The 122,946-nt window shown below is 41.1% G+C and overlaps 8 protein-coding genes and 2 long non-coding RNA genes across 29 annotated transcripts; 6 read left to right on the top strand and 4 right to left on the bottom strand.

Moving 5' to 3' along the window:
- Positions 1–3,645: 3,645 nt before the first annotated feature.
- Positions 3,646–15,909, bottom strand: LOC103721094 (peroxisomal membrane protein 13-like). 6 transcript variants are annotated; one of them, XM_089925297.1, is made up of 6 exons: positions 15,765–15,909; positions 5,199–5,426; positions 4,835–5,121; positions 4,561–4,696; positions 4,128–4,220; positions 3,646–4,058 (listed from the first exon to the last, which is right to left on the bottom strand). In XM_089925297.1, the coding sequence occupies exons 1-6, from the start codon at positions 15,787–15,789 to the stop codon at positions 4,051–4,053; spliced, it is 777 nt and encodes a 258-aa protein (XP_089781423.1). In that variant the 5' UTR covers positions 15,790–15,909; the 3' UTR covers positions 3,646–4,050. The 6 variants fall into 6 exon arrangements, with proteins under 6 accessions (XP_089781423.1, XP_088560288.2, XP_038987898.3 ...); XM_088704162.2 differs by lacking the exon at positions 4,561–4,696 and adding an exon at positions 15,582–15,660 and having other exon boundaries at positions 15,765–15,884; XM_039131970.3 differs by lacking the exon at positions 4,561–4,696.
- On the top strand, positions 5,774–15,520 carry LOC149752813 (uncharacterized). The gene is made up of 2 exons (XR_016396392.1): positions 5,774–10,740; positions 11,482–15,520. It is a non-coding gene; the product is annotated as an uncharacterized LOC149752813 (long non-coding RNA).
- A 14,200-nt stretch (positions 15,910–30,109) lies between the features above and the next one.
- On the top strand, positions 30,110–31,309 carry LOC103721093 (uncharacterized). The gene has a single exon (XM_039132184.3). It carries the CDS (start codon positions 30,152–30,154, stop codon positions 30,956–30,958), a length of 807 nt encoding a protein of 268 aa, XP_038988112.3. The 5' UTR covers positions 30,110–30,151; the 3' UTR covers positions 30,959–31,309.
- A 13,959-nt stretch (positions 31,310–45,268) lies between these two features.
- On the top strand, positions 45,269–47,100 carry LOC149752812 (uncharacterized). The gene is made up of 2 exons (XM_089925439.1): positions 45,269–46,111; positions 47,053–47,100. The coding sequence occupies exons 1-2, from the start codon at positions 45,269–45,271 to the stop codon at positions 47,098–47,100; spliced, it is 891 nt and encodes a 296-aa protein (XP_089781565.1).
- A 6,033-nt stretch (positions 47,101–53,133) lies between these two features.
- DEG5 (DEGP protease 5) lies at positions 53,134–64,958 on the top strand. 15 transcript variants are annotated; one of them, XR_015968708.2, is made up of 9 exons: positions 53,136–53,527; positions 53,597–53,764; positions 53,845–53,907; positions 54,048–54,137; positions 54,251–54,373; positions 54,626–54,713; positions 59,172–59,246; positions 60,277–60,387; positions 63,803–64,671. XR_015968708.2 is itself a non-coding variant. In XM_088704157.2 (9 exons), the coding sequence occupies exons 1-9, from the start codon at positions 53,270–53,272 to the stop codon at positions 64,666–64,668; spliced, it is 987 nt and encodes a 328-aa protein (XP_088560283.2). In that variant the 5' UTR covers positions 53,136–53,269; the 3' UTR covers positions 64,669–64,958. The 15 variants fall into 15 exon arrangements, 12 of the variants coding, with proteins under 12 accessions (XP_026665824.4, XP_088560283.2, XP_088560286.2 ...); XM_088704157.2 differs by lacking the exon at positions 60,277–60,387 and having other exon boundaries at positions 63,803–63,902; positions 64,647–64,958; XM_088704161.2 differs by lacking the exon at positions 60,277–60,387 and having other exon boundaries at positions 53,223–53,527; positions 53,590–53,764; positions 63,803–63,902; positions 64,647–64,958.
- A 29,237-nt stretch (positions 64,959–94,195) lies between these two features.
- On the bottom strand, positions 94,196–95,859 carry LOC149752811 (uncharacterized). Its single transcript, XR_016396390.1, has 2 exons — positions 95,721–95,859; positions 94,196–95,617 (listed from the first exon to the last, which is right to left on the bottom strand). It is a non-coding gene; the product is annotated as an uncharacterized LOC149752811 (long non-coding RNA).
- On the top strand, positions 95,635–101,841 carry LOC103698501 (putative glutathione S-transferase parA). The gene is made up of 2 exons (XM_039131969.3): positions 95,635–96,344; positions 101,226–101,841. Exons 1-2 carry the CDS (start codon positions 96,024–96,026, stop codon positions 101,568–101,570), a joined length of 666 nt encoding a protein of 221 aa, XP_038987897.3. The 5' UTR covers positions 95,635–96,023; the 3' UTR covers positions 101,571–101,841.
- Positions 101,842–103,522: 1,681 nt separating this feature from the next.
- LOC149752810 (uncharacterized) lies at positions 103,523–104,341 on the top strand. The gene has a single exon (XM_089925436.1). The coding sequence runs from the start codon at positions 103,523–103,525 to the stop codon at positions 104,339–104,341; it is 819 nt and encodes a 272-aa protein (XP_089781562.1).
- Positions 104,342–116,718: 12,377 nt separating this feature from the next.
- LOC149752809 (uncharacterized) lies at positions 116,719–117,578 on the bottom strand. The gene is made up of 3 exons (XM_089925295.1): positions 117,335–117,578; positions 117,118–117,225; positions 116,719–117,011 (listed from the first exon to the last, which is right to left on the bottom strand). Exons 1-3 carry the CDS (start codon positions 117,401–117,403, stop codon positions 116,757–116,759), a joined length of 432 nt encoding a protein of 143 aa, XP_089781421.1. The 5' UTR covers positions 117,404–117,578; the 3' UTR covers positions 116,719–116,756.
- Positions 117,579–118,505: 927 nt separating this feature from the next.
- On the bottom strand, positions 118,506–121,842 carry LOC149752808 (uncharacterized). The gene is made up of 3 exons (XM_089925435.1): positions 119,894–121,842; positions 119,518–119,812; positions 118,506–119,234 (listed from the first exon to the last, which is right to left on the bottom strand). Exons 1-3 carry the CDS (start codon positions 121,840–121,842, stop codon positions 118,506–118,508), a joined length of 2,973 nt encoding a protein of 990 aa, XP_089781561.1.
- Between the last annotated feature and the right edge of the window lie 1,104 nt (positions 121,843–122,946).

Here is a 122,946-nt window from a genome sequence, read left to right as displayed (position 1 = left end):
CTATCTGAGAAATGGTTGTAGTGGTATAGGGGGTTATAAGACTTATGCGGTTACTTCCATGTTTTAGAGTTTCTTCTCTACATGCAAATCCTGTTATCTGCTAGAAAAATTGGCTTCATAAGATAAAAAAAAACAGGAGCATGGAATGACTTGTCATTAGTGTTTTTATTTATGGTTTTCCTTTGTGATCAGGATTCTCATGTTAAACTGAGTTTTGGCTTAAATTTGTTCTGGAAAAAGTAACCTATTACACTGGTTTGACCAGGATCAAAGTTTTCTTATTTTTTTCTTTTTTCTGAACTTCGAGTTTATTCTTTCAAAGCTTGCATGGTATTTCAGCCGTGTACACAAACCATGAGCATGCGTGCATTTTTGCGTGCACAACCATCACCACCACCACTACTACTAGCAGCAGTCGCCGCCACCAGCAGCAGCTTACCAGACACTGTCTAGGAGATTGTGATGAGACTTTGATGTTGACGAATTAGGCCTGACAACAGGGAAAGTATGCGGAAGATGATGATGTTACTCATCCAGTTTGATCACCTAAAATCTTAATCTAAGTGTTTTATTGGTAGATTTAAACATCTTTTAGGATGTGCCCCAAATTAATGCGCTCGGGGAATGCAGAATCTTGTTTCAACACACTGGCAATTTGGTAAAGATTTTCTCCAGGTCCTGCGGAAAAGACCTGAAAACAATCGTTAATTATTATAAGTAGTGGGACGTAAATTGGATTTAGTTTGCATGCAATTTGGGTGACAACAGGAAGGGGATTCTGGACAGGTAAAACCCCACAGCTCTACCTCAAAAAATTGGCTGTGACCGGACGGGATACCAATTTTATTACCTTGCACAAAATGAGGTCAGCATACCTGAAAAGGTTGGGAATCGTAATCCTTTAACTGATGCCGGACGGCAGGGAAAAGAGGGAGAGAGAGAGAGAGAGAGAGAGGAGAAGAGGAAGGAGAGAGGAGGGAAAAGAGAGGAAGGAAATTTGGCTTTACACCTAGCTTTTGTTCTGGGTTCACACTAGGGTAGAAAGAAAGAGAATTATTTTTTTATTTATCATATCATAATTCTAAACAATGTTTGGTCCATCATATTTATAGATCCAGAAAATACAAAAAAAATAAAAAAAGAAGTTAGTCTTACAAAAGATCTTCAAAATAATGAAATACCAAAATTAAGTTCTTAAGGCTGTCAAATAAAGAAATACCAAAATAAGTTCTAAAGACTGTTAAATAGTAAAATATTATAATAAACCTAAATAACATAAAATTATTCTCAAAATAAAATTAAATTGGTGGGATCATCCTCCTGCGGCAACTGTAGATCCGAGTGATGGGTGACTTAGCATAGATGTCCGCACCAGCTCTTCTGGATGGGAAGAACTCGACTTTAACGAATGTGACTCGGTATAGCTCTCTAATAGGTTTGGATCAATCTGCTGAAGCTTATCATGCATGAGCCAAGTGGAATCGGATGTTGGTCATTCTTACCAATGAACTAAGAAGCGCTGGATACCTCCATCACTATGTTGGGGTCGCAACTAGAAGCGCGATCGTGGCAAGCAGGCTCTTCAATTAATGCAAATAGGATTTGATCACAACAGCTCGGTAGGCTTGAACTCGGCAATTTTGAAAAAGATTTGGCGGGCTTGACAACAGTGGCTCGTTTCCATAGAAGAGAGGGGCCCTGTTGGGAAGTGGAGGCCTGATGAGGAGGGGTTGGCAGATTGGGCCGCCTGGGCCGAAAGTTGTTTGCAGAGGCCTGATGAAGGGGGTGGGGCTTGACGGGCCTGTATAAAAGTGAAAGGGGCGGGGCTACTAAGAAAAAAAAAAGGGGGCAGGTTGGTGGAGGCCAGTTGGGCCGTTGGATTAGAAGTGGAGGGGGGGGGGGGGGGGGGGTGCGTTGCAGCAGTGGCTTGATGAAGAGCCCGTTGGGCTCTGATGGCAAGGTTTCAATGCCGAAACCCTTGAGGAGATGAAGAGAAGGAAAAGGGGGCAGAAGGGCAGTGGAGCTCGGGCAAAGGGATACGGCGAGGGCGGAGGCAGAGCTCGGGCGGTGAAGGCTTGGGCGGTGGAGCTCAGGCGGCGGAGCTCAAATCACGGCATCACAGTGGGGACAGATGCGGTGGAGTTAGGGTTGGATGGAGGTTTGAATGAGAGAAGAATAGAGAAGGAGAGAGGTGGGGGCTTAGGAAAAGAGGGGAAAGGGTGAAGGGGTGGCGGTTCTCGGGTGGCGGTAAGGAAGAGGAGTTGGAGAGCGGCAAAGGGAAGAGGGTAGCGGTGGTGCTTGGCGGCGATGGCAGAAATGAAGGCGGAGATGGCGAAGCGGCGCGGAGGTGGTGAAGCAGATGAAGAAGACGACAGGCTTTTTTTTTCTTTCTTTTTTTTTTGTCCTTTTTTTAAAACTTGGATCCGTTTGGATTCGGGTTATCGGGCGTGACTTGCTCGGATAACCTGTTACGGGTCCGACATATGCGGGTCATGCGCTCTCTCTCTCTCTCTCTCTCTCTTTTCCAACCCAACTGGATTCGGGTTCCTTCGTGGGCTTTGAGGGGAAGGGATTTGTAGTGGTTACTTGCTTTCGAGGAAGATGGAACGCAGTAACAACCGAGCGCGGATCTCGGTTGGCAACAGAGAGGGCGGCAATGCTCCTCTTCTAGATCCGGCCACGAACGGTGGCAACAGGAATGCAGGCGAGGGGTTTCCTCCATCACATTGTGTGCTGCATAGTTGAAACAAGGAGGGCGGACCTTGCAACGACGTTAGGAACGTCGGACGAGGAGACAGTTGAGGGAGAATAGGGAACAAGGATTTCTTTCTCTCTTTTTTTTTTATATTGCTGCTTTCCTGTGATCCGTGATCCCCACGGGACGGCCACGAAGAAGGCTTTGAGGGAGAGATTGAGAAGGAAGAGGCTTCTCTCCGTACCTGCTCTAATACCAATGTTGATGCCGGATAGCAAAGAAAAAGAGGCAGAGAGAAAAGGAGAGAAAAGGAAAGAGAGAAGAGGAAAAAGAGAGGAAGAAAACTAGGTTTCACACCTAGCTCTTACTCTTGGCTTCACATCAGGACAGAAAGAAAGAGAATCATTTTTTTTATTCATCATAGCATAATCCTAAACGATGGACACATTATACTTATAGATCTAGAAAATGCAAAAAACTCTTAAAAAAAACTAGTCTCACAAAACATCCTTAAAATAACGAAATACCAAAAATAAATCCTAAAAGCTGTTAAATATAAAAATACCAAAATAAGCTCTAAAAGCTATCAAATAATAAAATATTTTAATAAATTTAAATAATATAATTTTTTTTAAAATAAAATTAAATTGATGGGACCGTCTTTCTACTGCGATCATAGCGACACCTATTATTAACTGCCCAAATGACTGCAAGGCACGGTTTCATTTAGCAAAATGCAGAATCCCAAATAACTCTGTAACCGTGCGTACTTTATTCAGCACAGAAGTTTACCGCATCTTGTAAGCAGGACAGCCGACCCAACCGTTGTATGGTTGCTTCCGATGCAAATTAACCATCACCCTGCTGACCGACCGTAACGCCTGCACGTAGTGGCAGCTGACAAGATACGGAGGACTCCAAATTGGCCAATCAAAAATTTAACCCAGCGCTGATCCAAAAATTATTTAAAAAATGTTCTAATACAAACAGCAAATTTAGTCCTGAGCTAACAAACTGCAAAAAGGTTGCGAATATAAAGCATACGATAGACGTCCTGCACTGCTCCTCTTGCCCTGGTAGACCATTTCTTGGAAATTGACATCACTAATTGCTTTTGATTAACATTGCACAGCCATTAGCTTACTGCGTCTCAACTGGCTTTCTTAACATCACCTCCCCACGCATTGTCCCAAGACCCAGTAGCAGCTTTTGGCCCCTCGATGTACTGCTGCCCATTCCCATCAGGTCCGGCAGATGCACCAGGTACCAGTTGGGGGTGTTTCCCAGGCCTTGTTTTGATCCCTAGTAACCTTAGAACGAACCTTGCAAGTTCTCCATATAGTAAACCGGAACGATCAAAGAGCTGCAAGAAAAGATAACATTAACAGTGAATGAAATACAACTAAAGCAGGATAGAGGAATCAAAGAGTACCTGTAGGAGAGCCGACATGAACATGTGAAAGGCCTGCGTGTTCTGAACAATAAGGATTGTGATTCGGCCAAAGAAATTGATTACACCTTGCATCTGCTATCAGTGACAAGATATAGGTCAATGTTTGGGGGTGGAACAAGACAATAAAAGGAACCCTGCAATCATCCTTTAGAAATACCGACTTAAGTCTGGGTACAGATACTAGATACCAAGAGAGAATCTAGGAGTCTTAACCAATGAAAACCAAAATGTGTAGAAACATGACAGAATATCTACATATCTAGATCGATCAATGAATAGATAGATAGATAGATTATTGCATCAGCAGAATAATGCAATGCTAGTAAAGGCCATCTACAAATGTTTAATTCGTATAATATGATTGCAACAGCATAGTTAAGCGAACAATGACAAGCAGCAAGACAGAAAGTACCAAGCAAAGTTCCATATTTTTGGGATTTATGCCCAGGATGGAATGCCACTATGCTATTCCATCCTGGGCACTCCCCCACAACTGCCCAGCCCAATGAGGCGGAGGCAGTGCTGGAAGCCCTGGTAACTTGATTGACCTGTTGATGTGCGTCAGTAATCAAAAGAAAATTTCCTTTGATTGGATGGGAAAGAATTGAACTTGGAAAAAAAATAGCACAACTTTTGGAAACATGGATTTCAAGTTACCATGCCTGCTCCAAGTAGAAACATCTTACCGATCGAACAAAGGATATCCAAAAGGCTGGGGGCGATGACGGAGGGCCGTATGGATTACTTGTATCTGGTGTGCCATACGGACTGCCCATGCCCATCCCGTAACCGCCAATGGACCCCCCAAACCCACTGTTATACATGCTTCCTGGATACATTCCGGAATTTCCATATAACCCTCCGCCCGAGTACATATTATTACTGTAAGTCCCGCCGTACCCACCAAGTCCCCCATATGAACTGTAAATGCCAGAGCCATAGCCTGAATTATAGTTTATATCTGAGCCATATCCTGTAATCAAGATGGAAGTTCACAGCTACCTGCATTGAAAGAAAAATCAGGTTGAGCACGTCCAAATTAACAATTACCTCCATAACTGGTTCCATGGTTCTGCTGCCAAGGTCTTGGAGGTAGAGGTCTCCCAACAATGTTGTTGTTCAACGCATTCCTCTCATTATTTGGAACAATCTCTCCAGGTTTTGCAGTTCCAGAGGCTTCAACAACATCACTTGTTCCACCGGAAGATTGGGGTTTGAAAGGTGAAGGTCCAGGTGAAGTCCCAGCTCGATCCCAGGGTTTCGGCGGCGGAGTATTACCTGCAGCAGCAGAATCCTTTTTTTAAAAAAAGAAACTATAACTTATTTACGTCATAAATTTCAAAGTTAGGATTCTAGTAATCACCATGCATAGAGTGGATTTTTAATCAGAAAACCCCACTGACAGGGAAAAGATGAGGGGCAAGCAGAGTCAGTTATTGCAGGGCAAGGATTTGCAACCCAAGGGGTAGACGTGCAGGGTTACCCACATCATATAGAGAAAAGTTTGTTTTTGCTAATTAAACCAACACAAATCTTCCAACAAACAGTTAGGGCCCAGGACCCTACATGGGCCTTTTGAGTTAGCTTGTCCGGGGCCTCTCCTCTGGTCTCAGCCTCCACAGAGGCCCCTATATAAATAGCTTAAAGAGACCAATAAGGATACCTGAATTCTGAATAAAGCAATAACAAGCATGTTTGTCATAAAAAATAGATATAATTTTTTAAATCTTTATGGTTTTAGTTAAATGACCACATACTTCAAGGATGTTTGCAAGTTCTACTCAAAATTATGAAGAAAAAGATTCCAAATTGCAATGCATTGAAAGCTTCATGATTGCAGAATGAGGATCCACAAAGCTATCGTTGGGACAAGGCTGGATGGTAATGGTTTATATTTTATAATTATGCAGTAAAAACTTCACAACTGCTTAGTATAGCCAAGTCAGAAATTTAGCAAATAATAGTAATTTCAGCTAAATCTACTGAAACTTTAGTAATGAAGATTCTATGTAACAAAAAGTACTCCAAAAATAGTGCATAATTACTTAGTTGGCTTCATTAAACCTTGGCCCCCATTTTTGAATCTTTCACTAATTATTTTGATCAAAATCCAAAATTCGGAGCAAAATAGATGAAAATGTTTACTCCATAAGCTCAATAGAAACCAAGTTTTAAAACCTTTGCTCTCCCCATCTTGTCAGAAAAAAGTCGAATACATCTTAGCACCATGAAAACCACATTCATTATTAGTTTTTCATTTCATTTCCAAGTTGTGTATGGAAGTTATAGCACATTTTGTCATAAATCAGCTTGACCAACCAACAGGGACAGAGTCATACCTGTGTACAGATGACAGAGCAGAATGCAAAGTAATGGAGATGAAAGAACAACTAGCACATAGAATGGGGTAGTACCCCAAGGAGATCAAATCAAACCTGAAAACATCCCCAAATATAATCAGATACCAGATGGCTGGATGCATCTAGAGAGGTCCTTTTAAAAGGAATGGCAAAAGAAACTTGGATGGGGAATGCAGAGGTCCAAAAGGCAGTCAATCAGAAAAAAAAAACTTTGAAGGACTTTGAAACATTTACAATTATAAGTGAGAATAAGAATTTAGTAAGGCAAATTGTATAGGATTTGAACTTGGTGAGTTTTCAAACAAGCTTAGAAGAATAATGAGAACAATACCTATTAACTAAGAAAAACCAACGGAGAAAAGTAAAGATATGGACAGCATTAAATGCATTACAAAAATGGAAAATAGTGCAGTACTCCTGAAGGGTGAGATAACAGAAAGATGGAAATGTCAGATGTTGGAAGTGCACATTGTGTGATTTATAGTACGACAAGATACCCATAAATATTGGTGTACTAGAAAGATATGAAAAGAATCTACAATCAAGTAGGGCTACATGCATGGAAGGCAACAGGAAAAACTATATTGGTTTGGTTAAGTAACTACTGTATCAGTGTGAAGGCTAGGAAAATCAGATATAAAAAAGAGGTACCAATGTAGGAGGGGAGATACAGAGTTGCATGACCAACCATGGATTACATTTGGGCCGAGCATATCTAAATTTTTTAAATAGGGTATGCCTAAGTACCAATGGAAATGAGTAGTTACTAAGAAAAATGAGAACTTTTTGTGCAGTCCATCAATGATTCAGAAGTATGATCATATCATCATCAAAACACAACTATATGGCTACATTATCTTTTACTTTATATTTTTTACTTTCTATAACATGTATTAGTCAAAGTAAGAGCTTCAGGGGTTTTTTATTCTTTCTACTTTCCGGTGCCTTTTTCTCCCATTATCAGGTTAGATAACAGCAGGTTCAGTATCGGTTTAATTTTGGTATTGCATTTTGTTCCAATTCAAAGAGGCTAATGTTAGAAACTCGTATCTTGACTAGAACGAGGTTTGACATAGTCTGGCAGACATTATTGCTGTGTTTTGGAATGTTTAAGTGTTTCCAATATACAATGGTCCACAGAGATCCAAATTTTCTAACCTGAAAAATAACCAGAGCGGCATGATATCCTTTTTGGATTTGAGATTGGTTTATTTTTTTTTTAATGCTTTTGTTATATTTCTTTCTTCAATGCATTGCATTGAAATTGTATGCAGATATGAACATTGCAGTAACAAGATCAGAAGCTCAAACAAGCCATACTCACTTATTAAACCAATAGAAATACAGGCAATTAAGCAACTAGTAATGAATTTGATTCTTTTGCAATCTTGTTAAGGCCAAGAAACTGAGTACAGCAAATCTTCATGAGAAGATTAGGATCTGTATCGGTATGCAACAGCGCATTCAATGCCTAGAAAGCATTCCCAAGGAAAATACATAACTGTGAGCAATGATATGCTAGGACTTTCTTCTTTTGCATCAAGGTTCTATTTTATTGTTTTCTAGTATGATGTAGACATGTTTCAAAAGATGTTTCATACCCAGGGCAATCATTGTCCTAAACTTTACTGAAAATGCAAGCTGATTGCTAATATATAGCTTCTGTGTATATTAAATTCTCCAAAGACATCCAACATAAGAAGATGCATGAATTAGCTTTATAAATAACAAATAATAAGAAGCTCAAAGAGATTGAGGAAATATGAGAAAGAAAAACAGAAAGCAAATTCAATTTGATATCAGGAAGATGAACAATTCAACTATGTACAGAACCATATGGCCATGCCTCATAGCATATTGATGCATTACGCTACAATATTGGATGAAACAGGTGGATCCAAAGTTATAATCTAACATAGACCAATACCTCCATGGTCCATATAGTGCCGGTGACTATGCAACAGGATACACTTTACACAGCATGGTATGATCCAAATCAAGGTCTAAATTTTGGTTATAAGGCAAATGGCGGGAATTGAAAAGTTTCAGGTCTTCTTGATGTGATGTGAAGTTGGCAAAAAACAAAATCAAGTTCCATATATCCACATCAAGTTATTCTTGCCAAGATGAATCAAACAAAAAGGGCCCAGAAAGGAGTGAATGCAAAGAATTGTCAGAAATTCATATTCAGCTAACTTGTATCCTCGGATATCCCTAAGAATGACATGCAAAAGGCCAAAGATTTCAAGAGTAAGATCAAAATTTGAGAGTTAATATCACATACATTAATAAACACCTTAAAATAAAAAAAAATGATCAAAATAGTCTCCTGGGTTTCAATAAGTTTTTCCAATACATGGACATCCCCAAGGCCTGAAAGTCAAGTTAGTAATGTGAAGCTTACGGTACAATATTTTCTTTTGATGACAAGAAGTAAACACAGCAAATATGCAGAGGCAAGCAAGAAATTAGCTCATGAATGGAAATTCTCAAGTATTATAAAGGCAAATTTTTCCTAATGATGACTACTAGTTCTCCATCAAAGGTGAATCAATTAGCATAGGAGTATTTGGAAGATCAGGTCACCATTTAATTGAACTACAATCTTATCAGTCATCAGTTTCTTTTCTCAATATAATGGAAAGAAATAAGTGTAAAATAAGAATTCAATAGTTATTTTTCGTGCACATTGGGTAAGGAATTTTTTGGTTTTTATCATTCAAGATTATGATAAATGATTGCTAAAACCGACCAACAGCTATCAAGGTCTTACATGGATAAGAAGTAAACCAAAAGCAGGGTTTATGGGGCTGAGCTTTGTAAAGGTTCAATAGGAGCTATTTGTGTAAGATGCTGAAGTCCATGTTGATTAAGGCTAGAAAATCATATTTTACACAAATTTAATTAGGAATGTGTAAAATACTGAATGGCTTTTAAAATGAGATTAATTCTTAGACTGCAGCATTAGTAGTCACAGTCAAAATTGGTAGCCAAGAGATACCACAATATTATCTTGTGTCTACTTTACCTAAGAATCAAGGGTTAGTTGAAATCTGTACCTAATAGAATAAGAGCTATATGGATGAAGTTGAAAGATGCCTAGGGGATGTTGAGGGAATTGAACATGCCTTTATGACTGAGGATAAACTTTATCAAATAAGAATAAAGCCCACAACACAGGCTGCCATAAAATGTTGAGCAATGAGAGGGAACAAGATGAATGTGGGAAAGATTGAAAATGATACCAAGAGAAATAAGAGGCATTAAAAGTTTCACCAACTATGGGCAAAGGGTTAAAGAACTGAAAAATATGGTATGTGAAAATGTCAACCTCCTCTCCCCCTCCCCCTGCCCCCCCACCCCCACAAAAAAAAAAAACACCAACTTCAAACAGGAAAAGGAAAAAAGTAGAAAAATATTAGGGATAAAGTTAGCTCTACTGTGAATGAGAAAACATAGCTACAAAGAAGTTAAGGGCAAAAAATCTAAGAGGAGAAAAAAAAAAAAATCATAAATGGCAATTAAGAATGACCAAAGGTTGCATGACTTCAAAAGACCAAGTGATTAAAAGACATTTATGGGTAGGAGAATTTGTGTTATTTTATTCATAGATGAGAGAGTTGAACAAGTGCACCTTTACTCGCTTCCATAGACATAGTCAAATGTCTAGTCTAAGTCAAGTGGCCGTTCCAATGGCTGTTGAGCAGTAACAGTTCACACTCACACATAGATATATAATGTCACTAGAAGGGTCAACATTTTGTGATTCTGCTTTCAGAGTACATATTGATGTTGTACCAAAAAAAACATATTGATGTTTCATCAAGCATTCAGCTCACTCTAACATATTAGATTACACGTGTCCTTATTCCTAAGGGCATTTGGCCAAACCGGAATGCGATGATTGCATATAATATGGAACATGTCAAGTGACTATGATGAAGTCAAACATTAGAATTGTTAAATAAACAAGGAAACCGACAATTTATGAAAAGCCTCAATCCTAGGTGTTTTGTTGATTCTTATTGATGATTCAGAAATGACATTACCAATATTAATAGCTTGTAGAATTACTTTTGCATCCATGTGTTTGATCATGTCATGGTCCTAATAGGTGAGGGTGGTTTGATGCAGATAGATACAGATTTGGCTAGGTTCAGGGAAACTTTAGCAGAGCATGGCTGCCCCATGTTGTAAACCTGAACATCAGACATCCCTCTTGATGTAGTTTGGTAAGTGTTTGTCATTTTCTTTTATTTTCATCTGGTAAGCCCACTTGTAGTTTTAGGTGGTTGTTAGTTATTTATTTAGATTAGCTTCTCTAATGCGACTTTAGTTGTGTTAACCAAACATGTTTTAGGCTATTGTTAGTTATTTATTTAGATTCCAGGTTACTTTAGCTTCTCCAATGCAACTTTTAGTGCATCAACCAACCATGTTTTGGATTTGTGTTGCTTTGTTTTATCTACTGGTGTCCGAGGTGACTACACCCATTTAAATAGTCACATGCTAGTCACAATGTCACGTGACAGCATACATGACTTGATGATGCAGCATGATAACATAATGGGACAAAGAGTGCATCAGATATAGGATTAGGTTGGTTTATTTTATAAAATAGAAAGATAGAACTAGGGGCTTATATTAAGTGAAGGAGAATCCACTTAAAAACTGACTGGCAGGCCCTGTTCCTAAATCATCTCAAACTGGCTGGCCCCATCTCTATCCAGTCTCTTCTCCTATCGACCCATGGACAGCCCACTGCCACCTCTCTTTTATCCATATGAATGTGACTGCCCTTTCCTATTTATTCTCAGTCAACAATCCTCCTTTTTTTTTATTGGTTTGTACACTACATATCATATTTCTTTCCATATTAGTATCCTAATAGATTTGGAACCCTAAAAGGCTATTTACGAGGATCTAGGGCAAAACAAAGCAGAGTTTGATCAAGATTTGTTTATCCATGGCAGCTGCTGGCCTTTGAGCTTCTCTCCAGCGAGCTATCATGCATTGTGGTGTGTGGATAGAAAGGCGAAGATGTATTGTCTGACTCTTTCTCTGTGAGGTGTGGAAGTCCACAAAAGCATCCTCGTCAACAACAGATTCGACCCATTAGTGACCTCCTCCTTTTCCTTCCTCCCTTACAGCTCTTACTTTCTATCTATTCTTTCAAGTCAAATGTTCCAATTCTCTTGATTGATTTGTGGTCAGATTTTTAATCAATCATTCCTCTTGAATGGTGCCAGAACACAAATATTTTCTCTTGGATTTAGCTAACTTTCCCTTGGATATTGATGTTACGCTTTAGATATTTACAGACTTCCTTGTGCATGGTTTCAAATTATTACACGTGCCGATATTCCATGTTCAATTTTAATTATGTGGCATTGATGAGATTGATGCTTACGTGATTATAAAAAACTAAACTGACTTAGTTGTGTCTAATGTCAGTTTAACTTAACTTGGAGTGCTTTCATTGTTGTTCTGAAAATAAATAAATAAAAATAATTCTGCATAGGTGATATAAGGATTGAACCCTTAGGTGCATCATCCCTCCCCTCCCTGTCCCTCCACCCCAAAAAAAAGGAAAAAGAAAAGGAGAAAAAGAAGAAGAAATCTCAGTTCCTCACCGTCCATGTTCATGTACCTAAGGTTTTGATACTTTAAGTTTACAAACTTCCTAAACTTATATGCATTCATGAAGGAATGGAGGGACTGGGGTTGTAACAGTCTCATGTGCACGAAGGCCTTTCAATTGGCTTCAATGGGGAGCAAAGGACCTTTTTACCAGAGATAGTAGCCCTAGTTGCCCAAATCCTATCATCTGACTGTCCCCTAGATATTGGAGCCCATCCTAAAGGGCTTGCTTAGGAGAGGCTGGACACCGTCAGTGCCTCTAGAATTTTTCCCTCTCATTTGAGATGGTATGGTCCAAGAAAGAGAGGCTCAAAAAGACAAAGGTTGCGAAAGTGCCTAAGTAGTCTTATGTGTTGACCCCCTTAAGGCCCAGGCGAAATGCCTTGGTGGCTAGCCAAGACTCTAGACTAAAAATCCCTAAAAAAACAATAAATTTGTACTCATTCATACATTTTGAATTATAGATAGCCTTATATAATCTAATGGTCATATATGTACTTATATACATGTAAATATATATAGTATATAATAATATACATAATATTATATATATATTAAAAAATAGATCAAACAAAACATATGGATAACCAGTGAGGTCATCAACTACTTCAGTAATGCAATAACAAAATCTTTGATTCAACTACTTTAGTTTTATTTACATAATAAATTTGCTATCAAGTGATTCAAAACATGTAACTCTCCCAAGCAACATAACATGATCTAGCATCAGTTAATATCCATTGGAACATATTTAAATGCTTTCTTTCTCTCTTCAAGTAAATACTCAAAGTCTCAAACACTTAGAAAGAAGATTGATGCAATGAAGACTGGTGCAGCCACAAGGGATTTAATTGCCTTTCACTATGCGTCAAATGATCCAAATACCAGCCCCTTTAGTTAGTTTATTTTCCTTCTTTTTATGATCAGATTGTTAGGAATAACTTAAGGGGTCAAAAGGACTTGCCTTTTAAGTTAGTTAAAAATGGTAAGTAAAGGATGCATGTATATGTTGTTATGGGACAGCCCCATTAGATCTGATACTAGTTGCTCTGATTGCGAGTTCTTATCAACCTCAAATTGGGGATTACTTATGCGGCCAGCCAGTGGGATTTGTTGCTTCCGATTTCCTAATATGAGAGTCATAACGTGAGTCTAGAGATGCTATCATTTCAGCTCTGGTCTGAATCCATATCCTACCTGTCCAAGAATCAGGTAGGAAAAGGTTTAGGTAGAACCAGGTTGGGTAGAGTTTAGGTTCAATCTGGACTGGATATGGATCGGGACTAGGTCCCAGTCTAAAGTGGGTGCAATTGTGGAAAGTGCAATTCCCTTTATGCCCTCAAATTTATTCACTGATGAACTGTCTTCTTTGTGGATATCAATGTGTCATCCCTAATCTCAATTGGGAGTTACATCAGAATCAGGAAACAATGTTGATGCATTTAATAGGCCAAGGAACAAGGCAACTACTCGAGATAAAGGTGCCCATAGGTGACCAAGCACTCAACTAGGTGCCAATCTAGGCACTTGAGCTGCCAACCAAACTTAAAAGCTTGGAAAGCACCATCCATCATGGTGGTTGGGTTGTCTAGGGCAAGAGGTTCCCTTAGGGCATATTTGGTTGCAAGGAAAACCATGGAAAAGGAGAATGAAAACTAAGATTTTTCTATGAAAAAAAAACCATCTAAAACTAATTATAAAATTTCCAAATTTATTGGTTTTCTAATGTAACGAACAATGAAAAAGCCAGATGTAAAGATATGGATCTTTCAAGCAAATTTCCTTGCAACCAAACCGATCCTTAGTGGCCAACTATAGAGCCCTTTTATAACCTTTTTCATGACTTGTTTCCGAGTAAAGTAAACTAGGACCCTCGAAAACCATGCAACAACCTCCCCATTGACATCCAAAATGTTTCATAAAATGCAAAAACATCAAAAATTCAGAATCACATAGAACCCTATCTAGAGAAACATCAAAACAGCAGAAAAAAACTTATTACTTATCCATCCCAACAAATACCTAAAGTAGGACTATCCTAGTTAGAACAAGACTCTAAAACCTACTCTAAAATTATCTAAACAAAAGTTCAAAAAATATAATAAAATCTATCTAAACTAATTATCTTATTCATCATCAATTACTCAAGGCTACACATGTCTTTTCATAAATTTCCGAGTTCCGACAATAGTAGCTTGGAGATCACAATAGAAGATAAGAAGATATTGAATTGGATTTTGCAGTTCTTTTCCATAAATTGTACTCAATTTTAAGAATATAGAGAAATCTTATAAGTATCAATTTTCAAATGCGCACTTTAGAGCATGGAAATCGAAAAGTGATAATGATATGATACACTTGGATAGCATCACAAAAAGTTGAGAAAATAGAACATCATAAAGCTAGATACAACAATAGATATACTGATATGCATGTATATATAACATATATAATAAATATATACATATGTATTACACATATAGAAAATAATCCATAAAGCAAATAACTTATCACAATAACATAGTCCCACTTCGTGCAATAACATCAACATCAATAAGCTCCAGAATTAGTTATTATTCAAATCCATAGACCAAAGTTCATACTCAATAAATAACAATGTTACAAAGTCTAAGTTAAACATCCATCATTAGGAGGTTATGCTCATCCAAGAAAAGGAAAAAGGAAAAATCCCTCCCTCTCATACTAGAAGGTATCCATGATGTATCCAAACCACACTTGAGAAGTATCCAAAGCCCTTTTTGATGTTAAGAAATAGGCTACTAAAACTACAACCCAACGTGTATCCTAGTCGCACATGACAAGTTTCAATATGTAAGAAGTGGAAGGCATGCTCAAACCAGAAAAAACTAAATCAAAAATTTATCATCCAAGAAAAATTTGCTATTGTCATTTTAAAGTTATCAAAGAAGAACAAGGACAGCATGCTCAATCATAAGAAAAGCATCAGCAAAAAGAAATTGAAGAGCTGATTGTAAAGGTCAAAAAAGGGCAAAATGAGTTATCAAATCATATCCATCCTCATAATGAGTATTTTAAGTGCATCGAGATCACACATATTCTAAACCCAGTTCAATCTGATTGCCTAAATTTAGCACAACAAAAATCAGATCACAGACAATTCGAGATCATCCGAAAAGGTATCAAAATACTAACCAAATCATGTACACCTATCACTCAACATATACGAACCAATCCAATTATCCATCTCTACGAAAGGTTTCAAATCAGACTTCATCAACTCGAGCAATTCTTGCAGAATAAACAAGCTCTTAACCCAATAAGCACAAATAGGAGACCTCCCAACGACGGAAATAAATAAAAAAAAAAACATAAAGAGGGAAACGAATCAAATACTCTGATCTATACATACGAATTGGAAGAACAGGTAAAAGGAGAAAGACCATTCATCTACCAAATTCCTGAAGCATTTGAGGAAGAAATAGTTCTAATCAAGATGTCTACACTTGCGAAAGACCAAAATTGCCTGATACCTAAGGAAAAATTAGGCTTCTTTAAGGGTTTCGATCAGAGAAAGACCCAAGTCCAGCTCAAATTTACCGAGAGAGAAAGAGATAGAATTGCTTGGGATTCGAACCTGGCAATGGGGAATTTGATCCCATGGCAATCTCGCAAAAGGTAAAGCTACCGCCGCCTTCGTCTGCTGACACCCATCTTTTTCTTATATAGCCTCTCTTTCGCTCTGGAAGCCACCGAGAGAACGACCCCTTCTCCCGCCTCCAGCTAAAAACCGACAAATACTATTATGCATGTTAGTACCTAACATATGTTTTATTTGCATCGTGATCCACACAAGATGCTAATAATATGCTATGGAGCTTTCCTAGGAATATTTTTGCATCGTGGTACAGAACCGATACAGCATTCTATATCATCTTCTATTTTGATAATAAAAGTAGATTATATAACATTTTTGTTAACAACTTTTAGCATATATTGATGATAAATTGATGTTGAGAGATCAGAAAATTTTGTTTCAAGAGAATCTGAATCCTTGGTTCGGAAAAAGCTGCCTCATGCTTTTATCTCAGTTGCTTCCCAAGCTTGCTTGTCAACTTATTTTATCTAGTTTGATATGATAAAGCGCATAAATCCAATGGTCATAAGATTTATATAATAATTTGTAGACTTACACATGACATGTTAAACATATTGGTCATTTTGTCGTTGAGGCATTCATTCATCTTAAGAACGATCCGTATGTCTTTGTCTATCTGAAATTTATTAAATAATTTTTAAATAAAATTAATATAAAATTTAAGTATGCACAGCAAAATGAATAATAAATAAATATAGAAGATAAGAACAATCACAAACAACTCAAATACAAAGATTTAAAGTAGTTCGGAGCCAAACTTGGCTCCTATATCCACTTTCTAAGACTTCCTTTTTCGAAATTTTACTATAATATATGAACAAGATTACAACATAGTTGTTTTTTGAGCTCACAACTAAATATTAATTTTTCTAACAATCAACCAAAACCAAGCTATTTTGCCAGTACAGCTAGACCAACCCCGAGTTCCAAAATTTAAGAACTTCTTTCTGATTTCAAAGCTTAGCAAAACTTAGTCGATTTTCTAGGGCTATCGTCTACAACCTAGCTATTTCATGGGTAGAGCCAAATCTTACAAAGTTGTTGATTTTTTACGGTGTCAACTATACCAAAAATTCAGATTTTCTAATCTCGTGCACAAAAGAAAGATAGAAAATAAATATAATATAACCTCTATAAAGGTTGGATATACGTCATTGCAACTCGAGTTTGATGGCTCTGAAAGTTAGGATGCTAGTAAATACAATTCAGCCCTTTCTCTTTCCCTTTCTTGCTTTCTCTTGATGTTGTAGTAGAACTTAATGATTGGAAGTTAAAGCTTACTCGCAATATTTGGAAGCTCTCTTTGATGTGGGAGAAGGCCTTAAATAGTCACTTCTCAATTTGATCCTCAAGTTGAAGCTCAAAAAGTGGTGAGACTTGTATTCCTTTCTTTTACCTCATCTACTCACTCTCCTTAATCCATTCTTTCTCCAATTCAATTTGGAAGCGTTTATAGCTTGAAAAGTTGTTGAAGAGCCATTTCTAGCCATTGGAAGTTATTTTGTGTATTCTTTGCTTGCAGAAAAACTAGACATTAAAACTGTCATGCAGAAAGAGGTCGACTCCTAAAGTATTGTGGTCGACTTTTGAATCATGGGGCCGACTCTTAAATTCTTGGGGTCATCTCCTGAAATTTTGAAGTCAACTCTTGAAGTCCTTGGGTTGACTCTTAAGATTCTGGGTCAACTCCTAAAGTGTCTGAAAATAATTATCTTTTATTTTTTGACTTGTAGATTTTTGGGGCAACTCCTGCAAGTCTGGGATCAACTCCTGAAATGGGTTGTCTTCTATTTTTGATTTGTGGTTTTCTAGGATCAACTCCTACAAGCCTACGGTCGACTTCTAGGTTTTTGGGATCAACTTTTTTTCAACTAAGGTCAATTCATCCACTACAAAAGCTCCCAAAATATTTCAAAAACTCCTCCAACTTTAAGATTTGTTTTCTTAGGCTTTTTCATGCTTCTATAATCCTTCAAACTTATTGAGCTCCCAATGAAATAAATTGACTACTCCAAGAACATATAATCATTATACTCAAATATTACGTACTTCTCAAAATCAATTCATTGGATTAACAACTATATTTATATATAATTTTTTTTACAAGCTCTCTGAAAAATAGATAGTTCATGATTATTTTTTATGTTGTAATTAAATAATATGATAACATTTGATACAAAAATTATTAATAGTTTTATATTATAATTTTTTTTTTTATTTTAGATAATTTTAAATTTTAATATTTTAATATAAACCCAATCGAACTAGTAACTTGGACTCTTGATTAGGTAGGTTTCCATGCACGTTTAATAACAGTGCCTTAGATTTCTAGTAGTTGTGTATTGCATGCAATTTTGCGTAGTGAATTATGTTAACATCCTTTATGTATAATCAATTTTTTTTTATCATTGCGTTCTGCTAAAAATTTAATTTATATTGGAGTAATATCTGACTTATATCCGTGTTTGGATGGAAAAAATATGGCTATAACTAATATCTGTTCTGTATCTGTATCCTCTCAGGACAAATGTGGATATGCTTAATACTCGTTTTGTATATGATTTCATTTAGACTAAATATAGATACTAATTTTTATATTCATTTAATATCTGAGGATGATAGTGTTATTTTGATGATTAACAAGCAATTATCTAGAGTATGTTATAAGTTAAATCGATACTTCATTTATAAGTCCATTACTCTCAGTATATTTGTATGAATTGACATAGATATATTTCATTGTTCATTTGAATGAATCTAACATTGAGATGCAGCAAAGAGTGGATTAAGTCGACCCAAAGATTGATTGGGTCGACCCCGGCACATCAAGAAGTCATTTGGCACACTTCTGCAAAATTGGCACAGATGAACAGTGAGTTGGGTCGACCCAAGGAAAGCATGAGTCGACCCAAACACCAAGATTCTTGAAACAAAACAGAAAAATGGCTCTCTGGATTTACTGAGAGGGTCGACCCAAACAGTGGTTGAGTCGACCCAAGCTTGAGTCGACCCAAACCTTGAGAGGGTCGACCCAAAGGCAAAACAGAAAAAGAAGTCAGGAAATGGTTCTCTGGAATTACTGAGAGAGTCGACCCAAGAAGAAGTTGAGTCGACCCAAGTGAACTTTGAGTCGACCCAAAGAATGGTTGGGTCGACCCAAGGGAAGGAAGGCTGAATTTCAAGTTTCTGTGTTTTCTGAGAGGGTCGACCCAAGGAATGTTTGAGTCGACCCAAGTGAAAGTTGGGTCGACCCAAGGACAGGTTGAGCCGACCCAAACACGGGCTGAAGCATAACGGCTAGTTCTGCAGATGTACTTTTTGTCCTTCCCAAGGTCAGTAACGGCTAGTTTTTCAAATCTAACCATTGGGGCTTGTCCAAAGGATGTGGGAAGCTATTTAAAGGGGCACTATTCATCAGATAGAAGAACTTTTGAAAGAGATATCAAAGAGTACACAAGAAAACAAAAGTGCCCTAATCTTCTTCATTCAAGTGCTTCATTCAAGAATCAAAGAAAGGGGTTGAGCAGATTCAAAGAGTCATCAAGAGCTCCATCCTCCCTTGAAGAGTGAAGCATCCTTGACAAAGAAGAGCAAAGCCACTTCAAAGCGATAAATACTTTCTAACTCTTCTTTGTGGAGTGGACGTAGGTGCTAAGGAGAGCACCGAACCACTATACTTTGTGTTGTTTGTGTTGTGAATTGCCATAGCTTACTAACCATCTATTTGACTTGAGTAAGATAGTTTAAATTTAAAAGAAACCAATTCACCCCCCCCCCCCCTCTTGGCTTGTCACCTTGGGCAACAATATTTTTGTCCATAATCGTATTTATTAAAAAATATGAATAGAAATATGGATATGCAAGTATCTAATCTATATTTAATCCATTTGCAAACTTATTGTATAATCAATTACTTATAAAGCTTCAAATTCTAAGAGGGTGAAGAGGGCTTTAATCAAGAGATAATAGGATTATCCGTCCCATCATAGTTAAATTGAGAACATACATACAAAAAGTTATATGTTTAACGTATTGATGTACAAGTTTTGAAGAATTGAGGAATTAATATGTAAATCAAGATTTTATGAATTAATAAGCAAAAGATCATTATATAACTTAAGGTTGTTAATATAATATGAGTACGATTAAGAAGGTTAACAGCTATTTGCTTAGCTGATTGGCATAGGAGAGGTCTAAATTCAAGCTTGAATGGTGGCAAATAGCCATAATATAGCTCAAAAAGGGAAAAGAAAAGTACCTGCAAGAACCCATATAGAAATCAATATTGGAAATTACGGGCGAAGAGAGTAATGTATATGTTCAGAAGATTTAAGGGACTAATATATAAATTACTTAAACAAAGAGACTTCTCTGATAATATAGCGTGATTATCGCTAGGCTTCCATCCATCTTGGTTCTAAAAAAAAAACACCAATTCAATTTATTTTCCTACATCATGATAGATTGATTAAGTCATTAGGGGCTTATCTTTTTATCAGACATCACATAAAATATATTTGATGCTAAGATTTATGAATGTAGCACACCTCAAGAACATACTTCATTGAAAGATCTGATATACCTGCAGTGTAGCACAAGTCACTACATATTATATGCAAGTGGTATGTCTCAAGTTACCAATATCAAGTGGTTTTTAAGATGATATGACAAGCTTAAGTTCATGCCATCAATTAGGTCTGATGGGCCAAGCTCGTTTGGGCCAGGCCTATGTATCATATCAAGGCAAAGAAAAACCAGGCTCAAGCTCAACTTGATGGTAAACCTTCAGGCGACTTAAGGACGGCAATGGGTTTAGTATGGATCGGATAGGCATTGCTTATACCTATCTCGTACTGACCTTGGGATGGGGGGAGACGGAGTTGAAAAAATTAGATTAAATAAAGCTACAAAAATGATCTTTTATACAAATAAAATAAATAAAAAATAATATTAAAAAGAAACATTAGTATTACACCGTAACATTAAACAAAATAAAAGTAGAAGATATAAAACGTGACAAATCAAATTTTTAATAATAAAAAAATATTAAAAAACTAAAATTTAATTTTTAAAAAAATAAATATTTTTTAAACTAAGAAAGGTGGTCAATTAAAAAAAAAAGAACAACTAAGCATCGTAGCATATAACCCTTCACATATTTAATCTTACTCATGAGTGGAGTAATTAAAGAAGAGTAAAAAAGAAATTTCCAATAGATTATATATATCAGGTTTGTAGCAGGTTTTACAATTACCTACACTCAGACCAATAAAACCTATCTATTAGAGTTGGGTTGGGTCAAATAGCTGATAAGGTGGATTAATTAAATTGTATAAAAAGAGATTGAAGAAGATGTTGTTTCTATGTCTATAAGAAGGCCAATAGAAGTGCAGATTGGGTAACTTCGTGGGAGAGCTCTCTTGATTGGGGAGAGAGAGCTATTTAGAGTGCTATTACTTTTAACTTTTTTGGATGTATTTACACTAGTGTATGGGTTATCCGTTGTAGCAAAAAGAAAAAAAAATGTTGTTCTTTCCAGCTTTCCCATAAGCCACCTGAAGTCTGCTACCCCATCAGTATTGACTCGAGAGCAAGAGGAGGGAACAAGTCGCTACTCATCGCTAGTTGGGAGCAGGGAGGGGGTTGAGATTGTGAGAGAGAGAGAGAGAGAGGGTAGGGTGAAAGGGAGAAAGAAAGGCCGAAAGAGGAGGAACAGATGCCTCTACGAGAAGGGGAGGGACCATAGAGAAGGAAAGAGAGTGGGGGCGAGGAGAGGGGAGAGACCGAGGGGGTTAGGTCTCTCCCATCCCCTTGGTCTCTCCCATCCCTTTTCCTCTGTCTCTCTCTCTCTTTAAAGGTCTTTTTTTTTTTTATGACTACCTCTTAATATCAAATTTTATATGCATACTATCTCAAAATTAATAATTACATGTATACCTCCTAAAATACTTATTTTGTTATTTTATTTTTTTATCTTTATTTTTACATATGTATCCGTACCGTCTAATATTGTTAAAAAATTAAAGGTTTCAAATTAAAATAACTAAAATATCTTTAATGGGTAGATATGCAAAAAAAATATTTATAAGGCGACCGCAATGGAAGACAAAAAGTAATTTCAAAATTCTATTTTATTTTTAATTAAAATAAATAGGATTTGTATTAATGGTGTTAGAAAAACTATTATATTTAGGGCATTTGTGCAAAAACAATATTTTATGAAGGTATAAAAATAAATATAAATTTTGAAGAGAGTATTTATTTAAATTTGATTTTTTAGAAGAATATTCAAGCAAAAAATCAAATTATAAACATTATCTTATATTATATATAAATCTATATGTTTTAAGAATAGGTCTCGTGCCGGGTTGGGCTAACAAATAAGCGGAAAAAGTTGATGTCCGATCTGGCCTATTGGGGGAAAAACTCAACTCGAGCATGTCAAAAATTGAGTCCGAACAGGCTGACTTGACATAGGTCTACCCCATGAGTAATGCATAAAATCATTTCACCGCTGGCTCTAGAGATTGTTCATTATCTTGGATTATAATTATAGAATCCCCATGCAAACTAAGCAACAATCCATTCAATTGGAACGTGTTGATTCTGGGAAAACTTTATGAAGATCGTATCAATCTTGAGGTTTTCTTTTCTATAAAGCAAGGCTAAAAAGGAAAAGAATAGAAGGGAATTGGAAGAACGGAGGCCAACTATTGTTGGTGAATTAGGAAGAAAAAGTCACCAAATAGCTTGATAGTTTATTATGGACTTCATGCTCAATTAGTTACCTTCTTGTTTGAGGTCAAAGTTATATAATCATTACAAAAAATCAGGCATTGCCGATGTTTTTTATTATCTATAGCGATGCTCATAAGCATTGTTAGTTTTATTACCGGCGCTTTATAAAGTGTTGCAAAAGCGTCCGCAAAGTTTGCATTGAAAAAAAAATTTGCCGACACGGTAAGAAAGCATTGCTAACTGTTGACACTTATGGGCGTCGGCTAAAGCGTCGCTAATTGACGGCGCTTTTAAGTGTCGGCTAGAACTCTAATATTTTTTATAACAATGCTTTAAAGCACCATTACAATTATTATTTTTTTAAAAAGATTATTTAAAAAAAGTTTAAAACTCTGTATACTGCTAGTAGGTGCAATTAATCATACTATTTTAGTCGGATCCTTTCTTCTGGTTTTCATCACGGTGATGAGCAGGGGTGGCTTAATACATTTGGAGGCCTAAGGCAAACTCACTAAGAGAGAACTTTTTTTTTATTTAAATGATGAAAAAATTTTGATAAGTGTAAAAAACTTTAAAATTTTATTTAAAAATAATTCGTCTATTTTTTTGAGAAGAGAAATTACTAATTAAACTTTTATACTCAAGATTCATTAAAATACTATTTTCAATCGATAATAAGAATTTAGAGTGTCGAACTTTTTTTTTTCTCAAAAAATTGGGAGTAAACTAGATTTACGGAAAGTTGCTTGCTTTCATTGGGGCACATACTAGATTTAACTTTGAATCTTAAAAATCCTCGGAACAATTTCTTAATTGATTGCAGGCACTTCCTGTTCACGTGTTATTCCGAAGGCCACGCAGATTCCCAGTTTGTCAAGTTCTAAGTATCATATCTTCGGTGGAGCTTAGCCAATGACATGTTACAACTTACAAAATCAGTCACGTGAATATCTTATCCAGGAACAAAACAGAGGATAGATTTTTTTTTTTTTTGGGTAAGTGACGGAAAATCCACCCCGCATTTGACTAAAATAATGAAATGAGAACAAAAGAGTAGTAGAGATAAACACTACACCTCCTATACAAACAAAACAAAGCCCCCAAAATAAATAATTAGATTCTCACCACTGCCTAGGATGCTAACGGAGGACGGTGGACTTTAAAGCGGACTCTGTAAGAACCCATATTTTTTTTTTATTTGGGCTTGGGCTAACCCTAGGCCACTGCGCTCGGGCCGGCCTAAGGGCCCCGGCTGTTTAGCCGTGAGGCAGAGGAGGAGTCTTCCTCTCCTCCTTCACCGAACTCCCCCGAATCCATCGGAAGAGGAAACAAAAAAAAAAAAAAGGGAGAGGGAGACGGGATCAAATCCTACCTAATTTGCATCAAACTCCATCTATAAAAGAATCTATTCATCTCCTCCTAGGGCATCAACCGAGAGCTTTTCTAAGAAAAAAAAAAGAAAAAGAAAAAGGGAGATCCGTAAGAAGCTTGGGTTGTTCGCCGTCGGGCTTGTCGGAGGAGCTCACCGGAGGCGAGGTGAGGTCCCTCTCCTTCCTCTCTTTTGGCCGTGAGCCACTATTTCCTTGGGAATCCGGCCGGCAAGCCGCCGGATCGATGTGAACCAAACTCCCCTGTTTTTGGTTTGCTTTTCCTCTTTCATTCCAGCTGGCCGTCGCCGGCCATGGCGCACTGCCGGCACCACCACAGGCCGACGACCATGGGGCGTCGCCGGCCGTGGGTCGCCTGTCGAGCACCCTCCCCCTTTCTATCAGGAAAGAAGATAGGGAGAGAGAGAGAGTTTCTTCTTTGCTATTTTATTGACGGGAAGGAGGAAGGAAGAGAGGGAGAGAGAGAGAGTGTTGGTTATTTTATCTTCTCTCTTTAGTTGCTGTCTTTTATTAGTCTATTTTCTCTCTAGTTTAATTCAGGGAGATCATGGATTGTTGGTTAGTCTTGGGGTACTAGATACTTGTAGACCCTTGAGAGGATCCATAGAGAGTTTTGGGTTGTCAGATATCTTGGGTAATTTTTAATATTGTCTTGGTTCTGTAGGAGAACAATCTATTGGACGAAAGGACGTTGAGCGAAGTTCTGCGCATCCCAGTTCCTAGATCGCCGTGAGGGCGGGTGATTAGTCTATCTAAGTTTTACAACAAAGTGTAAGAATCCTTGTACGCCAATCCTACATGATATACATATTTTTGCACTATATATGTTTGATATGCTATGATCCAGACAAAGCAAAATAGTTTTATATTTAATTATATTTTGATCGTGTTGGCTTGTGGTCGGTAGTGTGATGGATGTATGTATGTGTATAACTTATACCTGCATAATTGAATTTATGGATGTGGTGGTATGGACTAACCATGTTATAGTGATTGCCCTGTCATGGGCCGGAAACGTGACCATGGTTAGTCTAGGCTGGATATAAGATGGAAAAAAGGAATTGATGTGTGTGTGAATTGATTAAATGAACAGGAACTTTGGGCTTATCTCGTTATTATTGATTGCCCCATCACAGGCTGGAAATGTGATATTATCGATTGCCCCGTCACAGGCTGGAAATGTGATACTATCGATTGCCCCATCACAGGCCGGAAATGTGATACTATCGATTGCCCCGTCACGGGCCGGAAACGTGACCGGGATGTAGCCCAAAGTCGGAAAGATAATTGATCCGGATCAAGTTAACATGGAATAGGAAGAAAAAGCATTGAAAATAGTCATAGTGATTTATAAGCTATATATATACTATATCATTCTTGCGTGGTTGGACTTTCATTGATATTTGACGCACATACTTATATTGATTATTTGAGTCTTATGGAAACTGTTTATGATTTCATGAAATGTGCATCGATTTGTCGTGGTTTTCGAATTCATATTATTATTGTATTGGTATGGATGTGTAGGGATTCTTACTGGGCTGTAAAGCTCACCCCCCTCTTCTTCTTTTTCTTTACCAGAGTTGCAGGATGCATAGATTTGGATGGGATGGGCGCAGAGTGCGAGTACCAGAGTTATTAGTTAGTTAGTTTGTTATCCTTCTTTGATGTCGATGAACATTTGAAGACTTTGTAATTGAACCAATTTGTTTATTTGGACATGTCGGATTTGTCTATTTGAATTATTAAATTAGTTGTGGATTTATTGGAATTTTTGTTAATCATAGGCCTTGCATGATCTTTAGGGCACTGCTCTAGGGATCATGCGGCCGGTCGCGTGCCGGACCCGGGTGATGGGTTCGGGGCGTGACAGACTCAGCAGAGCCGAGGAGGCCGAAGCGGCGGAGCCTGGAGCCCGGAGGTCGGAAGAGCCGAGGACGGCAAGGAGAGCGGGAGAGGAGATCCGGATTCCGGAGCAGGGGCGACCCAAGAGATGGAGAGGAGATCCGGCTGGCGGCTTACCACTCGCCAGGTTCTTGCCTTCTTGGAGCCGGAGGAGGAGGATGGTGGACTTTAGAGGGAAGCCAAGGAGACCGGAGCCCGGAGGTCGAAGGAGTCGAGGACCGTGAGGAGAGCTGGAGAGGAGATCCAGACTCCGGAGCAGGGGCGGTCCAAGAGCTGGAGAGGAGAGCTGGTCGGCGGCTCGCCACTCGCCAGGTTCTTGCCTTCTTGGAGTCGGAGAAGGAGAACGATGGACTTTAGAGCAGAGCCGAGGAGGCCGGAGCCCGGAGGTCGGAGGAGCCGAGGACGGCGAGGAGAGCTGGAGAAGACTCCGGAGCAGGGGCGGTCCAAGAACTGAAGATTTGAGAAGCCTCAAGCCGTCGACGATCGAGCTTGCCGGCAGAGAAGGAAACTAGGGAAGGACCGAAGAACTGAAGAAGCACTGGGGGAAGAGGAGAACTGAAGAAGCCGAGTCTGCTGAGAAAGTTCAGCAAAAAAAAAAAGCACCGGCAGAGAAGGGGGAGAGAAAGGAGGAGGAAATGCCCGTTGCTTGTCATTTGTCAATTGTCGTAGCTGTCGCCCAGGGTCGTAGCCTATCTGTTGTCAGAGAGACGGGGACACACTGTAGCAGCGTAGCCGTCGCCCTGCTAGCTTTCGGATGTGAAAGCTGTGTAAAAATAAAAAAAATAAAAAAAATAAAATCTGTGCAGCGGAGCGGGGCCTTCCTTGGGCTGGGGGCCTTAGGCGACCGCCTCAGTCGCCTAAGGCTCGAGCCGGCCCCGGTGATGAGTCGGTCGCCTAAGGCTCGAGCCCGCCCCGGTGATGAGTCGCAAATCAATCTAATTTACTTACCCTCATGGAGTGTAGTGCTTCGCCTCTCATGCCAAACCTTGAGGTCATGCTTAATATCGTCAACAAGGCTATTAGACTGGAAATGGTTGAGCCATCTAAAGGTGACGCCTCTTCTCAACTCAACTTGGAAGGGGATGTGCCGCAAATTATAAATACAATTTAATAATTCTTTGGCAGCATTTTAAGTAGAATGAGGAATAAAAGTCTCTTGGCCCACTTATTCTACCTCTTTTTCGGCCAAATATTTATTTGAACACATGGAATAAACTACTTTTCAAAACGCAGAATGGGTCTCTCAAAAAAAAAGTTATTCCATGAATGCTTTATTATTTATTCTTTTAACCCATTCTTATTGCAATTAACCCACGAATAATGTACTTTAATAAAAAAGGAATAATTTAGCCCCCCCTTTTCTTCTCCACCGTACTCTATTTAATCCAACTATTCTACTTTTTATTCCGCTTCCGAACACAGTCTTGGGTTGTTTAGATTCCTCATTCTTTCAAGAGATTAATTTCTATCCAAAGCAATTTTTTCACCTGGAAACTCCTGCCTCCTGGAATATCTAAGATCACTTTTGATAGCTCAATCAAACACTTGCATGGAGCAACTAAAATTTCTCTAATGTATAAATTAAACTTTCACTTAATTAAATATGGCCTCTATTTAAAAAGCAGCATGATATATAATAGTTTTCAGATTAAATCCTTGCAACTCAAATTTCTATTGATGCATATATCCAAGAATTCCAGTCAAAGTATGATTTGAGGCCATGCACTAGTATCATAATTGATCAGTGATACCTAATTAAATACCCATAAACAACAACCTGTACTAATATATATGTGAGTCCTTTAAAGAGTGCACAACAATCACGCACAGCACCTTGCAAAAATTCCATCTCGAGCTTACTCAGAGCAAAGAGTTCTCAAAATTCTATTGCAAATCAAGCATAAAAGAGGAGGTCTACTCTGTTTTCTTCTTTGTAACATCCTATGTAGAATTCTAATGAGAGACGAATCGAAAGTTAAGGGAACATCATCCACTTCCATCTACCTATTTTTTTGCGAGGGAAAGGGAGGGAAACTCACGCACACTATAATTATCTAAATTCAAATATTTGGATATGCACCATTCAAGACTCGAATCTAGAATGTGTAATATTAAGCAGCAAGGTACGGCTATTGGGCAAGCCCCAATTTATCACTTCCATCTATGTTTATATGCATTCTACACGCAAGATGCTAGTTATATTTTATAAACATTACAGACCCCTATATTTAAATCTTATTTTTAATATGAGCTATTTATATAATGTCTTGGAATTAGAGTTTTTATGCTTCTTTGTATTACTATGGTGAACTTCATCCTCTTTCATTTCTTTTCAAGTTTAAGTTTCAGCTTGTTCATTTGAAAAGAAGGTAGTTTTCTAGACGAACCTTCTATTGAAAAGAAATTTGCTTCTTAATGCATTAAGGCTGAGTATATCTCGAGTGCAAGGATCACCTAATCCCTTGTAACTCGCTGACATAGAGAGAAAAAAATGCTATATAATCCAACTTCCTTGCCTACATTTGGTATAGATTTTTCTTGGAAGCTGTTGTATTTCTCCAAAAGTCTTCTCGGAGAGGGTCTAAGCCTGGTCTTTTAATGTTAATTTGGGGTCAATATGCCAGGTCAAAATGCCAATTTTACCTTTGATGGTTCAGAAAAACCCATGAGTTGAATACATTTCATGGAGGTTTCAAAGAAAATCAAGTATTTTCCATTACTCTTTTCTCTTTGGGTAAAGCAAGTAAATGTAACAAGACCCAACCCTGTTATGATAAAAAAAAAAGGAAGACGACTTCGTGTAGGCAAGCCAAGTGACAGGGTATCTTAGCTTTATATTGCAAACTCATCATAACACCAATCATATGAACTGCACCAATCCCCTCATGCCACATGGTAATAAAGCTGAGCCCCACACCTTCACTTGCAAAACTATTTTTTATTTTTTAATTTTTGAAAAGTAAGATCTATCTGAATTCATAGAGCTAGTGGAGTCAAAATACAAAAGAAAGAAAAGATAAACAAGTAACAGAAAGAAAGCAAGGGGAAAAAATAAAGAGGAAGCTACAAAGAGAAGAGAAGAAGCAGGGCGTTGGAAATGAAAAAAACAAGCCATATCCAGTCCTGTGACAATATCCAGCTTAAAGATGATTGAAAAGACATCAGTAGTCTGTTGGCCATTCCAAAGGTTGGAAGCTCCATTATTTAAGAAAATTGGACAGAGTTTTAATCCTTATGCCATGTGAGCTATGAGTGTCTATTGCCATCATCTAATATTTTAGGAAAAACCAAAAAGATTTTCTATAAATCACGACAGCCCCACATTTGCCAAAATAATTACATCACTTGACCTGGATTTTTTTTTCCAAAAAAAAAAGTTGAGAAATTCAAAAGAACCCAACAACTTTAGTATAATCCGCATCCCTTGACATGTAAAGTAACTTTTACATGTAAGCTAGGTTCCCTTGCAAGCCAAAATAACACCAATAAGACAGCATATAGATAAGCTTAAATGCTCTTCTTCCACGTAAGAAGTCCACGATCCTCAAACTCATATTATAGAAGTATTTAAAGAGTTCCCTAAAGCCAACACTATAGAGTGGCAGTTGATCAGCTCAGGAAAGCTTAACTCCAAAGGCAGGACGCGACCATTGATATCGGGGCCAACCAAATTGCCAACTTTGTGTAGCCCTTTGCAGGTTACACTAACTCTCCAAAGTTGCATGCATGGTTAGGAATTGGATCATGTCCAAGCTGATCATTGAGTCTAGGATTTATACATTTTTTTTTAAAAAAAAAATGATAACCAGGACTGAGAGAGTGAGGGAACTGGATTAAAACCATGTCTCTTTGTATCAAGAGAGAAGACTTTACCAACTCAAAAAAATTGGCACTTTGAGTCATAATTGGGAGTTCAAATCTCCGGAACATTTACTTGATAATTTTGGGCTGCATCGACTCTTATGGGTTGGACATGTGCTTTATCTAATTGAAAATCTGCCGGATATCAACCCCATAGTAAGAAATTTTTAGTTTGCCAAAGCTAAAGACATCAATGAGACCAAAATTTTTGTTCTGATCAATTCAAACTTTTTGTCTACTTGTGGACCATCCAAATAACCGGGCTAACTTTATTCACCGTCCGAAGAGTGGGCGTTTGATTAGAGAGCAGCAGGGGCTAATTTAGGTGCTCGACCAAGATTCGACAGTTCCCCAACTCTCTAGATTTCCATTATTTTTGGCCACAGATTTTGCCTTAGAACTGCCTCCCTTTCCCTATAAAAGCCCCTCCCCAGCCTCCACAAGCCCAAATTATAAGGAGAGAAGTCTCCAAGGATGGAACAATCACCAAACGTCATCATGACCAAGCCCAACCACAGTTCCAACGACAGCAAGCCCCCCATGGCAAGGAAGATAACCATCTCCATCTTAGTCATCTCCCTCCCTGTCCTCTATGTCTCTCTCCTCCACATCCCCCCATCCACTCTCTTCAAAGACACCACCTTCTGGTTCCTCATGTCCAACTCCATCATCATCATCGTCGCCGCCGACTCTGGCATGTTTTCCTCATCAAACGAGACCAGCGATCTCTACGATGAGTTCATCGAACATAGCAGGGCAAGAAGTGCATGCCTTGCTGCAGATCCACCACCTGAGACTAGCACTAAAGAGAGGCCAAAAGAACCAGTACTTGCTCCGAGCCAGTCGGATGTAGTTGTCGACAAGAGTATAGTTGTAATAGAGAACTCAGTCCCCAAGTCACAAAAACCTGTGTATAAAACTGTAGTTGTGAAGGAGAAGTCACTCCTCCTGCCGGGAGTAGAAGTTGACGAAAGTAAGGCTGTGCATGAGAAGCCACTGCGCCGGTCGGTGACGGAGAAGAAAGACCATCACAGGATGGAGGAGGTAGAGCATTCAAAGTTGCCACTCCAACGGTCGGTCACAGAGAAGAGAAATCATCACACATTGGTGGGAAGTGCGCATTCAAACTTGCCACTCCGCCGGTCAGCGACAGAGAAGAGAAATTATCCAAATTTGGAGGAAAATGAGTACTCGATGTTGTCGGACGAGGAGCTTAATAAGAGGGTGGAGGAATTTATTAGGAGATTCAACAGGGAGATTAGGCTTCAGCTGAGAAACTAATAGAATGTGTGCTCTTGGTAGAGCTGAGTTCACTGTGTAGTGGGGGAAGCTGTCTTTGGGAAATGTCAGTCTATGTAACATGTCAAGAACAAAATAATTTTAAGCTTAGTAGCAAAAAAAAAAAAAATCTCTCTTTCCAGCTGATGAAGTGCTGCAAATATTTTTGAGCCTAATTAAGTAGAAGCACACTTTTTAGAGATTAAAGATGTCGATCTTCCAGGTTACAGTAGATTGAATGAAAAAAAAAGGATGAACATTATGCATTAGGCTGCGATGCAAATGCTTATACTGCCTCGAAGTTAATTATTCTCAGGGGAAAAAAAATCAAGTTCATAAAAATTATACGGCTAAATTGGCCAACTAATTAAGAGTTTCTGCATGTATATTCCATGCTATATTATAGTTCATATGGGTGCTGAATCCTCCTTTGTCCAAGCTGTGTGCCCTTCAGAGGAAATGAGACAGTTTGAAATGTCTCAGAAATATTAAAGTACCTATCTGATGTCTTTACTCAAAGCTGTGGGAGCACGTCTATACTGTTCTTTAACAGTTAGGTCTCATCTCTTGTGCTCTGCTTACATCTCTTTACACATGCCTTGGATTTATTGCTGCTAAAGGACTGGTGGGGCTTTTCTTATTTAACTTGGTCACACTTATCATGTTATTCTGCACCTTCCCTGATTGAGCATCAATGTGAAGATCCTTAGTTGGTTGGACTTAAATCGCAAAAATGTTACATTACTTGTTCGAATAGTGACTATGGGGATAAGAAAAGACTAAGCTATCTTGTTTGATTGGTATTTGTATCTCACCTGAGCTGCATGGAGGCCTCTAAAGTACTTGAATGTCCCACCCTTTCAGAGGAAGCCTCTTCATGTTCAAATTGTCGGGCAGATCTCAGCTCTAACTATGACAAGCCTCCATTGCATGATTTAGGGTCTTGGATACAATGCATACTTCGAACTTGTACAGGAAATAAGTCAAAAATCCTTGTAGATGTTCATATCTCAAATGCATTTTCTACTATGTCCACCATGTGCAAATTTTAGTCGGATTCCTACATAACATATTGAACTTGAGAGAGAATGAAAGTTTTGCCATTCAATTTCGAACATGAGTTAGCTATATCATTTTTATTTATTTATTTATTTATTTTGGTAAAGAGCTATGTGATTTTATTGAAAGAAGACCTCTCTTAATGAAAAAAAAAAGAAAAGAAAATCCATCCATGAGGTGGTTAGGATAATATGGAGATTTTGAACCTTTTGATCTAGACAAGACAGTAGCCATGCCCAAATAATAAGTGTTGAGTATATGTTTTGTAACAACTCAGGACCTCATCCAAATGGCTAATCAGAAAGTATTATTTGAGTTTTTTGATTTTGTACAAGTATCTAAAATCTATTCAGCGAATAACTGATGTGGAACTGAACAAATGTCCGTATGAGCCCTCACATATTCTTGTTCTAAAGAATTTTATCATTGTTGCATCATCTATTTTCCCAAATAATAGATAAGTGTTGGCCACAATCTAGCATATATTTTGCATGGCAAATCAACCAACAAATCTTTTAAAAGAGAGAAGAAGAAAAGCTAAGGAAACTATAAATATAATCTTTATTATTGAATAGACCTAATATCCTCCATCATTTAGTATTGGAATACTAGATCTATGCTAACTCATTCATTTGTGAATAGACTCTCCACGGAAGAACTTTATATATTAGTTAGAGACAAATTGAATGAGAGGTCCTGAGTTCAGCTCATGATGGGTTCACACACCCAGCATATTGCCCAAAATGTGAATGGCAACAATAATTAAAAGCCATATAAACTTCAGAATAATCCACCAAATTGTCTTTAAGCCAACCATAGTTTTTACATAATTTTCCTACCAAGGCATCTCTTGGTTCCTCCAAGTTCCCCCTGGGATGCATGTAGCTCCCATAGCTAAACATCTATCTCCTAATTAATCAAGCCTATAGACAGCTAGATCTAAATGGAAGCTGCTTTGTTACTCCCAAAGAAACCAGAAGAGACGATGCCCAAACCTTTCTTCCACCGTCCAACGTCACTTTCCTAGTTGCAGTCTTCCCCATGAATGTGGGCAATCGCAGCTCGTATTTGCTCACAGCAAAACCCATGCAAGCCCAGTCAAAAGCCGGCACCCCCAAACCGCCCACATGACCATGCCAAAACTTTTGAGCTGCCTGAAGATTTACATGACAAATTGGATTCCTGCCACGTTTCTTTAGTCCTCTTCCTTTTACTCTCACTTGAGGGCTGGGTGGTCAAGTTGGTGGCCTCACTGACCCCTCTAATTGGTTGCTTTGATTGAGACACCGAGAGATGTTTGTCCCTCTGCCTCTCCTTTCTTCTTCCCTCAACCTTTGTCTTTGGAGAAGGGGAAAGGTTTTAAAGAGACTTCTTTATGTGAGAGACTGTTCATGATCGTAAAATAGCCATTGCTTTTCTCACCGTCCAAGCGATATGAGGACAAGTAGTGGGGCCCAGGGAGGGAGACAAGTTGTCTCGCCATGGCCGCCCCTATGAAAGTATATGACGAACTCCAAGCAAGGCCTCACAGCTGAGGACGCAGAGGCAAAGGATTCATTTGCTGTGAGGTCTACTCGCAAGTTCACGATCACCAAACATCTTGAGTTTGGCAGGGTTTAGACGTGGATGTTATGGCTGTCTCAAATGGTTGGAGGGCTCCTTTGTTTGAAGCAAATATCTTTACCTGGTACCCTACATGATGTGGGTTGCCCAATAATGCATTGATAATGGATTTCTTTAAAAAAAATTCAAGTTGCCACCTGGCATGCCTATGGGAGCATCCATGCCGCTTCATTTAGAATGTATAAAGCTTTCCTAACAAACACATTATTTGAGCAAATCTTGCTTCCGATAACGCAGGAGAGATTTACAAGCAAGATACATGACTTATTGGCTTATCAACCAATATATACCCATCAAACTACTCGATGATGGGTTCTGGCCATCGCCTATAATATATATTGCAGTCTTGATAGCCCTTCGATTTCCTATCGGATATATTTTGGTGGATGGATTTTTTTATTTTTGCTATTTTATGTTACAGGCAGCATCAGAGCATCGTCTAAAACCGTTTCTTCATCTTTCAACTCCATCAAAGTATCGTCGTGGAGACATGCAACAATCCCATCCAATCGCTCCGCTCCGGATGACAAACAAGCTGGAAACTCTAGCGACCGCTACCAACTCTGGCGCCTGGGTCGCAGACCAATTTCCAGCAGCAACAAATGTAAAGCTAGATGGCATTTACATTTATCTAATATGTTATTGCTAAATCATCAATTTGTACTGAAGCCAAAACTTCCAAGTACCTTTAGGAATCAAAGAGTATACGGAAGTAAGAAATTGTCACTTAAGCAAACATATTAGCAAGCTAATTAGCAACATCATTATCTTTCAAGTGTGAGGACAAGATCATAGTATGGTCCTGTCATAGCATGCATCTATCTACTGAGTGTAGACTAATACGGTGGTCGGCCCAAAGATTTCTTGAAGTGTCGTGTAGTATGTTCGTGTGGTAGTTAAAGGGGAGCAATGGCCATCAAATCCACAGAAGGCCGGTGGTGCATCCTGATGCACGTTTGCTTGATCACAAGATTGATGGGTCGTTGACTTATTGATTTGAAGGTTGTCATGGGATTGTCTGTTCCAGTGCCAGCTACTTTATCAGAATTTTAATCCTATATGTGCATGGCGATAAGCGGATAACTTAGGCGTCTAGCAAATAATTTGGTTAAGGCTAATCATTCAAAACTCAATTACTAATAGTTTGACCAAAGTTAAGAACTTAAATCTTAAAAACATAAGAATAGAAAATAGAACATACTTGATACATCTATCGTTATATATTTATTCATGCTAAATAAGTTTGCAAGAGATAACAACTGCAATAGCCATACTAGCTACGACAAATAACTTTCGTTAAGTTTGTAAAAGATTGGGAATAAAATAGTCCTTGATTAGTTCAAATATATATAAGAGAATAGTTTAAAGAATCATATGGCTGTTCACCAAAAAAATAAATAGAACAATAGAAAAGCCTTAATTTGGCTAAAGAAAAGCCGGTGATATGAATATTTTGATAATTCAAAGGATATTATTCCTGGCCATTCAAAACAGCAAACATGAAGACCTAACTAGAGGTGGTGGTTCCAGGATTAAATTCTTTTAGTGTCAATAGTCTAGAATTTTTCTGGCAACTGTAAGTGTTAAAAAAAGGGACCATATATACAAAACGTGTTCAAATCATGTCGAGATCACTCATGACTTTTAGACTGAATCAACCTACTCCATGATTGAGTCCATACTCGTGCTTCGCAGCTATTTCCCCTCCATCAATATCGAAGTATAACTACGCCCTCTTGGCACGAAATGAGCTGCAGCCGAAATGGTGATGTTTGATAGTGACAGGAATGTCCGTTGGACGGGTTAGGTTGCTTGCATTGTCTTTGTGTGACATGTTTCAACGAGAGAATCTGGGTACGATCGGCTTTCTGGATTTTAAAAATCCATGAAAGGTAATAAAATGGCAGCTAGCTTGGGCATATCATTTAGCACCCACAGAAGTAGGCCATAATGGTTAAGCTTTTTTCTAAGATTTAGTTTGGACCAATGGCACTGAGCACATAGCTACCATGGATTATGATTTGGGGTATGTCAAGATAAAGGATGGGCATTGGATCTTTCGCATGAAGGAAGGATTCACATACCATCTCCACTCTTTAGTTTCTCGAATGGTTGTTATTCCATAAGAAATCACATGTAATTTTGTTTTCAAAGAAAAGAAAAAGAAAAGAGAAGAAAAAAATAGAAAAGAAAAAAAAGGAAAGAAATCGCACATGCAAATATTCTTTCCCCGGCATAATTATTAGAGCTGATAGTGAAATATATTATGGCCAATGGATTGTGAAAGATTACCTGCCTCAGACTAGTGTTAACAAATTGACTACAAGCTTAAACATAAATGTAATTAATAGTGATGGTTTGAGATAGGCCAACTTCAACTAGTGTGTTCACAATGGGCCTAGGTGGAGTCTTGTTCCCTTTAGAGGCTAGGCAAAAAACATTATTATAAAAAAATTGTACTTTACTATTCACCTTTCGACAATTATATATGCACGCATGTATACTGTATGTGTGGATAGACCTATGAAAAAAAATATATATGCTAATTAAACTGTACAAAACCTTGTGACTGCTATTGAAGACCGAAACCTGGTACTGAGTGAACAAATAAAGTGGCCTGAAGAGGTGAAAAACTTCTTCTTCTTTCAAGGTTGAATTTTGAAAAGTCTCTTATAAAAATAAATCTAATTAGGCTCTGAATCAAAAGGCAAGAGATATGCCTTTTGAATTAGCTTATTATGCATATGTTCTTGCTAAACATAGCTAATTAATTTTATACGAAATTAATAAAATATACAAAGGACCTTTGTTCCTTATAGGCTAAGCTTATGCATGTGATATTTAGACATATTGTTGCCTTTTTATTGGCACCTTCTTGGTTCCTCTTCCGGTGGCTTCTCCCGTGCATCTTGTCTTCCCTTCTATCAAATTTTGTTAAGGGTAAAATATTATTTAAAAATAAATGCTTTTTAAAGGATATTGTAAGAAATTCCAATCTATAGAGGTGCACTTACCAGCTCAAGTTATAAAATTAAAATATATATATATATAGAAAAATAAGGGCATGTTATGCATGTAAAATAAACTTAAATGGTCTACATATAAAACTTCTTTTGCTATATCATACATATAATGTTAAATACAATATAAAATATGTTACTTTCATAGGTATCCAGATTTTTCTCCTTCCCTTTCCGCCCATCCCTTTCCCTAGCGCCCTACTCAACTAGCTTTAAGTAATGGCACAGTGGCTTGTCTCATTTGGAGATCAGCATCCCTACCCCACTCTATTTCTTGCCACCAACATTATCACCAAAGTAGTTGTCAACTTCTATAGAGCTGCTTACCATCTTGCCCCACAGCTTGGCCTGGTCACCCAACATCCTCCAAACCTATGAGCCTAGTAAGGCTGCAAATTAGACCCGGCCTATAAACATATAAACCTGCAAACCTAGTAAACCTGTAAACTTGGCCTGCTTACAACCCACAATCCAACTTAGACCCGACCCGACCTATTTTGGAGGACCCATGGGGCCAGGTCGGGTTATAAAATTGAACTCATTCTATTTTTCGGATCGAATATGGGTTCACTAAATTCAGACCCGGCTCGACCCATTTGAAATTTGAATAATTTGAGGTTTTTAATCTTACGACCCGACCCGACCCGACCTGAATCTATAAAATTATTTGGGCATATGGGTTGCAGCTCTCGGGGTGCAAGTATAAGTTTTGAAGCCATGGATGGGTTGACCCAAACCGGACCGACCCGGATCCGAACTGAACCTAACCGGGATCCGAACTAAATTCGAATTTTTCAGTTGGATCAGGGTTATATATGGATCCGACCCGACCGAATGATCCGTTGGGTCAAAAATTGTAGCGGTAGACCCGACTCAATCCGACCTGTCCCAACCTTCTATCGGGTTGGAAAAGATCGGATCGAGTCTGGGTCCAAAATTAGGATCCGAACAAGAAACTGGATTAGAGCAAGGTCACTCATGACCCGACTTGACCTGATCTGATATATTTGCACCCCTAAAACCTAGAAAAGCCACTAGTCTTCTTGAGACACCTAGAGCAAGACAAAACAAGCATGACCTTAAGATCTATAGTGTTGAGACTCGCATGGTAATTATTTGAACTAAACTAGTTATAATACTATTATAAATAACAATTAGGAATATAATTCTAGCTAAACTAGGACTCGTAGTAAACTGCTAACACTCCCCCTCGTTATGAACTCCATGCTGACAACTCTATGCAAGCAACTCCTCACCAAGCAACTCTTTACCGGCCCATCACTCCTGCATTCGTGCCAAAGTTGATGATGACTCATAAACTGCTAACACTCCCCCTCAATATTGATCTCATCATCACCATGCAAGATTATATCGAGCATCCAACCATCACCAACAAATATCCGTCAGTCATACTTTCTAATCCTTGCTTAAAGCTTTACTTGCATCTGCAAATTTCAATAGCCACCCTTGCATGTACTAGCAAACCAAAACCTGCATCTGATTGTATCTCGTGCACAACCACGATCCCAAACCAATTTGGTCCGTGCACACCCATGCAATCTATGTATATCCACACGGTCTCATCATCATGCGACGTGTATAATATATCTTTTGCAAGTATATCTTCATGCATCAGTATACAGTACTGGGCTCTTCAAAGTCAACTGTTTCTTTAATCATGATCTCTTTTGTATTTAATATAATATCCACATGATTATCTTCTCTGGCTATAGATTTTCTTCCAGATACCATTGATTCTTGAGATTCTTGAGTTAATCAACTTGTCATGCTCTAGAATTTCTTCTAAACTCAATCTAGCCTCTAATTGATCAAGCACTCCCTACACTTCATTTGGATATTTCAGGAAGTCTGGAACCAAAACCTAAGGTTGAAGCAAATTTTATTCGAGAACAATTTAATATCTCACCCTGCTAAATCTCAAGTGAATAGCTACAAAAATATTTCATACTTTCCTAGGTTCTTCTGCATCTTGGATATAGAGATAATTCTCTCTATCCATTGTAGAATGGAAAATCCACATCATCTTCTTAGATTTCACAATCCATCTTTACTTACAATCTTATTACCAGGAGTAGCTATTGACATCATTTTTGACTTCCAAGATGTCCAAAAAATCTTTTCTTAACAAATATGATTTGATCATAGACTTCCAAATTAGATAATTGCTATTATTCAGTTTTCAAATTAGATAATGACCATCTTAATGTTGGTGAAATTGCCTATCACAATCTGAATATTAAATCATAATAGAGTCCATATATTCGCACATATGTACAATGAATTATCAAAAGCTCTAGGATCGTGTCGAAAAATAGCCTTCAAAACTATCAAAAAAACAAGTTGTTGCTTCAAAACTATGCTTTAAACAAATCTAATAGAAGTTGTGCTTTGTTTAGCCACATGCCAAACAATATGAACGCTTATGGAATAAGATTGGCCAGTCGAGGATCACCAGCAGCAAGCCCCATTTTTTTTATTGGTATGTAAGAAAAAAAATTGGGAAGAATAGCTGGAGAAAAAATCATAAGCAAGCTTTTATTAAAAGCACAAAACTCAAAATAAAGAAGCTATCACACCAGGTCTCGACTATTTTATCATGCACCTCCCAAGTCTCTTCTCTCTCCCTCAAGATTCAAGGCCACAGGCCTAACTAAAGGACACCTAACAATAAGGTGCCTCAAAATACCCTCACAACTAGCAAGAGGCTTTTTTTTTTTTTGCTACAATGAATGACTCATACACTTCTAATGTGAATACATCTAAAAAAGTCAAAAAGTAACAAGTCTCGGAGCGCTCTAGGCAGCTCCCTCCCACCAATCCAAAGAGCCCCCCTAGAGTGATCTACTACATACGAGGCCATCCAATCCACAGCTCCAATGGCCTCCTTGTAGACATGCTTGGCTTGGAAGGCGTCTCCAACTATCATATCCCAAATATTTTGGAGCAATGGATGGCAGCCACCCATGCCACAAGTGCACCCGTAGATTCAGCCGATCACTATAGTCGAGTCACCCTCAAGCAGGATTGTATTGCCCACAGAACACGCCGAGCTCAATACAGACCAGCCCAAGCTGCCCTTAGCTTTGCCCCAGAAACAATAATATCAAAGATTTGGCACCTACTAGCTACAACCACTCTAGAGTCCGGGCCTCTAATCACGAAGCCTGCACTACCCCCTCGGCCACCATCTAACATGCATCCGTCGAAGTTGACCTTGAGAAAACTCGAGGGTGGGGGCTCCTAGATGATAAACACCGTCTGTGGCATTACAAGAGCAGATGTAGAACCCTATATGCCTCGAGCTGTCAAAGGCCTATCTGATAAACCTGCATGGGTGATCTCTGTTGCTTGCACATAGGGCCGCTACATAACAAACCTACGTGTAGGACTGCTCTCTCCAAAGGTCTAGGTGTTCCTAGCCAGCCAAATGTGGTAAGCAATGTAAGTCGCCCCAATGGCTAGATACCGAGTATGAGGATTGGTGGCCCACCATCTGAGCGCCTGGGTGAAGAGACCTAACTAGCACCGAGCATCCGGTAGGATATCGACGAGCCTCCAAACTCTCATAACTCATTCACACTGAAACAAAATGTAGTCCATAGTATCCTCCACTGGCACCTAGGGCAGTGTGGCTAGATGCGCAATCCACGCCTACTCAACATAGATCTCGTCGGTAGCTGGCCCCAAACCACCTTCCAGAGGAATAGGGAACCCTCGGATGAATACCAAACCTCCAAATTCAGGTGCAATCCTATCTCGGGCGCTGCTCATACTGAAGAAGGTCGTAGATGTCTCATTCCGATCTTGAGGCTGCAAGACATACACCAAACCCTCACATACGGACCAGTACTTTCTAGAATCGCTAGCAACTAGACTCTCTCCGCGAGGTGCTCGCCAAACAGATGGCCGATTCAGCTGATATCTCACCCTGCCATGTTAGGGGGAAGAGATTGCAAATCCGTAGACCGTCCACAGCCTCAACGTTGACCATGGTCGGCCAGAGCCTCCTTGGAAAGGCATCCACCTAAGAGTCCTCCACAATATCCATAGTACACCCATCACCAATTAGCCACCTGGTGTTAGCCAAGGTAGTGGACATGTACCTATAGATCTCTCGCCACATGAAGGAGCACCTTTGGCCACTTTGAGCTACCCCTCCCACCGTAATCGGTCCATAAGAAACAGTCATTACCTGACTCCAGAAGCACTATGGCTCAAGAACCGGTCTTGCCGCATGTTGAGCAATCAGTGTCTCTCTCCTCGTGAGAAAAGATTGGACACCCAGCTCTCTCTCGCGAGTCGACTGGCAGACTGTCTCCCACGCCAGCAAGTGCACCCCGTGTCCGCTGCTATATGAGCCCCACAGGAAGCTCTGAAGAAGACGCTCAATCCTCATCAGTACAGTCTTCGGAATGACTGGGTTGGACATGAGATGGACTGGTATGGAGCTGAGGACCGACTCACCTGCATCAACCTCTCCATCATAGATAATGAGGCTGCTCTCCAACCCTCAAGCTACTCGTAGATGCGCTCACCATGCTGAGGCACTTTGACACACGTATTCTCCTTTCCATGATGAGGACACTCAGGTAACTCCACAATCCCTTCTGCTCCCTCATGCCCAGGAGCCCCCTAATAGCCTACTTCACCCACAACTGCGTCTTTGGACTGAAGCAGATGGTAGACTTGTGAAGGTTCACTCTCTGATCTGATGCCTTGCAGTAGTCCTCCAAGACACCTCGAGGGCCGGCGCGTCCCTCATCCTCGCCCTGACTAATAGAAGACAGTCGTTTGCAAATAAGAGATGGGAGATTGATTGGGCATCGGGGCCTGACACGAAGGTGTCCATCTCTCACTCCCGACACACAGCTCAGATAGCGCGAGGTAACACATTAGCACAGATAATGAATAATTAAGGGGACAAAGGGCAACCTTGATGAAGCCCGTTGGTGAAGTGGAAGAATGACGACGACGTCTCGTTGATCAGGTTGGAGAAGGGACCCGAGGTCGTATGGGCCAGGCGGAGACGGACCAGGCCGTTGCAATTGGACTGCCGTTGGGCCGGGGTCCAAGTCCGATGAAACGGGCTAGAAGCCCGACGAAGAAACGATCCGGAGCGGGATGGGGTGCGACTGGGTCGACCCTCCCCAGATCGGTCTCCTCCATCTCGTTCGACGATCTGGCGTCTCGCCGGAGGGAAGCAGGGAGGAGACACTTCCAGAGCGCCTCCCTGCCTCCGGCGAGGGACCCTAACCGCCCTCTACCGGCGGGTGACACTAACCGCCCTCTACCGGCGGGTGATGCTGCCGGTGGAGCACGGATGGAGAAGACGTCGACGGTGGAAGGTGTTCCCGTGCCGACCGGAAGGCGAGCGGCGGAGGAAGTACCACCGCTACAGACGGCCGCGAGGAGAGGTGATGGGAAGGCCACCGCCGACGGACAGGGGTTGGAAGGGGGTGAGACGGCTTCACGGACGGGTGCGGTTATGGTTGATGTGTTTCCGGCTGGGTGAATCCAGGAACAGGTCGACCGTTCTCGTACGCCATCAGGGAAGGGGAAGCCTGTGATGGGGCACACAATGGAGATGAAGAGTTCCATCCCATCGCCTTCAGGGGTTGTGGTGAGGAGAGGTTTGTCAGGAGGCTCCGGGCAGGGATCATCTTCACCGATTTTGGAGCACGGGAAGGTGGTAGATTTGCTGAGAGCTGTGATCCAGGGAGACACTTTGGCATCGATGGAGGGAGAAGCGACTGCTGCATCAGGTGTGTTCGGCCCGGGGCAAGAGGGCAGTAACTCTTCTTCTGTGTGTTAATGAAGGTACTAGCTTGGAACTGTAGAGGGGCGGCCAAGCCGTCTTTCTTGTCATCTTTTAAAAGATTAATTCAGATTCATTGCCCGGATATTTGCTTTCTTTGTGAAACCCGGGTGTCCGGAGATGGGTTACGCCGTGTGCAGCGGCGATTGGCAGTAGATTGGGGATCTTTTGCAGTTGAGTCTCGGGGCTTGTCTGGGGGCATCCTAGTGTTATGGAAGCGTGGGATAGCCTCAGTAGATATCATCTGCAACTGCTCTCAGCAGGTAGTGATGGTACTTTCGGAACCAAATGACCATCCGTGGGTTCTATGTGGGGTTTATGCCAGTACTGACTACCGGACTCGGAGAGCCCTTTGGAATGAATTGACGACTCTGTTGGCCCAGGGAGTACCGACTATGGTGATAGGTGACTTCAACTGCATTTTAAGCCCCAGTGAGAAAAGAGGAGGTAGGGCCTACTCAGATTCTGTGGACAGAAGGGAGTTTCGGGAGGTCTTGGAGAGGAATGGGTTGGTAGACCTCGGCTTCTCAGGACCTCGTTTCACATGGTGCAACAATCAGCTTGGGCATGCTAGAGTGTGGGAGCGGATTGACAGGGCACTTGCATCCCCAGATTGGATTCAGCGGTTTCCATCCTATCAGGTTAGTCATCTACCTCGGATTGCATCTGACCATTGCCCTCTCCTGATTTCCACAGCTTCGGGGTCCACTCATCACAGTCCTTTCCGGTTCGAGAAGTTATGGTTGTCATACCCCCAGTCCTGGGATGTGGTCAGGGAGGCTTGGGGTATGCCAGTACGGGGGGATGCCATGCAGAGGGTGTCGCGCAGACTGGAGCTTACCAAGCGACGCCTTCGTCGATGGAACCGTGAGGTCGTCGGTAATATTTTTCGGAGATTGGAGGGGGTGGAGGCTCAGATAGTGGATTTCCAGGGGCGGGAGGATCGGGGAGAGGAGCTCACGGAGGCGGAGATGGTGGACTTACGACGATCACTAGCTACTCATCATTCCTTGCTCCGCCAGCAGGAGATCTTTTGGAGGCAGAAGTCCAGAGTTCAGTGGGTTAGGGATGGTGACCGGAATACTAGTTTTTTCCACCGATCGGCAGTCATCAGGAGGCAGAGGAACATGATTCGTTCCTTGAGGGTTGGAGTTGGTCCACGGGTGGAGGAGGATGCTGCAGTGAGACGGGTGCTGTTGGAGTTTTTCAGATCCAGGTGGACGGAGGATGGTGGGACACATGTCACAGGTCAGCTCCCTAGGCCGCTGGTGAGAGTTGAGGAGACAGAAAATGCAACTTTGATCCGGCCAGTGTCAGAAATGGAGGTGCAGGAGGCGGTATGGAGTCTGGCCGAGGATAAGGCCCCAGGACCGGATGGATTCCCACCTTTCTTCTTTCGGAGATATTGGTGCATTATTCGGAGGGGAGTGGTGGAGGCAGTACAGTTTTATTTTGGTCGGGCAGTGATGGCAGATGATTGGAAGGCCACCTTTATAACATTGATACCGAAGCGTCAGGATGCTTCGGAACCGAGTCACTATAGACCTATTAGCTTATGCACTACTATGTACAAGGTGGTTGCGAAGATCATGGTGAGGAGGATGAAAGATATATTGCCGAGGATCATTAGCCAGGAGCAGGGAGCTTTTGTGGGGGGGAGGAATATTTCTGACAATATTCTGCTAGCACAAGAGATGATGGGGGACCTACTGCGCGCCTCGAGGAGGCGGTGTTTGATGGCAGTAAAGCTGGACATGGAGCGCGCCTATGACCGGATACGGTAGAATTTCCTTCGGCGAGCGCTAGAGAGCTTCGGATTCCACCAGATTTGGATTGACTGGATATTGGGATGTGTGCACGGGCCTAATTTTTCCATCCTGATCAATGGCACACCATCGCCTTTCTTTCGAGCCACCATGGGTCTTCGTCAGGGATGTCCTCTCTCCCCGTATCTATTTATCATTTGCTCTGATGTACTATCACGTGCTTTGCATGTTGCTTGTGGGAACCGGGAGTTGGTAGCCTATAGCCCAGCCCCGGGTGCCCGCCCCATCTCTCACTTACTTTTTGCATACGACTGCCTCTTGCTCGCCAGGGCGAGAGAGACTGATGCGAGAGCTCTTCAGGGAGTTTTGGAGGGATACTGTGAGATGTCTGGGCAGAGAGTCAACCTCCAAAAATCTGCCATATACTTCAGTCCGAGCACGGAGCGGAGGACACGACGGGAGGTACGGGCGATTTTGGGGATGCAGGAGGACGAGGGGACCCTGGTTTACCTAGGAGTCCCCCTCACAGGGAGGAGACTGCGGGTGGCGGAGTGCTCTATCTTGTTGGAGAGGGTGCGGAGCAGGCTAGAGGGTTGGAGAGCATCATCACTCTCTATGATGGGCAGGTTGACGCTGATCAGGTCAGTACTATTTTCCATGCCCATTTATCTGATGGCACATACTGTCTTGCCAAAGAGGGTCCTGGAGGAGATCGAGAGGCTCATGAGGAGCTTCCTATGGGGCTCTTGTGGGGGGGGTCATGGAGTACATCTGGTGGCTTGGGAGAGAGTATGCTTGCCCCCTGCGTGAGGGTGGCCTCGGGGTGCAGTCACTCCTGGCGCGGCGCGAGGCCCTTCTGGCACGGTGAGCGGTGCAGTTTGTTCTCGAGCCACATAGTTTTTGGAGCCAGATCATGACTGCTAGATATGGTCGAGGCGGAGCCACTGTGCAGGCGGTCGGCAGCCGGAGGTTTTCCTTTATGTGGCGAGAGATCGGGAGGTATGTGCCGATGGCCCTGGCACAGTCCAGATGGCTGGTCGGCGACGGACGGAGCATTGATGTGATTGAGGATCCGTGGGTGGATTCACTCCCATTGAGATTATGGCCGACGATGTTTAGTGGCGAGGGAGTAGAGGGGCTTCGAGTTTCTGACCTTCTCAGGCCAGGGACGGCGGAGTGGGATGGTGACAGACTTGGCCAGTTGTTTGGAGAGCATTTGGCGGAGCGGGTTCGGACGCTCCCCATTCCGGGATCCGCAGGCCCAGATGTTAGGGTTTGGAGCACTACTTGTAGAGCGAGAGTTGGGGTCGGTGATGTCTCTCGAGCTATTCAGCGGATGTCAGTGCCAGGCTTGGACTGTGGCTGGGTGTGGAGGTTTGGGCTACATCCGAGGGTCGCTCTTTTCCTCTGGAAGGTGGCCTGGGAGCGTCTGCCGACGTGCTCAGTGTTGAGTGGACGAGGAGTGAGTCTTTCCCCCCTATGCCCAGATTGTGGGATGGACGAGTCGGTGGATCATGTGCTTTTCCAGTGTGACCGGGCGCGAGGTGTGTGGAGCCTGACTGAGATTCCGGAGGAGGTTTGGAGCCGGAGGGATTGGTTTTTGGAGGCGGTTCAGCGATGGGCTGGTATTCCACAGATGCGCAGCTTGGCTATTCAGGCGTCCTGCTCAGCTTACCAGGTATGGTTAGCCAGGAAAGCCCGGATCTTTGGCGAGGGCAGGCTATCTCCGCGGTTCGTGATGGAGCGGGCTCGAGCACAGGCAGCAGAGATCACACATGTAGACCTAGCCTACAGACCTTTGACAGCTCGGGACATCTGGGGCCCCCACACTGCTTCGGCTGCTCCACATAGGGTATTCTTTACCTGGGAGCCCCCACCCCCGAGCTTCCTCAAGGTCAACTTTGACGGCTCAGTTTTGGATGGAGGTAGGAGAGGAGGGGCGGGATTCGTCATCAGGGGGCCGAGTGCTGGCGCAGTGGCAGCGGGGGGCTGCCATCTTTTTGACACTTCGGTACCTGGGGCAGAGCTGCGGGCGGCTTGGACGGGCTTGTGCTATGCGCGGCGAGTGCTTCAGGCGCGGTCTATCCTTTTAGAGGGAGATTCGGCTACTGTGATCAGCTGGGTCCGAAAGGGCCCAAGCAGCCATGGGGGGGTCCATCCCTTACTGTTCGACATTTTTGAGATGGCAAGGGAGTGTGTTACATTCCGAGCCATGCATGTATACCGTGAGGCCAATGGGGCGGCCGACTGGGTGGCGGCATATGTTGCGAGCCACTCAGGAGACACCCTATGGTATGGAGAGAGAGAGATGCCCGGAGCACTTCGGGACCTTTTGTTTTCTGACTCTATTGGGTGTATTCGTACCCGTGTTGTATGAATTACCCGCTTTAGCAAAAAAAAAAAAAAAAAAAAAAAGGGCGGCCTCTGCACATAGCCAAGAACCCAGCCTATCTAGGTCTCGTGATAGCCAAAGCTCCCCAGCGCAAATCTGAGGAAGTCCTCGCGGACTCTATCATAGGCTCTCTCCATATTCAGCCTCACTACAATGTAGCTCCACTGCCTCGGAGCATGCTACACATCCCACATTATTTTCTGAGCAACTAGGACATTATCGGTAATGCTCCAACTCCCCATAAATGCCCCCTGCTCCTGACTGATGAGTTCGAGCAGCAACAACTTCTCCTGCCCACCATAATCTTCGCCACTACCTTGTAAAGAGTAGTGCAAAGACTGATCGACCTAAAATGGCTAGGCTTTGTCGCATCCTAGCATTTTAGAATGAAGGTGATGCAGGTTGCCTTCCAAGCATCTGCCATCGACGCCATGCTGAAGAACAGCTAGACTGCCTTTATTATCACCCTCCGGATGGTGCACTAATATCTCCTGAAAAAGAAAGAAGGAAAGCAGTTTGATCCCAGAGTTTTGTCCTCCGCCAAGGCCCAAAGAGCCCCCCGTACCCACTCTTAGAAACCGGCCGAATTAGGCCCATATTTTCCATCATCTCAACTACGACATCCAGCGGCAGAAAGCTGGCAGCCACCCTCAGGCTGCTATCCTCCGTCCACCTGGACTTGATAGCCAAGAGACTTTGGAACACCATTTTCATATCTTACTACAATGCTAGAATAAAAGTATTAACATCCTAGCATTAACTACAATGCTAGACTTAATAGCCACCTGGACTTGATACAAGCATTAACATTAGAATAAAAAATATTTCAAAATCGAGTAGGAGGTAATGCACAAGTTCTCCAATGCACCGAACAGCATGAGCAACATGTGAAGCTGCTCAATCCATTGTACTATTCGCTTCTCTATAGACGTGAATAACTTTGAACTTTCTAATATTTGCTAGAATAGGGTGAGAAATATCATTTATATCAATTGGTTTAGAATTAGATAGCTACTATTTTGGAATCTCCTTCAAGTATAATATCCAAGGTTTAAGGGACCAAAATTGCAAATGCAAAAGGACTCCGGTGTTATGAATGCAATACCTCCCTGTAGCCACCAAAGTGAGCCGGGTTTGCAAATTGCAAACCCCATCCCACCAACAGTACCACCATCCAATACACTGCTATTGAAGCTGATTTTGAGGATGCCAGAAGGTCGGTGATGAAGGCCATCCCAATACGTGCGGAGACTGCTAAGCGCTCTAACTCAAGAGACCACTTCTTCCTACTATGTTCATGTGGGACTTAAATATCAAAGGTCTCTTTGTCCTTCTGTGACTAGGACTCAAGCATGGATTTGGACCAAAGAATACCGAATCGTCTCGATTCGGATGGTTTCGCCAATTCTGAATCATACCGGTGGCCTACTGGTACGATTCCGGCTTTAAAACCGGTTCACTATAGGAGCCAAAGAAGATGAAGAGAAAGAGAGATCGAGCATGGGAGGGAGGGAGAATAAGCGGCCGCAAACGCCTGTGGAGGGCCGGCGGAGGCCAAGGCCGCGACTGTATTTCCTATTTTGAAAGCCTCCACCGGCCCTCTGTGGTCCTCTGCAGGTGTTTGCAACCTCTCCTCCCTCCCTCCCCTATTTGCTCTCTCTTGCTCTTTTCCTTCTCCGGCTCCGGTTGGTTTCTCTCAATATGTACTCAGTACCGAATTGGTACCGAGCCAGACTGGTAGCCGATCGGTACGGCACCCATTACTGATTCGGTAATTCTTGGCTTGGACCCAAGCTAAGTTAATAGTATAGAAGATATTTCAACAGACTTAAATACACCGGAAGCCACTAATTAATCTTGTTGAGACACCTACACCAAGACTAAAAAAGTATGACCCTAAGATTTGTCCTATAGTGCCTAGACTCATACGGTGGCTAACTGAACTAAACTAGGGATTAATAATGGAATGAATAAGGACTAGGAGTGTAATCCTAGTTAAAATAGGGCTAACAATGAACTGACAACAGTAGTTTCCTTAGCTATTGCCCTCTTGTTACCTTGCCCTTAATTAATGTTTTCTCTTTCTAATTTCCTTCTGAAACACATTTAGAGTTCGTATTTGGGACCTCCCCCACTACAATCATAGATGCCTCATTTTGAATTAAATGGGTGGTCTTGTGTTGAAAGTAAGCATATACATGGAAAAAGCCTAGCATGGACCACATAGTCCTATCCTTGATTGTTTGTTTCGTTTGGCGGATTGACTTGGGTGCGGTTCTAGTATATGAGGCTTAGTGATGCAAGTAGCTAGAAAGATGCCATTGCAAGTGAAGTCGAAAAGCAAAATAAAAAATAATTAAATTAGAAATTAGTTAAATGAAGAACTAGAAGACAATTAAAAACTAAAACTAAAGCAGAAAGGAACTAGAATGCTTGAAAGTGATAACTAGTAGCTACACCTTGTTACCAAAGGTATATGTCCATAATTTGAATCTACTAGGGATCTTTGAAGAAAACTACCACTCGCTGGAATCCACAAATTCAACATCAATATTCCTTGGAATCCACTAGAGCTTGCTTCAGAATTCGCTAAAGTATGTGCAAAATTCATCATGCAAGAGAGACACCAAAAGTGCACTTATCAGTAGACTTCTAGAACTAAGTGTTGCAAAAATAATAGATGGAAAGGACTAATGGCTACTTATTTTCTTTACTTCACCAAGTTAAAAGGTTAAATACTACATAAAGATTTTTTGAGTTTTATCCCTTTCCAATGTGGGACTAAAGAAAATACACTAGACAAAGGACAAAAGACAAAGAAAAGCAGACTTGGAATTTTAAAATAATACAACAATAAGTGCTTTCGGACTGTGCTGAACATGAAAACTATCCGATAGCAGTTATTATGCTGCATGTCCGAAATGAACTGACCGCATCCTGGATACTGTTAGATGATTAAACCACACTAGACCAGATGCCATGGTTTCTGCTGTTCAAATTGATCTAACAGTAGATTTTTTGGCTGTTAAAAAATTACAGAGTAGACTGCACAGATACTGCTTTAATAACTCGGCCATAACTTTTCCATCCAAACTCTAATTAACGTGGTTCAAAATGTATTTGAAAAGCTAACTCGATGTTGGAAATAACGAACGCATTTTTTAGCTTAAAATTTTATAGGTATTAATCGCGGTGAATTTATCTTTTCGGATTGATGTGCACTGCACTGCTTCTAATACGGCAGCCTAACCTATATAGACCGAGTTATAAAAATTAAAGCCTTTGGACACTCGTTCGCCTCATGTCCTTTCTAATTTATAGGTCCGAATCTTGTCCACTTTTATGACATCAAAGGATGTGGTACCGCCATGCATTATTGAGTATGTTCACGTAGCTTGCCCATATTATGTCTCTCTCTCTCTCTCTCTCTCTCTCTCTCTCTCTCACACACACACACACACACACACACACACACACACACACACACACACACACAGAGAGAGAGAGAGAGAGAGAGAGAGAGAAACTCTTCATGTACTACATAGCCCTAAAACCTTGTCTTTGCTTATTCATCCTCTTCCATTCCTTCCCCTCTCTTTGGATGGGATGCTAGATGGCCATTCTGTGCTTAAGGTTGTATGGGTTGGGTTAGCTCGAGTAACCATGTAGCTCGGGCATTGACAAGATGGAGAGAGGGGGAGGGGGGAGGGACGGTGGCGGAGGAGAGAGAGAGTGGGGGTGGAGGGTGAATGGGTTAATGGGTTAGGTTCAGCTAGCGGGCTGGGTCGGGTAGGGCTCGGAGTCAAGCTCTAGGCTGGGCCTCATTCTTTTTTTTTGCACTCTATAGTCCGAGCTCAGGGTCTCTTGGGTTAGGCCGAAAGCTTGTCCCAACGCTGGTCCGGCTCAATGAGCCTTAGGCTCCAAGTTTGACCTTAGATTGTTGGGCCTTGGCCACCACTACGTGCCACCCCACCCCTACTCGTGCTCTCACTCCACCTCTACTCAACACCAACCTCACAATCCACCAAGAGTAGGGGTGCAAATAGATCAAGTCGGACCGAGTCATGAGTGACTCCAACCCAATCTGGTTCTTTATTTGGATCCTAATTTTAGAACTAAACCCAACTCAATAAAAGATCGGATCGGGTCCACGACTACATTTTTTAACCTAATAGATCATTCGGGTTGGGTCGGGTCCATATATAATCCGGACCTAACTCAAAAAATTCGGATCCAGTTCGGGTCGATTCGAGTCATTGAGTAACAGTGCCTCAGGTCCTGTTTGGGAGAGCTGTTGGGAGTAAAGTTTTTGGAAATAAGTTTTTCTGAATTAGAGCTTTTATAAAAAGTTGTTTGTTGTTTGGTAACTATATTTCTAAAATGTTGTAGCACTTTAACATGTGTTTGGTAAACAAACTGAGCAAGTACTTTTGATATGACAAAATGACCATAAAGGATATTGTATAGTATTATACAACAGAGCATAATAAAATATAATATATATTAATACATAAATATATAATATAGTATTATATTACTGTAATGTAATATAATATTATTATAATATAGTAATATAATATTGTATACTATAGCATAATAATTTAATATAATATTAAATTTTTGACTTTACATATCTATGTATTATGATATAATGTAATATAATATTATATTTATAGTATAATACAATAATAAAGGTATAAAATATTATAATTATTAGCGTAAATTAATTTTTGATAATATAACATAATATTAAATTTTTAACATAACATATTAATATAATATAATATAATACAATATAATATTTATAGTATAATACAATAATAAAAGTATAAAATATTATAATTATGAGTGTAAATTAATTTTTCACCTTTCTGATGACCATTTATCTCTGTAACAAATTTTCTAGCATATTTTTAGAATTATAAAGGGACATTTTGTGCAATTGTTATATTTTATTACGGGTATTTTGGTCCAAAAAACAGCTTTCCAATCAGGCGTAAATATGCTTTTCCGGAAAGCTCCAAAATGGAGCTTCTCCTAAAAAGTTGGTTTTAGCTTTCTAGATAGAACAACTTTTCAAAATTTTTACCAAACATCTCTATTTCATCTAAAAGTAATTTTAGAGAGCCAGATAGTGCTTTTTGGCCCTCCATAAACTTTCCGAAATGGGCCCTCAATCAAGTTCATGAAACCCAACCACTCCTATAAGGAATCACAGAAATATAATAATCAACTCAAAAACTTTCAATCCTTGTTTCCAGCATGTACAGGCTAATTTGGTGCTATTTATCTGTCACCCAAAATCAGACACCTTGCCAAAAACTGAATAATGCTGCCATTGACGAATAGAACGTAGTAACCATCACATTCTCAAATGATTCAAGCAACAAAACCCCAAATCAACCATCCTAACAATCAGCCTCGACATCTTCATAGAACTTGGCCAAACAATATTGTGCTGGGATGAATGTCTTAAACCCTGTTATTTCTTTTTCCAATACAAGTCAAACTGAAAAATTGGCAACTTTCTGCTTGGGTTTCCTCCTGTTCGCAAAGTCAATAGGGCTAGAGACAAAATGTTGAACATGCAACTTGTTTGAAAAGATACATGCAACCTCAAAGAAGACAAACACAATAAGAGGCAGTTAAAATGATGAAATTTCTCTTCCAAAACTGGGAGGCAGATATGTGTATCATCGAAGGAAATATCACTGCACCTCCTGCAACCTGGACCAGAGAGTCTCAAAATGAATAATCCTTTGCAGCTGCGGCCCGTGGGCTTGCAGGCCCAAAATGGATAATTTAGATTGTGAATTAGGATGTTGGATAAATGATCCAAAATTAATTCAAAAAATAACAGATTGGGCCGGACGGGTCGGGCCGAGATTCAGTAAATCCAGACCCAAATCGGAAAATAAAACGGGTTCAATTTGAGATCCCAACCCGACCCATTGGTCCTTAAAAATGGGTCGGATCGGATATAAGCGGATCGGATCGGATTTAAATGGGTCGGATCGGGTCATGGATCAACTCGACCCATTTGTAGCCTTATCAACATCCACTCCCAGCGTGTGAATGTGTTAGGCAATTTTTAAAATATAAATTTTAAAATATAATTTTAATTTGTATTGAATGATATAATTGCTAAATAATGATGGCCATTCTTGTTACATAATAGTCATTTTTATATACAACATAAAATATAGAACCTTTCTTCAAAACCAGTTTTATGATTGTTTTATTATTTACTAAGAAAAAGGGTAGGAAGCCTCTATCCAATTTATATTTATCCAGGCTCAGGTAACGGGATGCAACATTGATTAGATATTCATTTTAGCAATATTCTTTTTTAAATATATTTTTAAAGCAAAAATCAAACGCATCCTTAGCCGATAATGTAAAAAGAAAAGAAACCTATCTCAACGGGAACCCACTTCCGCACGCCATCATTCACATAAGCCCTACTACCATACATCCTTGGGTTCGATTTCGGGTCACATTGCCATTTTGTTTTCGCTTGGTTCTTCCGGAATCAAGGAGAACGATAGCAGAACTGAGCGCCAATGTCTGGCTTCAGGAATCAGGATAGAAGAGCCAAGCTGGTAACGAAAGCAGGACATGGTGCTAGCTTCTCTCCCTTTCTCCTCCCCTTCTCCTCCCCCCACTTCACTTGTCCCAAGAATACCACCACTACCTACAATCCCCACCTCCTCCCCTCCCTCCTCCTCCTCCTCCTCGCTCTCCAGGCGAACAACGATAACCCTTCTCGCCTCCTCCCTTGCCTTTCCTTCCCTCTACTCTTCACCGCTCTTCGCGGGGGCTGATGAGAAGGACGAACCCCAGCGAGACGAGGAGCGGGTCGTCCAACTCTTCCAGGTCCTCTTCTCCCTCTCCTCTCTTTCTCTCTCACAAGACCCAAATGACACCCGCTTCATTAGGAATCAGGAGGCGTCGCCTTCGGTGGTCTTTATCAAAGATTTGGAGCTACGAGGCGCTGCGACCTCAGCGAAACCCCCGGCGGTAGAGGAATTGGGGGAAGATGATGAAGAATTGAGGGATGCCAAGGTCGAAGGTACGGGCTCCGGGTTCGTGTGGGACAAGACTGGCCACATCGTAAGAGCGCTCAGATTCTCATACGTTAAAGTTTAATTGCCTTCATCGAAATTATTTTAGATCTTTTTGGGTGAACTTAGGTGACAAATTATCATGTGGTGGCGAAACTGGCTACCGATAAATCCGGCTTACACCGCTGCAAGGTTTGGCTAGTTTGTGTTTTCTTTGTCATTTGAAAGCTATTGTGTGGTTAGACTTGATTAGAATCCTGTTTTGTTTTACTATTATTGCTATTATGATTTTGTTGATTGAAATTACAAACCTGTTTTAATGTTGGTTTCAGGTTTATTTTGAAGACTTTAAAGGCAATACCTTTTCCAAGGAAGGAAAGATTGTTGGATTCGATCCTGCTTATGATCTTGCTGTTCTGAAGGTTCGCATTATCGCATTTTTGCTGTTGATGTTTCTTCACCAGTTCCTGCCAGAGAATTAGTCTCGGAATATATATTAATTCAATAGAAACATATATTTGTGTAATGGTTGCAGGTTGATGTTGAGGGAGACAAATTAAGACCGGTGCCTATTGGTACATCACATGATCTACGAGTGGGACAGAGCTGTTTTGCCATTGGGAATCCGTATGGGTATGAGCACACTCTAACTACTGGGGTAAGCCTTTCCTTGATACATATAACTTCTATGTCATTCCAAGTATCCTGGCCAGCCACCTCTCTTGAAAGATTTTTAAAGAATTTTGCTTTTGACTTTCTTGGAACTTTGGTTAATATTAACGTATAAGACTAACAGATGATTCAAGCATGTGGTCTTTTAGGATATTGGTGGCTATGGTATTGGTTAAAGCTTTAAAGTCTTGGGAGAAAACAACATATGTCAGTTAGTGACTATTGTAAGTGATTGCAGGTTGTGAGTGGTTTGGGTAGGGAAATACCATCACCAAATGGAAGGCCAATTCGAGGAGCCATACAGACAGATGCTGCTATCAATGCTGGTAACATTCTCAATTTTATATCTCGATTCTAGAGTTTTCTAATTGTTTTGTTTGTAGATATGTAGAAAAATTTAAATACAACATAGCTTACACCTGAATATGACAGTGATTTACATAGCGGTGGCATGTCAAGTGTGGCATAATAGCAAATGGTTCTCATGTTATAGTTCATCACTAATGTTGAAAACATTGGGATCATCTCTTGTAATTGAACTGTTTCCTTTATTTTAATGTGATCTTTTGGAGTGGAAACACCTATCCGTTGATGAATAACGTGAACAGGTTGCATTCCATTGGCAGATATATAACTTCCTGGTTTCTTTTTGGATGGTGCTCTTATCTTCTTCAGCACATTTTCTTCTAAATCCAGGTGTTTATTTAGTGTTGGGATCTGTTTGCATATGCTCAATCAAATGTCACTTTTCATTTTACGCCTATCTGGTATTTGGAACTTTGCACAAGGAGAGTGTACTTACCTCCTGTCCACTTGCACCTCGCATGCTGGACCACCCAGAAATAGGTCTGACTATATATCTAAGCACACTGACTTGTGCAGTGTCTTGAGGCTATTGATGATGGCTTTAGTATCATGGCATGAAGTATGAGGTGAGCCCATGGTTAAGATAAAACTTATATCCCTATTGTACTCAAGATCAAAGCAAGCCAAGAACTTCACTGTCTGTTCCCTTGCTTAGCTGAATCGAAAAATATATTTGGAACTTTTTCCACAATTTGATAGAGAATTGCTCCCGAGCAACTTATAGATAACCTTTTGTTGATGCTTTTGAGCTTACTTCACGGTATGTACCTCATAATAATGCCCATGAAGCTCATCAAATTTTTATTTTTTAGCATCAGCGATTGCTTTCCAATACTCGAAGGCCTCATATCCCTAAGTAGAATTCTGTGAAATTTTACTATAGCCCAGATATGTATCAGAAATGCTAAAGGATTATTTTACATTTAAAATCTGGGGGATTTTTAAAATCATTCATCCATTTGATGTCAGTGGACTTAGATTCTGTAGAGTGATTGAGCAACATTGTTGTGCTATCTTCAATCTCCTGGTCATTTCGATGAATGTGCCCTCTATCATGAGAAAGATTCTTTCTTTCCAGCTGCAACACTTTGTTAACAATACACCATAGGTCAAAGACCAACTTTCACAACCCTCAGTGTGAAATTTCACTTGCCGCTCAAAATGTTACTTCTAATGCATACAACAACAATGAAAACGGCTTCAAACTTAAAAATGTTCTTGATTCTTGTGAAAGTGGGTTTTGCTGTCTCTCTGTTGTTGCTTTTCCTTATAGGTTCAGTATCACATATGTGCAACCAAAAAATGATTGCAACCTGTGAAAGAAACTCCAACCAAATTGACCCTACTGCAAGAACAACATTTGCAATCTCTTCTTTAAAGCCACAAAGAGTTTTTTCCCCTCATGATAGAGTTTTTTTCTTATAATAAAGTAGATAAAGAATGACAAGAGAACAAGGGTGTGAGCGAGAACTAGTGCAAGCTGGCTAGGTGTGGAGAAGCTGGTGGCTGGCATGGGAACTTTACTGTCAAGGATCTAAGGTAGACTTAGTTAAGCAGTAGTCCACCTTCTCAGCTTTATAGATGAGGTCATAGTGCAGATCGCCTGATGAAGTATAATGGCTCATGATTATTGTTGGAGAATGGTTTCCTACAAGAAGAGAAATTCTGCTAGTGGCCAAAGTAGATTTGCTTGATGTCTCCCGTCTATCTACCGTGGTAACCTGTTCCTTTCTCTGCTGAATTCTTTGAAAATTTGGCATGCTACCTTAAGATCTCTGTAGGATGTGGGAAGGACACAACAAATTGGTGTATAAAAATGGTTTGAACTTTGAAGTGCATATGTTATGGAGGAATCGGTCAATCCAACTCCCACTCCAAGATTTACCAAAGGAAAAAGTCATATATCTCCAAGGCATGGCCAACTTATTGAAGAAAATTTGCTGCTCTCTCTCAGTCTTTGACAAGATGAGGACCTGTTTGTTACCTCGTCCTCAGCTGAATGTTGATTGAGGAGATCCTAGGCAAGAAGGTTTCCAAGGTGGCAGTTGCCATGGGTCTTGCTTGCTTTACTTGGGAGCATAAAGCTTGGACCACCCATGAGTTATCTGAAAGATCCTTCCTCATCTCATACCTATTCATAACCAAACTATTTTTGGTCCTTTTGATGAGGATGAGTATGTTTAAGTTGTTACCCCTTGGTCTCCTTAAATGTGAGCCTGCCCTATTGGTCTTAGATACCATATTGGGCTTGTTTTGAAGATTTGCATGTGTTGTGCTAGCACTATGAGGTGGCCGCAAATTGGTTGCTAGTTTTAGATCACTTCGTAGAGCTAGTCATAAATGTGCTATGGGGTTTGATCTCTTGAGAGGACCCTGAATTTGGTTGGTACTCAATGAAGCTGGTCACTAATCATTGGATATTGGAGACTCCACCAAGCACTCTAGTCCTTCCCTGGCTGATCTATATGAGGATGGGATCCTCAGCAAGAATTAGGGGTGGCATTGGGTTGGTTTAGGTGAAAGTGACAACCTTTGTCAAGTCTCCAAGGGCTTGAACTGAAAATGACTTGATCGACTAGCTTGACTTGAACTAGGTGTACGGTCAACCTGGCTGACCTAGATTCGCCTTGCTAACTTGTTCAAAGCCTAATATCATTTAATCTGAAGTTTTATAACATAGGTAGAAAGATTGGGCTGTTCATTTAAGACCTTTTTGCATCTCTAAAAAGTAAAAGCCTATTTTGTTTCCTATAATCATACAGAAGGATAACTAAACTAAGACTAAATATTAGAAAAGAATGGAAGAGCTAAAAGCTAGAAATAGGAACTAGCTACTAGGCAAGGTTTGAAGTATTGACGTATGGGACTATATTGGTGATGTACAAGCATGGTATGTACTGCAATACACCCTCCTATCTACTCGTGGCTTGCCTATAGAGGATGGTATGACGTGCAGTACGTGTTTGAAATATTATTAATACCTGAATTTTAAAGAAATGTAGGCAAAGAAAACTAGGTAAATTATATTTAATTATTTTTGTAGAAATAATGAAACAACTATTAACACATGCAAATCAATAATAAGAAAAACAAAGAAAGAAAGTAGTCATTAATTGGAAAAACAAAGAAAGAAAGTAGAATGCCTAACCTGGGTAGAAGGCATTGCTTGCTACCTTAAGAACTCTATCACCCGCTCATGATCCAAGAGGATCTTCAGACTCGATGTGGACCATTTTGACCACTTCGAGTGGGGTTGGACAGGTCAAGAGTGAGATCTGCCACATTGGAAAGCCGAGTCGTAGGCCAAACTTCCGGAAGCTATAACTTGGTCGTACGATGCTTGATTGAGATGATCTTTTTTTTCTGAAATTTGGTATCTTTTCAAGATCTACAACTTTGGGCCAACGTCCTAGAAGGTTGAATCGGGCCGAAATTCCGTCGTTTAGCCTCCAAAACAGGCTATCAAACTGAAAGTTTCTTCTTCGGATGATACTTGGACTGAGTGTAGCTATCTATTCGAGAAGAATCAAGAAGAACGACAGAAGACAGAGTTGATGTAAAAGTCGAGATCTACTTCCTCAAAATTTTTAGATTTTTTTTTCTAGAGATGTTTATTATAGAAAAAAGAGTCCTACTGGGATTAAGAAGAGGAATCCAATACAAATTATGTTAGGGTAGACCTCACATTATAAATAGAGGCTATGTACCTCATGTTTTTGAAGAATTAATGAAAAAAAAGATGTAAAGCCTCACTTTCGAGATTTCTTCTTTTTTTGGTTATCTTCCGAGAGATTCGAGTTGAGCGGGTTGAAGAAAATCTTTCTTCTTTCCGATCGGATCAAGTTGGTATCAGAGCTCCGGTCTTTTATATCTGTAGGGCCCTCTGTTCATGGTCCATATGCATAAGCAATACAAGCAATTAGGAGAACGGCTATCCGTACTTCAAGTATATCGAAGGACAAAGGTGAGTGACTGCTAGTTTTTTCTTGATAGATGATGATGAGATAAAGGAACATCTTATACAACTAGTGGAGAAGATTGCCCAACTCATCGAGATCGTCTCGAGATTGGCAATTCCTTAAAATGAGATAGAATTTTGTTGTAAAAGTAAATATTTCAATTTTTGTTTTCTGTATATTAGATCCATAATGGATTGAGATGGAGATCCATATTGGATGGCCCAACTATGTGCTGTTCAATAGCTGCCTTTCATACTGCAAGCTAGCTCCTTGATATATATGTTGCATCTATTCTTTTGCAATGTTAGCTCGATGTCCCTAAATTGCCTTAAAAGTGAAGCACAAGATGAATTTTCTTCAAGGGTTTCTTATGCTTACTTTTGTGAATGCATATCCATTATATATTAAAACATATGCTACAATATCCTTTGCTAACATCTCTTAATGATACATATGCAGGAAACTCTGGTGGGCCTTTGATCGATTCTTATGGCCATGTTATTGGAGTTAACACTGCTACATTCACTCGTAAAGGTACTTTTCTTTTTTAACATATCATGCTAATTTAAGCTAAACATGCAGCGCTATAGAGATGTACCAAATTGGACATGATATGATTCATGCCTAACAAAATCTCATGTCTGCTGAGACAAACTTTGTCTGCACATGTAATTCTTCACTTAAATACAGTACCAGCTATTCTTATCCTTCCATATGCGTCATTTTGCACTTGAAATATGGGAAATTTATATTCCTGAATAAGCAAAACAAAGTTGAACAGAATGCAAGAAAAGTAATAATCATCAGCAAATAGCATTCTGCTCCAAGAATGATGAACAAATGCTCCATCAATTAAAGAATCCTTTGTTGCTCTGAGGCTAGAGAGCATGTTAACACATTACTTTGAGTATATGCAACATTGAGAAGAGGGGGATTTAAAGGGTCAAAATAAATAGTTCTGCATAATCTGCTAACTTTCATGGCTGCATCTTTCGATTGGCAACGCATGATATGACATTGAAGGTTCTCATTTCATGACTGTTGAGCTTAAACCTTTCCAAGACGAGTTATTACTCTTCTGGCTAAAGCTCTTCCAAATGGTAGATTTTCATGTCAGAATGGTAGAAGGCTTTTATTACCTCAAGATGATGCTGAGAATCTTTCAGGTTCTATTTTGTCATCTAGGAAAATGACACTCTTTGTAGTGACAAAGAAGTAGAAACAATTGTAACCAGTTGCTTTTTTGACTCTAATTCTCCTTCAAAAAGTTGGCAGGTTATTTTACACGAAACTCTTTTGTTGTCGATTGCTTCAAGTAACATTCCTTCCTATTTATTTACACCAAAAATAAAGCTGGAATTCAACCCAGTATAATAAATGACCAACAATGTTGTATCAACCAACAATATTATATCTACCAACGATTTAATTAATCATTTGTGTCTTGACACTTGGAAGGCTCATGATTAGTCACTTATCACTCATACAAGAGGCCACATTTGGGTGATTGATTGTTGAATTAACTATCTAACAGAAGGTATTAAGAAGGGAGTTATTCATGCAGGAAACTACCCGCAACCATCAAGGAGAGAGTTACCAAGGCATGAAACCACCTAAAAGATGGTAGTTATTGTTGGAAATAACTACCAATCTGCAATACAAGAATTGGAAGAAGGTTTTGTTTGCTTACTCTCACACACTCCATACATATGAACATTTGACTACCTTGACATGTACAAGGCTTTTACACCTTATGTACTGCGATGAGTGTTGAGAGGATCCCACATCCCTAACCTGGTCCAAAGCTCTCCAATGTGATGTTTCATTCCATCTTGGAGGAGATCAACTGAGTGTCCAGAGAATTTTGCATCCTTAACCCTTATTGGCTTATCCAGTTCTCCCATATGAAGTCTCATTCCACCTTGGGGAACATCGACCATGGTGTGCTCAATTAATTCATTATTTGTATTCCAAATAGTGTATCTTCCTTTGCATATCTCATCATTTGCGAATTATTACATTTTATCCTATTTTCTTCTATCTCATTTTACTGAAAATTTCAAGTCCTTACTCCAATGGCATCAAACTTGCTCTCCTCGATTGATCATATCTATCTGATCAACCTGATTGATATGGCATGCATACGATTCTCCATAGGTTTGTCTTTTTTGGATTTTTTTTTTTTTTGGCACACTTGGGGTGATATAGTCAAATAGTTGTGTTAAAGAACACTGGGAGCTAAAGTGTAAGATGGACGGGACTTTTCAAGGGAATAACCATGTTAAAAACACAGTGAGCATGAAAATCATCCTAACCGAGTTGAATTTTTGTCATTGAGAAAATTATAAGAAAATTTTGATGCTCGTAAAACAAGCCTTGACCAGCTGTTAAGGCCAAGAAGTGGTTGAAACTTCTCAGTAGAGTCACGAATTGACCAAAGGGACAGCACATAACACTGGAATTGGAGACCATGGGATGTTAATGTATCACGTTGCAGATTTCATTTCACAAGATTAGCCAACTAGTGGCTCATGCAATGTAAACATACTTATTGGCTATCTTTGATGGTCAAGGACGTCGTATGATTATCCAATGCTATCACAAAAGGATCAAATGAGACCAAAAAGATCAATTGGTCCTGGCAAAAACACTTGGGGGGGGCAATATGCGACTTGGCTCGAAAAGGCCAATAAATCTATGGCAAAATTACTTGGAGGATATCATTCGAATTGACTTGAAAAAGCCAAACAACCAAAGGTAAAAGTTTTTGGGGGGCATTGGTCATGTTGGTTTGGAAAAGCTAATCGATCAAAGAAAAAGATGTATAAGAAGCATGGTTCAAATTAATCGGAAAAGGGTTAGTCACCCAAAATGGCCAATCAATTTAAAAAAATTGATCGATCCGAGAAAGCCAATAGGCTGAAATTCATGTTGACCAAGAATAATGGTCATAAATAACCACCTGCCTCAAGTTATGGACATCCCAATTTCTGTTTCGATAGGATATTATGGGCAGGTGTGCTAATGGAGAAAGAGTAGGTGGTTAATAATGACTAATAATATCTTTACATGTTTTTGACCATTAAATATGAAAACTTCTTGTCGACCGATACCATGATTAACTTATATAAACAATGATCTATAACTGTGATTGACAAGTATCATAAATGAACTATGAGTAGAGACTCATTATCATGGTTAATAGGTATGATCTATCTACTCAAAATAATGCCCATTATCATGGTCAATAAGCATGGTCAATAAGTATGATTGATCAATTTAAAGTTATGGCCTATATTTGCTTGGTCGATTTTAAAAATTATGATCTATATCATAGTTAATAGCCATGGTTCATGGGCTATATATAATGACAAACACTATAGTCAAAATATATGATTGATCACTCATGTATGATAGCCAATTATTGTGGTTGATCCAAGATTTCTTATTCTTGAATATTCATTGAGCCAAGAGCGGCAAATGTTTATATCGAAAATAATACGGAATTCAACCAACTATACTACCAACAGTATTGTATTGGCCAATGATTTAATTAATCACTTGCATCTTGACACTTGGAAGGCTCATGATTGACCACTTCACTCATACAATAGGTCACTTTTGGGTGGTTGATTGCTAGAATGAACTTTCGATGAGGAGTTATTTGGATAATAGTAAATTATTCATGCAGGATTCCGTTGACAATCACCAAGGAGGGAGTTACAAAGACAAGAAACCACCTTAAAAATGGTAGTTACAGCTGAAAATAATTATCAATCTGTTGCATAAGAAAAGGAAGAAGGCTTCAGTTGCTTATTCTCACACTCACTTTGTACACGTGGACATTTGACATTCGGCATGGCAAAGCTTCCATACAAGTTTTCGTCATACCGGCCCGAACCGGGCAGTATGAGGCGTACCATACCGTACCAGTTCAGTACCAGTACGTGGTACGGAAGGCATACCAACACTCGGTATGCCGAAGTGATCTTACTGTACTATACCGATATAGTGCTAGTGTGGCACTGGTGCAGGGTCTGGTACCAAGATGGCGGACCTTGCTTGTCGAAGTGATCTTACTATACTATACCGATATAGTGCTAGTGTGGCACTGGTGCAGGGCGGTACCAAGATGGCGGACCTTGCTTCCACATCTCTCCTATGTACCACCATGAACATTGAGAGGATCTTGCATCCCTAAACTTGGTCTAATGTTCTTTAACAAAGAGTTTCATTCCACTTTGGAGGAGATCGATTGAGCATCGAGAGGGTTCGACATCCTTGACCCTTATCGACTTAGCCAGTTCCCCAATGTGAAGTCCCATTCCACCTTAGAGGATATTAGTCGTTGTGTACTCAAATAATTCATTGTTTTGTATTCTAAACCAAGATTCGCCCTACTGGGCCGAACCGATATGGTATGGTATAGATATTAGTCATAGTGTACTCAAATAATTCATTGTTTTGTATTTTAAACCAAGGTTCTTCATACCGGGCCGAACCGGTCGGTACGGGGTGTGTCGTATCAGTTCAGTACTGGTACATAGTACGGAAGGTGTACCAACACTCGATATCGTTTTATACTGACGTAGTGATAGTGTAGCATTGGTACTGGGTCTGGTACCGAAACGGCGAACTTTATTCTAAACTGTGCATCTTCAATTTCTTTGCACATATCATCATTTGTGAGTTATTAAATTTTATCCTATTCTTTTCTTTATATCTTATTTTATTGGAAATTTTAAGTCCTTTTTCCAAGGGCACTAAACCGGCTTTTCTTGATCAGCCATATCTATTTGATCGACCTGATTGATCTGGCATGCCCATGACCCTTGATCTATCGATTTCGTACTTTCAGGAAACAATATCAATATGTTATTCAGGTTCAAAGTTTAAGCAGTATTCTCAATTTATTAATTTGGAACACATGAAATATCACAAACTATTGCTCTGTTTGTAAGAAACATGAAGGATCTGTTGGTTCGTTTGACAACATTGTTTCATGTCATCCTTTCAATTGCTTTGAGAAACTTTGCACATGATTAGTTCATGAAGTTATTATTCTTCCTATCAAATGGTCTGGATTGCAGGGACTGGAATATCATCTGGTGTCAACTTTGCAATTCCAATCGATGCTGTTGTACGGACAGTTCCTTACTTGATAGTATATGGAACTTCTGTTAGCAATAGGTTTTGACTTCTTTGTGTTCTATGTCATCAGATTCAATTTTCTCATGCTTTTCCACAGCTTATATTCAGTGTCAATATATAGTGTCATTAACAGTGTTGCGTGATTGTAGTATTGTTGAATTAATCATATAGTTGGTTTATGCATTAAATTTCATACAGATTAAAACAAATAAGTATACAATGCTCATGTTTAAGTAGGCCAGCCACTTTCAAAGCCATTAATGCTTCTGGTCATGTTCCAAGTGTGATGGAAACTTTCTGAAAGTGAAGAAAACATAACTCAGCTATGAGGGCCATGTAATGATTTTGATAAAAATAAGGACGAACTTGTAACTCGCCATAACTTCTTCTCTATTGCTTTCTTATAAAGAACCTTGGAGGGAAATCACAGTTGAAACTAATGTTTTTTCGAGAAGATCAGTGGACTGCAGTGTTGCATGTTGCTATATATTTTATATTTATTCAAGCTGTAGACAGGTTCCAATGCTTGCAAAGAGCAACTCAAACTGCTGCAAACATTTAAATATTCATATGCATAGGCATCAAATTGGTGATCCTTCAAATAACAAAGGGGCTTGACAGAGTTGGTCTTGAGGCCTCCTAATCTAAAGCTTGCTTTTGTTTTTTGATTTTTGCTTCTTTTTTTCCTTGCTTCCCTTGTTCATGATGTAAATCTACTCATTTTTGCTTCGCCTGTGCTCCTGATTAGGTGCTTTTGTTTCTCTCTTTATTCTCTTTATGGAGTAGGTGTAGCTTGACTCCTTAAAAATAGAAAGAGGAAGCAAATTTTACCATGGCCATTTCACTGCTCGAGCAATGGTAAACAAGTTCAGAAGGGAACCAAATACAAAACTGAAAAAGATGCTTTTCTTTGGGCACCAACTAGATGACTTGATGGATGAAAGTAGGGAATAGATGCTTTTCATAATTATGTTGTAAACACAAGGCTTTATGGAAGAAGAATTGTAGAGGAATTTTTTTAATAGCTTTGAACGGCTTTACTGGACTACTTGTAGCATTCTTTATTATGCTTATAGTGACCATTTAACATTAAAACTATAGAACATGCAAGTAACATGCTGGATAGACTTATGGGAAGCTTTACTACTTGTTATTGTTCATCCCAATTAAGTGTTATCAGTTGTCAATAGCTTTCCCGAACTTTCCATCTGCCTTCTGGCTCTTCAACTAAACATTTTATATATACATATATATACATATATGTATATATGTATATATATGTATATATGTATATATATGTATATCTATATATATGTATGTATATATATGTATATATGTATACATACATATATCTATGTATACATGTATGTATGTATACACAGATACATACATAGATACATGCACACACACACACACACACACACACACACACACACACACACACCCATATATATATATATATATGGTGAGAGAAAAAAAGGGTTGCCTTGTCAAATTCGTTTCTTGAGGTAGGAAATGAATAAAAACACCAATCAAGAGTAGTCAGCACAGGCAGAGAACAAAAAGATAAATTACAGGCATTTTTGAATATGAGAAGCTGAGGATGTTGCTTGGAAATGATATAGAAAACCATTCATTCCAAATAGAAAATGATTTCAGAGATGAAATCTTGAGAACTTATGCTTTTGGCTTGAAAGATTCTTCTGTTCTTCTCAGTCCAAGGCCTCCACTATCAAGCAATTCCCAGCCTCTTCCAAGAACATTTGGAGTGTGCAATGTCATTCAGTCGAGTCCCGCAAGAAGTAATAGAATTTGACATCCTACGAATATTCAGTTTTGATTTGAAGAATTCCCATATTTGGCAAGAGAAGAATGCTGCTCTGTTTCAGGACTGACGTTGCAAAAGACTCAAGCTTGAGGATAATTCCAGTTTCTCTTAACAAGATCTGCTGATAAAGTTTGAGGCTTACAAAATTGCGGGTCTAATTGTAGTTGGGTTTCAACTTAATGATATACATGCTGTGCCGCATTGTGCTTGCAATTGGCACCAGTTGCACAGAAAAAATATGCATCTCAACAATGTAACCTGAAAACATCAAGATAGGTTAGGAAAACTTAATTTCTGTTTTTCCCTCATGTAGTTTATTTAGTATATTATTATTAGGCATACCTTCCTCGAACTATTTAATATTATCATAGGCATTAAACATTATTAAACCTCGAAAATATGTATGGACATCATTGGTAAACATTTTCCACTATATTATTAATTCCAAACTCCATTCATTATTAAAATATAATATGGAAAGCACATATACATTGACTGTTGAGAGGTCAATTACTTACTGTAGAGTCATTTCACTTTCAAATGACACGAGCTTTCCTCAATGCCTACATCACTTTCAGAATATCTTGATGAAGTATTATGTGGGCAGTATACTTATCCAAAAGTATAGATAATTATTAACAGTGTTATTTCCTGTTTATTTATTTATTTATTTCTTCGCAGCTTATCCAAATGTCATTGTTGGTTTCCAGACCATTTCTGGGGAATTTTGTTAGGTTCTTTTGGTTCTTAAGAAAATCCGAATCATGGATCGAGAGATGGTGTTGAAATTATTTCTATTCTCAAATGATCTTACTTCTCTGATTATTGGATCTAAATAGTTTATTTCATAAGAAACCCTATAAAGAGCGAAAAAAAAGTTGATCTACTAATTATATTGCTGTACCCTCTCAAAAATATTTTGACAATACACTATCTGTTGATTTGTCTATATAGTATCATGCTAATTACAAGAGGAATTATGGAGATTTATATTTATTAATCCCTTGATCTCTGACACTTGGTTACTCTGAATGAGCAATAATTTATGGTTAGATGATGGTGATAGAATATTTTGAAAATCAAAACCAGTAAAGCTTTTTCTCGTTAAAATGGGTATTATTTAAGAAAAAAAGGGGTAGCGACGGGCAGTGGGTCGACAGGGATGAGGAGATCAAGTAGGAGATCCTTTAGTTCTTCAAAGCAAGATGGACAGCTAGCTTGGGGGGGAGGGCACCTTCTTTTGCCCGCCACTTGATGAGTTAATTTTATCCACTGAGAATGCCTCTCGGATTAGTGTGGTATCGCCGAAGAAGGGCGTTGTGGTCTATGGAGGATAAAGTGCTAGGATCTAGTAGTTCCCAATTTGTTTTTTAGGAGATACTAGGTCATCATTTACCATAGGGTGGCAGCAGCCATCTAGCAGTTCTTCAGCACTAAGAGGATGCTAGAGGCTTAGAGGAGGACCTTTAGCACTCTGAACCTAAACAGACGGGATGCCTCTGAGCTGGGCTACTATAGACCGATTAATCTGTGTTTAACCTTATATAAGGCAATTGCGAAGATTGTGGTTTGCAAAATGAAGCTGGTTCTTTCCTACATGGTCAACCCTAAGCAGGGGCATTTGTGGAGGGTTACAGCATTTTAGACAATGTTTGTATTGCCCATGAATTTATATATGACTTGATGAGAGCGCTGGCCCTATGACTGCATGTGCTGGGACTTCCTTCGGTGCTCCTCGGATAGTTTTGGATTCCACAGTGTGTGGATCAGCTAGATTCTTAGCTGTATGTGTGCGCCCTCCTTTGCCATTCTGGTCAATGGCACACCGATGGATTTCTTTTGCTCTACTGTTTGGTTTTGCCAAGGTTGCCCTCTCTCTCCCCCTATCTCTTTACCATTTATGCTAATGCCCTATCTTGAGTGCTTTAGGCAGCGACCTTGCACCAGGCCTTAAATCCCTATATGCCTGCTCCAGGGGCTTAGCCGATCTTGCACTTACCTTTTGTAGATGATTGCCTCATGCTTGGTTGAGCCTCCATTTAGAACGCAATGCTATTCAGGAGTATTCTCGAGGGTTACTTCTCTACATTAGGACAAGATGAATCTCTTCAAGTTAGCAATTGTCTTCATCCCCAAAATTAGGCCCCCACTGAAGCTTGCGTTCAAGGAGTGATTGAGGGTAATGGAGCAGAGGGAACCTTGGAGCTATCTTGGGGTGTCGATCCAGGGCCGGCTCGAGCCTTAGGCGACCGAGGCGGTCGCCTAAGGCTTTGGGCCAATGAAAGGCCTCCGGGAGGCGAAGGGAGCCAAGAGATTGAGAGTGAGAGAGAGAGAGGGAAGTTCCTTGCATCAGACCGTGACCAAAAGGAAGCAAATGCCCCATATAAGACGGGAACAGGAGCTGGCTACGAGTCTTCCCCCTTGATGGAAGGGAGGTGGAGAGTTTTTTGGCCTGCAGAGGGGCAGTTTGGGAAGTTGGGAACAGTAGTTTTGTTTTGGGTGGAGAGAGAGAGAGAGGAGGAGGGATTTGGTTGGCTTGATACACGCCTGAAGCCATTCTTATCTTTCATCCCTTCTCTTTTTTGGTTATGGTCTTGGTTTTCCTTCCCTCACATTACTCCTGATCCAGCTAGGCCATCAGTAAGAAAGGGGGATTGGAAATGGACTTCTTGGAGGGTGGAGATTCTTTTAATTTTCTCCTCTCGGTTTCTTCTCCCCTCTTGGGTGGTAGAGAGAGAAAAGGAGGGGGTTGAATGCCTGCTGTGCTGTGATGTTGCAGTTGCTGCTTGGGTACTCACCTGAAGGGGAGATGGTGGGATGGGACTTTTATTAATTAGATGGACTGAATTTCCCATAATGCCCCTACTTTCTCTTTTAGAGAGGTTCCTTTCTGGACAAATTTTTTTCTTTACCTTGACCATGAAGTGCCATAGGATGACCTTTTCCTATTCTGCTCTTGCTTGACATGGTAAACAGATTGCCAAGCATTATCTCAGTTATTTAATCAGTTTCATAGCCTTCTTTTAGGGTAATTACTTTTCTATGCTTCCATTCAAAAAATATATTAAATTAAAAAGGCTTCTTGTCGATCTTTGTTAGATTTATATATCTTTGTTGAAATAGTGTACTTGATAGCTATCTATTTCCATATCATTTTTTAAAAATATTTTATATTTATTAAAAATTTTATTATTAAAAAAAAAGAGGCCTCATTCATTGGATTCGCCTTAAGCCCCCAAATGTATGGGGCCGTCCCTGTGTCGATCATTGGGCATAGTTTTCGAACAGCCAAATACGCGGCGGTGGAGCAGAGCACGCGGGAGCGATAGGAGGAGTGGTAGTCCAGATTCTTGCCTATGATGGGCAGGGTGACCGTGGTCAAATCCGTTCTTAGCTCCAAGCTTGTCTACCTTCTGGCCAACACCATCTTACTGAAGACTTTATCCATGAAGCTTGAGCAGATGTTTAGAAGCTTTCTGTGAGGATTACATAGTGGACGGAGTACAATGCAGTTAGTGGGCTAGGAAATGTTTTGCCAGCCCCTCCATGATGGGGGCCTGGGTATTTAGTCCTTGCTTGTTAGGAAAGAGACCATGATAGCCAAGCATGCTGTGAGGTTCCTGCTCGAGCTAGAGAGCCTCTGGAGCTCACTAATGAGGGCCAAGTATGGTCCATAGACCTTAAATGCTGACAGACAGGCTAAGCAGAGATGCTCCTTCATTTAGAGAGAGGTTTGTGCCCTCGCCTCAGAGGTTTCCTCTAGCATCAGGCAGTTAATTGGGGCAACAAATTGGTGGATGTGATGGAGGTTGTCTAGCTCTTCGACCTCCCTTTATGGCAGTGGTCGACCATGGTCAGCATGAAGGCTGCGACAAGTCTAAGAGTCTGTAACTTGCTTCAGCCTAGGGAGAGGACGTGGAACATTGAGCTAGTTGCCAATCTCTTCGAGGATCAGCTGGTAGAAAGGGTGCTATCCATCGCAATTCCCTCACACAACAACCTGATATGAGAGTTTGGAGATACTCCTACAGCCCAAAGATGAAGGCGAGAGACCTCTATGACCTATATAGGGGTGAGACGCCCTGATGACTGGATGGTGCGCGGATATGGAGGTTTGGAATTCACCCCAGAGTTAGCCTTTTCATTTGGAAGGTGGCTTGGGGTCACCTTTCCACCAATTAAGAGGCTAGGGGATGGACATCCCCCTACCTGCCCTTTCTATGATAGGGAGGTTGAGACTTTTGATCATATATTATTCCGATGCTAGAGAGCACTGCATGTGTGGAGGCTCACCAGCTTGCCCCAACTTTTCTTCAATCAGCAATGCTAGTCCTGACTTTCCTTGAGTCTCTGCAGGGCAGTATTAGTAGTGATTTGTCTAGACATTGTGGCATTAGAGCCACTTATATTGCCTACCACATCTAGTTGGCCAGAAACATCTACATCTTTAAGGGCTGCAGACAGTCGGTGACATTCATTTTGAAGGGGGTTGTGAATTAGGCTGCTGAGGTTACTCACCCTGCCTTTCTTGGAGGGATCGCAATAGCTCGAGACACCTGGACTCTTCTCTTGCAGTGATTCAGTTGGTTGTATTCACTTGGGAGAACCCACCCATGAGTTTTCTCAAGGTCAACTTTGATGGTAGTTTGATCGATGGTGGCAACAGAGGAGGAGATAGCTTCGTGATCTGAGGCCCGCACTCGAGGGTGGTGGCATCTAGCGGAACTGCGGTCTTTGATATCTTGATTGCCGAGGTGAAGTTGAGAGTGATCTAGGCAGGTATCACCTATGCGAGGCGGATTTTGAGGGCTGACTTCATTGCAGTTGAGGGTGATTCAGCTATGGTGGTCAGATGGATCTAGGGCCAGGCAGGGACAACGATCCCTCACCTCCTTCTGCATGATATCCGAAGAGTTCGAGAGTGTCTTTCGTAGCCAGACACATCTATCGAGAGGCGAATGAGGCGGTAAACTGGATCGCCTCTTATATAGCGGAGTATTTTAGAGAGTTTTTGTGGACCACAATATCAGGTACTGCACTCCGTAATATTTTATTTTCTGATTTTATTGAATGCATTCATACTAGAAATATATGATCCATGTATCAATAAATAAATATGGTATTTGCTAGTTCTTTTGTTGTAGAAATTTCACAGAAAAGTTCATATTCTTTTCAATTTTTCAAAAACAGGTCCATGCTTTTTCTTCATTTTTATTGGTTTTTCGGACTTAAATTTGGAGAATTTGTCACGCCCCGGATCCGGTTCCGTGACACGGCCGTGCTATTGCCGACTACTACCCGCAATAGCACGCAGCCTCATACCTGGGTAATAGGGTAGTCAAACCAACCGAATCTTTTCATATGAAAGCATTCTTAGTACTACATGCTGGTCAGTACCCAAATACAGAGCTTCTACATAGTTTATGTAGAAAAAGTATACTTGCTTTACCCCAGAAGCCCTGATACCAAATTAACGTGTCTCTGGCAGCTATCAGTGGTGAGGATCTGAAAGAAAAAGTAAATGAACGGATATGAGCTATACGGCTCAGTAAGTAATCATACATAATCTTACCGGATCGAACATAACGGTAACCATGTTTATGCAGGGTTTGAGAAGCTGACATACATATTTATCTAATCATCTTCATGGCATAATATGTATGCAATTTAAAGGAGATATCGGTTATAGCAAAATACAACATTTCATAACGATAATTTCAAAAATCCGTTGTAAAACAATGTATGCTTTGGTCAGGCACGTTCATAAATGTCACGGCCCGCCTGCGCAGGGCACGTGACTATCGGGCCCACATAAGGGGGAAACACGGGGCTCCCCTGCCAGATGTTGGCCGGTTCCGGGGCTTTACGCAAGCGTCCTTCACCCCTCACCGATTTTGCTTCTCCCCAAAAACACATCTGCAGGATTTGGAAGCACCCGCCTCATATACCCAATCTCTGAAACGAGCCTCATGATCATGCTTCAAATATCATTTTCATAAAGTATGCAATTTAAACAAAGCAGTATTGTAAATCACAAAATTTTCATAAAACATGCACATGAAACCGTGCCCCCGGCATACCGTGGTCATGCTCTTAAATGCTACTGCGAAGTCATTCTTGGCCACTGGCGGGACCGGCTCAGTTATTAGGCGGCCACTGGCGGGGCTGGCTCAGTCATTCTCGGCCACTGGCAAGGCCGGCTCAGTTACATTGGGTCAGTAGCTCTTAAGAGTTCATAAATAATGCTCAATATAGGTAGTACCTCATAGATGCTACGGCGAATTCATTAATGGTCACTGGCGGGGCCTGCTCAGTTATTAGTCGGCCACTGGCGGGGCTGGCTCAGTCATTATCGGCCACTGGCAAGGCCGGCTCAGTTGCATTCGGCCCGTAGCATTAGTAGTTCTTAGGTACCCCCTTACAAGCAATATGCAGCTAGGGCAAATCATTATCATTCTTTACACTCATGCTAAGAAAAATCATAACATGGAACTCCATTCATTTTGCATGTATCACAAGAGCTATGAAAACATAATATGTGCACAACTATGAATTATGTGACTGACATGTACCACTCATGTTCATATTTCATAACTCATATCTTAGCATGTAACGTAATCCCAGTATTTTGTAGGCATAACGGAATATAAAGCATATATCATCATATCTTGTGTAACTAGAGCATGTCAGATACACATATCGTTCTTAGCCTACAGTACATGCATAACATGTTAAATTTCATGTATGATCCATAAAGATTAGGGCAGATTACTTACTTTTCTCACCAATCATGTATACAATTCAAGTTGTATGAAAAGCACTGGTTCATCTTATAAAACATAATACAGGATCTACGATAAGATTAAGATAGATTACTTACCTCAATTCGCTTTCCAAATTGCTCAAGTCCAGGTGATAGATCCTTAATCACCTAAAATCATGTCATAATAACAATATGTTATTTCCTTTTCTACCTGAAATTTAGCCCAAGCCTAATTCCTCTGTATTGGGGTCTTGGCTGGGCTCATAAGTCTTAATTGGCCTTCCAATTGGCCACTAAGCTTAATTCCCAGCTTAATTGGGTTTAATTTCGGGTTTAGGGTCACTGTGACCCGTTTGGGCCTGAGTCAGGGTCAATCCGGGATCAATTTGGCCCCCAAATTAATTACATTGGCTTGAATTGGGCTTTAATTGGTTAAATTTATAGTCTGGCTTGTCCAGACTTAGCCCAATTTGATTGGGCTCGGGTTTAGACTTGCCCAGTCTAATTGGGCTTAGGTTAGTCAAATTTGGCTAAACCCCCTCTTTTTATATTTTTTCTTTCTTTCTTTCTTTTTCTTTTTCTTTTTCTTTTCCTTTTTCTTTCCTTTTCTTCTCTTCTCCTTTTTCTTTTCTTCTCCTTCCCGAAGCTTCCTCTCCTCCCTTCTTCTTTCATCCCGATCTCCCCTTCCTCTTCTCCTCTACTCTCCGGCGAAGAGAGGGCGACGGTCTCCTCTTCTCTTCTCCGACGAAGGGAGGACGTCGAGTGGAAGGGGGGCGGCGAGCGGAAGGGGGCCGGGCCACGACCGGCGGCGTCCCCGGCCGAGCCTGCATCGCGCGCCTGCGGCGACGGTGCTCGCGGCCGAAGCCGGCGGCCGCCGCACACGACGACGAGGATGAGTCCCCTCTTCCTCTCTTCTTTTCCCTCTTCCTTTCTTTCTTTCATTCTTCGTCTTTTCTTCAACCTCCCTTCACCAACCCCCCATATTCTCTCTCTCACTCCCAAACCCTCTCTCTTCCTCTCTTCATTCTTCCCCTGTGAAGGAAGAAGGGGGGTTTGGGAGGGCCGAGCCACAGTCGGCGGTGCCACGGCCGAGCTCGCGGCGTCCACAACCGCGCCTGCGGTTGAGCCCACGGCCGCGCCTGCGGCGGCCTTCTCTTCTCCCACGGGGAAGAGATGCCGGGAGAAGCCGGCGGCACTGCGGGATGCCCGCGGCCGCTCCCTTGGTCTGCCAGCAGTCCCCTTCCTCCCTTCTTTCTTTGTTTCTTTGTTGTCTTGCACAAAACAGGGGGAGAGAAGGTAGAGGGCTTACCTAGCTTTTGGAAGAAGCCACGAGCATCTTCTCCGACGACGGAAGTAGGTTTGGCAAACCCTCTCTCTCTCGTTCAGTGCTCTAGGGGGTCTCTCACTTGGGGTTGCCGGCAGAGGCTTAAATGATTATTTAGAGGATGAAACCCCCCTCTGAGAGGTCCCATCCTCTCCTTTCCTCCATACCTCGGGACTGGCCGCCGCCCCCCCTTGTCTCCGGCGCGCCGGCATCGGCTGCCAGCAGGGGGTGCGGGTCACCCTTCCCTGTCGGTCTTATCCCCTCGTTTTTTTTTTTTTTCCTAATCACGTAATTATACTGCCACAGTAAAATTTGGGCCCAAACCTTAACTGGGCCTATTCCTTATTGGGCCTAGTAGGTTGTGGGCCCGGACATTACATCCTACCCCCCTTAAAATAATTTCGTCCTCAAAATTAGTCATACCTTAAGGTTCAGGCTTTAAAAGTATTCAACCATCGAGTCACCCTCTAGTTCTCGGTTAGTCTCCCTCTTAAAATGCTTGCTGATAAGATTTTGGCAAAATCATGGCACCTCAAAACTTGATCCCTTCTATTTATGATATAGAAGTTCTTTTGATCTCTTCCAAAAGAAGACTAATCTTCCCACCTTAGATGCTATAATCCTTGGCCCGAGAAATTAATTGCTTTTGATTAAGTCCACACAAAGATCGTAATCGGCTTAACAAAAATAGGTGAGAGCATTAGCATCAAATACTTTTCATAATCTATAATCTTCTTTCTTCTCTTAACCTTGCCTACAATTTTATGATCAACTTTTATCCTAGCAAAACTTCAAACCCCTTTTAGATAGGTAGATCGAAGATGTCATAGCTAGGAGTAGGGAACATTTCAGGTCTAAGCCCAACCAAGGCACCATCAATCCGTTAATACTAAATTTAAGATGCCAAGATTCTCCCGGGAGTTACCAATAATAGAAAAACTCACGGGTGAAGATTATACAGCTCTCTCTCCAGATTATTCATAAAATCAACATCTTAATTCTGAATAAGAAGATCAAGTTTCTTTGTCAAAGTATCAACTGCTCTCGATTACCCGATCTATCACAAGATTAGATCATAAACAACTTCAATCCACCCTTGATAGTTATTCATCAAAGTCAATTGACAACCTTAATTTCTTTCAATCGAATAAAGGATGGATATTAATTAAAAAAATTCAAGCTTCAAATTTAGGAGGGAGAAGGTTCATACCAACATATTCTAGATCCAAGATCAAAATCGATGATCTATTAATTCATGTCAAAAGATGCTAAGAAGTTTCTTAGCATGACATAAAACTGGAGAATCTAGGATAGCACAGTGCTATCCAGAAATCAGAACATTCTCCTTTTATTTATCCAAAAAAAAAATCTTACTATACAAGAAAACAGATCAAAACTTTCCGAATCAAAAGAATAATACTTCTGGCCAACTTAGATAAATAATTCCGATCACTATGTTTTCGCTGCGCATTCTGATCAAATTCCTTTGAATTCACAAATAACTTTTGATCAACATACTATTTGCCTACAAACAGAACTATTTAATTCCTCATCTGTATTTGCATTTCAAATCTTTCCTCCATCTTGATCGAATGTTACTTAGCCAAAACTTCTTTTTTTACTTTTCCATGAGCGAGCAAAGAAAGGGTATCCCAACATAAGATCCTCTTAAATAAGCGACAACGCTTTAAAATGAATTTTACATTTTCAACAACTTCATTCATTGAAAATAAGCCTTCTTTCCTAATACGAGATAAGCTCTCAAATCATCTTAGGACATTTTAAGCTCGAAATTGTGTAAACTTCTGAAAATTATTTCTCAATATCCCAATCTTATATTAGGTATCTTTAAATTGCATGAACAATAATCTGCCCTACTTTAGCATTGCTAGAAGGTGATTCTGGATCTCACATCCCCGTTAAAAGAAAAGGATGTATACTTTTTGTTGTAAGATCTCTATTTAAAAATCTTCTTCTATTGTACTCTTTCCACTAGACGATGATATGTGGAATTATCATCCATAATTTTTTCACCTTCCTCATAAAACAATTTAGACTTGCTTCTTAGTGATAAATGAAAGCATTTAATAATTGCCCCTCTATTAGAGATAAAATAATTTATTTCAAATCTTACAAATATGATCACTAAATACAAACTCCTGCAACATCATGTGCTATTGGGCATGTTTCCGTATCAATTCTATTGCTGATTCCACTCGCATTTCCTAATGACCCCATGTCATCATCATTCTCTCTCTTTTTTTTTTTTATCAAAACATCAACTAATATTTGTTTAATTGATTTATCACAGGATCACAAACTACTACACTTTATCCAATGTAGAACATTTGAGCCTAAAATATTCTTCAACATTGAAAATTATTCTCAGAATTTACTAAATGACTTCCAATCGAAATATTAATCTTACATTATAATTTGCAAAGATCTAATATTTCACATTCCAAGTAAACAAAGGGGAAACTCTTAGATTTCATTTCTCAAATATACTTTCTTTCTATATAATAGTTGCCTGCATAATTTGTCATACAGATTTTATCCTCGAAGAATATTAAAAATATCTTTCCTTGTCCAAGCCTGAAACAACTTATGAATAAACCCTATCCTGCCATCAAAATAATTAACTTCAAACTAGAAGTATCATCCACAGTACCCAGTACCAAGTTAAACTTCCAATATCACCTATATACTGATACATAAATAATCACAATGTACTTTAATATTCCATGGCTAGTATTCCACTTAACATCAGTCAAAATCTAATTTAATCATAATCCAAAATACAATTTACTCCGTCGAGAAATCTCCAAAATAGCTTTTTCTTATTTTGGCATGGCTCGTTAGCATTCTGATTCAAAACACCAAAATCCTTAGTAGTCTTAAATCTTAAGCTCTAATACCATACCTGTCACAATCATGCCCCTAGAATGGCTTTGTATTAGCCCTAGCTTCTTTCTTTTTGTTGCTCATTATCACCTATCAAAATATTTGTGTCAAGCAATTTTCGTGACTGACCGATGATGCAACCAATAAAATCTTTTCTTTCTTTCCAATTATACGGAATTTCACTAAATGAGATTTAACTACCCCTGCCCTTATTAAAATTTGAAAATTTTTTTTTTACTCATGATTAACCTATTGCTCTGATACCACTAAAATGTCACGCCCCGGATCCGGTTCCGTGACACGGCCGTGCTATTGCCGACTACTACCCGCAATAGCACGCAGCCTCATACCTGGGTAATAGGGTAGTCAAACCAACCGAATCTTTTCATATGAAAGCATTCTTAGTACTACATGCTGGTCAGTACCCAAATACAGAGCTTCTACATAGTTTATGTAGAAAAAGTATACTTGCTTTACCCCAGAAGCCCTGATACCAAATTAACGTGTCTTTGGCAGCTATCAGTGGTGAGGATCTGAAAGAAAAAGTAAATGAACGGATATGAGCTACACGGCTCAGTAAGTAATCATACATAATCTTACCGGATCGAACATAACGGTAACCATGTTTATGCAGGGTTTGAGAAGCTGACATGCATATTTATCTAATCATCTTCATGGCATAATATGTATGCAATTTAAAGGAGATATCGGTTATAGCAAAATACAACATTTCATAACGATATATTCAAAAACCCGTTGTAAAACAATGTATGCTTTGGTCAGGCACGTTCATAAATGTCACGGCCCGCCTGCGCAGGGCACGTGACTATCGGGCCCACATGAGGGGGAAACACGGGGCTCCCCTGCCAGATGTTGGCCGGTTCCGGGGCTTCACGCAAGCGTCCTTCACCCCTCACCGATTTTGCTTCTCCCCAAAAACACATCTGCAGGATTTGGAAGCACCCGCCTCATATACTCAATCTCTGAAACGAGCCTCATGATCATGCTTCAAATATCATTTTCATAAAGTATGCAATTTAAACAAAGCAGTATTGTAAATCACAAAATTTTCATAAAACATGCACATGAAACCGTGCCCCCGGCATACCGTGGTCATGCTCTTAAATGCTACTGCGAAGTCATTTTTGGCCACTGGCGGGACCGGCTCAGTTATTAGGCGGCCACTGGCGGGGCTGGCTCAGTCATTCTCGGCCACTGGCAAGGCCGGCTCAGTTACATTGGGTCAGTAGCTCTTAAGAGTTCATAAATAATGCTCAATATAGGTAGTACCTCATAGATGCTACGGCGAATTCATTAATGGTCACTGGCGGGGCCTGCTCAGTTATTAGTCGGCCACTGGCGGGGCTGGCTCAGTCATTATCGGCCACTGGCAAGGCCGGCTCAGTTGCATTCGGCCCGTAGCATTAGTAGTTCTTAGGTACCCCCTTACAAGCAATATGCAGCTAGGGCAAATCATTATCATTCTTTACACTCATGCTAAGAAAAATCATAACATGGAACTCCATTCATTTTGCATGTATCACAAGAGCTATGAAAACATAATATGTGCACAACTATGAATTATGTGACTGACATGTACCACTCATGTTCATATTTCATAACTCATATCTTAGCATGTAACATAATCCCAGTATTTTGTAGGCATAACGGAATATAAAGCATATATCATCATATCTTGTGTAACTAGAGCATGTCAGATACACATATCGTTCTTAGCCTACAGTACATGCATAACATGTTAAATTTCATGTATGATCCATAAAGATTAGGGCAGATTACTTACTTTTCTCACCAATCATGTATACAATTCAAGTTGTATGAAAAGCACTGGTTCATCTTATAAAACATAATACAGGATCTACGATAAGATTAAGATAGATTACTTACCTCAATTCGCTTTCCAAATTGCTCAAGTCCAGGTGATAGATCCTTAATCACCTAAAATCATGTCATAATAACAATATGTTATTTCCTTTTCTACCTGAAATTTAGCCCAAGCCTAATTCCTCTGTATTGGGGTCTTGGCTGGGCTCATAAGTCTTAATTGGCCTTCCAATTGGCCACTAAGCTTAATTCCCAGCTTAATTGGGTTTAATTTCGGGTTTAGGGTCACTGTGACCCGTTTGGGCCTGAGTCAGGGTCAATCCGGGATCAATTTGGCCCCCAAATTAATTACATTGGCTTGAATTGGGCTTTAATTGGTTAAATTTATAGTCTGGCTTGTCCAGACTTAGCCCAATTTGATTGGGCTCGGGTTTAGACTTGCCCAGTCTAATTGGGCTTAGGTTAGTCAAATTTGGCTAAACCCCCTCTTTTTATATTTTTTCTTTCTTTCTTTCTTTTTCTTTTTCTTTTTCTTTTCCTTTTTCTTTCCTTTTCTTCTCTTCTCCTTTTTCTTTTCTTCTCCTTCCCGAAGCTTCCTCTCCTCCCTTCTTCTTTCATCCCGATCTCCCCTTCCTCTTCTCCTCTACTCTCCGGCGAAGAGAGGGCGACGGTCTCCTCTTCTCTTCTCCGACGAAGGGAGGACGTCGAGTGGAAGGGGGGCGGCGAGCGGAAGGGGGCCGGGCCACGACCGGCGGCGTCCCCGGCCGAGCCTGCATCGCGCGCCTGCGGCGACGGTGCTCGCGGCCGAAGCCGGCGGCCGCCGCACACGACGACGAGGATGAGTCCCCTCTTCCTCTCTTCTTTTCCCTCTTCCTTTCTTTCTTTCATTCTTCGTCTTTTCTTCAACCTCCCTTCACCAACCCCCCATATTCTCTCTCTCACTCCCAAACCCTCTCTCTTCCTCTCTTCATTCTTCCCCTGTGAAGGAAGAAGGGGGGTTTGGGAGGGCCGAGCCACAGTCGGCGGTGCCACGGCCGAGCTCGCGGCGTCCACAGCCGCGCCTGCGGCTGAGCCCACGGCCGCGCCTGCGGCGGCCTTCTCTTCTCCCACGGGGAAGAGATGCCGGGAGAAGCCGGCGGCACTGCGGGATGCCCGCGGCCGCTCCCTTGGTCTGCCAGCAGTCCCCTTCCTCCCTTCTTTCTTTGTTTCTTTGTTGTCTTGCACAAAACAGGGGGAGAGAAGGTAGAGGGCTTACCTAGCTTTTGGAAGAAGCCACGAGCATCTTCTCCGGCGACGGAAGTAGGTTTGGCAAACCCTCTCTCTCTCGTTCAGTGCTCTAGGGGGTCTCTCACTTGGGGTTGCCGGCAGAGGCTTAAATGATTATTTAGAGGATGAAACCCCCCTCTGAGAGGTCCCATCCTCTCCTTTCCTCCATACCTCGGGACTGGCCGCCGCCCCCCCTTGTCTCCGGCGCGCCGGCATCGGCTGGCAGCAGGGGGTGCGGGTCACCCTTCCCTGTCGGTCTTATCCCCTCGTTTTTTTTTTTTTTTTCCTAATCACGTAATTATACTGCCACAGTAAAATTTGGGCCCAAACCTTAACTGGGCCTATTCCTTATTGGGCCTAGTAGGTTGTGGGCCCGGACATTACAGAATTTACCCTTGACCTCAAACGAATGCATCGGTACCTACATAGTTTAAGTCAAAACACATTTTTAAGTGTTATTATAGGTAGCCATAAGGAGAGTGCCATGATGATCCAGTAATGCTCAAAATGGACTGTTTTTGAAAAAAAAAAATATAATGACTTTTCTGCAATTATGAAAATAGACTTGATTATTCTGGAAAAAATCCCTTTTATCTTAATTTTATTTATAAGTTTACCTTTAAGATTTTTAAATGTAACAATACATATTTAATACTGTGGATAGATCTCATCTTTAAAAATGTGGTATGGAGTTTTCTCAAAAAAAAATATTGGTATGGTCTGTAGAGGGCCATTTGTGTCTACCAGAGATGTGAACTGATGACCTAACTACCAGAAACTTGAAGCTCGATTGGCTTCGGTTGCTTTCTCCTGGGCAATACCAACAGTTGGCAATTGTGTTCACTACTTATTCATCTTCATCATATCCGGGAAAATGAGGACACAGATGCCCTCAATAGTGGGACTCTCTTGGTCTGTTCAGTAGAACAGACATCAAGAAAGCATCTTTTATTTTTTTAATAAAAGAAGCTATTCCCCTTTCTTTTCTGAAAGGGAGATTCCTACCGAGCCCGTGTCGCTTGCTTTGAGGACATCAGAGACTTGTTATTTTTTGATTTTTTTTAATATACTTACACTAGAATAGTGTGAAATGCCAGTCTTAACCCCAGAGAGAGAGAGAGAGAGAGAGAGAGAGAGAGAGAGATTTTCATTATTCAACTCTTTCTTCCCTATTTCAAGGGCAATTTAGAAAGCTAGGATGTCCATTGTCCATCTAATTTGTTGTGTGCGTAACATGTTATTTAATCGGGGGCCTCTTCCACATTGGGGTGTTATATGAAAGTGATTAAGAGCAAAGATTGTATCTATTATCTATCATCTGTCTATTATCTATAACTTGTGTTGATTTAACTAGATTATCATGATACAATCATTATGTTATGACTATCTCTCACATATTATCGTAATTTTTGAGAATATCTGTCACGCCCCAAACCCAGCACCCGGGTCCGGTACGCGACCGGCCGCATGAGCCCTAGAGCAGTGCCCTAAAGATCATGCAAGGCCTATGATTAACAAAAATTTCAATAAATCCACAATTAATCTAGTAATTCAAATAGAGCAGTCCAACATGTCCAAATAAACAAATTCGTTCAATTACAAGATCTTCAAATGTTCATCGACATCAAAGAAGGACAAACAAACTAACTAGCTAATGACTCTGATACTTGCATTCTGCGCCCATCCCATCCAAATCTAAGCATCCTGCAACTCTGATAAAAAGAAAGAAGAAAAGAGGATGAGCTTTACAGCCCAGTAAGAATCCCTACACATCCACACCAACACAATAATAATATAGATTTGAAAACCACAAGAAATTGATGCACATGTCATAAAATCATACACCGGCTATCAACAAGCTCAAATAATCAATATAAGTATATATGTAAAACATCAATGAAAGTCCAGCCACACAAGAATGATATAGCATATGATAGCTCATAAATCTTCATTACTATTTTCAATGCCTTTTCTTTTCATTCTATATTAACTTGATCCGGATCAATTATCTTTCCGACTTTGGGTCAAATCTCGGTCACATTTCTCAGCCTGTGGTGGGGCAACCTTATCACATTTTTCATCCTGTGGCAGGGCCTGCACATTATAGTTCCACATTTCTAGCCTGTGATGGAGCCTGCCAAAGTATCACATTTTCAGCCTGTGGTGGGGCCTACACATTATAGTTCCACATTTCTAGCCTGTGAGGGGGCCTGCCAAAGTATCACATTTTCAGCCTGTGGCGAGGCCTGCACATTATAGTTCCACATTTCTAGCCTGTGAGGGGCCTACCAAAGTACCACATTTTTAGCCTGTGACGGGGCCTGCCATAATAACAAGATAAACCCAAAGTCCCTTTTCATACAATCCAATTTACATCCACACATCAAATTTCTTTTTATTTATTTTCGGCTTTAAACTAACCACGGTCACGTTTCCAGCTCGTGATGGAGCAACCAATATCACATGGTTAGTTTAGAGCACCACATCCATAGTCAAATTATGTAGGTGTAGGTTATGCGCATGCATACATCCATCATGATACCAACCACAAGCGAATACGATCATAATAACAACCACAAGCCAACACGATCAAAATATAATTTAATATAAAACTATTTTTGATTTGTCTGGATCATAGCATATCATATATATCTAAGTATAAAAATATTATATCATGCAGGATTGGTGTACAAGGATCCTTACCTTTTTATTGAAAACTCAGACAACTAATCACCCGCCCTCACGGTGATCTATGAACCGGAATGCGCAGAACTCTGCTCAGCGTCCTCTCGTCCAATAGATTGTCCCCCTACAGAACCAAATCATCATTAAAATTTATCAAAGATATATAATAATCTAGGACCCCTGTTTGATCCTCTAAAGGGTCTTCTAAAATCTAACATCCCAGGACTTTCTAGAGTCCACAAGGCAGTGCTCTCCCCAGATCCATGTGCAGAGAGAGAGAACCCAACTAGAGAGAGAGGGAAATATAATAAGAGAAAGGGAATTGGAAAAATCCCTTTCTCTTTCCCTCTTTTTCTTCCTTCTTCCCGACAGAAAGGGGAGAAGGGGGCTCGGCCGTAGGTGGCCCACGGCCGGCGACGCTCCATGGTCGTCGGTCTGTGGCGTGCCGGTGGTGACACGTCCGGCGACAGCTGGCCGTGCCACGCCCTACGACGGCCGGCCGGAACGGAAGAGGAGAAGGCCGAACCGGCTTGGCTTCTCCATCATTCCGGAGGCTTTCCGGTCTCATTCTCAAAGAAGCAAAGGCCAAAAATGAAGAAGGAGGAGAAGAAGGTGCTCACCTTGCCTCCGGCGAGGTCCTCCCGACCGGATCGACGGCGACCGCGTCGATTCCTCCCGCGGCAAGGTAAAACCCAATCTCTTTCTCTCTTTTTTTTTGTGTGTATGGACGGCTCTCGACGGATGCCCTAGGAAGAGGGGAGGTCTTGGCCCGGTTGCTAGGGTTTTTATCACCCTAAGATCCCCCTTTCCGGTGGATTCGGGAGGAGGGGGGGAGGAGGATTTCCGAAAAACAGGGAGGGAGGGCGTTTCAATCGGGAGACTCCCTCCCCCTTGCACGCGTTAGGCCGCCCTTGCTCAAGGGCCGCCCAACTCAAATGTGGGCCTTCACATTCTCTCCCTCTAAAAAAATATTTCGTCCTCAAAATTGACATACTTGAGGTTTGAAAAAGCTGCGGATACTTGATTTTCATCTCTTCTTCGAGCTCCCAAGTAGCCTCTCTTTCCGTATGATTATTCCATTGTACCTTCACAAAAGGAATGGTTCGATGTCGTAGTACTTGATCCTTCCGGTCCACAATTTGTACCGGGAATTCCTCATAGGTTAAATCCTCCTGAAGATGTAATGGTTCATATGCTACCACATGACTCGGATCTGGGACATATTTCTTCAACATTGACACATGAAAAATATTATGCACACTGGACAAAGTCGGTGGTAAAGCCAGTCGATATGCCACCTCCCCAACTTTGTCCAAAATCTCAAACGGACCAACATATCTAGGGCTTAATTTGCCACGAACCCCAAATCTCATCCCACCTTTTGTAGGTGACACTCTCAAGAAAACATGATCTCCAATTTGAAATTTCAATTCTCTCCTTCTATTATCAGCATAACTCTTCTGGCTACTCTAAGCTGTACGAAGTCGTTCTCTGATCATTGGCACCTTATCAACAGTCTGTTGTACTATCTCTGGACCTAACAATTTCCTCTCGCCCACGTCATCCCAACAAATAGGAGATCGACACTTCCGGCCATACAACGCCTCAAAAGGAGCCATTTGTATACTTGCTTGATAGCTATTATTGTAAGCAAACTCTATTAATGATAAGTGGCCATCCCATGCTCCTCCTAGATCCATGACACAGGCTCTCAACATGTCTTCCAAAATCTGAATGGTTTTTTCTGACTGTCCATCGATTTTGCGAGTGAAAAGCTGTGCTAAAGCTCAATTTGGTTCCAAGCGCCTTATGAAGACTCTTCCAAAACTGTGATACAAATCTACTGTCTATATCTGATACAATAGTAACTGGGACCCCATGCAACTTCACAATATGCTCTATATATAAACCTGCCAATCTCTTTAAGGAGAAACCAACTCTGAAAGGCAAAAAGTGTGCTGATTTGGTTAGCCGGTCAACAATTACCCACACAACATCATTACCTCGTAGGGTTTTTGGCAAGCTAGTCACAAACTCCATGGTGATATGCTCCCACTTCCATTGAGGAATAAGTAGAGATTGTAATGGTCCCGCAGATCTCTGATGTTCTACTTTTACCTGCTGACATACTAGACACTGGGCTACAAATTGAGCAATATCCTTTTTCATACCACTCCACCAAAAATGTTTCTTTAAATTCTGATACATCTTGGTGCCTCCTGGATGCATTGTATAAGCCGAGCTATGAGCCTCCTCTAAAATTTCATTCCTTAATTCTGGAACTTTAGGGACGCACAATCTGCTACCGAATCTTAAGGAACCATCCTCATGCACATGGAATTCGCTTTGAACACCAAACTCTACTGTTTCCCTTATCCTCTGTAATTCTGAATCCTCTTTTTGAGATGACTTAATCCTTTCAATCAAGGTAGGTTGCACCATAAGATTAGCAAGTCGTACTTGAGGATCATGCAGTCGTACTTCAATTTCATATCTCTCCAAGTCCAACAAAATGTTTCTTTGTGTAGTGATCAGAGCCACTAATTTACTTGAAGATTTCCTGCTTAGAGCATCGGCCACAACATTTGCTTTTCCCGGATGGTAATTGATAGTTAGATCATAATCTTTTAATAGCTCTAACCATCTCATTTGCCTCAAATTCAGCTCCTTTTGAGTATAAATATACTTCAAACTTTTGTGGTCCGTAAAAATTTCACAATGTTCACCATATAAATAGTGCCTCCATATTTTTAAAGCAAAGATCACAGCTGCTAACTCCAAATCATGAGTAGGGTAATTCAGCTCATATGGTTTCAACTGTCTAGAAGTATAGGCTATCACCTTCTCATTCTGCATAAGAACACAGCCGAGGCCCTTGCGTGATGCATCACTATAGATGCTGAAGCCTCCTATTCCAGATGGAAGGGCCAATATCAGAGCTGTCACCAATCGTCTTTTCAACTCCTGAAAACTCTGCTCACAATCCTCCTTCCATTCAAATTTTACTTGCTTTTGGGTTAGGCGAGATAGAGGCATGGCAATACGAGAGAATCCCTCAACGAATCTCCGATAGTATCCCGCCATTCCTAAAAAGCTGCGTACCTCGGACACGTTAGTAGGTCTACTCCAATCAACTACTGCCTCCACTTTCCTTGGGTCAATAGAGATGCCATCCTTAGAGATCACATGCCCGAGAAAGGTGATACTGTTTAACCAGAACTCACATTTCTGTAACTTGCCATAAAGCTCGTTTTCTCTGAGAGTTTACAATACTGTCCTCAAATGTTCCTCATACTCTTGTGAGCTTTTTGAATAGACTAGAATGTCATCAATAAATACTACCACAAATTGATCCAGGTAGGGTTTGAACACTCGATTCATAAGATCCATAAAGGTTGCCGGTGCATTTGTTAACCCGAAAGGCATAACCAAAAACTCATAGTGTCCGTATCTAGTTCTGAATGCTGTCTTCGGTATGTCTTCAGCCTGTATTTTCAACTGATGATATCCGGAGCGTAGATCAAGTTTTGAGAAGATTTGTGCCCCTTGCAACTGATCGAACAAATCATCAATTCTCGGTAAAGGATATTTGTTCCGCACTGTTACTCCATTTATCTCTCGATAATCTATGCAAAGCCGGAAATTGCCATCTTTCTTTTTCACAAATAGCACATGAGCACCCCAAGGAGAAACACTAGGCCTGATGAAACCCTTGTCCAATAGCTTCTGTAGTTGTTCCTTTAGCACTTTTAATTCAGCTGGAGCCATCCGGTATGGGGCCTTAGAAATCGGTCCAGTTCCAGGAACCAAATCAATGGAAAATTCAACCTCTCTATCAGGAGGTAATCCTGGCAAATCCTCTGGGAAGACATCAGGAAATTCCCTCACAATAGGAATGTCTTCTAGTTTGAGTTCTTTCAGCTGAATGCCCATAACCATGGCTAAAAATCCTTCATCACCTTTCCTAAGGAGTCGCTTGGCCTGTATGGCTGAGATTACTTTTGGCGGAGGTAACATTCTGTTGCCACTAAAAGTAAACTCTGGCTGACCAGAGATTTGAAACTTAACTATTTTCTCGAAGCAGTCAACAGTGGCATGATACGCTGTCAACCAGTCCATCCCAAGGATCATGTCGAAGTCCTTCATCTCTAGGACTAGTAAATCTACTTTAATTTCTCTGCCTTCAATATTCAAGATACAATCTTTGCAGGCAGAGTTAACTAAGATTACATCTCCACTAGGGGTGGAAACACAAAGTTCAGTCTCTAATGGCATAGAAATCATTGTATTAGTTCTTCTAATAAAATCGACAGATACGAAAGAATGAGTAGCTCCAGGATCAATCAAAACATAGGCATTGGTGGATGAGACTTTAATCGTACCTGTCACCATAGTGTTAGAGGCATTGGCATCCTGTTGTGTAAGAGCATAGACTCGCCCCTGAGTTCTAGGCCTCTGTTGTCCTCCTCGTTGTTGTTCATTCTGAGATACTTGATTTGCTGGAGCTCCCGAAATAGGCTGAGACGTTTGTCGAGCCTATTGCTCACTACGATTAGGATAGGTATTTGCCTTGTGGCCCTGCTGGCCACACGAAAAGCAATTCCCATTGAACCAGTTGCACTCGCTCTGATAGTGGGGTTCGCCACATATATAGCATTTCACAGTATCCTTCCGCTGAGCCTTATCATTCACAGTAGTTTGTTTCTTGGGCCTGAATTCAGTATTTTTTCCCTGCTTATTTTGTAGCTCAGCTTGTCTGTTCCTTTTTTTCAAAATTCTTTCCCTCTCTTCTTGAGTGTCATTTAAGCCCCTTTCAACTACCAAAGCTTTGTTAACCACATCCTTGTAGGAAGAAAGCTCGAAGGTAAACACCTATTGTCTGATTCGGGCTCTAAGTCCACTTTCAAACTTCTCAGCTCGTTCTCTTTCATTCTCCACCTATCCTGGAGCATACCTGGCTAGTTCCTCAAACTTTGCAGCATACTCTACGACCGTCACATTCCCCTGCTCTAACCGGATAAACTCTCGAAATTTCTGCCGTCTCACGCTTTGGGAATATACTTGTCACGGAAAAGCTCCTTAAGTTCTTCCCAAGTCAAAGATGGTGCATTCTGTCCCATCTTTCCTCTTTCCACATTCCACCAAATATCTGCTTCTCCCAGCAGCATAAATGTAGCAAAAGTGACCCTATCCTTATCAGGGCATCTCAGAGCATTGAAAACCTTTTCCATTTCATTCAGCCAAGTCTCGGCCTCTAAAGGGTCAGAAGTGCCTTTAAAAGCTGAAGGTGCAAACTTTTTAAACTCTGCCAAACTGACATGATGCTCTTGCCGACTTGTAGCCCCCTGTAAATACTGAGGAGTCATCTGCTGCTGCTGATGTTGTAACTGTTGCTGCATAAACTATTGCTGCTATTCCATGAAGCGTTGTTGCATCTCCATCATTCTCATCATGTCTGAACGGGAATTAGCTTGTTGTTGCATCATTGTTTGCATCATCTGAGAGGCACTCAATGGTTCATTAGGCTGAATTCCAGGCTCACCCGAGGTTCCTGTCCTTGGAGTTTCCGGGATTCCCATTTCCAGTGCACTACCAACAGGGTTGACGTGGTGTTCCTGTGGGTGCATACTCCTGGCCGGCAAGGGTGGAGCACCTTCTTGTTGTTCGGAGGGCGCCCAAGCAGCGGAGCCATCGGCAAAGTGAGTCGGCCTTCTATTACGCCCACGTCCACTCCCTCGTGCCATATCAACCTACACAAGTTACTTTTAACATTTAAAGATTGCAAAGAAAATGTATCTAGAGGGTACTTTAATAATCATTAGATATTTTTCCCCCACTCACACTCGTCTGAACCTAAATCTTAAGATACCTAAACCTGGCTCTGATACCACTATATCACGCCCCGAACCCAGCACCCGGGTCCGGTACGCGACCGGCCGCATGAGCCCTAGAGCAGTGCCCTAAAGATCATGCAAGGCCTATGATTAACAAAAGTTCCAATAAATTCACAATTAATTTAGTAATTCAAATAGAGCAGTCCGACATGTCCAAATAAACAAATTAGTTCAATTACAAGATCTTCAAATGTTTATCGACATCAAAGAAGGACAAACAAACTAACTAGCTAATGACTCTGATACTTGCACTCTGCGCCCATCCCATCCAAATCTAAGCATTCTGCAACTCTGATAAAAAGAAAGAAGAAAAGAGGATGAGCTTTACAGCCCAGTAAGAATCCCTACACATCCACACCAACACAATAATAATATAGATTTGAAAACCACAAGAAATTGATGCACATGTCATAAAATCATACACCGGCTATCAACAAGCTCAAATAATCAATATAAGTATATATGTAAAACATCAATGAAAGTCCAGCCACACAAGAATGATATAGCATATGATAGCTCATAAATCTTCATTACTATTTTCAATGCCTTTTCTTTTCATTCTATATTAACTTGATCCGGATCAATTATCTTTCCGACTTTGGGTCAAATCTCGGTCACATTTCTCAGCCTGTGGTGGGACAACCTTATCACATTTTTCATCCTGTGGCAGGGCCTGCACATTATAGTTCCACATTTCTAGCCTGTGATGGGGCCTGCCAAAGTATCACATTTTCAGCCTGTGGTGGGGCCTACACATTATAGTTCCACATTTCTAGCCTGTGAGGGGGCCTGCCAAAGTATCACATTTTCAGCCTGTGGCGAGGCCTGCATATTATAGTTCCACATTTCTAGCCTGTGAGGGGCCTACCAAAGTACCACATTTTTAGCTTATGACGGGGCCTGCCATAATAACAAGATAAACCCAAAGTCCCTTTTCATACAATCCAATTTACATCCACACATCAAATTTCTTTTTATTTATTTTCGGCTTTAAACTAACCACGGTCACGTTTCCAGCTCGTGATGGAGCAACCAATATCACATGGTTAGTTTAGAGCACCACATCCATAGTCAAATTATGTAGGTGTAGGTTATGCGCATGCATACATCCATCAACACAATAATAATATAGATTTGAAAACCATAAGAAATTGATGCACATGTCATAAAATCATACACCGGCTATCAACAAGCTCAAATAATCAATATAAGTATATACGTAAAACATCAATGAAAGTCCAGCCACACAAGAATGATATAGCATATGATAGTTCATAAATCTTCATTACTGTTTTCAATGCTTTTTCTTTTCATTCTATATTAACTTGATCCGGATCAATTATCTTTCCGACTTTGGGTCAAATCTCGGTCACATTTCTCAGCCTGTGGTGGGGCAACCTTATCACATTTTCATCCTGTGGCAGAGCCTGCACATTATAGTTCCACATTTCTAGCCTGTGATGGGGCCTGCCAAAGTATCACATTTTCAGCCTGTGGCGGGGCCTGTACATTATAGTTCCACATTTCTAGCCTGTGAGGGGGCCTGCCAAAGTATCACATTTTCAGCCTGTGGCGGGGCCTGCACATTATAGTTCCACATTTCTAGCCTGTGAGGGGCCTACCAAAGTACCACATTTTTAGCCTGTGACGGGGCCTGCCATAATAACAAGATAAACCCAAAGTCCCTTTTCATACAATCCAGTTTACATCCACACATCAAATTTCTTTTTATTTATTTCCGGCTTTAAACTAACCACGATCACATTTCCAGCTCGTGATGGAGCAACCAATATCACATGGTTAGTTTAGAGCACCACATCCATAGTCAAATTATGTAGGTGTAGGTTATGCGCATGCATACATCCATCATGATACCAACCACAAGCGAATACGATCATAATAACAACCACAAGCCAACACGATCAAAATATAATTTAATATAAAACTATTTTTGATTTGTCTGGATCATAGCATATCATATATATCTAAGTATAAAAATATTATATCATGCAGGATTGGTGTACAAGGATCCTTACCTTTTTATTGAAAACTCAGACAACTAATCACCCGCCCTCACAGTGATCTATGAACCGGAATGCGCAGGACTCTGCTCAGCGTCCTCTCGTCCAATAGATTGTCCCCCTACAGAACTAAATCATCATTAAAATTTATCAAAGATATATGATAATCTAGGACCCCTGTTTGATCTTTTAAAGGGTCTTCTAAAATCTAACATTCCAGGACTTTCTAGAGTCCACAAGGCAGTGCTCTCCCCAGATCCATGTGCAGAGAGAGAGAGAGAGAACCCAACTAGAGAGAGAGGGAAATATAATAAGAGAAAGGGAATTGGAAAAATCCCTTTCTCTTTCCCTCTTTTTCTTCCTTCTTCCCGACGGAAAGGGGAGAAGGGGGCTCGGCCGTAGGTGGCCCACGGCCGGCGACGCTCCATGGTCGTTGGTCTGTGGCGTGCCGGTGGTGACACGCCCAGCGACGGCTGGCCGTGCCACGCCCTGCGCCGGCCGGCCGGCCGGAACGGAAGAGGAGAAGGCCGAACCGGCTCGGCTTCTCCATCATTCCGGAGGCTTTCCGGTCTCATTCTCAAAGAAGCAAAGGCCAAAAACGAAGGAGGAGAAGAAGGTGCTCACCTTGCCTCCGGCGAGGTCCTCCCGACGGGATCGACGGCGACCGCGTCGATTCCTCCCGCGGCAAGGTAAAACCCAATCTCTTTCTCTCTTTTTTTTTTGTGTGTGTGTGTGGACGGCTCTCGATGGATGCCCTAGGAAGAGGGGAGGTCTTGGCCCGGTTGCTAGGGTTTTTATCACCCTAAGATCCCCCTTTCCGGTGGATTCGGGAGGAGGGGGGAGGAGGATTTCCGAAAAACAGGGGAGGGAGGGCGTTTCAATCGGGAGACTCCCTCCCCCTTGCACGCGTTGGGCCGCCCTTGCTCAAGGGCCGGCCCAACTCAAATGTGGGCCTTCACAGTATCAACCGAAATGCCATCAGCCAATGCATAGGAAGGATGGAAAAAATTATCTATTTAGAATACAAAGACCTTCCAAACTTTAAATGTAAAATTAACTTTCATTTAATAGAGAGGTGGGATAAACCACCGAGCATTAGCTTGGACTATATCTCCTCTCATCTCCGAGGCAAGAGGAGAAGGGTTCGATTTTGAGTAGCATCAGTCTTCATGTCGGCCCTCGCTTAAAGTTCCAACTTTTGTGGATACAGTGCTTGGGTTGCAAGAGGTCTAGATTCCAGCATAGGGGGGATAAGAATCTGCATGTCTGTTAGTACACATGATTAGTTTCTCGGACCCATCCATTGTTGTCTTAGTAACTTAGCATACAATAACTTTCTTCTGCTGCATCAACCCTCAACTATTGGACCAAAACTTGTCATATAATGAACCCTGTTCCCTAACATTAATCAGAAAGGTATGCAGCCACTAGACTATGGACTTTTTTACCTCTTAATATTTTTATACAATAAAGAGTATAATATTACCAATCACAAATTTTGTATATTTGAGCTTTTATTTCAGAATTTTGCGGCAGAACTCGTTCATTGAGCTTCTGAAACTTTTTTTTTTCGCTAGAGCGGATGGCCCATACAATTTAGCTTTTGAAACTTAAAGGGTGCTCCTTTTGTAATATTATTGAAGCCGCCAGGCGCCAGGACTACCAGCTAATTTGCAGGGAGTGATGACTTTTGATGCTTTTGTGCTTCTACTTGAACTGTAGTCTTTCATTGTCGCATTATAGTAGTTTTATAGATAATAAAATTTTTCTCAATGGTCACAGTGTCACACTACTTAGCAACCCGAAATTTTGCAATTGATTCTTGGATAGTTGTCCAATAAACTAAATCTAGACAATTATAGTGCAGTTAAGTCTCTCTTAAAAAAACAAAAAAATATACTGGGAGATACTCAAACCATTTTTTTCTATTATAATGAACTTATTTTATTTTTGAAGGGTTTCGTCCTTTACCCTGGGGATACGCTCAAGATCTTAGATACGACAAACATATAATTTCAATAATAAAAACATGAATTTATATAACGAATTTGTATTTATTATCAAAATATGCGCATTTACTCTACCTAAATATATTGCATGAGTGTTTTTTCTTTTTTTTTCTTTTTTTGGCTTAAGCAGACGCCTCACAGTACACAAGTACGGATATACCAAATAAAATTTGAAAACAAAATATTATAGAGGAATGACTAGCCACGTAAGAAACCACCCAATCCACGACCGCGTTGGCCTTCCTATAAATATACTTGGTCAGGAAGTCCTCTCCGTCTCTGCCCATATTCAATGAGATAAAACTAGTAAGACTTTGGAAAGTTTTTTTTTTTTTTTTGAAAAAACTCTGGTTCGAATTCGTAAAAATGAGAATAAATTAAGTGGATTGATTTTTGAAGAACCGATAAAACGATTCTATGTGGTCCACCCATCAGTTGGCTTTCTCAGCTTTAGGATGCTCTCTCTCTCGGTGGTCCTGAGCTTGCATTGATAGGCTATGTCCGCATCATCATGAAGGAAGAGGCAAGCAGGGTTTGGATTGGTTTAACTTTTACCACAGGGTTTGAATTTGTGTGGAGCCCGCCAAATTCTTGAATAGAAAAATAAAAGTTCCGCTGATATACGGACTTGTATCGCCGAGCTTCTGCGCCGGGTTGGCAGATTTTATGAGGCATCCACGAGGTCCGCACGGGTATTGGATGTGCCTGCATGAAAGGGTTTTTTCATGCCCGCTTGCACACCGGCCAATTACTACGGCCAGCCAAGCATGGAGTTATAGTGGGTGGTTGCACATCTAAATTAATGAACACATCATATCAAACGAGCATTCAAAACGTAGAAAAAAAGAATGGATGGCTGTGATCCTTGTTTCTTTAAAGATCTTTCGCATTAAAAATAGGATTGAAATTGAACCAAATACGAATTGAATACCAATATATCCATATCCATATTTATTTTTTTTGGCAAATACAAATATAAATGCATATATTAGTCGGTGTAAAAATTTCTATCCATATTCGATTCATTTTTATATTTATTTTGTTTGACGAATATAGATACAGATATGAATATTAGTTATATACAAAAATTTATATCAATACTTGTTTTAAATAGATACAAATATAAGTCGGATAATTAAATTTTATGGCAATAAAATCAAAAATATAACTAAGTGGATGGTTAATTAAGCTAATAGTATATTAATATGGCCATATATATTTTTTTTTAAAAGTTCATAAATGCTATATAAATTTTAAAAATGTTACAAAGAGAATCAGATATTCGGATATAGATCGGATAGTTATTTATCTATATCTATATTCATTTTAATTTGATATATGTATATTAGTCGGATGTTCAAATTTTTATCTATATTCAAATATATTCGGATATGAAAATAGATCTAACTTAATATTATCCGGTTCATTTTCACCCTTAATAAGAAGCACCAAGATTCCAAGAACTGAAAAGCATGAGGACTCTGTCAATGATTGCTCCTCTCATTAAAGGTGGGGATCCCTTGATTCAAAAGAATTTTAATAAGTTCTAATTTGATATGAATCCATAAAGGCCTCAACATTCTTAAGAGCATGGCTTCCTTTTCTGTTGAAGATGATCTTTCTATAAGAATTATGATGTACCATGTCGTGATGTTTAAAAATTTGATACATGTTGAATAAGTCTAATGATGGATCACTGCAAAAAGAGCTGCAAATAGATTTGATTGACTAGACGCTTGACTCGATCACGCCCCATCCATATTTGAAAACCCATGGGTTGGGCTGAATTCAAAAATTGCACTTGATCTACATTTTGGGTCAGGTTTGGATCTTGTATTTTCAACTAAAATTTGACATGATTCGGCTTGTATATCATTTGGATCTAATTTGGATCAACAAAAAATGAGCATGATCCGACTGTTTCTAAAATCTCTAATCATATAAACCTTCTTCTCTTTAATTCTAAATATTTTTTTCAATTTATTGAATGAAAAAATTTTCTTTTCATATGACCAACTACATCTCCTCTCATCTATTTGCACTTAATTATATGTAAACATTCATATTTCATTGTTATTTTAGTGGATTATTATTTATAATGCTATACATATTTTAAAAAATCATAGATTGTAAATTTAAGAATGATTAGTTACTCTGATGAAATTAAAACTTTTGAAGAAAATTAATTTAAATTAGTTTATTTTCATTTTCTTTAAATTGTTTACCATTTTATATTTAATTATTATATTTCAACTATAAAAGAATAGCCAGAAATTTGACTCAATTTGCAAATCCGACCTTAAAGTAGGGTTGAGTCGGGGTCATACTTAACCCCGATTTGACTTGAATAACTTTCTGAGTCTAAAATCTTTTAATGGACTGATTGAGTTTGGATCTAAAATTGTAATCTGAATACAAAAATCGGGTTGGGTCAGGATTAACTATACTCAAATCCAGTTCCACCCTTTGCATCCTTAACTTCAAAATTAACTTTAATTTGTGATCAAAAACATAAAATCCATTCTAGACCTATAGCATTAAATCAAAAACTATGATGGGTGCATCCAGCCATATCCACATGCCTACTAGGGGACTCCTTCAAGGTTGATATCTTTTTTGTCATCCAGTGTGATTGATCAAGCCTTACTATACACGATCACTATCTCACTCTTCCTATTTACATTTGGGATCATGACCTGGCCACTTTTTTTATGTTTTACTCGCAGCTTCGTGCGGATTTGCATTCGTTGAACTTTCGCAGTTTCAACAAGGTACGTTTCTGTCGGCTCAATGCAGCATCGTTACCCCTCTCACCGGTTCCCAACTTATATAATAATATAATAAAAAAATTAACTTAATAAAAGATGAGAAAAGTTGGGCTGTGCTCCCGCCGATGTAAATAAAAAAAAGAAAAAAAAAAAAAAAAAGAGCAAGCAAGCGACCTTTGGTCTAAACCAGAGGCGGTGAAACAAAACGGGCCCCTTGGTTCGTGATTCTTCGACGCCGGCAGGGCCCAGACGCCCCCCAAAACGACCGTTCGAGGCCGAGCGGCATTCGCTCGTCGACTTGCAACAACCCGATCACGCCGTAGAAGAAATCCCACCTCACTGCCGACGCCATGCCTTCTCAAATCTCAACCCTCCATCGTCCTTCCAACGGTGCTACCCTCCCCACCCCCATGACGCACGGCATGACACGTTCCCACTCGGAACTCTCTGGAAAGCAGTACCACATCCCAATGAGGAACGAAATTAAAAAAAAAAAAAAATCACCCATTCGAGATTTTACGAGGGACTTCCACGAGAAAGAAGGATTCACCTTCCTTCGCGTGAATCCACCGTTGGATCGCGCAATGATTGCTTTGAGAGCTGTGCTATCGCGATCTGACGGGCGACGTCGCGCTGGGTACAACCCAAATCCATTTTTGCATCCCCACAAGAATAGGAAAGAGATGACGTGAGATGTTACCTCACTCATCGTCACCTGATCCCATCTCATCTCTCTCTACATAAACCCTTCCGGGCCAGCCAAAGGAACCAAGGAAGCCATCTCAAACGACAGAGAGAGAGAGAGAGAGAGAGAGAGAGAGAGAGAGAGGAGAAGAGTATAGTGGAGAGAACGATGGCGACGGCGGAGAAGGGGGTGGTGCTGCTGGACTTTTGGGTGAGTATGTTCGGGCAGCGATGCCGGATCGCGCTGGCTGAGAAGGGGGTGGAGTACGAGTACAGGGAGGAGAATCTTGGCGATAAGAGCCCGCTGCTGCTGAAGATGAACCCCATCCACAAGAAGATCCCGGTGCTCATCCACGACGGCAAGCCCGTCTGCGAATCCCTCATCATCGTCCAGTACATCGACGAGGTCTGGACCAACAACCCCCTCCTCCCCTCCGATCCCTACGAACGCGCCAAGGCTCGCTTCTGGGCCGACTTCGTCGACAAGAAGGTAATTATCATACGTTTAATTTCCTCGATTTGAATTTTTTTTTTTGTTTTTGGTCTTCATTTTTCTTTTTCTGTTTTTCTTTTTCCTGGTTGCGATGTTGATGTTAGTGGTCCGATTACTGGTACCGGATACCCAGAGTTTTCTAGTAGCGGTCCCCTAGTATTGTCGCATTCGTTTCGTGGATTTATGAAGGTGGTGGGAACCACTGGATACCTCCAAAAGGATTTTTTTTAATGTGTGGGGCCATATGTTCTTCTAGTCATGTCCTTAATAATAGACCCATGAACAATTCAATTGGAAAAAAGAATTGTTTTTTTGTAAAATTTGGAAATTTAAAGCACAAAGGTCGGTAGAAAAAGTATTCAGATTGATCTTACAACGGATAGATATTAGAGAAAAGTTGCTTCATAGATTTGATTTTGCTAAGTCGTCTTTTTAAGTTTAATTGAACCCCAAAAAAAATGTTTAAAAAAAAATAAAAGTTATAGATGAGGATACGGTAAAATAAAAAGTAAAAAGAGAAAATTACAAATTTTTTCTTAAATTAGAAATAAATTATATTTACATTTAATAATTTAAAAAATTTATCTAAAATTTATTTTTATCTAATTTAATCTATAACTTAACAAAATATTAATCAAATCGGTAATTTTAAATGGGATCCAAATGTCATATTAGAAAACTTTCAAAAATAATAAAAATAAATTTAAGTAAAATAACAACAATTTGAGGACATAAAAAAAATATGTGTTTTTTTTCTGCATGAAAGCAATTTTCATTTTTTATGGGAGATAAATTTTTGATTTTACTTGGTGTAAGTATAGTTTTTACGGGATGTAAATATAATAAACATAAACTTTAAAAGGGGTTTTTATAATATATTCAAAAAAATATTCATTTGATATGTTATTGATTACCACATAAGAGAGTGCGCATGCTTATTAATTCAGAGTAACGTGGAGATTATTCCAGGAAAACCTGGTTATAGTATACGGCATTGTTTATTAAGTTAGGATGTTTGTTTTGCGTAGGATTGCTGGTACGTATGTAGAGATGGGCACTGGGCCGGGCCGCCCATGGCCAGGCACGGCCCGCTTGCTACAGTAACGGGCCGTGCCTAGCACGACCCATTAAAGGGGGCCGGGCTGGGTTACCACTTTTTGGCCTGCGGGCCGAGCCCGGCACGACCCATAAGGGCCTAGGCTGGCACGACCCATAAGGGCCTGGGCCCGGGCCCGGCACGGCCCGCGAGCCAGCCCGGAACGGCCCATAAGGGCCTGAACCGGGCCTGGGCCGGGCCAGGCACGGCCCCCTTTAAAATAAATGAAAATAATTTTTTTTAATAAATTAATAAATATTGAAAACTAAGAATTTATTAATATAAAGCCACCTTAATGGTGGGGGGTTTGGCATAGACCCCTACCAGTTTATTAATTTAAATCAAAATGGTACATGAAGGGAGGTTTGGACCTTGGTCTGACCTCCAGAATACAATAAGAAAGGAGAAAAAATAGAGATGACTCACTTTAACAATTAAAAAAATAAAAATGTACAATTATAAAAAATTAAGAAATCTTACTAATCATCAGTGATTCAGTATTCACTATTCAGTAGTGTTTGTATCATCATCATCAGAGGATGTTGTATTATATCCACCTTTATCTTGAAGTCTCGCCTCAACATCCAACCAATCTTTGAAGCAGAGAAGCATCTTAACCGTTTCGCCAGTCATCCTATTTCTTTTTTCGTCAAGAACACGCCGACCTGCACTAAAAGCGGATTCCGATGCTACTGTGGACATCGGCACAGCTAAAATATCGTGTGCAATTGCAGACATAACAGGATATTGATTTTTAACACTCTTCCACCAAGATAATACATTTAGACTCTCTATTTGATTTTCATCATATGCAGACTGAAGATCATTTCGTAAATAAAATTCTAGTTCACTACTTAAAGATGAAGAAGATGAAGATGAACTTGAAGTATGTGTGTTTTCTCTGTGCAATAAATGAAAAAATAAATGACGGACGAGAACTACTAGAAGAAGAAATAGAGCTTTGTACGGAGAATCTAGATCCACGAATTTTTTTATCATATATAGCATAAATATCATAAAGAAGTTGTTTTACCTCAATTTTAGCAGATTCAGGATCTTGAATCATATTTTCACAGTATGCATCAAGTAAAATTAGCACGCCATTCAATTTAACTCTTGGATCAAATACAACAGCTAAGTTATGCATAGGACATATCTTGTCCTAATACTCATTCCATTTAGATTCCATTTGTTCAATAATAGGCATTAAAACTCATATCTATGTTCTGCAAATTTTTGACTAATTATATATGCTTGTTGTAAAAATTTACATGAAGTTGGATAATAAATACCAGAAAGAACATTAGTAGCATTATAAAAACTAAGCAAAAAATCTTCCAAAATTTTTTCTTTATTCCAATCAGTTTCAGTTAATATAAAGCCTAATCCACGATCATTAATATATGCACTTAATAAGTTTTTATATGGGTATGTATCATGTATCATGCTATATGTTGAGTTCCAACGAGTAATTACATCAAGTTTAAATTTTTTAAAACGTTTACCATGATTTATACATAGTTCCTTACATTCTTGAAGTCTTGATCTTGAAGCATGAATAAAAGAAACTGCATTTCTAATTTTTGAAATCACATCTTGAATCATGCCCATGCCAGCTTGAACAGAAAGATTTAAGATATGACATGCACATCTAATATGCAATAAATTTTCATTTAACATGGGATGCAATGAGTTCTTTAATAATGTAACAGCAGAATTATTATTAGATGCATTATCAAAAGTAATAGACATAATTTTATCATTAATATTATATGAACATACAGTTTGATAAATGGCATTTGAAATTTGTTGCCCAGAATGTGGAAAATCAAAAGCACGAAAAGCAAGAATACGTTTATTTGATTGCCAATCATTATCAATATAATGAGCAGTAATGGCAATAAAACAATTACTATCTACAGATGCTGACCAAATATCAGAAGTTAATGAAATTTTTACATTTAAAGTAGAGAGTGTTTCAATTAAAGTTTGTCTCATTGCTAAAAAGTTAGTCATAGCTACTCTTCTAAATGTACGCCTACTAGTTCTTTTGTAAGCAGGTTGTAGGTTTAATTGAACATATTCTTCAAAATTAAAAGATTCACATAAACTAAAAGGTAATTCATCCTTAACTATCTATTTTACAAGTGCTTTTTTTTTGATTTTCATGATTATATGCAAAATTACCTACAAGTGATCCCCCTTGTATATTAAGGGTACTTTGAGCATGAGCATCATACATCCTATGACTCTCTTGATGTCTTTTTAAATGGCTTGTTCCCCCACTACTACTACAACTATAAAGTTTGGCACATTTTTTATATTTTGCTTTCCAGACTCCATAAACCATAATTCTAACAAATTCATTCCATACAGCACTAGTTCTCTTACGAGAAGAGGTTTGATCTTCACTCGGTTCACTAGTTCTAGAGGAACTAGGAACATGGGGTTGGGGATTAGTTTCTTCTCCCTCAGAAACAGGAGGAATGCCAAAATGACTTTCCTCAAAAGATGACATATCTAAATTGATGAATGCAAAAAATAAAAACTAACTACAAGGAGGAATTGAGTAGAGAGTCAGAGGGCAGAGGTAGAGCCGAGATTCTGAGCTTCCTCTTGTGCTCTCAACAGGAGTGACCTTCTCTTCTCAACAGGAACCTCCTCTTGTATAGCACTTGAACACTTGCTAAATGCAAACTAAAAATTAAATTGCTAGAAGAGCACTTTAGAAGAGAGAAATAGTAGTAGTAGAGAAGGAGAGAATAGTTGGTTTGGTGTGGTGAGAATGAGGGAGGAAAAGAGTATTTATAGGACTTCAAAAATTTTTTCCCCAAAATACCCCTCAAATTAGCCGTTTTTGGACTGTTGGGAGGGGTATTTTGGGAAAAAACCAAAAAATAGTCGTTGGAAACGGCTATTTTCTTCCCCCCTGCCAGACGGGCCGTGCCAGGCACGGCCTGTAACGGGTCCAAACAGGCCGTGCCAGGCATGGCCCGAACAGGCAGAATTTTTCTGCCAGACGGGCCGTGACGGGCCGTGCCTGGCACGGCCCGTCTCGTGCCGTGCCGGGCCTGGCCCGCCAATTCACGGGCCTAGGGCCAGGCCGGGCTTGGGTTTTTGGCTGAGCGGGCCGTGCCCGGCACGGCCCGCTAACGAAACGGGCCGGGCCAGGCACGGCCCGTTTAGTCCGTGGCCCGGTGGGCCTGGGCCGGGCCAGCCCGGCACGGCCCGATGCCTATGACTATACGTATGGAAATATTCTTGTACTCGGTATATTTTTCTTGTTTTATTTTGTTCACCAACTTATTTTTAGACATTTGATAAAGTTCAAGCATTGCCTGAATCCTTAATTGTAACTGGAAACCTAGACTTGCGAAACCTCAAGGGCTCTCTCTGTGAAGGTGAAGCTTGAAAGGGTCTTTGTCTGACCATTTGCTGATTAAGTGTGAGCAAACTCAATAAATTTCTTGATAATTTTATGATATTTAATGCCCTTTTTACTAGCTGGGAAGCGACCATCCTAAATGGCATCCACGTGACTTCTGATATTGGAGGGTCCATGAAGCCTATCTCCCTGTGCAGAGAGCTGGCATGACATCCTAATACAATCTTGCCATACCTTTATTACTTGTTTCTATTTTTTTTTTGCTTTTCTTCTCTCCTGTACAATGAATGATGCGAAGAAGACACAATGACAAAGTATATAAGATTTGCCTGTCCTCCTTCAGATATCAATCTCTGTGTATAAAAGCATGACAAGCTTGGGTTTGTTCTGTTTTTAGGTCTATGACTGTGGGGTAAAGCTTTGGAAGCTCAAGGGGGAGGCACAGGAGGAGGCCAAGAAGGAAATGATTTGGATATTGAAGCTTTTGGAGGGTGAGCTGGGAGACAAGAAGTACTTTGGGGGAGAGACCTTCGGCTTTGTGGATATATCGTTCGTGCCCTTCACGGCCTGGTTCTACACCTACGAGACCTGCGCCAACTTCAGCGTTGAGGAGGAGTGCCCTAAGCTGGTGGCCTGGGCCAAGAGGTGCATGGAGAGGGAGAGCGTGGCCAAGTCCGTTTCTGATCCCCATAAGGTCTACGAGTTCGTAGGCGTCCTCAAGAAGAAGTTTGGAGTGGAGTAAATTAATAATGATAATAATAATAATAAAAACATGCTATATGGATGGAAGGGGAGATAAAAGAGTCCATGGTTTAATTAGGAGTAGGAGTTCATTGAAAGTTAATTTGTTATGTTTGCTTTGTGTACGTGTGCGTGTTTTTTTTGCACCTTCTTTTGAGCTGTAGTAGGTGTTTGGAGGCTGGACGCGGGCAATTCATGTTGCCTCTGTCCGTCGACAGCAGTGTGGTCCTTCGCTTCTGAATAAAATAATCTGTTACATTGTCATATTTCAATTTAGTCTGTGCCATGAATTGATTGCTAACATTGTTAAATAGGTGTGGAATCCTTGGGCCTTGGTCCTGGGTAGGTAAACTACGCTTATTTTGATCTGAAGAAGGGGAGAGATTGGATAAGCCAGGATATGAATATCGCATACAGGCTGGTCTGTGGTCGGAACGAACTCTGATGAATAGGCTGGCTTGAACGGTGTACATATCCATCCTAATGAGTTTTCTTCCCAACGAAGCAACCATGCAGTGTTAAATATTAGGCTTGATGCTGTAGAAGCCTTTGATGAATATAAACGAAACATTTTACTTTGATGGTAGTGTTTTGAATGGAGAGATGACTGGGGTGGAGCCAGCTATGTTATAAAAAGTACAAGTGGAGTCTTGATTACGGAGTTAGCTTGTTTAATGCTACAGTTCTAATGGCAGCATTTTAAGATGTATTTTATGCTCTAAGAATTCTGAAAGAAAGCAACTCATATTATTTTTAAAAGAGACTCTTTGACCATTGTTAGATATTATTTAGTTCAACTCTTTTAGAGTTTGGTTCTCGTTCACTTTGACAGGATTGATAAAAAATGAGGACATATCTACAGTCTTTTAAAAATAAATGGCGAAATACGTAATTAATTGCACCGAATCTATTTTATGGAAGACTCTAATGGATGACCTCAGCCACTAACTGAGGTCCTCCATTGTCAAGCATGGATCCTATTGGGTTACTTATTCCACAGAAGATGTATTTCGGCCTACTGGATATTTTATTTGTAACTTGTATACGTATATTCTAATATACTATACTTGATTAGCAAACTTAAGAAGCAATGTTAGTTAAAGCTTAATTATCTTGAACAGACCTTTTTTGTCGATGGTGTTAAGTGGGAATTGCTCTTTGTGAAGAACATAGGAGGTTATACGTGATGATGATAAGATAGTAGGACCGTAATTGGCCAATAGCAATGCTTCAAAGAGGGGCTTTGTAGAGAAAAACATAAATTAAGTTATATCGAATATTAGATAATGTACAAAAATTTGATAAGTTTGTTTGAGTAACTAGATATAGAAACTATTTTCTGTTGCAAAAATAGAACTAAAATTAATACATTTTTTGTGCACAAATAAACCTTAAAAATAATACCAGAGGTTAAAGACAACAGCAAACAAATACATCACAGCAAGCCCCTACATATTGAACAATAACAAATAATTAGAATGATTAAAATAATAATAACTATACATGCTCAACTCCAAAAGTGCGGACGGAGAGGGAAGACAGAAAAAGGGTACACCTAAAGGAGAAGTTTTTCAACGGCTAGTTAGAAGCTCCGGCGAGAAGCTCAACGGCTAGTCGGCGACGATTATTCGGCGTCTGGCGTGTAGATTGGTGGGTTCCAGTCGCCCGACGTGGTATCCACGGTGGGCAGGCAGTGTGTATTCTTCGGACTCGGCCCTGTAAGCGCATCTGGCTCCCGGCTACCGGAGCAGGCGGCCTCGTGGCAGTGGGGGGCGGAGCATCGGGGGTCTTGGAGCGGAGGTTTCCAGTCGGTGGGGGCACCGGGGTTCTCGTTAGCAGGCGTGACCCTTTTGGTCGGCCGGGCCGGCGAGGTAACCTCGACCCACCTTTTTTTCTTCTCTGTTTGGCTAACCCTTACTTTCAGGTGCTATGGACCGGAAAGGGAAAGCGCCGATGGGGAAGACGACGGAGGGAGCGGCGAGAGGACCGGGTAAGCCCACTGAAACTGGACGCGGTGCTTGGTCACGGCCGGGGCCGTGGGTCACTCAGTGGCCCACGGCTGCGGAAGTCGAGCGGCTGAGCCGCCGCTTCCCGGACGTCCTCCGGCTTCCGGAGGAGCCGATCGCGGCGGCCCGGCTGAAGTGGGAAGGGCGGGCGTTGGTAGCCCGCAGTTTTGGCCGCCGCATCCCGGCGGAGTGGGTGGCCAAAGATGTGGCCGCCCGGGCAAAGTTGAAGGACGTGGTGGCCGTCCCACTCGCGGACGACTACCTCGCCCTCCGGTTCCGGTCGACGGAGGACCGGGACCGTGTCCTGAGTGAGGGCCCGTGGGTGGTGGCGGGGCAGCTCCTCGCCATGAGCCCATGGGTCCCGGACCTTGAGCTCGAGGATGCGGCGGTGAAGACGGCGCTGGTGTGGCTCCGCCTGCCCCGTCTCCCGCCGGAGTATTGGTCGATCTCGACCATCCTCCATATCGCTGCTCGGGCGGGACGGCCGATCGCGGTGGACGGCGTCACCGAGCAGCAGGGGGCGATGGGTTTTGCCAGGGTGAAAGTGGCGGTTGATACCTCGGCGCCCCTGCTACCGGGGGTTTTGATCCAAGGCATGACGAAAATCCGCTGGCAACCTTTCGTTTTCGAAAATCTGCCGGTGGTCTGCCCCCGTTGTGGGCGAATGGGTCACGGCGCCGCCGCCTGCCGTTACCCGACGCCTGGCCGAGCTGCGGCCCCCCCCCCCCTCGGGGGCGGCGGACCCGGTGGGCGAAACGGGGCATGACCAGCCTCCTCCAGCCACTGAGGAGGAGAACCAAGGGCCGGTCTATGGCCCTTGGATGGTGGCTTCTCGGAGGCGAGTCCCACGAGAGGACCACCCGCCGGGGCTGGGGGAGACGACCGGCTCCGACAAGGGGCTCGGGTCGCCCTCGACCCAGCCGCCACCTCCGGTGGTTGGGCAGACTTCGCCGGCGTCCCCGGCAGACACCGACGGTTGGCAAAAGCCAACGAAGGTCGCGCGCCGCCGGTCGCCGTTGGCCGGTGGTGGTGATCTCCTGGTTCCGGCCCTCCCTGCGATCGAGTCGGGCGACCCGGGGCCAAGCCGGCGAGTCGACTCGGTTGTCTCGGTCGACACGGTCCCCCTGCGGGCCGACCCTGGGCCCAGCGGGGTGATTGTAGCCCGGGCCCAAAACCAGAAAAGGCCCAGGCCCCCAACGGGCCTTGGCCCACAAGGGGGCCCAGGCCTGGCGATCCAGGCTGCACCGGCGCTGGCCCAGCGCGCACGGGCCCACAGAGCTGGGCGCCGCGGCCGTGGGCCGGCTGTGGCGGGCCGAGCGGACGGCGCGCCCCGCGCCATCGGCGCGCCCCGCGCCATCGGCGCGCCCGGCGGCATCGGCGCGCTCCCCCGAGCTGATGGCGCGCCCCGTGGGGTGCCCGCTCCCCCTGTCGCGAGCGGGCCCGCGCCCCCTGTCGCGATCGGGTCCGCGCACTCCGTCGTGAGCGGGCCCGTGCCCACCGCGCTCCCTGGAGCGATCGGGTCCGCGCCCTCCGTCGCGAGCGGGCCCGTGCCCACCGCGGCCCCTGTCGCGAGCGGGTCTGCGCCCTCCGTCGCGAGCGGGCCCGTGCCCCCCGCGCGCCCTGTCGCGAGCGGGCCCGATGGAGGGGCTGCGGCCTGTGATTGGGGCGCGGGAGCCTCAGCTGTGCAGGGCCCGCCGGCCCATCCTGCAGTGGGGCCGCAGGCCCTGATGCTTCCGGGCCAGGGGGTAGGCCCGCGGGCCCGTGCACCCCAGGCCCAGGCTGGTGGGGGGTCTCAGGACATGACGTGCAGTCCGTGCGCCCAACGAGTCTCTGGCCCAGGGGACAGGCTTGAGCCGGATCCTCTGGCCCAGGAGGAGCCGACCTGGGATGGAGGCCCTATGACAGGCCCTTTTCGGTATAGCCCACCCTGTCAGGAGTTGGCGGCTGGTTTGGGGTTCCCTCAGGTCGGAGGTCAGGATCCCCCCACGGTGGGTATGCCGAGTGGGTCTCGGCTCTGGGATGCTCATGGGGGTTCCGGGAGCGGGCCGGAGGGGGTTTTTCGCTTTGGCCCTCCTGTCCTGACTGCAGGTGTGTTGGAGGATGCTACCCCAGGTAGGTGTTTGGTGGGGGGCCACCCCTCCCCACACTTGGAGGGGAGCATGGCCGCTGCACTGACATCAGGAGTGGGGATGGACCACTCTACCGCTGCCCAGCGGGTCAGGGCAGTTGTTATGGGGCTCGGAGCCGTACCTGGTGGAGTGGAGGAGGAGCGCGGCCACCTGGGCGCCGAGCCTGAGGATGACCACGCGACTCTAGGAGAGGATGAGTCTGAGGCCGACTATGTGGACTGGGATCCATGATGATTCTTTCTTGGAATTGTAGGGGGGCGGCCAAGCCGTCCTTCATGTCTTCGTTCAAACGATTGGTGCAGATCCACTGTCCGGATATTTGTTTCCTTTGTGAGACCCGATTATCTGGTGAGGGGCTTAGCCGATTGAGGCGGCGTATGGAGAGGGATTGGGAGACCTATGCAGTTGACTCCCAGGGGTTGTCGGGAGGGATTTTGGTTCTGTGGAGGCGGGGTGTGGCGACGATCGATGTCTTCCACAACTGCTCTCAACAAGTAATCATGGTCATGTCTAGACCCGACGCTGCTCCATGGGTACTCTGCGGTGTATACGCGAGCACGGACCACCGGGTTAGGAGAGTCCTTTGGCAGGAGATCACCAGTTTGATCGCCCAGGGCATCCCGACGGTAGTGATTGGTGACTTCAACTGTATTCTGAGTGAGGATGAGAAGCGAGGGGGCGCTGCTTTTACGGATCGAGTGGACAGGAGGGAGTTCCGTGACTTTGTGTCGCGGAACAGCCTGGTAGACTTAGGCTTTGCCGGTCCACGTTTTACCTGGTGTAATAATCAGCTGGGCGGTGCTAGGGTTTGGGAACGATTAGACAGGGCTTTTGCATCCCCTGATTGGATCATCCGATTTCCCTCTGGTCGGGTCAGCCACCTGCCTCGTATCGCCTCGGACCATTGCCCCTTGCTACTACTCTCCACCTCATCGGGTCTTACGCATCACAGCCCCTTCCGCTTTGAGAAGATTTGGCTGTCATACCCCCAGTCTTGGGATATTGTCCGCGATGCATGGCGGGTCCCGGTGCATGGCGATGCCATGCAACGGGTCTCACGAAAACTTGAGTTGACTAAAAGGCGTCTTCGCCGGTGGAACCGTGAGGTTGTGGGTAATATTTTTCGGAGATTGGAGGGCGTAGAGGCCTCGATCGCCGAGTTGCAAAGGAAGGAAGACCTAGGGGGTATGCTCCCAGAGGATGATCTGGCGGATCTCCGGGGACTGCTTGCGACTCACCACTCGTTGTTACGTCAGCATGAGATTTTCTGGCGTCAGAAATCCCGGGTGCAGTGGGTAAGCGAGGGGGATCGTAATACTAGGTTCTTCCATCGGACTACGGTTATACGGAGACGGAGGAGCATGATTCACACACTGCGAGATGGGTCCGGACATCGAGTGGAGAGCGAGCCTGCCGTCCGTCAGGTCTTACTCGACTTTTTCCGTACTAGATGGACGGAGGATGAGGAGACCAGTGATGGGGACCGCCCTCTCAGGGTGGATGTGGGTATTCGTGACACTGAGCGTGTATCCTTGATCCGGCCGGTGTCGGCGCTGGAGGTACAGGAGGCAGTCTGGGCCTTGACTCCGGACAAGGCCCCTGGACCTGATGGTTTTCCTCCTTTTTTCTTTCGGCAGTACTGGAGTATTATCCGACCAGCGGTGGTGGAGGCCATCCAGTGCTTCTTTACCCAGGCAGCCATGCCTGTGGCCTGGAAGGCTACCTTCATCACGCTTATTCCTAAGCGTCAGGACGCGACCGAGCCCAGTCATTTTCGTCCTATCAGTTTGTGTACAACCTTATATAAGGTTGTGGCAAGAATTATGGTGGGCAGGATGAAGCCCCTCTTACCTGACATCATTAGCCAGGAGCAGGGGGCTTTTGTGGCTGGCAGAAATATTTCTCACAATGTTATGTTGGCCCAGGAAATGATGTGGGATCTTCAGCGGGCTTCGAAGCGGCACAGCCTGATGGCAGTCAAGCTGGATATGGAGTGGGCTTATGACAGGATGAGGTGGCAGTTTCTTCAGCGGGCTTTGGAGGCTTACGGCTTCCCGAGGCAGTGGATTGACTGGGTGATGGGGTGTGTCCGTGGGCCAATATTTTCTATCTTGGTCAACGGCACACAGTCATCCTTCTTTGAGTCCACCTTAGGATTACGACAGGGATGTCCCTTATCCCCTTACTTGTTTATTATCTGTGCTGATATCTTGTCTCGGTCTTTGGAGAGGGTGTGCGCTAGCCGGGAGCTGGAGGCCTATATCCCAGCCCCGGGGGCTCGATCTATCTCCCATTTACTTTTTGCTGATGACTGTCTTCTTTTGACCAGGGCTCGGACTTCAGACGCTCGGGTCCTCCGCAGGGTGGTGGCAGACTATTGCGCAGCATCCGGCCAGAGAGTGAATTTGCTTAAGTCTACCATTTCTTTCAGCCCCAGCACGGTGAGCAGAGTCAGACAGGAGATCAGAGGGATACTGCAGATACCAGAGCAGGAGGGGGCGCTCACCTACCTAGGTGTTCCTATTACTGGCCGGAGACTACGGGTGGCGGAGTGCTCGGGTTTGGTGCAGCGTGTCCAGAGCAGGTTGGAGGGATGGAGGGCGTCCTCCCTATCCATGATGGGGAGAGTGACATTGGTTAGAGCGGTGCTGGGATCCATACCGGTGTATCTCATGGCCAACACAGTGGTTCCGAAGACGATTCTGTTGAGGATCGAGCGCCTTCTTCGGAGCTTCTTGTGGGGGTCATACGGTGGAGGTCACGGAGTGCACCTGGTGGCATGGGAGCATGTGTGCCTTCCTACCGGCGAGGGTGGCTTGGGGGTGCAGTCCCTCATAGTGAGGCGCGAGGCGCTCATTGCTCGGCACGCGGCCCGGTTCTTGTTAGAGCCACATGGCCTCTGGAGTTAGGTGATGGCAGCTAGATATGGTCGGGGGGCTTCAGTGGCGGCGGGGGGGGGGGGGGGGGGGCGTCGAGTCTCCTTCATGTGGCGTGAGATCAGGAGGTACATGCCATCTGTATTGGCGCATACCAGGTATTTGATTGGAGACGGCCAGACTATTGATGTGACCGGCGATTCATGGGTGGACTCCCTTCTCCTGAGTTGTTGGCCGACTATGGTTGACACCGCGGCAGTGGAGGGGCTACGGGTGTGTGACCTCCTAGCCCCAGGAGGGGCAGAGTGGGATGATGCCAGACTCAGGTTGGTGTTTGGGGCGCACCTAGTTGCGAGGATCCGGTCCCTTCCGTTACCCGGTTGTGGGGGGCCGGACGTCAGGGTGTGGGGCACCTCGAGCCGGGCCAGTGTCAGATTAGGAGATCTCTCCCGCATTATTCAGACGGAGCACGAGCCGGGGCCGGACTGTATCTGGACTTGGAGGTCAGGCCTTCACCCGAGGGTAGCTCTCTTCCTATGGAAGATATGCTGGGACCGCCTTCCGACGAGAGCAGAGCTGAGCAGGCGTGGCTGGGGGGTCCCAGCAGAGTGCGAGACGTGTGGAGCTGAGGAGTCAGTGGACCATGTGCTCTTCCAGTGTACATGGGCGAGGGCGACATGGCAGTGGACTGGGATCCCGCAGGGAGCGCGGAGTGCGCGACTACAGTTTCTCAGGGTGATGCGTCAGTGGTTAGCCAGTTCACAGACTCGCGATGAGGGTATCAGAGCGACTTGCACAGCATATCAGATTTGGTTGGCTAGGAACGCCCGTACTCCTGGCGAGCGCAGGATGTCACCGAGGTTTGTGGCAGAGCTTGCGCGGGCACAGGCCACAGAGATTAGGCCTACCCTACCTACAGATAGACCTTTGATAGCTTGGGACACCTGGGGTTCCCCTCTTGCTTCGGCAGCTCCTCGGATGGTGTTTTTCACCTGGGAGCCCCCACCCCCGAGTTTCCTCAAGGTTAACTTTGATGGGTCGGTTTGGGATAACGGCATGCGTGGCGGTGCAGGTTTTGTCATACGAGACTTGTATGCGAGGGCGGTAGCCGCAGGTGGCTGCCAGTTGTTTGATACATCGGTCCCCGGAGCAGAGCTGCGGGCAGCCTGGGCAGGCCTTCGTCATACACGGATGGTGTTGCGGGCCAGCTCGATTACATTGGAGGGTGACTCGGCCACTGTCATCGAGTGGATTCAGAGGAGATTAAGGGGTGAGGGCACAGACCACCCCTTGATCCGTGATATCATGGTGATGATGAGAGATGGGATGGCCATCCAGGCCAAGCATGTATTCAGGGAGGCCAACGGGGCGGCGGATTGGGTAGCTGCCTACGTGGCCCACCATTCGGGGTATGCCCTTTGGTCGGGTGAGGGGGAGTTGCCATTGGCACTCCGTGAGTTACTGTATTTTGATCTTATTGGGTGTATTCATACACGTACTGTTTGATGCACCTGTTTTAAGCAAAAAAAAAAAAAAAAAAAAAAAAGTGCGGATGGAGACCATAATTTCATTGCGATGTAATATTTTTTGTGAGTAAACTCACCTAAGCGTAGTCGCTACCATTTGTAGACTACATCCTGCCTTGGAGGACGTCCATACCCAAAGGATGCCACATAAACACTGCTTGGCCAAGAGCTTAGCCCTTAGGCTCGGCACCTTCTCTCTCTTTCCAGATCATTTCTCAACACCACTATCATGAAGGTAGACAACCATAGAACATGAAATATTTTATCTAGTTAGTTGGAAAAGAAAAATAAATAAAATAAAAATATAGGAATCAATATAGTAATATCATTAATAGCATAGGATTTTAAAATTCATTAAGAGACAAAACCTTTGATCCCTTTCTCATCGTCTTTGTATATTCTGTTAAAGAAATAAACAATTCCCTGTTTATAATCATTGTTAGCACAATTAATCATCTCCATCATCTACTTTCTTACAAAGTCCAATCTCCATCGCAAATATAAAATTTAATTAAAATTACTAGATACCGCGAATCAATTATCAAATGCATTTTTTGTTTCATTTCTTAAGCAATCTAAAAGCTACAAAAGCAGTGACATATTCTTGAAACAAAATAAAGAGTTAATAATAAAAAATGACAATGAGATTCTGACTCTTTACCTGTTGAATGTTGTCGATGTCTTATCTTGGCCAACAACATGGAACAGTGCAAATAGCAATACAATTTTTTTTTTATAAAATAAATTTTAATTTATGTAACAAATTATAAAATATATAAATAAATTTATCTCATCATATCAATTTAAGCTTTTGGGACAAATGGTGGTTTCAACTCCATCCACATTCTCTCTCTCTCTGTATAAAGATTTCTTATGAGTTCCAAATACAGAGAGAAATAGCATTTTCATAAAAATAAAATTTTCATATTTTATAAAAAATATTAAAAATATAAAAAGCTACTCTTTTTCATCAATTGGAAATTAAAGTTTCTTTTTTTTCAAAAATATTCTTAAGCGATCAAAATTCTTGGATATATTTTTTTTCTTTATTAAGGCTATAATAAATATTTCATATAATTTTTTTAGGAAAATAAATACTTAACCAAACATAACCCACTATAGGATGTGCTAATTTCGCATGATCTACCAAACATGCTAAAACTATTTTTTTCAGATATCATAATTTTAAAAATTATTTTTTAGAAAAATATTTTAATAAATTTTTTTTTTGTGCACCGGATAAGTCCTAATAGTAATTATTATAAGATTGTAAGTCAAGCATGAACCAATGACATGTGGTCACGGTCAACCGTTGAACCGATGACATATGAGTCACGGTCACCACGGGATTTTTTATTAAGCTATGTGCCTAGGAGCAATATAGTCAATATGATGGGTTTACAATAGCTTCGACGGGTAACTTCACAGTCCGTATCATATCACAAATTATCACATCCCAAATCTGTTAACGTGCCGGAGCAGGTTAAATGAAGAGGCAAGTCATGTGTGATTAGCACTTAGCAGGCTGTTCATCATAAGAGCTCCAAAAAATTCCTTTAAGCTGTCAAACATTAATATGCTGCCACACAGCTAAGCTTAAAATATATCCATTCTAGAGCAGGGCGAGAAACGTCAAGGTGGGGTCCGATGGCCTTCATATTTTTCCTGCTATGTTGTCGAGGTGTATTCTTCGGGAAGCGAGCAATACCTTGCTTTTTGGTTGTGCCTTAAAGTAGAGTCATAAACTAACGGTTACCGGTGTGTACCGTTCCTGGAGACTCCCGAGGTAACCTACCTATCACCATGGTTGTTGTGCTGGAGACTCCTGGGCCGCTGCCCTTTGTGGCACCCTCCAAGCAGCTCTTTCTTTCCGACCCAAATAGTATTTTTTGTATGATTGGCTATATATGTATCTATTTAGTTCATAGTTTTGTTGGCCTCTTTATAGATATATATGGCCTGAAAAGTTATTCTACCACAGACTAAAGCAGCTTGAATGTCCCGAATGGGACCGGCGACACACGTCTGCACCGCCAGCCTTCCGCTGTGAGCTGACATATCCTAGTCCTCTCTATTGAATTAAATTAAATATTTTGATTTTTTTTGAAAACTGAGCATATTGAATCATGACCAATCAAGCACAGTCTAAGGGACCACGCATCAGCCAGCACAAGTGCATGCCAAACAAAGTAAGTTGTGGCCAGCCAAATCATAGACTTAGTCAACGACCAAGTGTCAAGCATCCGTGCGCAAGCAAAGAAGTAAACATGGAAACATGCCGCAGGATCAAAGGAGCACAAGAAGATGTGTCATCAATCCACGGAAGGAGATTCTGCTTCTTTTGGCCTGCGTCTGCTTTGACTTGGTTAACGACCAAGTGTCAAGCATCCGCACGCGATTGGACCGAGTCAACGGGCTCTTTTCTTCCTTTGGCCATCTTTTCTTCTTTTGGCCAGATTCTACTTCTTTTGGCCCGTGTCTATTTCTTTTGACGTGCGTGTTATCTTTTTTGGGTGGCCCATGAGCCTTTACAAAGGGATCATTTCAAAGGTACAAAAAGAAATTCTCATGAGCCTATGCAAAGGGCTCTAGGGATCATTTCAAAGATACAACAAGAAATTCTCACGAGCCTATACAAAGGGCTCTAGGGATCATTTCTAAGGGACGAAAGAAAAATTACTCTTCTCCCTCTTGTTCTTATTCACTTGTCCTCTATTTTTCAATTATTTTTTTAAGTTTCTTCTGAGTTATCTGCAAGTGTGATCGTGCTCCTCTTTCTTCCTTGGAGGCATACTGACGGAGATGACGTGGTTCTGTACTGGGTCGTCGTATCTCTAGGAGATCTATACCAGCGGACTCGTGCGTGGGGGGCATAAACTTTTCTAGAACAGCGCGTCAGCATGCTTCGATCCACATACCATCTTTTTGCACTTCTTCATTTTATTATTCTATTGTCAAGTAAATAATTTGCTAGTTTATTCTTTTTATTTACTATTTATGAATATTAGAAACATTGAATTATTGATTTACTAATTATATTTGTGCATCTAGGCTAGCAATCTAGAAAAGTTTATGTACTATTAGCACTAGATTTTAAATTACAACATTTATTATACATTTTGCTGCATAATTGTAAATTATTATATTTTAGCTGTTACACATTTTTGTTAGCTTCATTTTAGTGCTTAATTTTTCAAGCAAAATATTAGATTGCCTAACCTAATCTCCAAGAAGTTTATTAATACCTCTATTTGGACTCTTCATGGAGTAATTTCCAGATTCCATTCAAATGGAAATTCGAAAATTGGTTAATTCATAGGAGCTATCTTAATATTGCACTTAGGATGAAATTGAACAATATCTAATGAAATTATCCATTGAATAATGGTGTCTAAGAAAAACTTGTCAAAAAGGCTTACGTGTCTAAGAAAGGCTGGTACTTAAGTGAGCCAAGTGCACCACCACCAATCTAGAGCTGATCTGGCTGTTATTCTTTAGATTTTTTAACTAGATATCTAAAGTTCAAATTAGATATTAGTGCAATAATTTGTAATAAATCTTTTCATTTTTATAGGTGTCAAAACTGTGTTAAGCTACAAATCAATCTCTTTCTTCTCTTCTAATCAATGGCTTCCCACACACCTGAAAACCTTAGTGATAAACCTGAAAAGTTTGATGGTCAAAATTTTAGGAGGTGACAGAATCAAATACAGTTCTAGCTCACCACCTTAGGCTTGATCTCAACTATTGGTGAAAGCACCACTGAAGTTAGTAATGGGTCTAACCCATCTGCTTCACGACTTGCTACTCGATGCAATCCAAACCCTTCTCCTTCCTCTTTCCAAACTGCTGCTGCTTCCTCCACCTCATCCACTAGGACTCCAGAAGAAACCAACTATCATTGTCTTCATAAAATCCTAAGAGCCCTTTTTAATAGACTTTATGATATTTATTATATAGCTAAGAGTGGCAAAGATCTCTGAATACCCTAAAAAATAAATATGGACTTCATGATGCCGGGGTAAAGAGATTCAAGGCCTCTAACTTTAGCAAGTTTAAATTTGTTGATTCCAAACCTATGAATGATCAAATCCATGAATATGAAACCTTGATTCTTCAACTCCAGACAAATGAAACCCACCTAGATGAGTCTTTCCAAGTTGCCTGTATCATAGACAAACTTTTCTCTACTTAGTCAGACTTTGCCAAGACTTTGAGCTACACTCAAGGTGATCTGTCTCTAACTCAAGTCCTAAATTCTATTAGGATTGAAGAATAACATCACCTTAGGAAAAAATTCCACTTCTTCAATCTTTCGCCCAAAGTCAACAATGTTGAACCCAAGCCCAAATCCAAATATCAGAATCATTCTTTCCGTCCCAACCACAATAAGTCCTTCAAGAAGAAATCATTCAACCATAGAAACTCCTTCCAACCCAACAACAAAAGACCCAACTTCTCTTAGAACCAGAAGAAAGAGAAAGAAGAAGAATCTGTTCATTGCTGTTTTGTCTGTGGTCGAACCAACCATATGGCCAACCAATGCTTCTACAAGATACTACTCCTCATCAACCTAGAAGTAAGGGTCCTGCCACTTTTGGCGATAAGGCCAGCATGGTGATTTGTGGGGCTGACTTCTCTAGAACATGTAAAATACAGCTCAATTAAAATATTAATGCACTTGAACTTAATCCCAAAACCAGAACTTAAGAATAATGACAAATATGAGATATGTGTAGAGACCAAATTACCTAAAAGACCCTTCCACTATGTAAGTAGAGATACCGATCTCCTTGAACTCATATATAGTGATGTATGTGACTCAGAAAGAACTTTAAGAGGTGGAAACAAATATTTTGTAACTTTCATAGATGACCTTTCTAGATACTCTTACCTTTATCTTATCAAAGCTAAAAATGAGGTCTTAAATAAATTTAAAGTTTATAAGGCAGAGACTGAAGACCAACTAGATAAAAAGATTAAAACCTTAATGTCTGATAGAGAAGGTGAATATACCTCATTTGAGCTGACTCAGTTCTGTAAAGAACATGAGATAACTCTATGCTAATTAGTTCAGGTGCACCAGAAAATCTTTGGAGAGAGGCATTAGTAACTGCATCTTATATCTTGAGCAGAATTCCATTCAAACATAATAATAAAATTCCATATGAAATCTGGAAATATAGAAAATCTAATTTAAAATACTTAAAAGTGTGGGGTGCTTAGCTAAAGTAAAAATTTCAGAAAATAAAAGAAAGAAAATTGGACCCAAAATAATAGATACAATATTTATAAGATATGCAATTGAGAGTAATGCTAATAGATTTTTAGTGTTTAACTCTCAAATAAATGAAATTAATAACAACACCATAATTGAAGCAAGAGATGTAATCTACTTTAAATGTATACTTTCCTTTAAAACAAGGATAAACGATCAAATAAATACCAATAATAATTTAAGGACTAGTTCAAGCAGAACCAGATTTAGAGAGGAAGAAGAAGAAAAAACTGAACCTAGGAGAAGTAAAAGAACTAGGGTTGTAAAGAACTTTGGAGAAGACTACTACACATTCTTAATAGAAGACTCCTCTACTTCTTTAGAGGGTGTCATGAAATCTTTAGATCTCCTTTTTGGAAAGAAGCAATAGATAATAAAATGCAATCTATAGTTCAAAACTATACTTGAAAATTGGCGAACCTACCCCTAGGAAGTAAACTCATAGGGTGTAAATGGATCTTTAAGAAGAAACATAGGCCACTACCAGAAAACACGCGTATAGTGACGGAGATTCCCGTCACTATACCGTGTTTCCGGTTACTAATATAGAATTGGTGACCGGAGCTCCCGTCACTGACTTGGTTACAAAAACACGCGTCACTAAATTATCAGTGACGGCGGAGATTTCCGTCACTAACTCCCGTGACAGAACCGCCGTCACTAAGCCGTTACAAATTCAAGAATTAAAAATTTAAGAAATTATGTATTTCCCGTCACTATCTAGTTGCGGAGTTAGTGACGAAGGTAACTTGGTCACTGATTTTGTCACAAAATGCGGTCACAAGTTTGGTCACTGATCTGTCACAACCTTTAGTGACAGATTTAGTCGTCACAAACATGGTCACACATTTTGTCACTACATTTGTCATTAATCCCGTCACTGACCTAGTGATAAGTTTACCGTCACTAATTGGTTACAAACGCGCTGAGCAAAATCAATTTTTATTAACCAAAATCCTGTCACTAAGTTTATGACTGCTCGTCAAAATACTTGGTAAACAATTTAGTAACCAAAATTTGGTCACCGATCACAATCTAATAACCTGGTACATTTGGTACATTGATTGGCTCATAATAATAATAATAATATCATTAATAGCAAAGGCATTCAACATTACGCAAAAGTCATTTTAAATGTCATTCAAAATTGGCATCAACATGTCCTGAATCCATCAAAATCAAAGTCTAAAAATATGTCATAAAGATCAACAGAGATTTCATTCCTCCTAGGAATGCAAGGACCTATCATCTAAGGCAAAAACAATCATAATGAAGCATGATCAGCAGAACCAGAATCACCATTACACCCCCGATCTGCATGCCTTGTTCCAAAGCCAATCTCTTCTCTCATCTTTTGAAGAACCTCCTCTTGCTATTTTTTCTTTTCCTGCTCAAGAATACGTAGAAGGTCTTCATGAGTGTACAGCTCTGGAGCTTGACTTGTAGAGATGGAAGAGGATGATGATTGCCCAATAATTCCAGTGAGATCCTCTAGGGGACTAAAGCCATAGACATGGCCATGAGTTGGGACACCAGTTGCCTCAAACCACAAGTCATAATCACGTGGAGGAGCATCTGAGGTGGAGGCATCACCATATTTTTTGGAGTATTCAGCTGAATACTTTGCCTGCCAGTTGATTTAAAAGAAGAGAAAAACATTATGGTGGATCAAACAAGAGATAAACATGAGCAAGCTCAATAATATTTATGAATCATAAAAAAATTATACTTACCATGACAGCTTCACTTCTCTTATCTACATATCCTCTCATGCCTTGCTTTGTCTTATGCGTCCGATTAAAAGATTCAACTATTGTTGGCTCCCTACCTAACTTTAATTTCTACAAAAGAGAAAAGAAAAAAATCATTGACATATAATGGGCTAATTTAAGATGATTGAACAATAATATAAAAATTATTATAGAAATCTAATTGAATAAAGATATGTACCAGTCGTTCATCATGATTGACAAATGCGATTGATCCTCCACAGTGTTTAGAGATGCTACCATTCTTCATGGTGTTTCTATTATTTTTGTTGGCTTCTGATTTCTTCTTCCATTTTGGGGAGATCCAAATATCAATTAGCTTATTCCAATTTTCTCTAGAGATTTAATTAGGGGGTTTATCACGGGCTTTATTTAAATCTCCTTTTGCTTCCAAAAGCTTTTGGCTTCTGACCCTCCCTAATGAGGTTGTCAACTGTCGCTGACAATGCTTGTCCCAAACTTGATGCACATGATGCAATTGTCCTGGAAGAATTGTGTGTATCTCCTAACAAAAAAAAGGTCGCAAGTAATCAGACTTATTAATTGGCATGTGTAACAAGGGCAAAAGTTAATGATAAGAAATATAAATTAATTACATCACCTCAAATTTGTTCCACATTCCAACTTTAGCATGTGTAGGGACCTCCCTCCATGACAACCACGGACATTGAAAAATTGGCGCATGATAGCAACAACTTTGTGACTGACCTCATAATCAAGAAACCTGCAATTTAAAAAATATTCATTAGAAAATAAATTAAATACTTTAAATGCAACAAACATATAAATTCAAATTAGTGATATAAGAAAGTGATATTTTCATATATTCCTCTTGTGCACCTAACAATCACTTTTTCATTTGCATCAACAGGGGCTTTAAGGGTTGGTTCTCGGCCATTGCTTTGTCGTGGATCAATCCCAAGTTCATCATTCATCTGATCCTCATTCATTGTATCCTAATGATTTTGCACTGCACCATTCATTTCTTCATCGTTTATTTCTTCATTTGTATCCACCTCTTCAATCATGTCCCCATCAGGAATTTAATCATCATCATCATGACAATCCTCGACACGCTCATGCAACCTAGAAGGTTGAAAAGGAACTTGAGTAGCAGCCAGTATTAAAGCTGCTTTTCCATTACCTCTTGGTTTTCCTTTTTTCTTGGCCATAACTGCACAACAATAAAAAGTTGTAGTTAGTTCACAATGTAAATGTCAACAAATCCAATCAAAGTAAAGAACAATCAGTGGACCTGTTGTTTTCCCTTTGCTCTTTCTCATGTCTACACAATTATAATTTATAAGTCTAAAATTAGTTATATTAGCATTCACAAAGTTGCATGTTGTATTTTAATCTTCCTCAGCCTCATGCTCCTCTTCCTCGGTTTGTTCATCTTCAAAATCTTCTTCTTCATCCTCAAAGTCCTCTTCCATTTGGTTAGTTGTCAACTCAATTTCTGCTGCATCAATATCTTCTGCATCTCTGTTAACACCAACCAAAATGTCTGGATCATCAAGCTCATCTGTCATCGAGATTGGGGTAGGAATCCTGTGGTTTTCTTCTTGATAAAAATCAAGAAAATTTTCTTCTGTCACACTAGGAGTGAACCTACCTCTAGCTTTTGTCTTAATTACTGCCCACCACAATCTTCGATTCTTCTTCTTACCTGGGTAACCAGTATAGAACACCTGATGTGCTTGTTGAGCTAATACAAAAGGATCATTGGTTGGAAGTCTTAGTTTGTAATTGATCTCAACGAGGCCATGTTGAGGGTGCACTTTCATACCCTTGTCTCTATCATACCAGTCACATTTGAATAACACTACTTTATTACCAACCCCAAAATAGTCTAACTCGATAATGTCAACCAACATCCCATAATAGTCACTCTCAAAGTCATTGTAACTGCTTTCCTTAATGCACACACCACTGTTGAAGATTCTTTTATCCTTTCCATATTCTTTAGTGTGAAATCTGTACCCATTCACAAAGTAGCCTTTATAACATTTAACTTTATTCCCAGGGCCATATGATAGGTCCTTTAAGCGCCCATCAACATGATTTTTGCTGTCATTAACCTAGCATGATAAAAATAATATCGTAAGAATAAATCAAGAGAAAGTCTAATTTATTATTATATTTATGAATTATGTACTCACATATGACCTAAACCAAGCCGAAAACTCCATTTCGCGTCGTCTTTCCAAATCTATTTGGCTTATATTTGGACAAGATTGCCGGATATAATCATCAAAATACCTACAACACAAAAGCTAGAATCACATATATTGTACTCCATATGTATTTTTAAGGATGATTATAATTAAGTACTTGTGTAACTTAACTTCCAAAAGGTTGAACCTCCTCACAATTCAGAAGAACATATAATTCAGCAGCATTAAACTCCTGAGTAGTTAAATGCCTTCCAAAAGGTTTCCCAAAAGGCCGACCTTGATGAGCAAAAATGGATAGATGATCCACGAGATCAAACTCCCCTTCGTCTTCATTACGGGGAACTTGATTTAACCTCGTTTGTATAGAAGGCTCAAAATAATGCGAACAGAAAGTTGATATTTCTTCTATGATGTAAGCCTCGACAATAGAACCTTCAATCGATGCTCGATTCTTTACCTTCTGCTTTATATCATGCATAAGCCTATAAATAAGATTAATATGTTAATTTCTCAAATTTAATGGATACAAAAAAACTATTTAATGAAATTATAGAAATTGTTACCTTTCAAAGGGGTACATCCATCTGTACTGCACGGGCCCCCCAACCTTAGCTTCATAAGCTAAATGAACAGGTAAGTGCTCCATTGAGTCAAAAAATGCAGGAGGAAATATCTTCTCAAGTTTGCAGAGAGTTACCACAATATTTTTCTCAAGAACCTCCATATCTTGGACACGCAAAGTTGTGTTGCATAAATCTCTAAAGTAACAGCTTAATTTTGTCAATGCATCCCACACTGGTGCTGGCAATACTTCACGGAATGCAATTGGAAGTAATCTCAGCATGAAAACATGACAATCGTGACTTTTTAACCCGTAAAACTTATAATCATCCAGGTTAACACACTTCGATATGTTTGAAGCATATCCATCAGGGAATCTTAACCCTTTCACCCACTCGCAGACCTCCATTGCTTGGTCTTTGGACAATACATAGAAAGCTGGAGGCTTAACTAGCTTTCCATTAACAAATTGAATCCTCAACTTGGGACGCTTGCAATACAGCTCTAAATCTTGCCTTGCTTTCACATTATCTTTAGTCTTCCCTTTTACATCCATACAAGTGTAAAATATATTGAGAAACACATTTCGAACAATATGCATGACATCTAAATTGTGTCGAATAAGTAGTGTATGCCAATAGGGCAACTCCCAAAATATGCTCCTTTTCACCCAATTATGATCTATACCGAATCCAGGAATGGTGTGCTTAGGAGCTTTCAAACCAAAAGTTACATTAGGCAAGGCAGAGACCCTATTTTTCAACTCCTCACCAGACAGTCGAGGAGGTGGGGGGTCTGTCTCTATTCTACCATTGAAGAAACCATCAACTTGGTATCTGTATGCATGGTCCATGGGCAAGAATTGACGATGGCAGTCAAAAAAAGAAGTCTTCCCACCATGTTGTAGTGTAAAAGTTTTTGAGTTCTCCATACAATATGGGCATGCCAACTTTCCATGTGTACTCCATCCTGAAAGCATGCCATATGCAGGAAAATCGTTGATAGTCCACAATAAAGCTGCCTTCATTTGAAAATTCTCTTTTCTAAAAATATCATAAGTGGTGACCCCTACTTCCCACAATATTTTAAGTTCATCAATCAAAGGCCTAAGCAAGACATCGATACTTTTGCCGGGGCTCTTAGGTCCAGAAATGACTAAACTTAGAAAAATGTAGGGTCGTTTCATACATATTGATGGTGGAAGATTGTAAACTATTACGAAAACTGGCCAATAAGAATAAGGACGAGCTGATTGGCTAAAAGGGTTAAAACCATCTGTACATAACCCAAGTCTCACATTACGAGGCTCGGTAGAAAAGGATGGATGAATGCGGTCAAAGTGCTTCCAAGCCTCCCCACAAGCAGGATGCACCATCTCATCTGAATCACCTCCCTTTACATGCCATGACATGTTTTCAGCCGTTCTGCTTGACATAAAAAGCCTCTGAAGTCTTGGTGTTATTGGAAGATATCGCAACCTTCTATAAGGAACATCTTTTCTCCTACCACCACCATCATTTCTTCTGAGTTTATATCGAGGATGACCACAAATAGTACACTCAATCAAATTCTCTATTTCCTTATAGAATAGCATACAATTATTCTCACAAACATCAATACTTGGATACTCCAACCCCAACTTCCGAAGCATCTTCTTTGATTGATAGAAATCAAGGGGCAGCTTCTCACTTTCCGGCAACATATTCTTCACTATTTTCATGATTCGATCATAGCAAGATATACTCATATTAAATTCAGACTTGCAATTTAATAATTGAGTAATAGCAGATAACTTAGAGTGTTTTTTACACCCTTCCCATAAAGGTACTTCTGCATCTTTCAACAAAGAATAAAAATCTGCAGCATCCTTATTTGGCTCTTCCTCATGATTAACTTCAAGTGCACTACTCAAATGGAGTTCCTCTTCTGGACCCATAGCTTCCATCACCATGGTTCTATATTGCTGACCATGTTCACAACCAACATCCATTGATGTGGATGCTTGTACTGCACTTGTACTTACAAAAGCAACTGCACCAAGTAACTCCCCATGTGCAAACCATGTTGAATACCCCGGTGTAAACCCCTTTCTCAACAGATGAACATTGACCGTATCACGGTTAAGAAATTTCTAGTTGTCACATCTCATACAAGGGCATCTAATCTTATCACCACTACAATACTCTAACTGAGTAAATGCAAACTCAAGGAACCCTTTAACTCCATCACAGAACTCAGCTCTTATATAACCATTTTCACTAAGTCGGTGGTACATTCAATTACGATCAATTGACATAGTTCCTCTAGAAATCAAAAAAATAAAACAACATTAGAAAGCCTAGAAAATATTAAAAATCGGGCTATTAAAAAACACGAAAGGCAAGATCATAAAAAATGTAAAAGAAACAAAAACTGGTATGATATTTATGAAGATGAGAAGTTATCATAAGAATGACAAAAATAAGTCATTCAATCTTGTCCTAGCATCATTGACATTAAAAAAGCATTCAATCTCTATAAAAAGCTGAACATAACGAATTAATCTTTACAAGTTATCTCTTCATTCATCTAATACCAGCAATATTCAAAAAGCATTTAATCTTTACAAAGACAAGGAATACAAGTCAAATCATCCAAATTTACATATGGAATACTATCTGCTTCACATAGAACAAATGTCAATATACATGATCGCCTCTGATGCTAGGAAAGCATGGCACTTCTTAGCAAGCTTTTTTGACCACCTTCTTGATTGCACACTGGAAATAAGTCACAACCATGAAGCAACACCATTTTCCACCACTTTCCATTTTTTCTTGCAGATGAACAATGATTGTATAAATGAATAACATGACGAAGAAATTAAAATCCATGAACTTTACAGAGTCAAGTTAAAGTTTTGAGAAAATTTTCAAAAATGTAAAGCAATGTCATAAGAAGCATGACTGGCATGCTTTGAAGTACTATTCAACAATTATGAAAATAAATTTTGCAAGTTGATGAAGAATCAATAATTGATACTCTTTTTTAAGTATTAGATCTCTAATGGGCCCAA

The sequence above is a fragment of the Phoenix dactylifera genome, chromosome 9 (assembly GCF_051530095.1).
Source record: "Phoenix dactylifera cultivar Ajwa chromosome 9, Ajwa_hap1_PhDact_Kaust_v1.1, whole genome shotgun sequence".
Lineage (NCBI taxonomy): Eukaryota > Viridiplantae > Streptophyta > Magnoliopsida > Arecales > Arecaceae > Phoenix > Phoenix dactylifera.
Note: the sequence above shows the minus strand (reverse complement) of the source record. Positions and strands in the feature narration are given on the sequence as shown.

What these genes read in the sequence shown, in the direction of transcription:
- LOC103721094 (XM_039131970.3), bottom strand. Translation starts at nt 15,789, where the DNA reads ATGGGATCAAATTCCCCATTGCCAG. An exon ending in CCATGGAACCAGTTATGGAG is followed by an intron (nt 5,122 to 5,198) that starts GTAATTGTTAAT and finishes TCTTGATTACAG; the next exon opens with GATATGGCTCAGATATAAAC. An exon ending in GGATATCCTTTGTTCGATCG is followed by an intron (nt 4,221 to 4,834) that starts GTAAGATGTTTC and finishes CACTGATAGCAG; the next exon opens with ATGCAAGGTGTAATCAATTT.
- LOC103721093 (XM_039132184.3), top strand. Translation starts at nt 30,152, where the DNA reads ATGGAACAATCACCAAACGTCATCATGACCAAGCCCAACCACAGTTCC.
- LOC149752812 (XM_089925439.1), top strand. Translation starts at nt 45,269, where the DNA reads ATGGCCCTGGCACAGTCCAGATGGCTGGTCGGCGACGGACGGAGCATT. An exon ending in CTTCGGCTGCTCCACATAGG is followed by an intron (nt 46,112 to 47,052) that starts GTATTCTTTACC and finishes AAGGTGATGCAG; the next exon opens with GTTGCCTTCCAAGCATCTGC.
- DEG5 (XM_088704155.2), top strand. Translation starts at nt 53,270, where the DNA reads ATGGTGCTAGCTTCTCTCCCTTTCTCCTCCCCTTCTCCTCCCCCCACT. An exon ending in GGGACAAGACTGGCCACATC is followed by an intron (nt 53,765 to 53,844) that starts GTAAGAGCGCTC and finishes GGGTGAACTTAG; the next exon opens with GTGACAAATTATCATGTGGT. An exon ending in TGCTACATTCACTCGTAAAG is followed by an intron (nt 59,247 to 63,802) that starts GTACTTTTCTTT and finishes TCTGGATTGCAG; the next exon opens with GGACTGGAATATCATCTGGT.
- LOC103698501 (XM_039131969.3), top strand. Translation starts at nt 96,024, where the DNA reads ATGGCGACGGCGGAGAAGGGGGTGGTGCTGCTGGACTTTTGGGTGAGT. An exon ending in CCGACTTCGTCGACAAGAAG is followed by an intron (nt 96,345 to 101,225) that starts GTAATTATCATA and finishes TTCTGTTTTTAG; the next exon opens with GTCTATGACTGTGGGGTAAA.
- LOC149752810 (XM_089925436.1), top strand. Translation starts at nt 103,523, where the DNA reads ATGGGGAAGACGACGGAGGGAGCGGCGAGAGGACCGGGTAAGCCCACT.
- LOC149752809 (XM_089925295.1), bottom strand. Translation starts at nt 117,403, where the DNA reads ATGAAGAATGGTAGCATCTCTAAACACTGTGGAGGATCAATCGCATTT. An exon ending in TCAATCATGATGAACGACTG is followed by an intron (nt 117,226 to 117,334) that starts GTACATATCTTT and finishes TCTCTTTTGTAG; the next exon opens with AAATTAAAGTTAGGTAGGGA. An exon ending in AGAGAAGTGAAGCTGTCATG is followed by an intron (nt 117,012 to 117,117) that starts GTAAGTATAATT and finishes ATCAACTGGCAG; the next exon opens with GCAAAGTATTCAGCTGAATA.
- LOC149752808 (XM_089925435.1), bottom strand. Translation starts at nt 121,842, where the DNA reads ATGGTGATGGAAGCTATGGGTCCAGAAGAGGAACTCCATTTGAGTAGT. An exon ending in TGGATGTACCCCTTTGAAAG is followed by an intron (nt 119,813 to 119,893) that starts GTAACAATTTCT and finishes TCTTATTTATAG; the next exon opens with GCTTATGCATGATATAAAGC. An exon ending in TTCTTCTGAATTGTGAGGAG is followed by an intron (nt 119,235 to 119,517) that starts GTTCAACCTTTT and finishes TTATCATGCTAG; the next exon opens with GTTAATGACAGCAAAAATCA.